At 44.8% G+C, this 127,034-nt stretch overlaps 5 protein-coding genes, 2 long non-coding RNA genes, 1 other non-coding gene and 1 pseudogene across 19 annotated transcripts; 5 read left to right on the top strand and 4 right to left on the bottom strand.

Moving 5' to 3' along the window:
- The first annotated feature begins 8,779 nt into the window (after positions 1-8,779).
- On the top strand, positions 8,780-39,651 carry TRIM26 (tripartite motif containing 26). 9 transcript variants are annotated; one of them, XM_009244972.4, is made up of 9 exons: positions 8,780-11,220; positions 23,378-23,481; positions 25,357-25,841; positions 25,982-26,077; positions 27,736-27,966; positions 34,362-34,384; positions 34,864-34,979; positions 35,198-35,230; positions 37,545-39,651. In XM_009244972.4, exons 3-9 carry the CDS (start codon positions 25,404-25,406, stop codon positions 38,225-38,227), a joined length of 1,620 nt encoding a protein of 539 aa, XP_009243247.3. In that variant the 5' UTR covers positions 8,780-11,220; positions 23,378-23,481; positions 25,357-25,403; the 3' UTR covers positions 38,228-39,651. The 9 variants fall into 9 exon arrangements, with proteins under 9 accessions (XP_009243247.3, XP_063581233.1, XP_063581232.1 ...); XM_063725160.1 differs by having other exon boundaries at positions 11,029-11,220; positions 23,393-23,481; positions 25,360-25,841; XM_063725159.1 differs by having other exon boundaries at positions 11,029-11,220; positions 25,360-25,841.
- Positions 35,237-37,533, top strand: LOC103890055 (polyadenylate-binding protein-interacting protein 1-like; annotated as a pseudogene).
- Positions 39,652-52,670: 13,019 nt separating the features above from the next.
- On the bottom strand, positions 52,671-61,839 carry TRIM15 (tripartite motif containing 15). The gene is made up of 7 exons (XM_002809094.5): positions 61,311-61,839; positions 58,116-58,211; positions 56,859-57,089; positions 56,129-56,151; positions 54,779-54,894; positions 54,386-54,418; positions 52,671-53,566 (listed from the first exon to the last, which is right to left on the bottom strand). The coding sequence occupies exons 1-7, from the start codon at positions 61,689-61,691 to the stop codon at positions 53,049-53,051; spliced, it is 1,398 nt and encodes a 465-aa protein (XP_002809140.1). The 5' UTR covers positions 61,692-61,839; the 3' UTR covers positions 52,671-53,048.
- Positions 61,840-64,368: 2,529 nt separating this feature from the next.
- On the top strand, positions 64,369-73,647 carry TRIM10 (tripartite motif containing 10). 2 transcript variants are annotated; one of them, XM_009243510.2, is made up of 8 exons: positions 64,369-65,177; positions 66,358-66,453; positions 66,975-67,205; positions 68,208-68,230; positions 68,545-68,660; positions 69,847-69,879; positions 71,102-71,277; positions 71,821-73,647. In XM_009243510.2, the coding sequence occupies exons 1-8, from the start codon at positions 64,749-64,751 to the stop codon at positions 71,902-71,904; spliced, it is 1,188 nt and encodes a 395-aa protein (XP_009241785.1). In that variant the 5' UTR covers positions 64,369-64,748; the 3' UTR covers positions 71,905-73,647. The 2 variants fall into 2 exon arrangements, with proteins under 2 accessions (XP_009241785.1, XP_002809141.2); XM_002809095.3 differs by having other exon boundaries at positions 71,102-73,647.
- Positions 73,648-73,990: 343 nt separating this feature from the next.
- Positions 73,991-88,863, bottom strand: TRIM40 (tripartite motif containing 40). Its single transcript, XM_002809105.2, has 5 exons — positions 88,199-88,863; positions 79,521-79,616; positions 78,386-78,610; positions 78,053-78,075; positions 73,991-77,870 (listed from the first exon to the last, which is right to left on the bottom strand). The coding sequence occupies exons 1-5, from the start codon at positions 88,541-88,543 to the stop codon at positions 77,615-77,617; spliced, it is 945 nt and encodes a 314-aa protein (XP_002809151.1). The 5' UTR covers positions 88,544-88,863; the 3' UTR covers positions 73,991-77,614.
- Positions 88,864-92,639: 3,776 nt separating this feature from the next.
- On the top strand, positions 92,640-92,776 carry LOC112134060 (small nucleolar RNA SNORA48). Its single transcript, XR_002915644.2, has one exon. It is a non-coding gene; the product is annotated as a small nucleolar RNA SNORA48 (small nucleolar RNA).
- A 12,132-nt stretch (positions 92,777-104,908) lies between these two features.
- Positions 104,909-114,956, bottom strand: LOC129060192 (uncharacterized). Its single transcript, XR_008526717.1, has 3 exons — positions 113,676-114,956; positions 110,587-110,737; positions 104,909-105,369 (listed from the first exon to the last, which is right to left on the bottom strand). It is a non-coding gene; the product is annotated as an uncharacterized LOC129060192 (long non-coding RNA).
- TRIM31 (tripartite motif containing 31) lies at positions 111,904-122,741 on the top strand. 3 transcript variants are annotated; one of them, XM_054558615.2, is made up of 9 exons: positions 111,904-113,126; positions 113,772-113,867; positions 114,942-115,172; positions 116,570-116,592; positions 117,435-117,550; positions 120,382-120,456; positions 121,457-121,522; positions 121,986-122,168; positions 122,393-122,741. In XM_054558615.2, the coding sequence occupies exons 1-9, from the start codon at positions 112,710-112,712 to the stop codon at positions 122,431-122,433; spliced, it is 1,248 nt and encodes a 415-aa protein (XP_054414590.1). In that variant the 5' UTR covers positions 111,904-112,709; the 3' UTR covers positions 122,434-122,741. The 3 variants fall into 3 exon arrangements, with proteins under 3 accessions (XP_054414590.1, XP_054414592.1, XP_063581496.1); XM_054558617.2 differs by having other exon boundaries at positions 121,848-122,168; XM_063725426.1 differs by lacking the exon at positions 122,393-122,741 and having other exon boundaries at positions 121,916-122,168.
- On the bottom strand, positions 117,544-123,450 carry LOC112133795 (uncharacterized). The gene is made up of 3 exons (XR_002915405.2): positions 123,213-123,450; positions 120,237-120,393; positions 117,544-117,940 (listed from the first exon to the last, which is right to left on the bottom strand). It is a non-coding gene; the product is annotated as an uncharacterized LOC112133795 (long non-coding RNA).
- Positions 123,451-127,034: the final 3,584 nt, after the last annotated feature.

The following is a 127,034-nucleotide window of genomic DNA, read 5'->3' as shown; positions in this document are numbered from 1 at the left end:
TTGCCTAGTTTATTTCAGTGGCCTTCTGACAGGTGTTGCTACCTCCATTCTTGTTTCCTTGGTTCCATTTTCAACAGAGGAGCCAGAGAAATTAAAACATGAGTTAAAGCCTATAGTCAGAGCCTATCAGTCCTTTGTCCTTTTAGTGCCATCCATCTCACTCAAAGTAGAATCAAAGTCCTTAGAATGGTCCATACGGTCCTACCCAGCCTGGACCCACTCACTTCTATTGAGCTAATGTCCTGCACTTCACCTGATGACCTCATGTCCTGCACTTCACCCCTCCTTCACTCTGGTCCAGACACACTGGCATCCCTACTGCTCCTTATACTTGCTAGGCATGCTTCTGCCTCAAGGCCTTTGTGCAGACTCTTCCCATTGCCTAGAACACATTTCTCTCAGATATTCTCAAAGCTGGCTCTCTAACCTCTTTCAGGCATTTGCTGAAATATCACTTTCTCTGTAAGGACTTCTCTAACCTCCCTATTTACAATTGTAACATTTTCTCCCCACTCCCTATTCCCCTTCTTGGTTTGTGCTAATTCATAGTACCTATCACCATCTAATATTACAAATTTTTTTTTTTTGAGACTGAATCTTGCTCTGTCGCCCAGGCTGGAGTGCAGTGGCAGGATCTTGGCTCACTGCAACCTCTGCCTCTCAGGTTCAAGCGATTCTCCTGCCTCAGCCTCCCAAGTACCTGGGACTACAAGTGTGTGCCACCATGCCCAGCCAATTTTTTGTATTTTTAGTAGAGACAGGGTTTCACCATGTTACCCAGGATGGTCTTGATCTCCTGACCTCGTGATCCACCCGCCTCGGCCTCCCAGAGTGCTGGGATTACAGATGTGAGCCACTGCATCCAGCATATTACAAATTTTTTATTACTTTGTTTGTGGTTTGCCTTTCTCCAACAGAACACAAGCTCCACTGGGATTTTTGTCTGTTTTGTCACTGCTTTACTCCCAGCACCCAGAAGAGCACTTAGCATAAAGTAGATGCTCAATGGGTATTGGTGAAGGCATGGATGGATACATAACATACGACAGAGCTTGCAGTGTAAAACAGTGGGGAAAATTAGAGGCTGTGCATTAGATGACACTGAGATAATTAGTTAACCATATGGAAAAAAGGGGAAACAAATATATATTTTGCTCTAAACACAAAAATTAATTCCAGATCTATAAAGATTTACATATGAAAGGCAAATGTCTTAGTTGTTCAGGCCTCTATAACAAAAATACCATAGACTGGGTGGCTTAAATAACAACCACTTATTTCTCATAGTTCTAGAGGTGGGGGAAGTCTGAGCTCAGGGTGCACAGTCAGTTTCAGATGAAGGTTCTCTTCTGGGTTGCAGACTGCTGACTTCTCATTGTGTCTTCACATGGTGGAAGAGACAAGGGAGCTCTTTGGGATCTCTTTCATAAGGGCACAAATCCCATTCAGTAGTGCTCTGATCTCATGACCTAATCACCTCCCAAAGGCCCCACCTCCAAATACCATCACACTGAGGATTAGGTTTTAACATATGAATTTTGGGAGGGACACAAGCATTCAGTCTATAGCAGCTAAACTGAAAAATATTTAGTCAACAATATAGATTATCTTTGTAATCTCAAGACAAGGTAGGACTTATTAAACTAGACCAAGAGTCCAAAACATAAAGATTGATATGTTTAGCTACTTTAGAATGAAAAAACAAATGCTTCTGTCTTCTCAAAAGATGACATAAAGAGAGAGAAACGACAAGCCAGAAACTCCAAGAAGATGTTTGTAACACATATAACCAACAAGGAATTAGTGTCCAGAATATACAAAAAAACAAATATTTCCCATAAATCTGAAACCAACCCATTTGTCCCGTAGGACTGATTATGTTTTTTTTTTTTTTTTTTTTTTTTTAATAAACATAGAAATTTACCCTACAAGTCTTAAAACTTGAGAAACTTACATTTGTCTTAACTGAGTTCCTTTCTCAGGAAATTGACCATCAGGGCTCCCTGGTAGTATCAGGAAACTGAAACTTACCTTTCACGGCATCTGGTAAGACACCAGATCCCTCACCCTTCATGACTGCCTAACTGACCCCAGGCTTCCTGTTGACCAACTCCTCTTCCTTACCCCTCCCTAATTCCTGTTTTCCCATATGTAGTTACATTTCTTCCCTGCTCTATAAACCCTTAATTTTAATTAGTTGAGAAGAGGAGACAGAGTTAAGACTGATCTCCAATCTCCTCGGTTGCAACACCTGAATAAAGCCTTCTTCTCTCGCAATACTTGTTGTCTCAGTGATTGGCTTACTGTGCAGTGAGCAACCTAGACCAAATCCTTGGCATTTTGGTAAGAAATCCAAAAGAAAACTAAAAATAGCCAATGGAAGAAAGTATAAAAAACATAAAAGATAATATACAGAAAGAGAAATACAACTGGCCAAAAAAAAAAAAAAAAAGGAAAAAGAAAGAAAAGAAAAATGCTCAGTTTCATTAATAATTAGGAAAATGCACATTAAAACCAAATGTGATAACATTTCACACACATCAAAATGGCAAAAAGTCAAAAGTCTGACAATTCCAAGTGAAGTTTCAGATGTGGTTTAATGGGAATTTCATCTGCCACTAAAGGGAATGTAGATTATACAACCCCTGGGAAATAGTCTCCCCTCACAAAGTAACACTATATATACTGCAACCACATTCTAAGACTCAGAAATTTCATTACTAGTTACATATTCTAAAAAGTCTTGCAGGTATGTGCCAGGGTACATGTATGAGAATGTTCATAGCATCATTGATTGTAACAGCAAAACTATGAAGACAAACCAAGTTCTAAGAATAGTAAAATGGAGAAGAAAAAAACATGGGACTTTCAAATTTGGAATACCACACAGCAGTGAAAATGAACAAGCCAAAGCTATATGCATCAAGATGGTGAATCTCAAAAATAAAGACAAGTCACAGAAGAACACATACATTACAATTCCACGTATACAAAGTTTAAAAATAGGCACAACTAGACAATATCCTGTTTAGGGATACATACATGTATCAAGGAAGTATAAAGAAAAGCTAGGATGACCGGTATGGTGGTTTGTCTTTAATCCTAGCACTATGGGAGGTTGAGGCAGTAGGATTGCTTGAGGCCAGGAGTTTGAGACAAGCCTGGGCGACATAGCTAGACACCATCTCTACAAAAATAATAATAATAAGAAAAGCTCACTGGGACCGGGCATGGTGGCTCACGCCTGTAATCCCAGCACTTTGGGAGGCTGAGGCAGGTGGATCACCTGAGGTCAGGAGTTCAAGACTAGCCTGGCCAACATGGTGAAACCCCGTCTCAACTAAAAATACAAAAAAATTAGCTGGGCGTGGTGGCGGGCACCTGTAATCCCAGCTACCTTGGGAGGCTGAGGCAGGACAATTGCTTGAATCCGGGAGACGGAGGTTACAGTGAGCAGAGATCACGCCATTGCACTCCAGCCTGGGTGACAAGAGTGAAATTCTGTCTCAAAAAAAAAAAAAAAAAAGAAAGGAAAGAAAAAGAAATGAAACCAAATGAAAAGAAAAGCTCACTAGGCGTGGTGGTATGAGCCTGTAGGCTGAGGTGGGAAGATCCCTTGGGCTTGGGAGTTCACATGCTACAGTGAGCTATAATTGTGCCACTGCACTCCAGCCTGGATGACTGAGTGAGACCTAATCTCTTAAAAATAAAAATAAAAGCTGGGCGCGGTGGCTTACGCCTGTAATCCCAGCACTTTGGGAGGCTGATGGGGCGGATCACGAAGTCAGGAGATTGAGACCATCCTGGCTAACACGGTGAAACCCCGTCTCTACTAAAAATACAAAAAAATTTGCTTGGCGTGGTGGCACGTGCCTGCAGTCCCAGCTACTCAGGAGGCTGAGGCAGGAGAATCGCTTGAACCCAGGAGGCGGAGGTTGCAGTGAGCCGAGATTGCACCACTGCACTCCAGCCTGGGTGACAAAGCAAGATTCTGTCTCAAAAAATAAAAATAAAAATAAAAATAAAAGCTAGGGAATGATTATCACAAAAAAATGCAGCTCTAGCAAAGAGAGAGGGAGAGTGATCTATTGGTTAGGAGCACCTAATAAAAGATATTGGAAGTATTTGATTGCTTAGAGTGACAGATGATTACATAACATCCTTTATTATCTCATCAATATTTTAAAATGTGTATATGGATTATATGTACACTTTTGAACATATATTTCACAGTTTTTGAGTAAAGAAGGAGAGAAAAGGAAACAGAGAGCAGGTACAGACAATATTTTCTAATTTTGCTGTAAATGTGGAGCAGGAAAATAGGAGAGTACCTGAAGCAAAAACCTTTTAAAAACTTATGTTACCGGCCAGGCGCAGTGGCTCACACCTGTAATCCCAGCACTTTGGGAGGCCGGGGTGGGGCGGGGGTCGGTGAGGGGGTGGATCACCTGAGGTCAGGAGTTCAAGACCAGCCTGGCCAATATGGTGAAACCCCGTCTCTACTAAAAATACAAAATTAGCCGGGAGTGGTAGGGGGGCGCCTGCAATCCCAGCTACTGGGGAGGCTGAGGCAAGAGAATCGCTTGAAACCCAGAGGCGGAGGTTGCAGTGAGCTGAGATCATGCCATTGCTTTCCAGCCTGGGTAACAAGAGCAAAACTCCATAAAACAAAAACAAAAACAAAAAAACTTACGGTATCAAGGAGTTTGTTTTGTTTTGGTTTTTAAAGCGATATATTATAACATGTTTGTATGCTCATGAGAATAATTCAGTGAAACGGTAAAAAAAAAATTGCTGAAGCAGGAGAGTAGATATTTATAGATGGTTAGTCCATTTTTGAGAAAACAAGAGAGGATGGGATCTAGCCTTGTCAGAGAGAGTAGAGACATCAAGGTGGTTCTGCTATGGCAGAACTTGCTGGAAACCCACTCTCTAGGGTGCAGGCAAAAGCTATTCATACTAGAGACACTCCAGTATAAAACGCCTTCAGGAGGGGTGCCTAAGGAAGCTGCTCGCTGCTGGGTGTTGCTGACTGTGACTGCAGTAACTGGACACTAGGTAAGTTTTGGGTGCTGCAGGAGCAGGTGCTGGTAAACCATGCACTCACTGCAGGAACCTGGCAAACAGCACGCCAGAACCGGGAAGCAAAATCGTTTTTCGCTGCAATGACTCTCCAGTGCCCTCTACTGACAAAGCTTCAGGGCCAGCTGGCAGAGAAAACATAATTAAAAGATTCAGGATCATTTTTGGAGCTGAGAGGCAGTAAATCCACAACTCACAAACTGGGGAATGGAGGGATCAGGCTGACAATACCTGAATCTTCCATCAACTCTACCATCACTAATAGTGGGATGAGATCATATACCTCTAAATATGATACCATATGTACACAGCACTGCTTTTGAATTATTCTTAAAAAATTGAACCCAGCTGGGAGCGGTGGCTTACGCCTGTAATCCCAGCACTTTGGGAGGCCGAAACGGGTGAGTCACCTGAGGTCAGGAGTTTGAGACCAGCCTGGTCCAACATTGTGAAACCCCGTTTCTATGAAAAATACAAAAATTAGCCTGGCGTAGCGGCGGGCGCCTGTAATCTTAGCTACTCAGGGGACTGAGGCAGAAGAATCACTTAAACCCAGGAGGTGGAGGTTGCAGTGACCCGAGATCGCGCCACTGCACTCCAGCCTGGATGACAGAGAGAATCCATCTCAAAAACAAACAAACAAACAACCCCAAATCTGATAAAGCCTTTTAAGTAAATAAAAATAAAAGCTAAGGAATGATTATCACAAAAATGCAGATTGACACTTACCTCTACAGCAGAGAGAGACGGACTAGTAGTATCTGGGTTAGGGACATACGGTGAAAGATACTGAAAATGTTTGATTGCTTAGAATGAGAGATGACTACATAGCACCCTTTATTATCTTATGAATCTTATCTAAGACACACAGGAAATAGAGGAACAAGTTAATTGATACCATGAGGAAGCAATCAACCAAATCCAGTACGGGGACCATTCTACGGGATAAATGAACTGGCTTCTCCAGCAAATTAATGGAATGAAAATAAGGGAAGGGTAGATTGTTATAATAAGATTAAGAGACATAATAATAAAATGCAATGTATTGCCAAAGTATAATTTTTAAGAGTCAATGACAGTAACCTATACAAAGAAAAAGTGAGCATGTATCAAAGATGTACTAACAAGAGAGTAGTAAAAAAGAACTAGTTCAAAGAGAATTTGGAAGATTGAATGTACATACACTGGACATACATCTTCTATACCTCCACTGAACAAAATTCATTGACATTGCTATTTACCAAGAATCATTTCCATTGATATTACTTTTCTACAAGTTAATGTCTACCCCTAAGGAGTACTCTAAATACCCTAAAATACTAAATCAAAGTTAAACTACCCTAGAGAATTAGATAATTTTTACATAGGCCTATTAGAAAATGCTACAGTGTCGGCTGGGCGTGGTGTATCAAGCCTGTAATCCCAGCACTTTGGGAGGCCAACGCAGGAGGATTGCTTGGGTCCAGGAGTTTGAGACCAGCCTGGGCAACATGGCCAGATCTTGTCTCTACAAAAAATACAAAAATTAGCCGGGCATGGTGGCACACACCCGTCCCAGCTACTCAGAAGGCTGAGGTGGGAGAATTGCATTAGCTCAGGAGGTCGAGGCTGCAGTGAGCCATGATTGCACCACTCCACTCTAGCCTGGGTGACAGAGTGAGACCTTGTTTCAAAAAAAAAAAAAAATTTTTTTTAAGTTGAATTTGTCATTATATATTATACAATATATTTTCACTAACTTTTGAGCTAATAGACATTTAAAAGTCACCAAATTTGGAATACAAAGTATTTTAAATGACATCCCAAGTCATATAAGAGATTGGTTCAGCCTACGCTTTCTGTTCAAAACCCAGTAGTTAATGCTATTAGCATTCAAAATGCCTTTTTTTTCCTTTTAAAAAGGACAGTTAAACCTGTTATTTTTTATCCTGCAGCCAGTTCTTAGCACAAAAGCAGGCAGATTTTAGTAGCACAAAAGTTATTTATTAGCTTATGCCTCTACCAGAAAACAGAAATGTTGGCTTAAAATTGTTTCATTGATGTAACTTTTACCTTTTCCTTTGCAGATATTCATTTATTCAATCTGGCCCTAATACCAAGGTATCCTTCACACAAAAGATTCAAACAGATTCTTTGCATCTTTACCAATGGGAGTTTCATGTTTTCAAGTTTTTTGTTTGTTTGTTTGTTTGTTTTTTGTTTGGAGGCCAAACAAAGCACTCTAGTATTCTTAAAATCCTGAGATTCTGAATGCTATGTTTTAGCTCAATATGTTTATACTAAACTTAGGGGAAAAAAACTAATATATTTTCCTTACCCGTCATAAGGTTTATGGTGAGACTCCAATAACAAAAAACAGACTAACAAGAGAAAAGCACGCACATTTATTTTATCCAAGTTTTATGTGACATGGGAACTTTCAGAAACAAAAACCCAAAGAAATGGGGACATTTGTGTAGTTGTATAGACAGGCAGATGTATGATTGCATGGACAAAAGTGTATGAGCTAACGGTGATAAACTGAGAAGTTGGAAAGGCCTATCTATTCAGTTTCTTCTTGGCATACCTGTGTGGCAGTCCCTCCCTCAGGGCGTAGGAGAGGATGCCTGTTATATAAGGGCCTTCAGATGAAGGAGGGAGAAGGAGGTAGCAGGTCAGAGAGTGATCTTCCTAGATTTTGTGGCCTGCTTCAGGGAAGAAGGGGCAAGGGGAACTCTAGTTTCTATGGCTTGCTTCAGGGCAGAAAGGAGCAAGATGTCAGAGAAACCTTCCTGTTTCTGCTATTTTCTCAATTTCCAAGGTGCCATATTTTGGGTTGGCATTTCCTGTACCCTGTCATATACAAACTCATTTTTAGACAGTGGCCTTTAGTTCCTCCTTAGGTTAAACCAGAGCTGCTCAAGGAATATACCTACTAAATCTTCTTGCTCCATTTAAGATATTTATTTCAAATGCAAATAATTATACCATACCCTTTGGCCTAGTCAGCACTGATTCACTGTTTCAAAGCTTTACATTTAAGCCTCATAATAACTGTATGAAGCAGATCTAGCTACTTCCATGTTACAGAAGAAGAACCTGTGGCACATAGAGGTTGAGCAGCTGCCGCAAAGCCTCACAGAACGTGGCAGACTGGAGAATTCAACCCAGAACTCTTACCCAGCCCCATATGCTGCCCTGGCCTCAATCTGGTATGACCACAGAAATGGAGAGCTGGAGGAAGGAATTTCAACTCTGCTTCAGAAACTTAAATGAAGCAGGAAGCTGTAGAGGGGCACAAAGCTACAAAGCTGCTACAAAGCTGTCTCCTCCACCACAAAGCAGAAATTGTGTTCCCAGCGTCCATTTCTGTTACCCTTACTTGGACTTGAGAAGCTGTATCAATCAAGATGTAGTGTGGTGGGAGACGGACTCAGTGCCTGACTGATACCCAGCCAAGCAGGGCCAGGCAGCTTTAGAAATACCCACACTGGGGAATTGAACAATGAGAACACATGGACCCAGGAAGGGGAACATCACACCCCGGGGGCTGTTGTGGGGTGGGGGGAGGGGAGAGGGACAGCTTTAGGAGATATACCTAATGCTAAATGATAACAAAACTGCACGTTGTGCACATGTACCCTAAAACTTAAAGTGTAATAATAACAAAATTTAAAAGAAAAAGAAATGCCCACACTGAGCTCATTTTATTTAACACACATTTATTTACATGGAAGCCATGTGCGTGGAAGACAGGTGTTGTCTCAACTCTCTTGGGGCTTACATTGAGGGGGAGGAAGATGGAAAATAAACACATTGACAAAGAAATGAAAAAGGTGTTTTCAAATGGCAACAAATGCATGAAGAGAGGGAAACAGAATAATGCATGATGGGGAACTGGTTTCAACCGGGTAAGGGAGGAAGACCTTTCTGAGATGCCAATTAAACAGAGACATGACTGACAAGAAGCGGGCAGCCATGCAAGGGGCTGGGGCAGGAAGTTTCAAGAACAGGTGTAAGGTGAAAGCACAGGGACAGAGGGAGAAGTGTCACGAGGGAGGTCAGAGAGTTAAGCGGAGCTGTCATGTCAGGAGCCCCAGCCCCTGCAAGGGTCTTCCATGCCCCTCTAAGTGTGCTGAGAGGATAGAGAATTTTAAGTGGGGTGGTGGATTTGTGGCTGGAGTCTGCCCAGAATGGTCTGTGAATAGGCCAAAGACCTCAGGACAGGGAGAGAGCGCCTAGTGGCACAGCATTATTTTTTTTTTGCTCCGGTCCCCAGGTTGGAGTGCAGTGGGGCGATCTCGGCTCACTGCAACCTCCGCCTCCCGGGTTCAAGCGATTCTCCTGCCTCAGCCTCCTGAGTAGCTAGGACTACAAGTGAGCGCCACCACGCCCGGCTAATTTTTGTATTTTTAGTAGAGACGGGGTTTCACCATGTTGGCCAGGATGGTCTCGATCTCTTGACCTCGTGATCCGCCCACCTCGGCCTCCCAAAGTGCTCGGATTACAGGCGTGAGCCACCGCGTCCGGCGGCAGAGCATTATTTAGGGAGCATGTTAAACACACTTTCTTCCCACAACACCAACTAAAAAAGCAGGTATCAAGAGGGTCTAGGTAGGTGATGAGACCACCTCCAGAGCACAGGCCCGCCAGAGTTGTGCTCAGCAGGTGAGGTCTACACCCCTCCCAGCCCGGAGGGGCAGCGTGAGTTATACTGCTGGACAAAGGGGAAAAACACAAAATGCCGGGCTTGGGGAGAAGGGAGGGACGCGGGATGTTAAATGTGGCCGTGGTTTCTTCTGAATATCCCACCCACTCCACTACACTTTGCTTAAATGCAGTGCAAATTTCCCTACCCCCAGCGGAGGAGGGGTGAAGACTCAGCAGGTTTTAGGGTGTAGGACCCTGAGGTCCTCCATTCATGAATACCCAAACAACTGTAGCCCACCCTGTCACCACTGCCTAGGCGGGCGACCAGTGTCCCCAGCTAGATCTCCACCCTTAGGAGCAGGGCACTGGCTGACCCGGAGAACCTGCGCCGCCCCTTCCCAGCCTGCTGCCAGCCCAGTGCACGAGTTGAACGCCGCTGCCTCCTGGCTGGCCGGCAAAGACGGGGATCTTGATGCGGCGGCGCCTGGGACACGGCAACCACAGCACAGGGTATGGCCCTGCGGCTGGACTGGACGCGGCGTCTGCAGGCAGAGCAGGAAGCGAGCGCAGGCTGGGCAGCGGCGTACGCTTCTGCGGCGTCAGCTTCCGGGGCCGTGGGCGGGGGCGCGCCCGAGCCTCCTGGAAACCTCCCCACCAAGGACCTGGGGAACCCGAGTCTCGGCCCGCTTTGCAGCCTCTGGTTTCTAAATTCAGCGTCGAGGAGCGGAAACAACCCCCCTGAACTGGGCCCAGATCCTTAAGCTTCTGGAACCTCAGTTTTTCCTTCCGTCGAATGGCGACAATGGCTGTCTGGTTGAACGTTATTTTACCTAGGAAGTAATAATTTTCGTAAATAGGTCTCTGAGAGTAGTTGCTTGCTAAAATCCTGCTTTGTCCTGGAAGCAAATTTAGGCCACGTTAAGGGAAGGGACTTCTTATTTAATGTTGAGCACCTGGCGAGCGCCACCTTCGCCTCAAAGCGCCCTCGGACCCTGATCCAGCATAAGGCCAGAGTTGGGCAGTGAGGGGTCTCGAGGGGTGGAAAGGGGATTATTGCCCTCTCAAGAGTCCTACGTAGGGGCCTCCTAAGCCTTACTCCCTTAGGCGTGTAACTCCCTTAGACTGTGTAACTCCCTTAGACCGTGTAACAGGCCACCCGGATTACGCGCCAAACTCAGGCTGCGGCTTTTGGCGCAGCCTCGGTCCCGCCTGATTTCAGTTTCCATTTCGTTGCCCCTGGTGCCCCACAGCCCGCGGCTGTCTGGGGATTAGCCCGGTGATCAGTGACGTAAAAGAGACTAAGGTTCCTATTGGAAGGCGAAGTTCGGCAGGAGCCAATCCCGGGGCTGCTCCGGGAGAAATCTCGGCGAAGGGCCCCGAATAGCCGGGAGATTACGGGGCGGGGACGAGCTGTCGCGCTGGTTGCTCGTGTAGGAGCGGGACCCGGAACAGACCGCCGCGAGAGAGGAGGGGCCCCGGCCGGGATTCGCGGCCCGGAGCTCGGGACCGGTGAGTAGGGGGTGTCAGATGAGACACACAGCGAAGCAACAGTCTCGCACGCTCCCCGGGTTTGGGGCGACCCAACGCAGCCGCCGGGCCCGGGTTCAAAGCGGGGCCAGGCCCCCGGGCGGGCTCACGAGGGGGTCAAGTTCGCTGCGTCCTCCCTGGCAGCCAGATCCCTCCTGTTTGCTTGTCCTTCCATTCTCCCCCTCCTCCTGGGTCTTTCTCGCTTTCTGGTATCCTACTCAGACTCCCATCCATTCTAGTCTGCGGAACCAGAAGTAAGCGGGGCCTGGATGACCGTCCGGTTGCTTGGAGCCTGGTAGATAGGCGACTAATCCAGCTCCCTGACCAAAGTGTCATGCTTGCTTTCTCTTTTTTTTTTTTTTTTTTTGTTCGGAGTAAACCGGTTTAACCACAAATACTTGGAGCTGTGCTTTCACTCCTTCCAGCTCATTAGCATTTTTCTTACTGATTTTCTCCCTATTTGGCCTTAGAAAAAAAAGTGTAAATTTAACTCTATGGAGTAAATGGGAGGGACACACTTCCAAATCTCCAGTAGATTTCAAATTTTGACACCACGATTTGTGTGTACTTCAAAAGAGGGGAGAGTGACATTCGTTTATGCGTGCCTTAACCTCCTGTTTTTAACTGTTAGCTGAAATCGTAATCCCTAACATGTTTTTCCCCAAGTTAAAAAAAAACTTTAAAAAGATAGGCTTTTTATGTTTCAAAAATTCCAATTTATTGTTTAAGTAGACTTTATTTCTTACTACACTTTTAGATTTACAGAAAAATTGAGAAGAGAGTACAAAGTTCCCACATGCTCCAAACCGGGTCCCCTGTTATTAACATCTTACCTCAGTGTGGTACCTTTGTTGCAGTTAACCAATATCAATACATTATTATTGACCAAAGTCCATAGTGTGTTCAGATTTCCTTAGTTTTTACCTCAGTACTTTTTCTGTTTCATGATCTCATGCAGGTTACCACATTACATTTAGTTGTCATGTCTCCTTATGCTCCTCTTGGCTGTGGGAATTTCTCAGACTTGTTTTGATGACCTTGACAGTATTGAAGAATACTAGTCGTATATGTTGTAGGATGCCCCTTTATTGGAATTTGATGTTTTTCTCCTAAGACTGGGCTTATGGGTAACTGGGAGGAAGACCACAGAGGTAGATTGCCATTATCATCGCATCGTGTCAAGGGCATGTACTAACACGATTTATGACTTAATACTGTTTTGGGTGAGATAGTGTTTTTCAGGTTTCTCCACTGTACAGTTAGTCTCTTTTCCACTCTTTGCGTGTCTTGTCCTCTTTAGAAGGAAGTCACAAGTGCAGCCCATACCTAGGGAGCTGAGAGTTGTATTCCCCCTTCTTGAGGGCAAGTATCTACATATTATTATTTGCAGTTATTCTGCATGGAAGATTTATTTCTGTCTTCTCCCCCATTTATTAATTTATTCAATCATTAATTTCATTGTAGACTCAGGGACATTTATTTTATACTTTGGTTTATAATCCAATACTACTTTATTTTGTTGCTCAAATTACTGCGGCTTTTCTTTTCACATTGGCTCCTGTGCTCCTTCATAGTATTTTTATAGAGCTTTTTGCTAATGAGACACTTGTACTTACGTGACCTTGCCTCAACCTCAAATAGCCTGGTAAACTTGGCAAAATATTTTCCCCTCGTTAAGAGGTAAGGAGACTGAAGGCCCAAGGCAGTGGGTGACTTCTTAGATATCACTTCCTGCAGGGGAGTAACAGGTTGGACTCAGATTGTGTGTGACCACCACAGAAGACACTGCAAACCCCCGAAGAGAGTCCATGGTCTGAATTGAGGCTTCTTGGGATGACTTCAGACTTGGACCCCCCAGGATCAGAATAGAAAAGACACGGAGAATGGGAAGTTGGTTTCAGAAGACAAAAACATAATTTGGCTGGCATCAGGATGAATTAGATCTTGCCAGCTTGATAGAAATGGAATTTTGTTCTTCCCCCCAAAATTGTGTGTGTGTGGAGGGAGGTGAGGAGAGATCTAGGTAATGTGTGTGGCCAAGAATGTCTAATCTAAGGAGAGCCCTGGAAGCCTGCTGCTGAAGCAGAATTTTAATGTGGGAAAGGGGGGTGTGTGGTGAAAGGCGGAAGAATGGAGATGGCAGGGCTCTGGAATTAGAGGAGGTCATTCATTTCACAAACATTTGCAGACCCCCTACTTTGTGCCAGATATTGGAGATAAAAAGGTCAGTGAGGCATGACCTTTGGGTTCACATTCTGGTGGGAGAGAAGACAGATAAAAATATCAATTACAGCCACTTATCAATGGCTTAGTTTTCCGTGGTTTCCGTTACCCGTGGTCAACCTCAGCCCAAAGACAGTAAACAGAAAATTCCAGAAGTAAACAATTCATAAGTTTTAGATGTGCATTGTTCTGAGTAGCATGATGAAATCTCTTGCCTTGCCACTGTTCCTTCAGGACAAGAAGAGTGAGTACAAGACAGTTTGAGAGAGAGAGACCACATGCATATAACTTTTGTTACAGTATATTGTTGTAGTTATTCTGTTGTGTTATTATTGTTAATCTATTTCTGTGCCTACTTTATAAACTTTATTACAAGTGTGTATGTGTAGGAGAAACATAGGTTTCAGACATCCACTGGGGGTTTTGGAATGCATCTCCTGAGGATTGAGGGGACTCCCGTATGAATGTATCTTTAGTGGATGGGGGGGTGCTACTGTATGAAGCACTGTGATAGTGCTATTGTAGAAATACAGTATATGCAAAGCTGCAGGAGGAGGGATACATTCAACTCAGAGATGGGATGGGCACAGGAAACACCTCACAGATAAGGGGACAAATTGTATTCAAGCCTTCAAGGATGCGCTGGACTGGAGAGAAGAGCATGTACAAGGGAATGGGTGGAGAGTGGGGAGTGAAGAAGGGGCTGTCTTCCTGGTTCAGTGTATCTAATGGCCAGAGAATTAGGTAGGACGAGGAGGGATTTGGGGCTGGATGGGTAAGTTGGGGCTAGCCGGATGCAGAGCAGGGGAGGATGTCTGTGCAATATATATATATATTTTTTTTGAGTCGGAGTCTCGCTCTGTCACCCAGACTGGAGTGCAGTGGCGTGATCTCGGTTCACTGCAACCTCCGCCTCCCGGGTTCAAGCGATTCTCCTGCCTCAGCCTCCCAAGTACCTGAGACTACAGGCGTGTGCCACCGTGCCTGGCTAATTTTTGTATTTTTAGTAGAGGCTGGGTTTCACCATGTTGGCCAGGATGGTCTCGATCTCTCAACCTCATGACCCGCCCGCCTCGGCCTCCCAAAGTGCTGGGATTACAGGCGTGAGCCACCGCGCCCGGCCACCTGTGCAGGTTTGACCTCAGCTAGTAGGAGTTTTTTTGGTTTGTTTGTTTTTATTTTTATTTTTATTTATTTATTTTTTTTAGAGACAGAGTCTCCCTATGTTGCCCAGGCTGATCTTGAACCCCTGGATTCAAGGGATCCTCCTGCCTCAGCCTCCCAAAGTACTAGGATTATAGGCATGAGGCACCAAACCCAGCCTCAGCTAGGAGATTTGAAGCAGGAGAATAACAGGATGAGATCCTGTGTGCTAGAAGGATGATCCTGGCAGCACTTTTTAGGAAATATGCCACATCTCACCAAATCTAAGATGCTATTTGTCTTAATCCATTTTCTGTTGCTGTAACAGAATACCATAGACTGGGTAAATTGTAAACAACAGATGTTTATTCAGCTCATGGTTCTGGAGGCCAATGGACTCTAGCAAGAATGGCATTAATCCATTCATGAGAGGTCCACCCTCATGACCCAGTCACGTCTTAAAGACCCCACCTCTTAATACTGTTACATTGGCAATTACGTTTCCAACACGCGAAATTTTGGGGGACATGTTCAAACCACAGCACCACCAAATCTTCTATGTGCCCTTATTTTATGCTCCACATCAAAAAAATATTTTGCCAGTTAAATTATGACATGCGATTGATCATATTTCAGAGATGCTAAAATGTGATGTCACAGGTGTCTCAAATTTGATGAAAAGCACTAACTCCCTTGCTGATGGCTTAGATTCCTCCCTTTCCCTGGATTAATGGTTAGAATGTCTCCATCTCACTAACTCATAGACAGTAAGTTACCAAGGGAAAGAAGAACAGAAGCTGGGTGGGCCCTTCCCCTTCTCTCCCCAAAGATAAACATTTACAACATTTACTGGTTGGGTCGAGGAACACAATATCTGGTCTGCTGCTATTGGATTCCTTGGCCTGTTACTGGGCCTGTCTCATGCTGTTTCCTTTTGGGCAGTTAAATACACACACACACACACACACACACACACACACACACACACACGCATTCTATATCCCATCCTCCAGAGTGGCAAAAATTAAAGCTGATATTATCAGGTGTTGGTGAGGCTGTGGGGCAGCATGGGTGCTCGTAGCCTGCTGGGCAGACTACACAGCACTACAGTCACTTTGGAAACAGTTTGGCCTGCTTAGTCAAATTGAGGGTACATCTTGCCTGTGTGTGCTAGAACATGTATGCAGAAATATTCACTGAAGCAGTGTTTGTAATTGTCCCAAACTGGAAACAACTCATATGGCTATCAGTAGACTGCATTAAAAATTGTATAGTTACAGAGCAGCAATTAAATAAAATCAGCTCATAATTGCATGAATGAGCCTCACAAACATGATGTTGACAGCCCCCCACCCAAATACATGCAAAAAAAAATGGAAAAAAATTCCATTCATTTGAGGCTCAAAACCTGAGAAAATAAACTCTGTTGTTTATGGGGTGTATACCTAGGTCTAAAACTAAAGAAAAGGGAAGGAGTGATTCTCACTATTACAATTTACTCCACAACAACCATTTTCTCAGACACAGCTTTTTCTTCTCCTGGTTTCTGTAAGTTCCTGGAGCGAAACCTTGGATACGATGATTTGATGGTGACGTGCAGCCCACTGTTCTTGCTGCTACAGGGAATATGAGAGATTGCTTCTCTCTCTACCAATTTACTACCATCTTGCGGGAGAGAAAGGGCAGGTGGCTAAGATTGTTCACATTCCTTCAGCAGATGTGTAGGAAGCATCTTCTTTGTGTCAGATACCCTGTGCTTGTGTTTTGTTTTCTCAGGCAGTTTTTATTGTCTACTCTGTGCCAAGTACTATGTAGATTCTGGGGATAAGACAGACACAATCTCTCTCCTTGTTTCATGGAAAAAGCTGGTGTTAAGCGAGTAATTACACTAGTAAGTCAGGACTTAAAATTGCAGAGAAGTACAGGGTGCAGCATGGGGTGTTTTGGGGCTGTATAACTAGACTACATGTGGACCCAATCTGACAGGTCAGGAAAGAATTGCCAGAGGAGGTGGCTTTCAGCTGAGACTTCAAGCTAGAAAAGGCATTTGCTAAGTGGGAAAGGGATGGTGTTCTAGGCAGAAGGAATTACATTGTCAAAGGGCTTCGCCAGGAAAGAGCATAGCACTTTGAGGCATGGAGAGCGGTTTGGTTTGGCTGTGAGTTTGAGGTGGGGAGTGGCAGGAAATGAGCCTGGAGACACAGGCTGGGCCATGATTATCTGGGAATCCAGCTAGGATCTCCTGGGACAGCCTCCTCACGGAAGAAAGGAAGGACAGGAGTTTTGACTTTATTCCTGGAGCACCAGAAAGCCATTGAGGGGTTTAACCTGGTTGGTCACCCGGGCAGATTGGCAGTTTAACACGTGACTGAGTGTGTTTGAGGCTCAAAAGGCAAGAGTGGCTGCAGCACTGGGGCAGCAAAGGGGAGAGGAGGTTTATGTAAATCAGGAAACCCTTGAGGGTTTGATAATCCCACAGTTGGATCTGATTTCAGCTTCTAAAGGATTCCTCAGGTCACTGGATATAAGTTCTGGTAGGACAGGGAGTTTGCCATTTTTGTTCTCTGCTGTAACCTCGGTGCCAGACACATAGTCGGCACCTAATAAACATCTGCTAGCTGTTGAATAACTTTTAACATCCTGCTGCTTAAACCCTCAATGGCTTCCCAGGGCTGTTAGGATAAAGTCCAAAATTCTTAACCTGGGTCACAGAGTCTTGCATAATCTGTTCCCTCCTGTTTCTCCACCCTCCCTCTGCTCGCCTCACTGCACTCCACCTGTGGCCAATTGTCAGCTCCTCAAATTCACCGCTACCCTTTCTCCGGCAGATGATATCCTCTGCCTGTGAGGCTAACCCTCCACAGCACTCCATATGGGCAGGGAAGAGTTCATTTTCCAGGCACCAAAGTGCAGTGTATGGTGGAATGGAAGGAGCCCAGAGCTGGGAGGTGCACCTCACCCCACCTCGTGCTAGTGCTGGCCTTGCTGCCAGCCAGCTCTGCTGCTGGGCAAATGAGTCCGAGGCTCTGGCACTCACTTTCCTCCTCTGTAAATAAGGGGTTCTAGTGATTCACAGTCCTGGATAGACTTCAGAATCTCCTGGGAAGTTTGTTTTTTAATACCAGAGCCTGGGCCACCTCTGGAGATTCTAATTCAGTTGGTCTGGGTATGTTTTGAAGACTCACCAGTTTGAAGACTAAAAATCTGATGTGTAGTCAAGGTTTGAACCATTCCACAAGATGATAAAGGATTCCTTCCTGTATTCGGTGCAAAGCACCAAGTGACACTTACGAATATTTTAGACAAGAGAGAGCTTGGTTCATGATTCAACATTAGACAGATATTCCCGCACAAATATGAAGAACTCCCAATTTTCCCCTGTGGGTCAGCTGCAAGACCAGGGCGCTTTAATGCCTTGTCTCATCCACCTCCCAGCTGGCTGCTACCTCCTGCCCCTCTTTGAGCCCTGTGGGGATTTCTAGCGTTCAGAGCCCTGGTGGTTTTTGTGGCCTGCACTGTGCTTCAGAGCACCACTGATGCTCAGCTCCGTGGGGAAAGTAAGCCAAGTGTGACCACAGGAACGCATCATCCACAGTCACTGGGATCTCCTGGGACAGCCTGGGATCCAGGCCTTTGGCCTGGCCAGTAGGGGTGCAGTCACTCCTCTAGTATGCACATCCAGATCACTTGCTTTTTGCCCCGAATTCTGGCCTCTCCAGGTTTGCTAGAGGTGTCTCACGGAGGTTTACCCCATGGAGAGTTTGCTTATCTCAGATTAAAATACGGGGATTAATCTGGGACCCCAGGAGCCCTTAAATGGAGTACCCACAGGGAATGGAGCTCTAGGCTAAGTGCTTTGGGATTACAGGTGTTTTGCTCTTGTTTGGAGGTCCAGACATATGCTTGAGAAGTAGCTTGGGATACTCAAGAGAGTCCTGAACTGGTACCCTGGAGGCCAGGATGAAAACCCAGGCCACTCCATTTACTTTCTTGGGTCCCAGAGTCCACATCTGGGATTCAGTGTCTACCAGGGCACCTCTCTGGGTGGCATCTAGGAGCCGGAGGCAGTCCAGAGTTTCACCCAGGCTGGAGTGCAGTGGCGCAGTCATGGCTGTCTGCAGCCTCAACTTCCCGGGCTCAGGAGATCCTCTTGCCTCAGCTTCCTAAGTAGCTGGAGCTATAGGCATGCGCCATCACGCCCAGCTAATTCAGCTAATTTCTTTTTTTAGAGACAACGTCTCACTATGTTACCCAGGCTGGTCTCAAACTCCTGGGCTCAGGCAGTCCTCCTGCCTTAGCTTCCCACAGTGCTGGAATTACAGGCACAAGCCCCCGTGCCTGGCTTTCAGCTAGTTTTTGCAGCTCATAGTGATTATTCTTGGAGCCAATAATCGTGCGTGCATCCACATCTTGAAATTATGTGGTGTCACCTTGGCCAGTCTGTTGACATATGCAGATTAGGTATTTATGAGATCCAGAGACTTATAGGGGAGGGGTGGATTTCAGGGAAAGGGGAACCTCTTAGAGAAAGGTAGGGAGTGTCTCCAGTTCTGCCTGTGAGGGGGGTACCAACACATTGCAGGGCTTGTTTGTTGCATCTTCCTGGTTCTATAGAATTGCAGCTAGCTTCTGGTTTATTTTTTTATTTTTATTTTTTGAGATGGAGTTTTCCTCTTGTTGCCCAGACTGGAGTGCAATTGGCGCGATCTCAGCTCACTGCAACCTCCGCCTCCTGGGTTCAAGCGATTCTCCTGCCTCAGCCTGCCGAGTAGCTGGGATTACAGGCATGCGCCACCACACCTGGCTAATTTTGTATTGTTAGTAGAGACGGGGTTTCTCCTTGTTGGTCAGGCTGGTCTCAAACTCCCGATCTCAGGTGATCCACCCGCCTCTGCTAGGTGAGTGCTAGGATTACAGGCAGAAGCCACTGCGCCCGGCCGCTTCTGGTTTATTGAAGAGACAGAAAAATGCCCCCTCACCCCCAGCAGGGATGTGTGACCTCTGGTGCAAGGGAGTTCATGAAGTGACTTCTTCAGGTTCAGAATTCTCATCTGAGTAAAGGGAGTGGGGGTGGAGTGGGTCATCTCCGAGGTTTTTTTTTTTTTTTTTTTTTGGCTCTAATTTTGGTTTCTGTCTGCCCAGGAGTCAGGAATGGAGAGAAGGGTAATGGTTTTACCTCTTATTGTGGAAACCTGTTGAGATAATCACAGAGAATATACTGAAGGCATAAAAGGGCAGAACCATAGCAGGGTGTGGCAAGTTGGGGAAGTTTTTGGAGAGGGTGAATTTTGTACTGGACCTGACAGAATTGTGTATGGGGAAGGGAAGTGGTTATTCTGGTCTGCTCACATCTCTCATGCTCAACCTCATTTCTCCTAATTCTGAAATCTTGAGATCCTCCATCACTAAGAAGGAAAACTACTGTCCAACAGGGACACTTTATTGCTCACCCCATATGTGAAAGTTTGTCATAGCTAAGGCTAGGGTGCTTTTGGTCGGTATCAGCAGAATATATGCCCCTTTTCTTTTGTCAGCATTACTCCGCTTACAAAGCCCTTCCATGTAGATGACCTCATCTGAGCTTCCTAACAAAGGAGCTGGTATTAGACCCCATTTTACAGTGTGCCTGGGTAGGGAAGAGAGTGTAGTGGATTGAATGGAGGCCTTGGCACCAGACACTGCTTCCTAGCCATGTGCTGTAGGGCAAGTTGCTTAACCCTGCTGAGCCTCAGTTTCCTCAGAAGGAGTCTGTATAAGCAAGGGAAGGGATTGGTCATGGAAGTGGTACTGTGTTTCGTTTATCTAGTTATGGCAGACTCTCAAAAACAAATGGTCCTATACAATTAACATTCTCTGCAGTTCCCCTGAATCCATTCACTTGTTCAGTAAATGTGTATTGAGCTTCTACAAGGTGTCAAGCACCATGATCTCTGTATCAGTGATTTAACCATTTTTGATGGTTACTACAGACCTCTTTAAGAATGTGACAGAAAACTATAGCTCCCTCCCCAGAAAACTTTTCTAGCTTTTTATTTTGATTTGCAGTGAGCCAAGATAGTTCCACTGCACTCTGGGGGACAGAGTAAGACCCTGTCTCAAAAAAAAAAAAAAAAGAAAGAAAGGAACCGTTTCAAATTAGGCGGGAGACATGGAGCTCTAAATACTACAGCATCCATTGCCTAGAAATACAGGTATTCTCAGCCGGGCGCGGTGGCTCACGCCTGTAATCCCAGCACTTTGGGTGGGCAGGTGGATCACCTGAGGTCAGGAGTTTGAGCCCAGCCTGGCCAACCTGGTGAAACCCTGTCTCTACTAAAAATACAAAAAATTAGCCGGACGTCGTGGTGGGCACCTATAATCCCAGCTACTAGGGAGGCTGAGGCAGGAGAATCGCTTGAACCTGGCAAGCGAAGGTTGTAGTGAGCCAGATTGCGCCATTGCACTCCAGCCTGGGCAACAAGAGAAAAACTCCATGTCAAAAATAAATAAATAAATATATAAATAAATAAATAAGAAGTATAGGCATTCTCATACATAACCTCAATAAATACCATTAAGAAAATAATTTTAGACATGGTGCAGTTGCTCATGCCTATAATCCCAGCACTTTGGGAGGCTGAGGTGGGAGGATGGCTTGAGCCTAGGAGTTTGAGACCAGCCTGGGCAATATAGTGGCAACTCTTCTCTACAAAAACCTTTAAAAATTAGCCAAGTGTGGTAGCATGCACCTGTTGCAGCAACTCGGGAGCCTGAGATGAGAAGATTGCTTGAGCCAGGGAGGCAGAAGTTGCAGTGAGCCAAGATAGTTCCACTGCACTCTGGGGGACAGAGTAAGACCCTGTCTCAAAAAAAAAAAAAGAAAGGAAATAATTTTTTAATATGATCCAACACGCAGTCTATTTACAAATTTCCCACAATAGTTCCAAGACTATTTTTATAACCTTTTTTTTTCTTTTTACAGGATCCAGTCAAGGTTCACGTATTGCATTTGGTTATTATTTCTCTTTAGTCTGTAAAAATCAAGAGCAGTTCTTTCGAAGGTTTTTTTAATGACATTGACTTTTTAAAAGACTAGGCCAGTTGCCATGTGCAATGTCCGGCATTCTGGATTTATCTGGTTCTTTCCTCATGGTGTGGTTTAATTCCTCCATCGGTACTTTTTCAGTTGTAACATACTTCAGAGTATTCCTTTCCTTTATATTTTTTATAAACTGGAAGTTAGATCTAAAGGCTTGACTAGATTCATTCAAGTCAAACATTTTTGGCACAAAAACTTCATAGGTAATGTTGTGTGATTCATATAGTGCCATGCCAGAAAGCACATGCCACTTTGCCCAGTCTGCTGATGACGCTGGATTTGGTCACTTAGTTAAGGTAACCACTGGATCTCTTCCTTATGAAGGTAAGTCAGGAAGTAATCCATTCGTTGGTGCTTTGGCACCATGGGTACTATCTTGTCCCCCAAAACCTTTCACCTAATAGTTTTAGCATCTATTGATGATCCTTGTGCTATTATAATGGCAGTCGCAAAATGATTTTCTAATTCTGTTATCCCTCTTCTACTTATTTGCTGATTAATCTTACAGAAGGTTATTCTTCTGTAATCCCCAGACAATTTTAGGTATCTAGTACATATGCAATAATTTTTAGACAGTTTCAGAAGATTTAGAGACCATCAAACCCCAGCATGGAGCCTGGGTGATGAGGTGTCCTATTTTGCATGGAAGAAGAGCTGTAGCTGAGCTTTTCATAGTCCTTTTATTCTTCTTATTTTGCAAGTAAATTGCAAAATAAGTTCCCAACCCAAAGATAACACAGGCTATCCTTCAACAAAAAAACCCTCAGCTTTTAAACTTCTAGGCCATTTGGCAAAGAGGCATGATAAAGGGCTTGAAAGCCCACAGACACGCCCAGTACCATTCCTTTTTCCTCTCTCCAAACACTTGCAGTATGTTACAACTGAAAAAGTGCTGACCCAGGCTTATTTCCTCAACAGTAAAGCCAAGGAGTTGGACCAGGCAATTCCTAGCATTTCTTTCTTTCTTTTTTTTTTTTTTTTTTTTTTGAGATGGAGTCTCACTCTGTCACCCAGGCTGGAGTGCAATGGCACAATCTCGGCTCACTGCAACCTCTGCCTCCCGGGTTGAGGGATTGATTCTCCTGCCTCAGCCTCCTGAGTAGCTGGGACTACAGGTGCATGCTACCACACCTGGGTAATTTTTGTATTTTTAGTAGAGATGGGGTTTCACCGTGTTAGCCAGGATGGTCTCGATCTCCTGATGTTGTGATTCACCCGCCTTGGCCTCCCAAAGTGTTGGGATTACAGGCGTGAGCCACCGCGCCTGGCCAATTCGTAGCATTTCTACCAGCATTACTAACATGTAGGAACTTGATATTACTTTAACTTGACAGTTAAATTCCTTGATTCCTTCATTTGAGCTTTGAAGGTGCTTGATTTTCCCCTCATTATGTCTCTTAAAGTCACACATACCTAGATCCATTAGTGCTTCCAGTTGGAATTTATTGTCAGCACTATAATAGTCTCTTATATTTATGTAGTCCTTTTACGTTATAAAACACTTTTTATGTATTATTGTACTAGACCCTCAATGATTGGACGTTATATCCCTGTTTTGTTTACTCTTGGGTCTTATAGACTGGGGGTTTTATTTCTGTCCCATTAATGTCACTACTGACAGAGGCCATTGAACTCTGTTGCGATGGACTTTCAGCATACATAATCATTAATAGTATTGATTTGCCTGTAATTCAGGTTGCTTCATTCCAGCCTCACAGTCACCTCTGTGCCCTGCTGGTTGTCTTCCCAGCGCTGCTGTAGTTGCCTTCCATGGATCTATAGGAGAGCAAGTCCTCCAGGTACTGCCCCGTGATGATGTTGTTGAACTCTGTAGCACATGTGTCACTGTGGCTGGTTCTGCTCACTTCCTCTTTTGCTGCCACTTTTGAATTTAACTCTTTGTTTGTGATTTGGACACTCACTGGATTTGGAAACCAGGGGTTGTGGGTTCTCTCCTAGATTTCCGTCTATATACCAGGCTTGTGCTTAGTACTTTTCCCATAATTCTTTCATATGACCTGCTTAGAAACCCTTAAAGGTAAGTATCACTCTTCCCATTTTACAGATGGATACACTGAGGCTCAGTACTTAAGTGACTTCTGTATTGTCACACAGAGTCAGGGACAGGAGGCTGCTTTTGGGTTAGATGTACTGAGGCTCATAACCTCAGCCTGGAACTGGGCCAGGACTACAAAGGTAAACAGAAGCAGAGTCCTTTCTGTGTGTCCCCGCTCCCTGTACAAGCCAAGGCCTCACAGCACATAGCAGCCACAGCCACCTGAGGATTCCTCCCAGCTAGACGAGGCAGTTACAGCCAAGAACAAGTCCATTGAGGCTAAACTGTGCTCCTCTGGAGGGCTGAGTTTAGAGTCCAGCCTTCTAGGGGAAGCAAATTAAACCCAAACTATAGAACAGCCCAGGGAAATACTCACAAAGGGAAATGCTGACAGTCAGACTCCTGAAGCTTCCTGATGCTTCTTGAGTTTTGGTAAAGAACCTCAGTGCTCTTTGTTTGTTTTTTAATGTTTTCTGGTTTTTTGTTTGTTTTGAAACGGTCTCTTATTCTGTTGCCCAGTCTGGAGTGTAGTGGTACAATCATGGCTCACTGTAGCCTCCACCTCCCAGATTCAAGTAATCCTCCTGCCACAGCCTCCTCAGTAGCTGAGACTACAGATGTACACTACAACACTGGGGTATTTTTTTAAATTTTTAAATTTTTTTAGTAGAGACAGGGTCTCACTGTGTTGCTGAGGCTGGTTTCAAACTCCTCGGTTCAAGTGATCCTCCTGCCTCAGCCACCCAAAGTGTTGGATTTACAGGGTGAGCCATGTCACATTGCCCTCTCTTAGTTCTTGAAACCTGAAACCTTGAGGTGCAAACAAAAGGGATCTCTTGGCCAGGTGCGGTGGCTCACGCCTGTAATCCCAGCACTTTGGGAGGCCGAGGCAGGCGGATCACGAGGTCAGGAGATCGAGACCATCCTGGCTAACACGGTGAAACCCCGTCTCTACTAAAAATACAAAAAATTAGTCAGGCGTGGTGGCGGGCGCCTGTAGTCCCAGCTACTCGGGAGGCTGAGGCAGGAGAATGATGTGAACCTGGGAGGCGGAGGTTGCAGTGAGCTGAGATCGTGCCACTGCACTCCAGCCTGGGCGACAGAGCAAGACTCCATCTCAAAAAAAAAAAAACAAAAAAAAAACGGGGGGTCTCTTGACTGTGTCAGGACCCCAATGACTGCTTGTGTGTCTTGTGCTTTGCATAGTTGAGTGAAGGAGCACTGTGTCCACAGTAGACATTGTAGATTTATATATGTATCATTATGAGTTTCCCAGTAGGTAGTGAGTGATTTTTCTATTACAGTTGGTGCATTACAGCGATTTTCCAACAGATAGAAGGAAAGGGTGTTGAGGCTCTCCCAACAGCAAGGTATAGGCTAGTGGCTGTCCTGCTCTTCACTCTACCAAGCTAATCTTTCTGGGTTTCCATATCCTTATCTGTACAATGAGGGAGTTGGACTAGATCTATAAGGTCCTCTTCTCTTTGACATTTTGTGAGCCTTGTAGGAGCTGGTGGTGTCTGTAGATTGATTGAGTGCTGGAGCTGGCAGCCCTGTGCAGGCTGCCACCTTTGCCCCTTTACTGTGCTTGCTCCTGACTCTATGTCGCGTCTCCAAGGAGAAGTCCTCACCAGTGAACGGAGACCTCTCTGAACTAAGGATACCATGGCCACGTCAGCCCCACTACGGAGCCTGGAAGAGGAGGTGACCTGCTCCATCTGTCTCGATTACCTGCGGGACCCTGTGACCATTGACTGTGGCCACGTCTTCTGCCGCAGCTGCACCACAGACGTCCGCCCCATCTCAGGGAGCCGCCCCGTCTGCCCACTCTGCAAGAAGCCTTTTAAGAAGGAGAACATCCGACCCGTGTGGCAACTGGCCAGCCTGGTGGAGAACATTGAGCGGCTAAAGGTGGACAAAGGCAGGCAGCCGGGAGAGGTGACCCGGGAGCAGCAGGATGCGAAGTTGTGCGAGCGACACCGAGAGAAGCTGCACTACTACTGTGAGGATGACGGGAAGCTGCTGTGCGTGATGTGCCGGGAGTCCCGGGAGCACAGGCCCCACACGGCCGTCCTCATGGAGAAGGCCGCCCAGCCCCACAGGGTAAGCCCTCTTCACCCCTGAGGGTGCCTTGCCACCTTCTCTGGACGCTCCACCTCGCAGTCCTCAGACGACTCAGCCTGAGTCTCCTTCCTGCCCCAGCCCAGAGCATCCACCTGTTCCCACTGCTTGTTTTTCCACAGGAAAAAATCCTGAACCACCTGAGTACCCTAAGGAGAGACAGAGACAAAATTCAGGGCTTCCAGGCAAAGGGAGAAGCTGATATCCTGGCCGCGCTGGTAAGTGAGGCTGTTTCAGGAAGCCCTGAGGCGGTGCGCCCATGTAGGGCAGGGTGAGCCTGGGCAAGTAGGCGGCAGCTGGGAGGTGTTTCTAGGCGCTGCTCATAGGGAGGACGGGTGTCAGCCTGGCAGTAGCAGACCTGGGTTTTAGCCCAAGTGCTGTCTTTCTGAGCTGTGTAGTCTTGGGCCTGTTTCTTGTCTGAGAGACAAATGGGCTGCCTGGATGTCAGCTAGAGTCCCTTCCATTTTCTGTGATTCTCACCTTGATGGCAGGGCCCATGTCCAGCTGCTGGTTCTCTTCTGCCAGGGGACTGAAGAAGGTGTGGCTTCATTCTTCCTTTCAGAGAGGGAGAGAGAGAGAGAGACAAGGTTGCCTGAGAGTGGAGAGGGTTTAGAAGGACAGAGCTGGCTCCAGGGTAAGAACTGAGAGGGAAGGGCTAGAGAACAGCTAAGGCAGGCCTGCCAATTCTGATGGCGCTGTATGTAGTGAGGCCCAGGCCCAGGATCATGGTTGCCAGTACAGTAGGACCTCCTCCACATCTGTGGGTTCCGTACCGGTGAATTTACCCAACCATGGATCAGAAATATTCAGAAAAAAGAAAAAGCATCTCTACTGAACATATACAGATTTTTTTTCTTGTCGTTTTTCTCTAAACAATTCAGTGTAACAGCTATTTATATAGCATTTACATTATATTAGGCATTATAAGTAATCTAGAGATAATTTAAAGTATATAGTAGATTTTATGTAACTATTATTCCATTTTACATAAGAACTTGAGCATCCTTGGATTTTGGTATCCTTGGGGAGGGAGATCCTGGAACCCATCACCCACTGATACCAAGGGACAACTGTAGTTAGAAAACAGGCAGCACATTATGTACTTGATTAGAGATGGGGTTGGGGGGAACTAATCAAATGGTTCTGATTTTCTGGGGAACTGTGTATGTTGAGGAAGTGGGCAGTGGAGGAGTAGTGGGGTCAGGGCCAGTGGTGAGTCATTAGGCCTAGGGAGAGAGAGAGAGTAAGCTAGAGACAGCTAAGTCCAAGGACCCCTCTAGGCCCTCAGTGTGCATGGCTGCCCCCAGCCCCGCACCAGTCAGCAGGGCCACTGAGGACTCCCCCAACCCCAGCTGGGGAGGAGATTTGGAGGCAGGAAAGGACATGGTCCCTAAGCACAGAGGTCACACAATTTTGCTGAGGAAGGGGTGGGGTACATATAGATATTTTAGACTGAACAGTGGGGTGCTGAAGAGAGGGCTGGTTAGGCTTAGATGACATTAATCAAGCAAAACTTCCTGGAAGAGGTGACAGATTTTGTCCAGGAGGGAAAAGTGCGTCGGCTTATGAGTGAGACCCACAGTTTCTCTAGGGGCCCCAGAGCGTACTGGTTTAGCTAGAACAGATTGTGGCTGACCAGTCAGGTGGAGACAGGGTTTTGATCATATAGTAGTGGGGTGAACTGAACTAATTCATTACTGGAGTCTTCTTTGAGGAGTGTGGACCAGGAACCCTCTATAGCTCCTCCCACTCCAGATCCTGTAGAATTCCTGAACGGAGGTAGCGAGGTGAACGAGCCAGCCTTGCACACCTCCAGCACTGGGCCCTCCACCCTGAGCAGAGGTGTCAGCCCTTCTCCCCTTCCCGCCCCCTGCAGAAGAAGCTACAGGACCAGAGGCAGTACATTGTGGCTGAGTTTGAGCAGGGTCATCAGTTCCTGAGGGAGCGGGAGGAACACCTGCTGGAACAGCTGGCGAAGCTGGAGCAGGAGCTCACGGAGGGCAGGGAGAAGTTCAAGAGCCGGGGCGTCGGGGAGCTCGCCCGGCTGGCCCTGGTCATCTCCGAACTGGAGGGCAAGGCGCAGCAGCCAGCTGCAGAGCTCATGCAGGTGAGAGGCCGTCCCTGGGCAGGGCACCAGGGACCGGGACGGTGGGTCCCAGCCCTGCCATTCACTTGCAGGAGCTTAGAAGACTTGGGGGCTCAGTTTTGTCATCTGAAACATGGAGATGATAATCCTTACCCCTGCCAATTAATCTGTAGATTGCATGAGCATAAAATGAAATAACTGGCATGCTGTCACTTCAAAAAATAAACTTTCTACACAAAACTGTCCAAAAAACTAAATGATATAGTAGAAAATGGAAGGGAAGATTATTAATATCATTTACCATCCTCCATCCTCATCACTGCCATCACAAGCCCTCTTCACAAGTCATTGGCAGACACTTAGCAGCTGGTGGAAGCTTTTTATGGTTTTGTGGTTGGGGGTGGCTGAGGGAGGGCTGACCAGCAGCTCCTCTCAAAGACCCAGAGGATCCGGAAGAGATAGGGTAACTGGGGAAGGTAGACAGAGATGGCCAGGTTTTCTCTGGGCCCGTGGGATTACCACACAGAGAACAAGATGGAAAGCAGACAAGGGGGCCTCAGGGCGCCTCCTAGAGGAGGGGGCTTTGATAGTGAGAAAGGGAGGCTTTGGGGCTGAAGAACTGGCTGTGAAGCTGAAATGGCACCACATCTTCTCCCCTAGGAGCCTCTGGGGATCACACTACCCTGAAGAGGGCCCAGCAGCCTTTGGAGGGGTAGAGGGCTCCACCTTCCTGCTCTCATAGGCTGGGACGAGAGGAGCTCTCTGATGGTATTCCCCCACTTGCACTGTTTAGGGTGGCTGGGTCTGTCTGTCAGCAGCAGAGCCACCCAGGATCTCTAGGAAGGTGGAGTCCCAGGCCAATGGCAGGACAAACCAATAGCCAGGAGGGAGAGATAGCAAGGCAGGCTCTGCAGTATGTGCACCAGGACAGACTGCAGAAGGAGGCGGCCACCTGCTCCTCATTGTTGTGAATTCAGATGTACAGAATGAGGACTGGCAGGGATTTTAGACCTTCCAGTCCAGCCCCTACTGATGAAGTCACTGAGGTCCAGAGAGTGGAAGGAGTTTGTCCCAGGCCATGGGGCAGGTGTCAGGTCACAGCTTGAGCCCAGATGTCCTGACTCCTGGGCTCTGAGCTCTTGTTCTTATTTTGTCCAGAATGGCTCTCTGGCCCCCTCTTTTCCTCCAGATGTCATTCTGTTCCCTCAGATTTCTCTCATCATACTCTTTGACTGGGTCATTTTCTGCATCTCCTTTTGCCCCTGTTTCTCTTCTCCTTCCTCTTCCCACGCCCCTGCCATGTGTGAATGCCTACTGTGTGTGGAACAGAGGCACACAGCTGAGGATGTGGTGGGGCTGAAATCCATTGTGTTTGCCCAGAGGGGTGCCTTTTCCTAATGCACCCAGAGAAGTGGCCCTCAGAGCAGAGGCCTGGCCCTCAATGAGTCAGAGCACTCAGATTACAGCTCTCCCTGGGATGGGGTAAGGTCAAGGGAAGGGAGAGAAAATGGTGTCTGCTTGAAACTAGTATAGGAAATGTTATTGGTACTGGTAGGTTTCTTTTTTTGTTTTGTGTTTTCTCTTTTAATTTTAGTGCTATGTAATGTATATATTTATGGGATATAGAGGTTTTTGTTTGTTTGTTTTTGAGACAGAGTCTCGCTTTGTCTCCCAGGCTGGAGTGCAGTGGCGTGATCTCAGCTCACTGTAACCTCCGCCTCCTGGGTTGAAGCAATTCTCATGCCTCTGCAACCTCTGTCACCTGGGTTCAAGCGATTCTCCTGCCTCAGCCTCCCAAGTAGATGGGATTACAGGCGCACATCACCACACCTGGCTATTTTCTGTATTTTTGGTAGAGTCAGGGTTTCACCATGTTGGCCAGGCTGGTCTTGAACTCCTGACCTCAGGTGATCGCCTGCCTCAGCCTCCCAAAGTGCTGGGATTACAGGCGTGAGCCACTGTGCCTGGCCTAGAGTGATACTTTGATACATGTATATAATATATAATAATCAACTCAGAGTAATTAGTATATCTATCACCTCAAACACATCATTTCTTTGTGTTAGAACATTCAAAATCCTCTCTTCTAGCTTTTTGAAAATGTATAGTAAATTATAGTTAATTATATTCTGCCTACAATGCTGCACATTGTAGGCAGAATTTATTCTTCCCATGTAGCTATAACTTTGTATCTGTTAACCAACTTCTCCCCACCCTCCTCTCCCCAGCCCCCTTCCCAGCCTCTAGTCCTTACTATTCTACTGTCTTACTTCTATGAACTCAAATTTATTATGGATGAATAGTACTCCATTGTGTATATATGCTACATTGTCTTTATCTATCTGTTGATGGATGCTTAGATTGAGTCCATATCTCAACTATTGTGAATAGTGCCACAATAAACATGAGTGTGCAGGTATCCCTTTGATATACTGATTTTCTTTTCTTTGGACAAATACCTAGTAATGAGATTGCTGGATCATATGGTAGTTCTATTTTTAGTTTTTTGAGAAACTCTCATACTGTTTTCTGTAACGGCTATACTTATATGTAGAAAAACCTAAAGGCCCTACCAAAAAACTCTTAGAACTAATAAACAAATTCAGTAAAGTTGCAGGATACAAAATCAACATAAAAAGTCTACTGCATTTTTAATACACCAATAACAAACTAGCTAAAAAAGACATCAAGAAAGCAACCCCATTTACAATAGCTACAAAAGTGAAATAAAATACCTGGGAATGAAGTTAACCAAGGAGGTGAAAGACCTCTATAATGAAAACTACAAAACACAGATGAAAGAAATTGAAGAGGACACAAACAAATGGATTAGAATTAATATTGTTAAAATGACTATCCTACCCAAAGCAGTCTACAGATTTAATATAATCCTGGTTATCAAAATACCAATGACATTCTTCAGAAAAATAGAAAAAAAACTAAAATTCTTATGGAGTCACAAAAAACCCCAAATGGCCAAAGGAATCCTAAGCAAAAAGAACAAAACTGGAGGCCTCACACTATCTTACTTCAAAATATACTACATCCAGGTGTGGTGGCTCACACCTGTAATCCCAGCACTTTGTGAGGCCGAGGTGGGCGGATCACGAGGTCAGGAGTTTGAGACCAACCTGGTGGTCTCAACCTGGTTGAGCCTGACCAACATGGTGAAACCCCATCTCTATTAAAAATACAAAAATTAGCCGGGCGTGATGGTACACAGCTGTAATCCCAGCTACTTGGGATGCAGGAGAATCACTTGAATCCAGGAGGCAGAGGTTGCAGTGAGCTGAGATCGTGCCACTGCACTCCAGCCTGGGCAATAGAGTGAGACTCCATTAAAAAAAAAAAAAAAAAAAAAATATATATATATATATATATATATATATATATATACTACAAAGCTGTAGTAACCAAAACAGCATGTATTGATATAAAAGCAGACACATAGACCAATGGAACAGAATAGAGAACTCAGAAATAAATTCACATATTTACAGCCAACTGATTTTCAACAAAGGCGCCAAGAACATACAGTGGGGAAGGGACAATCTAATAAATGGTGCTGGGAAAACTGGGTAACCAACCATACGCAGAAGAATGGTATTGGTAGATTTTTTCTGTGTGCATATTTGAGTTTGATTGTACCGTGTGGGAACTGGACAGCTAACTCCCTAATTAGCATTAATATTTTCCCAGAGATTATTTGGCTGTCAAGGTATAGTAGGAAAAAGACCTAAAATAGGGTCCAGAAGTCTGATAGAGAAATACAGGTGAGGCTGGTGTGGTGGCTCACACCTATAATTCCAGCACTTTGGGAGGCTGAGGCAGACAGATTGCTTGAACCCGGGAGTTTGAGACCAGCCTGGGCAACACAGATCCTGTCTCAAAAAAATTAAAATAAAATAAAATAGAAATACAGGTGAGAGGGAGAAGCAGCAGGACAAAATGTGTAAAATAGAAGAGACCTTTTGATAGAGGTGATAGGAAAGGAAAGACAAACCTATGGGCTAGGAGCATCAAGAAGACATTAAAGGGATTGGGGTGACAGGAGAGGCCCAGAGAGACACTGCATCCTGCCCTGGTTAACCCGGGCGGGCCCTGCAGGATCAGGTGGCATGCTTGCACCCTGCTTCTGCTGCTGTACACCCCCATGAAGAACTTTCTTGATGCTCTCTGTTAGTAACTGGGCACATCCCCTCCGGGAGCTTGCCATGACTCATTGCCGCAGCCCCACTGCTCGGCTCTGCCTGTTTCATGACAGCTTCAGATGTCTTGGGTGAGAAGAGTCCTCCAGGAGACTTGGACAGATCACTTCCCTCCAGAGGCCCCGTATGTGGCTGTGGATGGGGGCTCCTCAGTCTTTCAGCTTCTTCTCCGCAGGGCCAGCCCTGCCCTGGCTCTCAGGACCCCACCCTCTCTGGGCTGCTCACAACCTTTAACCTTTAGAGGACTCTTCTTTCTCCTGTATGATTCTCTCCCTTTCTACTGTTCTAGGGACTTCCATGTCAGGAAATATGCCCAACTGGGCCTCTGGCCCACACTCCAGCTACTGCTCCATTCATTTGCTCTTTTATACCACCTTTGTCAGCAGAGCTGTCAGGACATGCTGTCTGTTTTGTTGCCTGTCCTCTGAAGCTGCCTTGGCTTACATGTTTTGAGGGGCATGTTAGAGGACTTGGCCAGAAATGTGCTACCAGTCTCTGGGCATTTGCTTCATAGCGGGGGGTTGGGATGTGCCTCTGACTTCTTGTCTTATTCCTCTGGAGTAAAGCTCACAACTCTTCCCAAATTTTTGGAAGCAGTCATCAGCAGCCACAATTTGTTAATTCCATTTGTTTCCCAAATCTCACCCTCTCCAGGAAGCCAGCCTGCACCCCACCGGCCCCTGCTCCCATCCCCCTTCACTCTGCTCTCTTTTCCCGTGGTGCGTATCACTCACGTAGTATGATGTATTTGCTACATTGATTATTGTCTGCTTCCCCCTGCTAGAATGTCAGCTCTACAGAAGTAGGGATTTGTCTCTCTCTCTCTTTTTTTTTTTTTTTTAACTGTTCTGAGGCTTCTAGATGAGTGCCTGGTACCTAGGAAGCACTTAATAAATATTTGTGGAATGAGTGAAAGGAAGGCAAAAATCAATTAATACAGAGTATTAAGGAGGCTTTTGACTCACAAAAGGGAATCTGAGCATCTCAGAATAGCCCTCTTCCCACTCACCCTGCCCTACCACCTGTCTATCACAGAGATAGCACCACCATTCTCCCTCCTGTACAAACCATGCTCTGTTCTTGTTTATCCTTGACCAGTATGTCCAGTTGAATCTGTCTCTAAAATACCTGGAATGTATTGCTTCTTTTTTTTTCTCCCTACTGCCACCACCTTAGTTCAGGCCATCTTTAGCTCTCCCTGGTCCACAGCAAAAGCCTCCGGACCAACCTCCCCAAGTTCCTGTTGCCTCCTTAGTCCCTTCTCTGTGGGGCAGCCAAGTGAATGGTCACTTAGGGTTTGGGCTCGCTGCTGTACAGTGACGCAAACAGAATAGAAGTTTATTTCTGCCTCAGTTAACAGTTCAGAGGTGCAGGGTCTAGAGCTATCACAGTAGCTGTATATAAGCTTATCCAAGGGACTGGGTTACTTCCATGTGGTTCTTCTACCAGCTTCTAGATGTTGTCCTCTGCTGTGTGGTCAAAGTTGGGCTCACCACCACCATGTCCAAAATTCAGTTGGGGTAAAAAGGAAGTAGAAAGCAATTTTCTTTTTTTAAAGGACAATGCCCAGAATTATGGTCATTGCTTTCTATCACATTCCATTGGCTGGAACTTAGTCTCATGACCAGACCTTGTCGTAGGGGATCTGGAAAATGTAATCTTCCCAGGTGGCCATCTGACCAGCAATAACTCCAGGGGTTCTATTATTAAAAGGAGGAAGGGAAGAGTGGACTCTGGAGGTTACACAGCAGTCTCAGCCACATGTAGAGCAGATCACACATATCATGCCCCTACTTGAAACCCTTGGTGGGTTTCCACTATACGTGGAGCAAAAGTCAAACTCCTTACCATGCATATTCAGCCCTGTGCAATCTGGCCTCTGCCACTTTCACCAAGCCCTTTCCTGTTTTACCTTACCTCTCTTCATCTGGCCAGTACTTCTCATCCCTCAATTCTCTGCACAGGTATCTCCCAGAGAGGTTGCCCCTGTCATCCCCCAGCCATGGTGGCTTCTGTCATTGTGCTGATTTTGTTTGTTTTCTTGTTGGTTTATCCAGTGACCCCCGTGGAATGTCAGCTGCATAAAAAAGGGACCACATTTGTTTTGTTCACTGATATGTCCCACCTCTGCTACAGTGTTGGGTGCAGATGCATTGAAGTCTTATTTGATTCATATTGATACTTGTGCTTTTTTTTTCCCCCTTCTAGGACACGAGAGACTTCCTAAACAGGTAAGAGTCTCCTCTCCATGGTGTACCTCATCCCCCTTGTTTATGTTTCCTCCCCTTCTGACCAGGTGCATTTGAATTCATGGGGAGTGGTATGGTGCCAGAGGTACTCACATCCCATGGTTCATCCTGATGCCCTTCTGAGGAGCAGGACATATCCTTGAGAACTGGAGACTTGCTCTCCTCCTTATGAGTTCTCTGTGTAGCCCCAGCGACTTGGCCCACTGGCCTTATTTGAGGTGGGACAGAGCAGAGAGGTTAGAAACATGGCTTAGTAGACAGAGCACCCTGGATGTGGAGTCTACTGATGGTCTGAAGCCCTGGCTCAGCTGGTGTCTTTGGGCCACTGTTTTTCTGTCACTTGTTTGGGGATAATCGTACCTTTCCTGTCCCCTTCATAATTGCCATGAGGATTGAGAAATAAGTATGAAGGAAAGTAAGAAGAGCTGAGTAACAGGTTGTTACGTCTGTCATCTTCTCAGGTATCCACGGAAGAAGTTCTGGGTTGGGAAACCCATCGCTCGAGTGGTTAAAAAAAAGACCGGAGAATTCTCAGATAAACTCCTCTCTCTGCAGCGAGGCCTGAGGGAATTCCAGGGTAAGGGTTGGGGAGCGCACAAAGGGTGGGAGTCAGAGCAGGGCTACCTCGTAGAAAGAGCGCACCCGCTCCTTTCCATCACCTTGTCGAGCCTCACTCTTCTGAGGGCCTCCTGTCTTAGACATGGATCCCTATCAGGAAATTGATACCGCTCGAGCAAGAAATGGGCTCATAAATTTGCGAGACTTGAGTCATTGCTGTCCTTTTTTTCTCCCCAGGGAAGCTGCTGAGAGACTTGGAATATAAGACAGGTGAGTGTCTAGAGGGTGGTTCCCAGATGTACATCAAATATAGAAAACTCCGCCTGCAGAGATTCTGACTGCCCAGTTTTCCCCCAGGTAGCCTCTTTTGCAACAGGAAGAATTTCCCAGCTGCACAGTAGAAGCCCCCCTCCCTCTTTGCACTTTGTAATCAGCCTACTCTTTAGTCTGCAGTAGAGACCTCTGCTTGCTAGTCTGATCCTTCTCTGCCCTGTGCTTGCTTTTCTTTTTCCTATCCTCACAGGTCCTGCCACCAGTCCTTTTCCTGTGGCCGAGCTTTCTCTCATCTTCCTGGCTGCATGGCTCCTATATTCAGAGCAAACAGCAGGGGCAACCTAAGGCCAGAGGCCATATCCACCACAGGCCCCACTACTGTGCTCCCTCTCAGCCCTGCAGTTAGGTTGTACACTGCATACCAACCACCAAGGAGCGCCATCCACATAGACCGAGCTGTGAATGGTGCCCCTTGGATTGTGAAGACTGGTGGTCTCCTCCTGGCCCACTTTCACACTTGCTTTCGTGAGAACCATTGAGGAGATCGGCCTGTCTGGGAGCAAACGAGGCCCTGAGAGCTCCTTCTAGTTCACAGGCTAAAATCCCACAGCAGAACTGAGTTAGCAGTGGTTAAACCTTAGGTGGTTGTAGCTTCTTTATTAATGTCTGAGCTGTCTATGAATACCATTGAATTTTACCCCTCAGGTTATTCTAATTATAGAGAATCCTATGAGGATGATGGTGAGGATTATCCCACTCTGTCAGTACATGTTCAGGGTTTCTTGAACCATCTTACAGAGCAGCCTGGTAGTTTTGAAACTGAAATTGAACAGTTTACAGAGACCCTGAATGCTTGTGTTACAACAGATGATGCTTTGCAAGAACTTGTGGAACTCAGAGGCCACATCTGATCCAAATTTCTTTCTTTCTTTTTTTTTTTTTTTTTTGAGATGGAGTCTTGCTCTGTCTTCCAGGCTGGAGTGTAGTGGTGTGATCTCAGCTCACTGCGAGCCCCGCCTCCCAGGTTCACGCCATTCTCCTGCCTCAGCCTCCTAAGTAGCTGGGACTACAGGCGCCCACCACCACACCCGGCTAATTTTTGTATTTTTAGTAGAGATGGGGTTTCACTGTGTTAGCCAGGATGGTCTCGATCTCCTGACCTTGTGATCCACCCGCCTCGGCCTTCCAAAGTGCTGGGATTACAGGCGTGAGCCACCGTGCCCAGCCCCAAATTTCTCTTATATGGGAGCTTACCTGTGTAATTACCTGGCCCATCATGTGACAGTTAGCACAGAGAGTAGCACCTTCCGCCAATTTCTACTTCAAAGATGTCGGACTGAATATGACATTAAATATCAAGCTGCAAAAGGGGATGAAGTTACTCCAAAACAATTTCGTGTGTTTGTACCCTTTCTGGGAGAACTTTATCATAACCTGGAGATCAGAGGAACAAATGGACAGGTTACAAGGGCAGATATTCTTCAGGTTGGTCTTCGGGAGTTGCCTAATGCCCGAATGCCCTCTTTTCTAATCCCATGGATGACAGCTTAATTTGTACAATAAAATTGCTGAAGTTGACAGGGTCAGTTTTGGAAGATGCTTTGAAGGAAAAAGGAAGGACTGATATGGAAGAAATTATTCAGGAAATTGAAAATGTTGTTATAGATGCAAACTGTGGCAGAGACATGAAACAGATGCTCTTGAAGCTTGTAGAACTCCAGTGCAGTAATTGGGGTAGAGTCCATGCAACTTCATCATACAGAAATGCAACACCCAAAAAAGATCCCAATTACTGTGTGAATGAACCAACATTTTATAGTGTTCATTCACACAGTAATTGTGTTTCATAGTGTTCCTTTCACTGCAGCTGGATCCGGATTACCAAGAGGCGTATCAAGAGTTACTTGAAAAAGAGGACTTTTTTTCTGGATTATGAAGAAAATGGAACAGATTTATCAGGGGCTGGTGATCCACACTTGGATGGTATTAATGATGAGTTGGACCCAGAGATCCAGAGATAGAGGAAGCTTATGAAAAGCTTTGTTTGGAATCAGAGCGTAAGCAAAAACAGTAAAGTTAAATTTCAGTATATCATGTTTATAAAGCAGTTTAGTTATGGTGATTTAGCAGAATACAAAGCCAGAAAATGTGTCACACTTATACCAAATTAAGGATGTTGAGTTATATTACTAATATATGCAACTTTAATTTTGTTTAACACTGTCTGCCAAAATAAATTTTATTCCCTCTGACTTAAAAAACAAAACAAAACAGTGATGCTGTTTTTTTTTTTTTCCCCTTGTCCCCACAGTGAGTGTCACCCTGGACCCACAGTCGGCCAGTGGGTACCTGCAGCTGTCAGAGGACTGGAAGTGCGTGACCTACACCAGCCTGTACAAGAGTGCCTACCTGCACCCCCAGCAGTTTGACTGTGAGCCTGGGGTGCTGGGCAGCAAGGGCTTCACCTGGGGCAAGGTCTACTGGGAAGTGGAAGTGGAGAGGGAGGGCTGGTCTGAGGATGAAGAAGAGGGGGATGAGGAGGAAGAGGGAGAAGAGGAGGAGGAGGAAGAGGAGGCCGGCTATGGGGATGGATACGACGACTGGGAAACGGATGAAGATGAGGAATCGTTGGGCGATGAAGAGGAAGAAGAGGAGGAGGAAGAGGAGGAAGTTCTGGAAAGTTGCATGGTGGGGGTGGCTAGAGACTCTGTGAAGAGGAAGGGAGACCTCTCCCTGCGGCCAGAGGATGGCGTTTGGGCGCTGCGCCTCTCCTCCTCCGGCATCTGGGCGAACACCAGCCCCGAGGCCGAGCTTTTCCCAGCACTGCGGCCCCGGAGAGTGGGCATCGCCCTGGATTATGAAGGGGGCACCGTGACTTTCACCAACGCAGAGTCACAGGAACTCATCTACACCTTCACTGCCACCTTTACCCGGCGCCTGGTCCCCTTCCTGTGGCTCAAGTGGCCAGGAACGCGCCTCCTGCTGAGACCCTGAGCCCTGACATCTGCCCCCGGCCCCACACCCTCAGATGCTTCACTTGTTTGGAATTCCAGGACTCTCAATGGGGGAAGGGATGCCTGGCCTAAGTACCTGGAGCAGGGGACCCCATATCCACTGGCAGCCACCTCCCCATCACTGTGGCCCCCTGAAATCTCACTCAGTGCTATTGCTCCATCTACTGCCCTAATGGGGCTCTTCTCCCACCTCCTGCTGGTTTCCTGAGGGAACTTCTGACCCTGGAGTCCATGAGGGCTCCTTTCCTTTTTGACCACGACCTTGGCCCCAGCTCTGCACTCTCTGTGGAGTAAGGGCCTGACGCAGCATTTTCTTGCCCAGTGTGGCAAGACCTCGGAAAAACCAGTCGATTACGCCTAAGATCATTTTGCTGTCCTTAAACCCCCCAGGTTCCTTCTTGCACAAATCCACTCTGCTGCCCACCTTCCCTGGCATTTTAAACAGATCTACCCCACCCCAACTCAGAGTTAAGCATATACACGGCAATACTGAAAATAAACAATGAAAATCCACTGAGGCTTCCCAGGCCATTTAAGGCCTGGAGTACCAGCGCATATCATCTCATGGGGTCCAGAGTGGAGTCCAGGCTTCTCTGAAACCAGGGCTGAGCATATTTCCATAGCCAAGGAGGTGGGACTCCCTGGAGCTATCTGTGGTCTTAGGGAAGGATCCAGACATACACGGCTTTGGGATACAAGCTGTGATCACTGATCAATAAATTATCTCTGGATTGGTCCTTGTGAGGGGAGTTTTAAGAATCCAGAACATCTTGCTCTTGATCAGCACATCCAAAAACACCAAGACAAATATCCAGTGGAGCAGAACCTCTCCTGCCTCGGGAGTTCTGACCAGGTTCCCCGGCAGGGTGTTAAGCCTCTGTCTCTGGCCCTACCAGCATCCAGGTTCCACTTTCCTAGGAGAGAGTGGAGATGGGAAGACAGGGAAAGGAAGGCAGCAGGAGGCCACAAGCCCACCAGGTCTTCATGTCAAGAGAGGGAGTAACATGTCTCCTCACTGCCCACAGACCCAACCTCTGTCCAGGCGCCCCTTATGGTTACAGTTTAACACAAGCTCTCCTGCTCCAGCCAAATTGATCTGCCAGTCTTGTCCTTACCCATTCCAAGTGCTCTGCCAGCCCCTGTTCATCCAAGTTTTAAGTCCTCCACCCTGTTCTAAGAGACTGTTCCAATGGCTCTGGGCCTCAGTGGTCTCTTGACCACCATTGTCTCAGAGCTGCCCACTTTGTGTGTGTCACATGCTGCCTGAGTCACATGTACATCTTATTTCTGCCTCTAGTTTTGTAAGCTCCTGGAGGGCGGATAACATACTACTCTTGTATTCTCATGGCACCTAGTGCAGTGCTGGGCACAGAGTAGGTGCTCAATAAAGACTTGTTGAATGAACAGCCTGGAGATCTATATCTGTAGGTCTATATATTATATCTCAAATGCCACCAGACCTCAGTCTGGCTACAGAGAAATTCCACTGATAGCAGTAGCCGAAGATTTTCCTTCTGTGCCTTCTGTAACAGTGTAACTTTGCTTTCTGTTCTCTGCATACATGCTGTCATTTCTGGAAGTCCCTCAAAAAGAGCCTACTGCGGAACACAGACCAGTTGTCGCATGGCTCCACCTTGTTATTCCTCCTGCACTGGTGCCCTTGAGCTGAGGTCAAGCGTTTTGGAGCAAGTGATGACTCTCCCTGAGAAGGGAGACATCCAGTATAGCACACCCAGAAATTCTTTCTTGGAAAATAAGCACTGCCTCAGAGGAAATAGAATGTGCAGAGATTCAGCCTTGCATCCTAACACGGTCAACTGTTTTTCTTGTCCTTTCTGATTTTTTTTTTTTTTTTTTTTTTTGAGTTGGAGTCTCACTCTGTCTCCCAGGCTGGAGTGCAGTGGCGCCATCTTGGCTCACTGCAAACTCTGCCTTCCAGGTTCACGCCATTCTCCTGCCTCAGCCTCCCGAGTAGCTGGAACTACAGGTGCCCGCCATCACACCCAGCTAATTTTTTTGTATTTTTAATAGAGACGGGGTTTCACCGTGTTAGCCAGGTTGGTCTCGATCTCCTGACCTCGTGATCCACCCACTTTGGCCTCCCAAAGTGCTGGGATTACAGGCGTGAGCCATCGCACCCGGCAGTCCTGATTTTTTAAATTGCCATCTTAAAGGTGGAAAAGGGAGGATTATACGAAACTACCTGTAAAATTACACTAGTGGCAAAGAGCATATTTCCTCTCTGTTCTCTAATTTGTGGGCTCATGTAAGTTTTCCCTTTTTATTTTTTATATTCATAGTTTTTAGTTTTGTATAACTATACTTGCACATATGGTAAACTTTCTACAGTGCTTCTTACAAATAGGAACATTTCCCTGCCCCATTCCTCCCACCAAAGACTCAGTTCATACCTTTTAGCAAACTATTTTGTGTTTGCCTTGATTTTTTCTAAATAACTCGTGTTTGGGGCCTTATCCTCACATTTCCCACTGTGGAGCAGGAAGATGTAGCCCTCTACTCTATCCTTTATCACACACACAGACATTCTCTTCCATCCATCACCATCCCTTCAGTGTGGTACTAACTGGTTAAACAAGTATTCAGTGTGCTTGTTATTACATCTGTGTAAAAGCTATTCACACCTGAGCTGTGCATGTGGCCACGATCATTTTTCCTTCTTGCAGAACCTTTTGTCTTCCTGGAGTTCCTTTTCCCTTTTTGCATCATTTCCTATGTCTTTATTACTTATTGGACTCCAAATTCCTTCACTGGTTGTCAAAATCTCCAGGTCCTCATTCACCAGGTGCTCTTACCAGTTTTGTCTTGATGCATCTCTGAAGCCTCCTGGCCTTGAATCTGGAATAGCTGCTTCCCCACCTGTACGTGGCTTCCTGGATATTCCTTCACCATCATACTGGGGGTCCTGGATTGCTTCTATTTCTTTATCCTATGTTTTCTCTCTTAATTTACTTCATTTTGGTGGAACATTTTCTAGGAGCTTTCTGAGAAATGGTGCATGGAAGTTGAATTTTTTAAATCTCGAATATCTGGAAATATCTTTATCCCACTTTTATACTTAATTAGGTTCCTTAAGTTTAGGATTCGTGGTTGGAAATAATTTTCCTTCAGAATTTCAAAAACATTGCTCCACTGCCCTCTGGCATCCTTTGTTGTTGAGAATTCTTGTGACACCCTGATTTCTGATCCTTTGTATATAGCCTGTTTTTTGTTTTTGTTTTTTACCAGAAGTTTTGGGTCTTATCTATGTTCTTACTCTTAAAGGTTTCTTCTCCTCCTCCTCCCTTTCCTCCTTTCTCCTCCCGTGGTCCCCCTCCTTTCTTCTTTTAGAGACAGGGTTTCACTCTGTCATCCAGGCTTGAGGGCAGTGGTGCGTCATAGCTCACTGTGGCCTCAAAGCTCCTGGGCTCCAGTATTCCTCCCACCTGAACTTCCCGAGTAGCTAGGACTACAGGAGCATGCCACCACACCTGGCTAATTTGTTTATTTTTTGTAGAGACGGGGTCTTCCTATATTGCCCAGGCTGGTCTCAAGTGATGCTCAGCCTCCCAATGCATTGGGATTAGAGGCATGAGACTCCATGCCCTTACTGTTAGATTTCTTGATGTGACTTTGTATGAGCTTTTCCCTCCATTGTGCTAGTTAAATCAGTGGGCTCTTGCATTCTAGAAACTTATAGCTTTCCAGTTCTGGGAAATTGTATTGAATTATATTATTATTTTTAGAGATGGAGTCTTGCTCTTTTGTCCAGGCTGGAGTGCAGTGGTGGGGTCATAGCTCACTGCCACCTTGGAACTCCTGGGCTCAAGTGATCCTCCTGCCTCAGCCTCCTGACTAGCTGGGATTACAGGTGTGAGCCACCACAACTGGCTGAATTTTTATTATTTTAGAGACATGGTCTTACTCTGTCACCTAGGCTCTAGTGATGGTGCATTCGTAGCTTACTGTGGCCTTGAACTCCGGGGCTCAAGTGGTCCTCCCACCTCAGCCTCCCAAAGTGCTGGGATTACAGGCGTGAGCCACTGTGCCCTGCCTGAATTATTTCTTGTTGACTTTTCCTCCTATTTTCTGTATTCTCTCAAATCTGTTATCTCCAGGCTTCATATGTCTCCTGAATTCATTTATTAAGTACCCGTGATGTGCCAGGATGTTTCTAGGTTACAACAGTGATAAGGTTAACAAAGTTCTGCACTCTTGGAGGTTATATTCCAGCAAATGGTGACAGGAAATATGTTAAAATTGAAAAAAAAAAATAGTAATTGGCACTATGCAAGGAAGTGAAATAAGTCTGTGGTAGATAGTGACCTAGTATCTATTTTATAATGTGTGATCAGAAAGGAGTTCCCTGAGAAGATGGCATGAGAGCTGAAATCTGAATGGTGAGAGGGAAGGTCTAAGATCACATCAGCTAGAGAGAACAGCAAAGTCCTAAAGCAGGGACAAACTGGGTACAGAAAGAGTGCATTTAGAGTATGGTTATGGGAGAACAGAAAGAGCCATAGATTTTCTTTTTTTTTTTAATAGAGACGGAGTCTCGCTCTGTTGCCCAGGCTGGAGTGCAGTGGCGTGATCTCGGCTTACTGGCAACCTCCACTGCCTGGGTTCAAGCGATTCTCTTGCCTCAGCCTCCCAAGTACCTGGGACTACAGGCTCACGCCACCATGTCTGGCTAATTTTTTGTGTGTTTTTAGAAGAGACAGGGTTTTGCCATGTTGACCAGGCTGTTCATGAACTCCTGACCTCAGGTGATCCACCTGTCTTGGCCTCCCAAAGTGCTGGGATTACAGGCATGAGCTTTAAAAAGGAACTTTTTAAAAACTGATGCATCCCAAGTACCCAGAACAATGCCTAGCACATAAGTCTTGACCTGAGGCCAGACTGATGTGGCGCTGCTGTTGCTGCTGCTACTGCTGCCACCAGGCAAGAAAGAGAGGGGAGATTGAGCACTCCCATGCACCCCCCTGGACAAATCCCATCGCCACTGCTACAGGCTGCTGTGAGACCAAGGCATGAGAAGACTGCACTCCCTGTGGCTACTTGTCCTTGCTGTCCCACCTGAGAGGGGTTCTGCCCTCCCGGTGGCAAACCCGTAGTCATTATTCTGAGAGCTCAAACACCTGGGTCTGCATTCTGCCCTTGGGCCTGGCTGGGGCTGCTGCCGCCAAGCCAAGGCTAAGTTGAGGAGGGAGAGTAGAGATGGGGCACTTCTGCACATTCCTAGGACAAATCCCACTACTGCTGCTATGGGCTGCTGTGGACAAAGGTGTGAGCAGACGACACTCCCCACAGCTACTTGCTCATGATGCTCCAGCTGAGAGTGGCCCTGCCTTCCCTGGTGGCAGGACTACAGTGCAGCCACCACAGCCAGCCCACACCTGAGCATTCTGCCAGTGGTCTGGGAACCTCCCCATCTCTGTCTATTACAGCTAGCACCTGAATGCATTGCGGGGGGACCTGAGGACAGGTCTGCTGGCCTGATCCCATCCCCCCAGTACACAAGCACATCATCCAGGGGCCCGGAAATTGCCCAGCCCAATCTACCACCACTGGCATCTGAATCATTCCTGTCAAGATCTGAGGTCAGTCCAACTCAACCTACCAATACCGCCACAGCTGACACCCATCCACACATGCTACCAGTGGGTCAGGGTACTAGCCTGCTCAACTTGTCACAGCCACCACCAACACCAGCACAGACTGCTTGGGTCCTAGCAGGTTGTTCCACCACCGCTACTGCCATTACCCATTTCACACCAGCTTCCCAGGAGCCTGAGAAGTAGCCCACATGCCTGGCCCACTGCTGCCACTGCTAGCATCTGAGCAAAGCACCTGAAGGCCCAAGAATTGGCCCTCCAAGACCCACTAACACTGTTGTCAGTTTAAGCCACTCTGTGGGCCCAAGTGCAGGCTCATTCAACCCACTGCTGCCATCACTAGGGCCTGAAGACTGGCCTACCTAGCATCTTAGTTCCCAGCCAAACTTCACCACAGCCTTCACTAATAAGTGCACCTTAAGTCAATGAGGAAGTCACAGATACCACTGATGTTGTATACTGCCAAATAAATCATATAGAGATCACACTACTATAGGCACTCAAAATCAAAGCCAAAGCACCCTACTCAACAAACAACATGTAAAATCTTCAGAAAAAAAATCCTCCCCTATGAAAGCAATTTCAAAAATGGAAGAAGTGACTGGCGCACTAAATGTGCACATATCAATGTAAGGACACAGGAAACAAAAGAACAAAGAAATATGACACCAACAAAGGAACACAATACCTCTCCAGCTACAGTTATCAATCAGAAAGAAATTCATGAAATTCTAGATAAAGAATTCAAAGTACTGATTTTAAAGAAACTCAGTAGGCTGGGCGTGGTGGCTCATGCCTGTAATTCCAGCACTTTGGGAGGCTGAGGTGGATGGATCACGAAGTCAGGAGATCGAGACCATCCTGGCTAACATGGTGAAACCCCGTCTCTACTAAAAATACGAAAAATTAGCCAGGCGTGGTGGTGGGTGCCTGTAGTCCCAGCTACTCAGGAGGCTGAGGCAGGATAATGGCGTGAACCTGGGAGGCGGAGCTTGCAGTGAGCTGAGATCGTGCCACTGCACTCCAGCCTGGGTGACAGAATGAGACTCCATCTCAAAAAAAAAAAAAAAAAAAAAAAAAACACTGATATATAAGAGAATTCTGAAAAACAATAGAAAGAAACAAAAAAGATAATAATGTAGGATATTAATGAGGAATTTACTAAAGCAATAGATTGTTTTTTAAAAGAATCAAATAGAAAATCTGGATATGAAGAATTTATTAAAGGAAATACAAAATACATTTGAAATCTTCAATAATAGAACTAGATTGGGGAGAAGAAAGAGTCTCAGAGCTTGAAGGCAGCTCTTTTGAAATAACCTAGTCAGACAAAAATAAAGAAAAAATAATTTTAAAAAATTCAATTTACTTTGCCTAGATAAAAAAAATTAGCAAAGCCTTCATGATATTTGGGACAACATAAAGCAACTGAATATATGAATTGTTAGTATCCCCAAGGATGATGAAGAAATGAAAGGATTAGAAAATCTATTTAATGAAATAATAGATGAAAACTTTCCAAGCCTAGCAAGGGATTTGGACATGCAGGTATAGGAGGCTCAATGTTTCCCAGGCAGATGCAATGCAAAAGGTCTTCTCCATAGCACATTATAATTAGACTGTCTAAAGTCAAAATAAAGAGCAAATTCTAAAAACAGCAACAGAATAGTGCCTAGTCACCTAAAGGGAAAACTCATCAGACTAACAGTGGATTTCTCTGCAGAAACCCTACAGGCCAAAAGATAATGGGATGGTATATTCAAAATGATGAAAGAAAATAACTGCCAGCCAAGAATATTAGATCCAGCCAAATTAAATTATAAAGGAAAGAGAAATAAAGTATTTCCCAGACAGGCAAATACTGAGGGAATTTGTTACCACTAGATCAGTCCTACAAGAAATGCTCAAGGGAGTCCTAAACCTGGAAGTGATAGGATGACATTTACCATCATAAAAACACACAAAAGTATAAAACTTGCTAGTAAAGCAATCACACAAAGGAAGAAGGGAAAGGACTCAAATGGTGCCTCTACAGAAATCCACCAAACCACAATGACAAGAAGAAAGGAACAAAGAATATATAAAACAATCAGAAAATAACAATATGACAGGAACAAAGTCTCATATATCAATAATACTCTTGAATGTAAATGGAATAAATTCTTTACTTGAAAGATGTAGAATGGCTGGATTTATTTAAAAAGATAATCTACCTGTAAGCTGCTTCAAGAAACTCAGTAAAGTTTCTTACCAGTAAAGACAAATGTAGACAAAGTAAAGGGATGGAAAAAGATATTCCATACAAATGGAGACAAAAAGTGAGGAGTAGCTATACTTATATCAGATACAACAGACTTTATGTCAAGAATTGTGAAAAAAAAAAAAGCCAAAAATGTCATTATATAATGATAAAGTGATCAATCCAGCAAGGAGATTCAACAGTTCTAAATATATATACACTAAACACCAGAGCACCTATATTCATAAAGCAAATATTACTAGCTCTAAAGAGAGAGACAGATTGGAATACAATAATAGTGGGGGACTTTAGCACCTCATGCTCAGCATTAGACAGATTATCTAGACAGAAAATCAACAGAGGAACATTGGATTTAAACTGGACTGTAGACCAAATGAACCTAACATTTACGGAACATTCTATTCAACAACTGCAGAATATATATTCTTTTCATCAGAACATGGAATCTTCTCCAACATAGACCATATATTAGGCAACAAAACAAGTCTCAATAAATTTTTTAAAATTAAAATCATATCAAGTATTTTCTCAGACCACAATAGAATAAAATGAGAAATCAATACCAAGAGGAACTTTGGAAACTATACAAATACATGGACATTAAACCACATGGTCCTGAATGACCATTGGGTCAATGAACAAATTAGGATAGAAGGCCAGGCATGGTGGCTCACACCTGTCATCCTAGCACTTTGGGTGGCTGAGGCGGGTGGATCACCTGATGTCAGAAGTTCGAGACCAGCCTGGCCAGCATGGTGAAACCCTGTCTCTGTGAATAATACAAAAAAATTAGCTGGGCGTGGTGGCGGGCACCTGTAATCCCAGCTACTTGGGAGGCTGAGGCAGGAGAACCGCTTGAACCTGGGAGGTGGAGGTTACAGTTAGCCGAGTTTACACCATTGAACTTCAGCCTGGGAGACAAGAGCAAAACTCCATCTCAAAAAAAAAAAAAAAAAAAAAAAAAAAAGAAAAAGAAAAGAAATTAAGATGGAAATTTAAAAAATTCTAAAAACAAATGAAAATGGAAACACAAACAAAACCTGTGGGATTCAGCAAAGGCAGTGCTAAGAGGAAAGTTTACAGCAATAAATGCTTACATTAAAAAAGTAGAAAGATTACAAATTAACAATCCAACAATGGACCTGAAGGAGCTAGAAAAGCAACAACAAACCAAACCCCAAATTAGCAGAAGAAAAGAAATAATAAAGATCAGAGCAGAAAGTAGAGACTTAAAGAAATACAAAGGATCAATGAGATGAAAAATTGGTTCTTTGAAAAGATATACAGAATTGATAAGCTACTAGCTAGACTAACCAAGAAGACAGAAGACCCATATGAACAAAATCAGAATTGAAAAAGGAGACATTACAACTGACATCACAGAAATATTAAAGATCTTCAGAGACTGTTATAAACAACTAGATAAAATTGGAAAATCTAGAGGAAGTGGATAAATTCCTGGAAACATACAACCTACCAAGACTGAATCAGAAAAAAATAGAAAACCTGAGCAGACCAATAATTAATAGCAAGATTGAATCAGCAATTAAAAGTCTCTCAAAGAAGAAAAGCCCAGGACTGGAGGGTTTAACAGCTGAATTCTACTAAACATACAAAGAAGAACTAATACCGATCCTCCTGAAACTGTTCAAACAAGTCAAAGAGGAAGGAATTTTCCCTAATTATATGAGGTCAGCATTACCCTAATACCAAAACCAGACAGATACACCACAACACCAACACAAAGAAAATTATAGGTCAATATCCCTAATGAACATAGATACAAAATCATAGATAGATACAAAAACCCTCAACAAAATACTAGCAAACCAAATCCAACAGCACATCGAAAAATACTACATCAAAATCAAGTGGGATTTATAGTAGAGATGCAAAGATGTTTCAATACAAATAAATAAGCATGATGATACATATTATCAATATAATGTAGAACAAAAACCATATGATCATCTTAATAGATGCAGAAAAAGCGTTTGATAAAATTTAACATTCTTTTAAGATAAAAACATACAACACACTAGGCATAGACGGAACATACCTCGAATTCAAATGAGCCATATGTGACAAACCCATAGCTAACATGCTGAATGAGGAAAAGTGGAAAGCACAAGGTGTGATTTCACCAAAGAACTCTTAGATTTGATAAACGAATTCAGTACAGTTTCAGGCTACAAAATTAATATGCAAAAATCAGTAGCATTTCTTTACATCAATAATGATCTAGCCAACAAAGAAATCAAGAAGGCAATCTCATTTAGAAATTTTTGCTACCAAAAAGAATTTAGGATTGAATTTAACCAAGGAGGCGAAAGATCTTTACAAGGAAAACTACAAAATACTGTTGAGAGAAATTCAAAACAACTCAAATGGAAAAACACCCTATGCTCATGGATTGGAAGGAATATCAACATCATTAAAATGACCATATTGTTCAAAGTAATCTGCAGATTAAATGCAATCCCTAACAAAATATCAACATCATTCTTCACAGAATTTGAAAAAAAAATCCTAAAATTCATATGGACCAACCCCCCCTCCCAAAAAAAGCCCAAATAGCCAAAGAAATCCTGAGCACAAAGAACAAATACTCTTGGATTAAAGAGACTTTAGTAATTAATAGATTAGTAATACTTGCTACTAGAGATGTTTTTGTCAGGTTTGTCAAATATCAGATGGTTATAGGTGAAAATCAAATCAAAACCACAATGAGATACTATCTCGCACCAGTCAAAATGGCTATTATTAAAAAGTCAAAAAGCAACAGATGCTGGCAAGGTTGCGAAGAAAAAGGAATGCTTTTAACACTGTTGGTGTGAGTGTAAATTAGTTCAACCATTGTGGAAGACTGTGTGGCAATTCCTCAAAAACCTAGAGGCAGAAATACCATTCAACCCAGCAATCTCATTACTGGGTATATACCCAAAGGAATAGAAATCGTTCTCTATAAAGACACATGCATGTGTATGTTCATTGCAGTAGTATTCACAATAGCAAAGATATGAAATCAAACTAAATGCCCATCAATGATAGACTGGATAAAGAAAATGTGGTACACATATACCATGGAATATTTTACAGCCATAAAAAGGAATGAGATCATGTCCTTTGCAGGGACATGAATGGAACTGGAGGTTGTTATCCTTAGCAAACTAAAGTAGGAACAGAAAACCAAATACAGCATGTTTTCACTTATAAGTAGGATCTAAATAATGAGAACATATAGACACATGGCAGGAGGCGGGGGGAATAACACACACTGGGCCCTGTTGGAGGGCGGGGGTGGGAGGAGGGAGAGGATCAGGAAGAATAGCTAATGGGTGCTGGGCTTAATTCCTGGGTGATAGGATGATCTGTGTAGCTGACTACGATGGCACACATTTACCTGTGTAACAAACCTGCACATCTTGCACATGTACCCCTGAACTTAAAAGTTGAAAAAGTTTTAAAAAAAGAAAAACATTAGGGAGTAGCTGCCTATGGGAGTGAGGAGAATGGGAATAAAAATTGGGGAAAGAGGAGAAAATACAAATAAAACCAGAAGACCTTGCATGGACTGATGATGATAGTGTTCCAAGAACCGAGAGGTATGACTGAGTCAACGCTGTACACTGGAAGTCTGAAAGAAGGAAAGAACTGAAAATGAAAGAGAAAATAAAGGCCATGAGTAGAGCTAGGAAGCTTCGTTATAGACAGGAGAATGGGCCCCACATCCAGAGCAAAGTAAGCCGACCAGAGAGACAATGCGTCTGCCTAGGCTCTAGTTCCCATTACAACCAGCTCACTGTCATCACGGTTCCTGGGCTCCAGAGAGATTCCATTATAGGTCCCACCTTGGTCCTTACAATAACCCCTCTGGTTCTCTGAGGCACCTCAGTGTGACTGCTCCTCACATAGTCCAGCAGCCTAGCAGTTCTCTTTGCCTCCTGCCCAGTAGTGGACAGAACTCAGCACTTGGAACTCAGGAACACTTACAAAAAGCATTAGGGGCAAGATAGGTTGTGTGGAGGATCCTGTAGGGGAGATAGAGGACAGTTTTACATCACAAACACAGGAATACAGCCATCCTGCGGCTCCAGCTGGACCACCAAATGAATCATTTCCTCTGCTTTTCCTTCAGGCAGCTCTCACTCCTCACCCTGAGGTCTTAGCCACTCCCAAATTTCTTTTGGCTTCTAAATTTCTCTTTCCTTTCTTATGCAGAACAATTTATTAATATAAGCACACAGCCTCCAAATGTGCATATACACACTTTAAAATTATCTGGACCACTCTAAAATTAGAAGTACCAGAGACTTGGAAATACAGTGTGCTTATGGTTCATCGGTTCTTTTTTTTTCTTTTTTTTCTGTTTAATACGGAACCAAAAATGCCCTGTCTGTCTAAAACATGAATTCAATGGGTAGCAAATGAAACAAAGCCCCATTGGGATGTGTCTGTTTTAGAAGTCTGAGTGTGGTGGAAATGTGACTGCACTGAGCTCCAGGACAGGTGGATTCTACTTCAGCAGGTCACAAAGATCAGCTGTGAAAATTGTTAGACAAGTTCATTTAACTGTGTGCCAGTTTTCTCAACCACCAAATGAGAAAAACAAAATAGGTCTTATGTATTTCACAGGGTTGTTGTAAGGTTCAAATGAAGATATAATTAAAACAAACGTTTTTAACTTTATAGCCTTGTGTAATGTTTGACCAGTGTTATAATTAGCATGTGTTGCACATGGTTTTTCTTTTGGAGGGGTTGCAAAGAATATTTATGGCATAATCTAATTTATGTAAAAAAAAAGAGAAAGCAATATATATGTATTCAAAACTTGCAGGATATACAAAAAATTGATATCAATGATTAACTATGGGAAGTGGCAAGGGGAAGTGTTGAGTGGGTGGGGAAAGAGGTTTTTATCTATACACTTTGAAAATGTTCGAATTTTCTTAACCATGAGCATATACAACTTTTATAATAAGCACTGGGCAATACTGCTACCACTACCACTACTACTACTGCTGGGTTGGACTACCAAGCCACTTGGGTCAGACAAGGATGGCTCTGCTCACCACACTGGGGGGCAGAAGAAACCCCACATTGTCTGGTTTCTTTTATACCAAGAACCTCTATTTGCCCAACAGTCAAGTTAGGGTTAATTATTCACATCACAATGACTCATGTTACAATTTTTAAATAAAATTCACATATGGGCCAAACTCTTTGAATGCCTTTAAAACATCTGAGCCATGCTTTAGGAGCAGGGCTTATGCAATAATGAAGATGTTCTTTGTTTTGTTTGTTTGTTTATTTCTTGGAGATGGAGTCTCACTCTGTCACCCAGGCTGGAGTGCAGTGGCGCAATCTCAGCTCACTACAACCTCTGCCTCCCGGGTTCAAGTGATTCCCCTGCCTCAGCCTCCCAAGTAGCTGGTCTGCCACCAAACCCAGCTAATTTTTGTATATTTAGTAGAGATGGAGTTTCACCATGTTGGCCAGGCTGGTCTCAAACACCTGACCTCAGGTGACCCACCTGCCTCGGCCTACTGGCGTGAGCCACTGCACTGAGCCTGTTTTTTGTTTTTTGTTTTTTTTTTTTGAGATGGAGTCTCACTCTGTCACTCGGGCTAGAATGCAGTGGCTTGATCTTAGCTCACTGCAACCTCCGCCTCCCTGGTTTAAGTGATTCTCCTGCCTCAGCCTCCTGAGCAGCTGGGATTACAGGCGCCCGCCATCTCGCCCAGCTAACTTTTATATTTTTAATAGAGACAGAGTTTCACCATGCTGTCCAGGCTGGTCTTAAACTCCTGACCTTAAGTGATCCACCTGCCTCAGCCTCCCAAAGTGTTGGGATTACTGGCGCAAGCCACCGTGCCGACCCTAAAGTGTTCTTGTACACAGGGAACCTGGATTGGAGTTGAAGGCAGATTTTTTTCAGAGGTTGGGGTGAAAGGGTGAGAATGTGAGTGTTCAACTTGACAGGAGAAAGGGTAGGGGTGGGAGGAACCATCACTTGCATAGGGATTCATACTTCGCTTTTTAAAGTTATTTTAACCTCTGGTCTGTTTCTGTGTCCAAATAATAACTGCAATAATAACAAATATTTGAGAGGTTAGTTAGACCTGAGCAAAAGCCTCATTTTATTAAACAGTGGGGCCTGGTGATTGTCCCACTGTCTGTCATCAGGGGTGTCCTGACTAAAAGAAGGGACAGGATTGTGTCTTGGTCACAGAGGGATCAGCACCCTTCCTCTCTGCATCTACTCCCTCGAGCCATCTCGGCCCTAAATTGCCAGCACAGGCAGATTCCACTAGATTTAAGCCTTTCTCCAGTCCCATCAGCGCTAATTGGACACATGGAATCCAGAGGTCTGTGAGTCACACTTTCTTAGGACATTCTCTACAAGTCCAGAGAAATGGCCAGAAGGGAAGGGAAAGGAAGGGGCCTTGGGGTCCACCCAGGGCTGATGAAAAGGCCGTAAGCCCTACAAAGGTGGAGGCATCTTCAGGTGTGTGTCAAAGTACGAAGTTAACTGTATAAATTAGTGCAAGTCCAGCAAAACCCTGGTTTTTCCCACGATGATTATTTTGAAACAGTTTAAACATTTTATTTTAGATGTCTTTTTCTTTTTTTTCTCCGAAAGCCCGCTGACTCCTAGGTTGGCTGTTGCCCTAGGCACAGCCAAAGCCCCCTGTGGTTCTGCACTCAGAGGTGCAGAGAAGGCCGGAATGTCACAGGGAGGCTCAGGACGTCAGGGAGCTGAGGGCCTAAGATAAATAAAGTAAAAACAACTGCTGTTCGAGACTCAAGTCCCCTGTCCTCTCGCCTTACGCGGGCACAGGGAGCTCCCGGGCCGCACGCTGGCCAGGGGCGGAGCTGGATCCCGGAGAGCCGCCGTCTCTGCTTCGCCGCCCTTCGCGCGCCACGCTTCAGCCTTTCAGCGTAAGGCAGGAACCTTTTTTCCAGACGGCAAAGAAAGGGAAGACTTTGCCGGAGAAAGAGGCAGTAAAGGTGAAGATGGGCTCCTGGGTCTGGGCGTTGTGGAGGGTCACCCGCCCCGCCTCGTAGTCCAGGGTGATGCCCACGCCGCGCGGGATCTCGCTCAGCGGCAGGTCGGTGCCCGGAGAGGTGCTGGCCCAGCACTGCTGGTGCGAGATGATCACGGCCCAGACGCCGTCCTTGGCGCTGAGGCCCATCTCCCCCTTCCTCCTCACCCCCTCCCCGGCCACCCCCACCGTGCAGCCGCCGCCGTCGCCCAGCTGCAGGTCAACCTGCCAGTGGTGGCGCCCGGAGGAGAAGCCCGGGAAGCCCAGAACCGCCGGGAGGCCGTCGAAGCGCAGAGGGCTGTCTGGCAGGTTCTTCTTCTGCCGGGTGTACCTCACTGACTTCCTGTCTTCCGAGAGAACTAGGCTCCGGCTGGCGGTCTGAGGGTCCAGAGTGATGACCCCTAGAGGGAGGAGAGCGCAGACATCAACAAAAGGCGGCAACCACAGATGTTCCTAGAGCAGGCAATGCGCGTGGGAGGCAGAAGGAGTACTGGACTTGGGCAGCCTGCCATTGGGCCACTTCTCTGAACCGCCCTTCTACCTAATCAGCAAGTGGTGCTGTAAGGATTTGCTTCTCATAGTGCAGCGGGAGGGACCAGCAGCATCCCCATCGCCTGGGAGTCTGTTAGAAATGCAGAATATTGGGCCCCATCCCACCCTACTAAATCAGAATCTGCATTTTAACAGGATGCCTAGGAGACCTTTCTGTGTATTAATTTTGAAAAGCACTTATCTATACCAGAGTGAGGTGATGCTTATGGAAACAACTTCTAAATTAAGCACCAATTTAAAAATAAATGTGATTTTTTAAAAATTGCACATTATTTGTTCAAATCAATAAAGAGTCCAGCACAATGCTGCTCAAAAAACTAGGGCTTGATAAGCATTTTTCAACGAGTAATATCTATACAAGTAGATGACATTAACTGAGCACTTACTATGAGTCAGGTAATATACTAAGCTCTTTGCATGTATTAATTTATTTTGTCCTCGCAGCTACTTATGGGACAGGTACAGTACTTTTATTTTCATTTTACTGATGAAGAAAATATTGTGGGACAGAGGCTTAATAACTTGCCCAGTGTCTCAGAGCTAGCAAGAACTGGAATCGAGAACTCAAGCAATCAAGCTCCAGAATTCATGCATTTTATTGCTCTGTTTGCGGCCATGGATTGAATGGGTGAATGGAAGAATGGTTCCCCAAATCCCAAGCTGTTTACCTGAATCTATTTCCAGATGATGCGCCAAGTTTTCTGAGGGAAGCAGAAATAGAAAGAGAGATCTGTGACTTATTACTTCTTATAGGCACCCCCAGGGTCAAGGTGTCTTGAGTACAATGTGAAGATGAGGACAGAAGCCTCGGCTTCTGCTGTGGTGTAGTGGAGGAGAAGTGGTCCTCACCCTCCTGGAGTCTCAGTCCCGCACCTGTCCTTAGGGAGTGGAGGAGATGCTCTGGGAATGGTGCCCCTGAATAAATTGAGATCACTAAGGGAAGGCTCTGGGGAAGGAAGATGTCTTGAGCCAGGTTTGGAGGGCAGAGAAGGATGGAGATGGGTGGAAGGCAGGAGGGCAGCTAACGGGACTGGGGAAAACTGCGGCCCCTTCCCCTTTACCTGAGAACACCCTCATCATCTCTGGGAGGGTGAGTATTTTCCTGTGGAAATCACGGATCTTCTTGACAAGGTCAGGAGAAATGGCCTCAGGACTCACAAAAGTCTTCATCTCACACCTACAGACAGGTTTGGTAACCAGTTAGGTCCAAATTCCAAAAACAAATGTTCGGGTGAGACCAAGTGAGGCTAAAATCAGACTAAAGAATGATCTTGGCATCTGTGGTGAATAATCAGATTGAGTATCATTTCTTTACTTTTGCTGGAAATATGTAGTTACTAAAGTAGTAGGCATTTCAGTTAAACCTAAGAGGAACAAACGATAATTACTTCTCAAGAATTGGAGGTAAGCCCCTTTAGGAGAATGTTTGGTTCTGCAAGGGCTGAGGGACAGAGATCATTACCCCTTTTGGCCTCTAGAGGGCAACAGGGTACCATTTGAAAACAGCCTTAAACTACCCTTGTGTGTGCCGCTATTTGTAAAGGAAAAGAGGCTAGAAGGGAAGAAAAAAAAAGGATAAACGAAAATACATATTGCAATGAAAAAAAACTGATTCTGGTCCCAGCTCAGTCCTCATTAGACACTTGCTGCATTACCTTGAAGACTCTTCACCCCCCGGGTCTCAGTTTCTTCATCAGACTGGAAGACCTCCAAGCCCTTCTAGATCTAAACCTCTAATGCTCTTTGAAAAGCATGTTTGGAGACACTTCCTGATTCCTAGACCCTGGGTTTATCCTCCCTGCACGTGAATAGGCACAAAGCACGTGACAAGTGCTCCCTAGTCACTACACCCCTCCTCATCTCAGTGCAGACTGCTAATGCTTATAGCAGACAGGGAAGGAAAGGGCCATGCATTTACAATGCCTCTGGCTCCTGGTGGCTGTTCTTTTACAGTAGCATTAGAAAATTCTGAAGGAAACCAGAGATGTGTGTAAAAACTGAATGAATGAAAGAACAGGCTGGTGTTCCCAGTTTCCATGCTTATCATAGTCTACAGAAAGTATTCCCCTTTTAAATTACATTTTAAGTGGTGTTAGATACTGACTCAAGTACTAATAATTTCATAGATTAAATAAATGTCCCCGGATCAACCTAAAAACATGATTATTATTTATAGCTTTACTTCTAGAGGAAAAAAATGTGTCCCCAATACCAACCAATCAATTTAAAAATGAACCTTCAGAACGCAAATCTTTAGTGAGTTTGGACTGTTTGTGCACGGTTGAATGAGACTGTGTCTGCCAGAGTGCCTTTGCTTTCCTGGCAAAATGGGTGGCAGTAAGTGCCCCTGCCCCTTCCCCTTCAGTCTTGATGTTGAGTAAAATGAGGCAGGACTGGGGAGTGGGCCCTACCTGCTCTGGTTGACTCTGACGTCCTACAAAAGAAAGACAAGAACATACATTTAGGTTCCATAAGTCCTTCCTGTCAAGGATTCTGTACATCCCTTTTCCCTTAATATATGAGCTCAAAACTCTCTTGCAGAGAATTGTCCTGTTTAATTACCTACTCATTAGATTGTTCTTTCCCATCATGTTTTCTTACTAATTTGGGTTTCTGTAGTCAGTTCATTTGTGCTGGTTTCCCTGTTTCAGCCTTACTGTGGGGGTGGGTTGTGTCTGCAATGATTAGGAAGTGGTAGAGAGCAGGGGCCTGCCTTCAGTTATCAGCTGGACCTGATGTAAGCCAGGATCACATATTCATAACCACAGCAGACACTAGTTATTGAGTTCTTTCTGTGTACCAGGAGCCATGCCAAGCATTTTATATGGATTGTTTCTTATAATTCTGCAACAACTTTATGAGGGAGGTGCTATTGTTGTTCCCATGTTTAGAGAGGTTAAGAGACTCACTCAAGTCACACAATTGGAAGAGCCAACATTCAAATCCAAGACTGTCTGACCCTAAAGCCCTTAACATGACCACAGTGTATGACTTGGGCAAGTCTCCAGCCCCTCTGGGTCTGCACCCCCTTAACCTCTCTCCACTTCCCTTTCCTGCCTCTCTCCAGCCCACAGCATGGTGCCCACCCCCTTCCCCGTGGAGTCCCTCTCCTATCCCACAAAGTGGTGAGGTGTCTCTCACTTGTAGAAGCTCACTTGCTGGCTGCTGACATTTCTCCTCCAGCTCCTTGACCTGGGCTCCAAGCCGGGTGACTTCCTCAGAGACCTTTGTGATATATTCATCCCTCTCCTTCCAAATCTGCTGCTCCAGCTCCCTCAGCCTGGCCAGCAGGAGACACCGCTGTTGCTCCAGCTCCTGCTGCAGCCTCTCAAAAGCTGTTTCCACCTGATGCTTCTTGCTTTCAATCTGAGTCTGCAAGGGATAAAAGGCAGACATGGTTAGGAAGGGGCTCAGAGATAGCTTCCAGGATGATCATCTATATACTTATTATTGATTAACAAGGATAGGGAGTAACTGGTTCCAAGACTCATTCCATTTACTAATATGCCTAGAAGTAGATAGGTCTCAGGATGAACTTACCAATGATGAGGGCTATGTTACTGTCTTAGCTAGAGATTCTAATAATGCTACATTATGCTCTCAGAATGATGTTGAACTTTTCAAAAATATTTCCACAACTACAATACCATTGTAACCCTACTATCCTTCTTAGAGTTAGGTTGGGAAGACTGTAGTCATTTCTTAGAGACAAAAGGAAGTTGTGATTGGAGTCAACACAACTTAGTGAGAGAGTGTGTAATTTTGGTTTTAGCCATGGAAATCACCAACTACAGGGCATACTTTGATGAGAGCTGAGGGGTGGTGGAGAGGTTGTTTTGTCCCCACACTGTCTCCTTGGTCAAGGTACCAGAAATCCCCACACTGCGATTCCTCCATAACTTTATAGCATGAAAAAAGAGGCAGTAGGGAGCCAGATGTAGCCACACCGTTAGCCTACTGTCCTCAAGGTCAGCCTGTGGTCCGGACTAGAATCCCAACACTAATATATACTTTCTGACCCCAAGCTTCCCATCTGAAGGTGGTGTGTTCAGGCAGACAGACTAGGATGGAAAGAACAATGAATTAAGGGTCAAGAGATCCAGGTTCATCATGAACTTGGGCTTTGCTATGTGGCCTTGGGAGCATTGCTTTTCTGGACCTAAGTTTTCTGCTCTGTAAAATGTGATATACAAGATGGATCTTGGATTGCAAGACATCAGAACCACTTCTAGTGCTCATGGTCTGAGACCCTAAATGGCTTTGTGCTGCCACAGGAAGGTGAATGAGAACAGTTTGTCAGTTCTTTTCAGCCAGAAAACAGATACCAGCCAACAGGTTTCCCCAGAGTCTCTTAAGAAAACCTTCAAAGGAAAAGGTAGCCAGTGACGTGGCCTGTACCAGCAGCACTTGAAGCTTCTGGTCTTCTCGACACTTTACGTCCTCAATCTCATCTCTCTCCATGCTCAGAGCTTCCAATCGACTCCTGAGACGATCCTGTGGGGAGAAGAATGGGTGGATAGAGGTGACTGAATTAATAATTCAACTCACAATTATTAACTATCACATCCTGGGCACACTGTTGAGTGCTGAAGGATTCAAAGGTGGAAAAGGCCCAGTACTTGTCCCTAAAGAGATCACTATCTCAGGGAGAAGTCAATGTCAAATGATTAAAATACAGATGGATAAATGCAATAGTCCAGGGGTATACAAAGTGAGATGGGAACACAGACGTCAGCTCTGCCTGTAGGCCTAAGGGAAGGTTTGGAAAGCAGAAAACATTTACAGTATGCCTTGAAAGGTAAATTTCCAGTTGAATAGAGAGGGAGAGAAAAGGACTTAGTGCCCACAGATGTGAAGGACTTCTTCAAGGAGAACTACAAACCACTGCTCAAGGAAATCAGAGAGGACACAAACAAATGGAAAAACATTCCATGCTCATGGATAGGAAGAATCAAATATTGTGAAAATGGCCATAGTGCCCAAAGTAATTTATAGATTCAATGTTATCCCCATCAAGCTACCATTGACTTTCTTCACAGAATTAGAAAAAACTACTTTATATTTCATATGGAACCAAAAAAGAGCCCACATAGCTGAGACAATCTTAAGCAAAAAGAACAAAGCCGGAGGCATCATGCTACCTGACTTCAAACTATATTACAAGGCTACAGTAACCAAAACAGCATGGTACTGGTATCAAAACAGATATATAGAACAGAACAAGGGCCTCAGAAATAACACCACACATCTACAACCATCTGATCTTTGATAAACCTGACAGAAACAAGAAATGGGGAAAAGATTCCCTATTTAATAAATGGTGCTGGGAAAACTGGCTAGCCATATGCAGAAAACCGAAACTGGTCCCCTTCCTTACACCTGATATAAAAATTAACTCAAGATGGATTAAAGACTTAAATGTAAGACCTAAAACCATAAAAACCCTAGAAGAAAATCTAGGCAATACCATTCAGGACATAGGCATGGGCAAAGACTTCATGACTAAAACACCAAAAGCAATGGCAACAAAAGCCACAATTGACAAATGGGATCTAATTAAATGAAAGAGCTTCTGCACAGCAAAAGAAACTATCATCAGAGTGAACAGGCAACCTACAGAATGAGAGAAAAATTTTGCAATCTATCCATCTGACAAATGGCTAATATCCAAAATCTACAAAGAACTTAAACAAATTGACAAGAAAAAAACAAACAACCCCATCAAAAAGTAGGTGAAGGATATTAACAGACACTTCTCAAAAGAAGACATTTATGCAGCCAACAAACATATGAAAAGAAGCTTATCATCACTGGTCATTAGAGAAATGCAAATCAAAACCACAATGAGATACCATCTCACGCCAGTTAGAATGGTGATCATTAAAAAGTCAGGAAATAACAGATGCTGGAGATGATGTGGAGAAATAGGAATGTTTTTACACTGTTGGTGGGAGTGTAAATTAGTTCAACCATTCTGGAAGACAGTGTGGTGATTCCTCAAGAATCTAGAACCAGAAATACCATTTGATCTGGCAAACCCATTACTGGGTATATACCCAAAGGATTATAAATTATTCTGCTATAAAGACACATGCACACATATGTTTATTGCAGCACTGTTCACAATAGCAAAGACTTGGAACCAACCCAAATGCCCATCAATGATAGACTGGATAAAGAAAATATGGCACATATACACCATGGAATACTATGCAGGCATACAAGAGGATGAGTTCATGTCCTTTGCAGGGATATGGATGAAGCTGGAAACCATCATTCTCAGCAAACTAACACAAGAACAGAAAACCAAACACTGCATGTTCTTACTCATAAGTGGGAGTTGAACAATGAGAACACATGGACACAGGGAGGGGAACATCACACACCGGGGCCTGTGAGGGGATGGGGGGGTTAGAGGAGGGATAGCATTTGGAGAAATACCTAATATAGATGACGGGTTGATGGGTGCAGCAAACCACCATGTCATGTGTATACCTATGTAACAAACCTGCACGTTCTGCACACGTATCCCAGAACTTAAAGTATAATTAAAAAAAAAGAAAAGGACTTAATGCCCCTGAATTGTATACTTAAAAAGAGAGAGAGGTGGGAGGAGGGGAGAAGAGTATTCTAGGAGGAAGAGACTATGTGCAAAAAGTATTGGAAGCAGGAATGAATAAGACAACTCAGGAAAAAACAGCAAGCGCAGCTCAGTCTGGCCAGACACATGGTGCCTTGAGGAGGCTGGCTGAGCAATGAGGCCGGACAGGGAGGAAGGATCCCGACTGCAAAGGGCCTTGAATGTCTTGCTAAAGACGTTGGACTTTCTTTGGGCACTAAGAATACATGGGAGGATTTTGCGCAGATGAGTGACTTTGTGTTTTAGGAGGATCTGTCTCCCAGCAGATTGGAAGGTGACTGGAAAGGGTGAGAATGGAGACAGGGAATGCCATGGAGACTGCAAAGTCTGGACAAGAGATAGGGAGAACCTGGCTGTGAGGATAAGGCAGAATTAAAGATTTGGGAGATGTTTCTAAGGAAACAACTTCCAGACCTGGTGACTGGATGACAAGAGAGAGATCTGAGGGCTGACAGGAAAGTGCCCCAAGGCCAGATGGGGAATTCTCACAATTCTGGACTACTGCAACCCTCCCTTTCTCAAGAAGAGCAGTGCTAGCAGGTTCCCCTTCCCAGCTCCTCCCTCCCCTCTGCGCCCTGGCAGTCAGGGCCCTATAAATCCCATTTCCAGTCTGGATCCTGGGAGAACAAGTTTACCCTGCCCATAATCTGCAGAAGATCCCACTCTGCACTGGAGCTTTCTTTCCATAGTGAGTGAAGCCAAGGCTACAGTTCTTTGCACTCCATTTCTGTGGAGTCTGAGAGCTGGAGATGAAGTTCCCCCCAGACCAGGAACTACCATACATCCAAGTGGAGCCCTATCTGCCTTCAGTCTGGGAATGCCTCGAAAGTCCCTGTAACCTTAGGGTTCCCTGATGTGGAAGCCTTTCATCCAGATCCCCACCGGATTTCCTCCCCTCATAACAGGACATCATCCTGCCCCAAACAGGCCCTAGGTAAAGCCACACTTCTTACCCGGTAGGGCTCAATGGCCTCGTCCAGGAACCCCACGGTGTGAGCCTGGTGCGTGGGACCCTCTCTGCAGAACACACAGAGGAACTCGGCGTCGTTCTCGCAGAAGAAGTAGATCTTCTCGCCGTGCTCCTCGCAGTAAGTCTCTCCCAGCGGGCCCAGGGGCACAGGGGCCATGTGAGTCTCTGTCTGCTCCTCCTCTTGGCAGAGCGGGCAGAGCAGGATCTTGCCCGAGGACTGGGCCCCCATCTGGGAGAGCGCGGGGAGGCAGAGCCGGCAGAAGGTGTGTCCACAGGGAACGGTCACCGCATCCTCCAGCGGCCCCGCACAGAGGGTACAGGCGGGCAGCTCATGGACCACCTTCAGGGAGGGGGTTGCGGGCATCACGGTGCCTTCCCCAGCCCGTCCACTCCGGCCTCCTTCTCAGCCCACGCGAATTCCCTTTCCCTGAAATCGAGTCACACTTATATGAATCGCAGAGGGAAAGGGCTGCAAGGCTGAGAGAGAGAAAGAGACAGAGAGAGAGAGAAAGAGAGAGAGAGAGGCAGGAATGCCAGCACAGGGAAGCCACCTGGCTCCGCCTCTTGTGTTCCCTAGAACCCTGGCCACCACCTATCAGCGGAGTGGGTCCAAATTCCAGGGCGTCTCGAATTACCCAGAATTTCCCAGTGGCGGCCAAGTAAGCCAGTTCTTTACTCCTGGCTCCTTCTGGTCCCTAGGGTGGAGAACAGAGCACACCATGAGGTCACAGGGGGATGGGTTTCCTGGAATCTGTAGACCACAGTGGCTGGGGAGAACTGGGGAGCGGGCACTTCCTGTCAGATTGAGCAGGTGGGGGCCATAAACTTCTGGCTCTGAGGCGTGCCCACAGCATCAAAGTCCAGGCTGGAGTGAGAGGTGTGGACTTCGGGAGATTCTGCGGGAAGTGTGTGGGCGGGACGCTGTTTCAACACTGCAGGTAGGGTGTAAGGCTTGCTCATCGGGTCCTCTCTTCTGCTCCCCTTTCCTCCCTCACCACATCTGCCCATGGTGGCCCCTCCTACGGTCCCAAATCCCCCACCACCTGGCACAACAGTCCCCTTTGGGGTTCGGGTAACACTTGACTATTTTATTTATTTATTTATTTATTTATTTATTTATTTTTACTGTAGCGGGGAGAAGGCAAGAAACCATAATGCAAATGATTTATGTTGATACACATTAGAAAACGATTAGTCAGAAAAACAGTTTCAACCACATTTATCTAGGGTTTAGTATTTTTATATTACTACATTCAATTTTAATAACCCTCTAGGCAAACATTATTACCTTCATTTTACAGAGAAAGAAATGTAAACTGACTTTCCAAATGTAAAGCGACTTTCCAAAGGTCACAAAGGCTAGAAAGTATCATGTCAGGGACGATTCCAGTCTCCTGGCTTAAAGCCCTATGCTCCTCCCACACCTCACGCCAAGACCAAGATCAGCAGCCACGGTCCTTCACCCATGCACACATCTGTGGATAAAAGCAGGCCTTCCCCCATTCTCCCACTGGGTGATCAGCCTAGCCCCTTGTGGTTGCTCCCTTTTTACTCTAATCACTTTATTACCTCCCCTTCCCATCCAGTCTCTGCTCTTCCTGCCACGAGTGAAGTCCAGGAACTAGTTTGTCCAATACAGGAGCCACCAGCCACATGTGTCTACTGAGCACTGAAGTGTGGCTGGTCTGAATGGCGGCATGCTGTATATGTAAAATACACACCGGATTTCTTTTTTTCTTTTTCTTTTTTTTTTTTTTTTTGAGACGGAGTCTCTCTCTGTCGCCCAGGATGGAGTGCAGTAGCGCGATCTCGGCTCACTGCAAGCTCCTCCTCCCGGGTTCACACCATTCTCCTGCCTCAGCCTCCCGAGTGGCTGGGACTACAGGCTCCAGCCACCACGCCAGGCTAATTTTTTTGTATTTTTAGTAGAGATGGGATTTCACCGTGTTAACCAGGATGGTCTAGATCTCCTGACCTTGTGATCCGCCCGCCTAGGCCTCCCAAAGTGCTGGGATTACAGGCGTGAGCCATCGCGCCTGGCCAACACACCGAATTTCAAAGGCTTTTCACAAATTAAAAAATGTAAAATATCTTATTAATAACCTTTTAAATGGATCACATATTGAAATGATAATATTTTGGAAATATAGGACTAAATAAAATAACATCATTAAAATTACTTTCACCTGTTTAGACTATTTTTATATGGCCACTAGGAAATTTTAAATTGCATATGTGGCTCACATTACGTTTATGTTGAATAGCATTGCTCGGAAGACATAGATCTGACAGCAAATTATTTATGGTCACTCGCCTTCTTACTTGTGTGCCTTGGGCAAGCTGAATAACCTGGCTGGGCCTCAGCTTTCTCATTTATGAAATGGAGATCCTAATAGCACTGATGTTACAGAGCAGACACAGAAATAAGATCATACTTTTTAAAAATTTTTTTATTTTTATTTTTTATTTTATTATTATTACACTTTAAGTTTTAGGGTACATGTGCACAATGTGCAGGTTAGTTACGTATGTATACATGTGCCATGCTGGTGTGCTGCACCCATTAACTCATCATTTAGCATTAGGTATAACTCCTAAAGCTATCCCTCCCCCCTCCCCCCACCCCACAACAGTCCCCAGAGTGTGATGTTCCCCTTCCTGTGTCCATGTGTTCTCATTGTTCAATTCCCACCTATGAGTGAGAATATGTGGTGTTTGGTTTTAAGATCATACTTTTAAGTTGCTTATATCAATGTAAGTTGTACCGTCATTGTAAATAAATTCTGGCCATTACTAGTTTTCTTTCTCCTCCCCATCATAGGGAATATTCCAGCCTCTTTTGAGGCCTGCAGCAGGCCAGTTGAGGCATCACCATTGAAGTTGCTGGTGCAGTGTACACCCTGGCACAAGGACCTTATCTGAGTCCCCACACTCTCCTGCTTGCTGATGGGCAAGCCCTGGGCTGGCTGATACCTCCAATCTCTTTGGAGACAGTTGGCCATATGGCAGAAAGGCTGGAGTGGCATCTCCACTCTCTGACCCAGTCTCCCACCTGCCCCCAAAAGAATATTTCTTTTGACAGTGGACAGCTGACATATCACCACTTTCCTTCTACTGTGTCTCTGGATGGGCAGAAAGGAATGGCCACCCTCTGGTTATGGTCATCTAAGGTCACCTCTGAAATGCTGTGAGTTCCTCTTCCTTCCTCTCCTCTGCTATTTCCCATCTCTGCCGTTGGCAGGAGAATAGAACTCTGGCTGCCAGAGATGCAAGTGTGTGACGTTATGGGTGCTGGTGCATATTTAGTATGTGCCTGTGTACAGCCATGTGCACATGTGGGTGTGTGAGTTTGTGGCCCAGCCCCTCCCCTGTGGCCAAGCAGAGACAGTGGCCTTGAGGAAGCCATAGCAGCAGTACCAGCATGGCCTCTGCCGCCTCTGTGACCAGCCTGGCAGATGAAGTCAACTGCCCCATCTGCCAGGGTACCCTCAGGGAGCCGGTCACTATCGACTGCGGCCACAACTTCTGCCGGGGCTGCCTTACCCGCTACTGTGAGATCCCAGGCCCAGACCTGGAGGAGTCCCCTACTTGCCCACTCTGCAAAGAACCCTTCCGACCTGGGAACTTCCGGCCCAACTGGCAGCTGGCTAACGTGGTGGAGAACATCGAGCGCCTCCAGCTGGTGTCCACTCTGGGTTTGGGAGAGGAGGATGTCTGCCAAGAGCACGGAGAGAAGATCTACTTCTTCTGTGAGGATGATGAGATGCAGTTGTGCGTGGTGTGCCGGGAGGCTGGGGAGCACGCCGCCCACACCATGCGCTTCCTGGAGGACGCCGCGGCTCCCTATAGGGTAGGAAAGGGGAACTGGGGGATCCCAGGGTGGACTGGACTGGACTAACAGAAACAGCAGAATTGTGGATTATTTAGGCCACCCTGAGGCCAAATTCTTTCTCCTTACTTACATGATCACCCAGGCAATAGACCCAGCATGGAAAATTGTGTTTATGTTTCATGTTTTTTTGAGTGTGTTCTGTGTTCACTTGTGGCCAACAGATAATGGGAGTTCAACAAATACTTGTTGAATGAATGAGTGACCAAAACATGAGTGTGTGTGTCTGTGCCATGGATCAGGTGTGTCTGAAGTTTGCATTTGAGGGAATGATTGTACAGTGTGTATATGTGTTAATGTTTGCATGTTTAGAAGTGTGTCTGGTGTGTTTGGGTGGGAGTCTGAGTATGTATGTATTTGAGTGTGTAAGTGTAACTGAGAGCCTGTTTGTGAATAAATTCGTGTTTACGTATATTCAGGCTGAGTAAATACATGTGGCATGCCATTTTATCTGTCATTAAATGAGTGTGTGCTGGTTTTAGTTGTTTATGCATTGTGTTTATGAATTGTGTTTTAGTACAAGTCTGTGTGTGGATGTCTTAATTAGTTAATTAGCAATTGATAGTGAGAATTCTAATATATCTTTGAATGCACATACTTATCATGTGTGTGTACCTGTTCCTAACTCTATTCTGGAGCAAATAATTTTGAAAACAATTTATCAATTACTTTTACATTACCCAAGTTTCTTCTCCCCTCTGGAGTCATACACAGATAATTGATTTCAGTAACAAGGGAGGGTTGTTATTTACACATGTTCCTTTGGGATGTGTCGGAAAATCAGAATGATTTCAGTGCAGGGCATATCAAACTCAGGACAGACCCCAGATACCACTTACCCAAAGCAAAACACAATAGAATGTTTAACCTGAAGAAATACTCAAGTGGGAAAACCAAGTCACAGCCTCTAATGGCACAGGATAAAGGGGGAAAGTCCTGACCCAAAGTCTTGGAAACAAATCAAGAGGAACAAGACCCAAAGGGAGTAAGCTGTCAGGGCGGTGAAGGGTCGGGGATTGTCAGCTAAGGAAGAGACTCCTCTCCTGGGGCCATTTCATTCCTAGAGGCAGAGGGTCAGATGACAAGACAACCCTGAACAAATCATTTTCCATCTTGAGTATTTTATGTTACTTCTCCCCAGGAACAAATACATAAGTGTCTTAAATGTCTAAGGAAAGAGAGAGAGGAGATTCAAGAAATCCAGTCAAGAGAAAATAAAAGGATGCAAGTCCTCCTGGTAAGTCATAACCGTTTCCCCAGGTTCCTCCCCTTCCTCAGGGTCCAGTGTCTTCCTGAAACTGAGGCAACATAGATTATAGGGCTTTGAAGTTATTATGAGTTTAAACCCTGACTCTGACACTAACTCTATGACCTCAAGCAACTCCAGCTTCAGTTTACTTATCTGTAAAATGGAGAGTAAAAATCATCATGACCTCATTGAATTACTGTAAGCATTAAATGAGATTGGGACTGTAAAGTAGCTCAGGGCTGTGCACATAATGTGCTTTTCATACAAGACAAGAGGTAGGGTGTCCTCACCGTCTCCTCCTACACCTCGTCTAAGCCCTACCCCTTTTAGAAGCTGCAGCAGATGGTGCTGAGACAGCACTGTGAGTCTTGCTCCCCGAAATGGGATGACAAGTGAAAAGGAAACCATGACACAGTTCCAGATCTACCTGGGGATAAGGGAGGAGGAAGAGGAGCAGAGGGAGAAGGAGGAAGCAAACTTTCTCTTGGGCTCTCCTCCTGCCCCCTCAGACTCAGGTGTCCACCAAGAGACAACAGGTGATTTCTGAGTTTGCACACCTGAGGAAGTTTCTAGAGGAACAGCAGAGCATCCTCTTAGCACAATTGGAGAGCCTAGATGGGGACATCTTGAAGCAACGGGATGAATTTGATTTGCTGGTTGCTGGAGAGATCTGCCGGTTTAGTGCTCTTATTGAAGAACTGGAGGAGAAGAATGAGAGGCCAGCAAGGGAGCTCCTGACGGTGAGGCCTGAACCTGAACACTGCCCCACCTGTGCTGTCCTGTGACTCTTACATCTTTTTCTTGCCTAAGCCATGTCTCCCTGACTCACACATCTCTGTATCCCAGATGGAAGGTGGGTCAGAGGACCAGAAGATCTCAATTCTAGTTCATGCTTTTCCAAGAGTTCCCTGATCACTTTTTGCTCTCTGGTCTCCACCTCTCAGTCCCACCATCTGCCAAATAGGGAGGATACTTTCCTTAAATATTTCACAGGGCTTTTGTGAGGATCCAACAGGAAGATGGAAGTGAAAGTAGCACTTTGAAAAGTATTAAGTACGTTGCAAACCATTCTCTATAACCTAAATGTCACCAACCACCAGTCAGGAAGTTTGTCCTGGTCTGTTTCACTTCCTCACACTGGAGGAGAGATATTGGGGTCCCCACAAGGAATTGGAAAGGCAGCATGACTTAGAATGATGCTCTTAGGACTGAGAAACAGGAGACCTTGGTATGAGACTTACTTTGCCTCTAATGAGCAGGGGAAGATCACTTCACCATCTTTATCTAAAAAATAAAGGCTTTGAGCTCTGATCCACAGAGGTGGGTGAGTCCTAATGCTCTGTGACTCTACGTATCTGGTATCCTTTTCCTGTCCAGGGCTAGAAATATATTTTGTCTTTTCCAGTCATAAGAAAAGTGGGAAGAACCTGGGCAACATAACAAAACCCCATCTCTACAAAACAAAAAAAAAAAAAAAAAAGAAAATTAGCCAGGCGTGGTGACAAACACCTGTAGTCCCAGCTACTCAGGATGCTGAGGTGGGAGGATCCCTTGAGCCCAGGAGGTTGAGGTTGCAGTGAGCTGTGATCACGCCACTGTATTCCAGCCTGGGCACCAGAGTGAGACCCTTTCTCAAACAAACAAACAAACAAAAAATAAATAAAATAAAAGTAAAAAAAGAAAGGAAAGAAAAATGGAAAGGAGAAGCTGGAAACTGAATCCCTGGTATCTCTTTCTCCTAGGACATCAGAAGCACTCTAATAAGGTAAGCAATATAGTTTCTCTCTTTTCTTTTTCCATATAAATATACATACATATACCGCATGCCTAGTTATTGCCACACAAGTATATAACATTCTCACTTAAGGATACAAATTCACATATAAACCTCTATATACCCAAATGCCTTCTCAGGTATATCCATAGATGCCCAAAAATGGGCAGTGGGATTCATCCTAGAGGAAGTACGTCTGCCTGCAGGAACTAGCACCTTCATGCCCTATTAGAAGATGACCGGCTGAGTCTGGAGACATTATTAAGGATGATAATTCCCAGACCCAGCCATTTCTGTGCCCCTAGATGTGAAACCAGAAAGTGCCGGAAACCAGTGGCTGTGTCCCCAGAGCTGGGCCAGAGGATTCGGGACTTTCCCCAGCAGGCCCTCCCGCTGCAGAGGGAGATGAAGATGTTTCTGGGTAAGAGAACCCCAGGCCTCCACAGAGCACAGGTGGCCATGAAGCCCGGGTTTAGGAGTGGCCTCCACGCTCCACTGCTGAAAGGTGTGACTTTGGCAAGCCTTATTCCTTCCTGTGCCTTGATTTCCTTATTTGCAGATTTTTAAAAAATCTGCCTATTAGGATATTGTGACAATGAAGAAACAGAATAAAGGTGAATATTTCTGGTAAAAAAGCTAAACTGATTTTAAAATAATTCAACAAATCTGATCAGTGGTCATTAAGCAATATGAAAGATAATGATTAACAATATATCATTCTTAATAAGTTAAAAAATCCCACAGCAACATTTGTAATATGTGATAAGTTTTTGATGATGAACATTGTTAATTAATAGCCAACAACAGTATTTATCTTGACCCTGTGGTATCTGGCTCGTCCCTCCTTCCTTCTCACTTTCTTTCTGTTAGTCTGGCTCAGAGTTAGACGGTCCTGCGGGGACTATGCTCCACTTCCTTTTCCGGAACAGGGAGTGGTGGTAGGGGGTGGGGGAGGGTTTGGAATGAGAGTCAGGAATGGGATATGGCTCTCTGCCAACCACCTCCTCACTAACCATGACAGAATGAATGATGACACCAATTTTTAAATGACCCACCCACAGTGATGTCACCCTAGAAGGACTTTTCCCATAATTCCATTTCCTGCAAATACTTCCAGCGGCCTGGCAGTGAAGGAATTTTCACTCTAATCAAAGGCTGACCTTTGACTCTCCCCAAAATTATTTCCAAGTGGAATAATAAATAAATGAACCCATTTCTGTATTCATTAAGCAGATATTTCTTGAGCATTTACTATGTCCTGGGCTCTGCGGGTACAGAGGTGAGCAAGGCAGACATGGTCCCTGTTTGCTCAGGGCTATGGCAGTGGGGCTCCCAGCAGCAGCAGCAGCAGCAGCTGCATTGCCCAGGAACTTGTTAGAAATACAGATGTTCAGCTCCACCCCAGAGCACCTGAATCTGAAACAGATGTGTTTTAGCAAGAGCTCCAGGTGATTCTAATGCAAGCTTGGAACCACTGGTCTAGAAGATTCCAACTTCCATTCTACTTCTTGTCCCTTCCCTCTTCTTGGCCTCAGTTTTCTCATCATTAAGTGTCTGATGGTTTTGTAAGACTAATAAAATCTCATCCTGGTTTATTTTCTTTACAGAAAAACTATGCTTTGAGTTGGACTATGAGCCAGGTAAGCAGCCTATGTCAGGATGGGAGAGAATGAGAAGTCCTCGGAAAGGAGAGACAATTTTACAGGATTCTATACTGGGCACTACAATAGTCATAACAAACACCCATGCATACATATACACATCATATATGTTATATATACACATATGTGTGTGTACATAATACATGTGTGTATATATACGTGTGTGTGTGTCACATTCTTTGTAAGGCTCTCAGGAGAAGCATGAAGAAAGGACAAGCACATACACATACTACATTCGTGGTATGAAGCTCACATCCTGATCTGCACATGCTGGGTAGATAGAAAGATTAACGCAGAATGGGATAAGGTCCATCTGGGAATGCTTTCTGGATAAAGGGGACTTTGATCTGGGTTTATAATCACCTCTTTAGAACTGTGAGGAACCCCTGCTTCCTCTCAGATATCATTTCACAGATGACAGAAGGAGGGCGGCCTGTGTGTGGGAAAGAAATGAACAGAATGGACTCCTTCAAGGCTGTCGTTTCTCAATCAACCAGCCCAAGACCCTGGGAGTCATGGAGTTGTTGGAGGGGGTTCTCTAACCCATGGATGGACCTAAATTTATGGAAGCTTCTCAATTTATGAATACTAAAAGTAACAAAATGCAAGGCTCTGCAGTAGTTTTTGGTGTTAAAAAGTGGTCCTCAGAATTCTGACAGTTTCAGAATTACTGAGGCAGAGTGAATAACCCAGAGGTGAGCCAGAGAACCTGCCAGGAGGGAAGACTGTAAATGAGTCACCAGTGCTCTGGGAGGAAAGCAGGGAGGAATCATGAAGTTTGGGCTACGGGGAGAAATGTCTCTGCACTCAGGGATAGAGATGGGAGGAGGGGAGAATGTGGTGTATCAGCCCCAGGAGATCGAAGCTGGCACACACAGCTTTGGAAGCCAACCAATTTGCGGTGAGCAGAAGAGCTTTCCCGAGGACCACATTGAACTAAATGAGAGCTTTCGCATCCTTCGAGGCAGGGTTTTCAGGCTTTACCTATGCGCGAATCACCTGGGCATCTTGTTAGGATGCAGATTCTGAGAGTGTATGTCGAACAAGTTCCCAGGTGATGCCACACTGTTGGTCCACGTAGGCACTATACATGTTTTTGGTAATAATAACACTAACAGGAGGGGCCCAGGGAAGTTTCTATGCCTTCCTTGGAGGTAATAGCATGTCTGCTGACATCTGCCCCTTTTGGTTATCCCCACAGTTCACATTTCTCTAGACCCTCAGACTTCCCATCCCAAGCTCCTCTTGTCCGAGGACCGCCAGCGGGCTCAGTTCTCCTACAAATGGCAGAACTCACCAGACAACCCCCAGCGTTTTGACCGGGCCACCTGTGTTCTGGCCCACACTGGCATCACAGCGGGGAGACACACGTGGGTGGTGAGTATAGACCTGGCCCATGGGGGCAGCTGCACTGTGGGCGTGGTGAGCGAGGATGTGCAGCGGAAGGGGGAGCTTCGGCTGCGGCCAGAGGAGGGGGTGTGGGCTGTGAGGCTGGCCTGGGGCTTTGTCTCGGCTCTGGGCTCCTTCCCCACACGGCTGACCCTGAAGGAGCAGCCCTGGCAGGTGCGGGTGTCTCTTGACTATGAGGTGGGCTGGGTGACCTTCACCAACGCTGTCACTCGAGAGCCCATCTACACCTTCACTGCCTCCTTCACTAGGAAGGTCATTCCCTTCTTTGGGCTCTGGGGCCGAGGGTCCAGTTTCTCCCTGAGCTCCTGAGAAGGAGCAGTTACCTACTCTCCTCTAAGTACAGGACTCAAATCAACCCATGTACAACATGGACTTGATCCCTGGCTGAATCACCTGGACGACTTGGAATAGAAATGACTGACTGCTTTAGAAGATGGGATGGGGCCGGGTGGTAAGGGATAGAGGAGAGGACACTCAATCTACTGATCAAGCCCTTTCCCCAATGCCCAGTGGATGGCCAGGGTACCTGGGGACTCAGGCTGCTGCCAGCTCTGCTCACCACCATCCTTGCTTGGCACAGAAGTAGCTGCATAGAAAGAGCACTGGATTTGAAGGCAGAAGACCTGGGTTCTTGAACCAGCCTTGCAACTAGTTGTATGACTTTAAACAAGACATGTCACCTCTTTTCATCTTGTTTTCTTCCAATAATGTTAGAGTTCATGTAATCACATTCTCTAGAACCATTTATTTTGTGTTAACTATGAACCAAGCAGTGTGGTGGCCACTGGTGATTTGAAAATATAGAGAAAAAAACCCTATTCTATATCTGAAAGAGCTCTTGGGAAGACAGAGAAACATAAAGAGGAAATTACAGCACAGTGTGGTGGGTGCTATGGGAGGTCCAACCCCAGCATTATGGGAGTTCAGGGGAAGGTGCATAGCCCAGCCTGGAAGGAGAGGGTGAGTAGGGGATGGTTTTCTGAAAAGGGTGGTCTAAAGGATGCCTATGGTCATAAGGAAAAGAGGGGAAGAAGCATCTTAAGAAGAGGAAACAGCAGAGAACTGGCTGGATGACCTGTGACCCATGGAGCACTCGGTTGTCTCCATTGTCCATGGATGTGTGCCATCCCCAGCCGACATCACTCACTGCCTCCTTCCTCCTGGTGGTGCCACTTCTGGCTGAGATGAAGGTGCAGGGCCTGGGGGCAGGAGGACATAAGGTATAGCCATAAATCATAACCCAGGGACCACACTCAACCCTGGGGAAATTGTCTTCCTGATCAGTTGATTACCCTCTGAGGTCAAGAAATGAGATAGTGGAAGCAAATGAGTCACAAATAGCTCAGCTGTGGGCTCAGAAACAGCTAGGTAAAAGAATTCCAGAAGGAGGCCAGGGCATAAGTTGGATGACCTATGACCTTTAGCCTAAAGAATTGAGACTATCATAGTTGAGATACTGTAGTGACATCTGAGAAATGGGATGGAAGAGTGACCATGTTTTATTTTCTAGTTCTTGTCAATATTGTATTTTATTTTGCATAATCATGCCCTTCACTGACAGTCTCCTTAACATCATCTCTGTTTACTCTGCTCAGATGTAAACTACAATGGTCTGTCATCTCCCTACTGGGTCTCCTGGGAGGAGGGGAGCCATCCAGGGTGCAAACTCAAAGGCAGAGGGCACAGCGTGCTTAGGCCCAAGTTTAGAATTCAGTTGAGAAGTTCTGTTGTTCATCCTTAGCTCAGCAGGTAGAAAAGAGGTGGAGATCAGAAACCAGGGATTAGAGATTGAATTGCTTTCCCTGGGAGTGTGCAGTATCTCATTAAAATGTTGTATATTCAAAAAAATACAGACACACACAAGTGCCTATATAATGATAAAACATATCCAAAGCACCCAAACCTGTGATTCCACTAAAAAGTAGATCCTATTTTTCTGTTTATTTTTATTGGCTTTAGCTGTGTCTTTTGAAAGGACTATTATCCTCTAAAATGTATGTGTATGAAGATCCTGGCTTGCTGCTCAGGAGCTTTACACACCTTGTGTCACTTTATCTTGGTAACTAGCCAAGATCATGCAACCAGTTCATCCGTGTCTGACCCAAGAGTTCTTAACTGCTGTGCTGCACTGCCTCATTCAGAGATAGATGCCTGCATGGGTCCTGGCGATTATTTTAATGCTGGCTACACCCCCACAGGTGACTTGGATTCAGAAATACAATTTATATTTCTTCTTTTAAAATTATTTTATTTTATTTTTCTTTTAATAGTTATATGTCAGTGAAAACAATTTATATGTCTTACACTGAGAAATAAAACTGCTCATAAGTGAAAACACTCATGTTGGTCTGTCATTACCTGCTTCTCCCCTAGGGTAATTTTACTTGAAGTTTACTTGCTTTCGGAGTATGGAGTCAGCACAGGGGAAGTGGATAGATCCTAAAACCTGGTAACTTCAAGATAAGGCAGCTTAATGAACCTCCTTGCTCTGCTGGCCAGAAGTGGGACTCTGGGTTCCCTCCCCAGGAAGTGCTCAAGTCTAGAGGCCCCAGAGTCCCAGCTACCCTTTCCGACTCTGAAGGACTGTTGCACATTTGTAACATCCACAGTTTACACCTCATTTTTCACAGCTTACATGGTAGCAACCCTTTCTATTGCAAAGAAGTAAGACCCACTCAAGTTAGTTCAAATGATAGGTAAGTTTATTATAAAAGCAGAAATAAGGAAAATGGGATTTTCCACCATGAGCCAGGCCCCGTGAGAAGCTATGTCAGGGGTGAGTGAGTTGGTGGGGTCACCACTCGTTCGTGTAGGAAGAACTAGAGATTCCAAAAATGTTGATAACAATCACACACATAGAACTTATTTTGGCCAAACACCATAATAAATATTTGTATGTATTAACTCATTTAATCCTCACAACAACCTCAGGAGGTAGGTGCTGTTATTAATATGCCCATCTTGTACATAAGAGAACTGAGACATGTGGAGGCCGAGCAGCCAGTCTCAAATCAGCTGATAGTAAGTAGCAGAGCCAGCATTTGAAGTCTTGTGGTTTGGCTCCCGAGTCTGTGCTCATGACCATTATGCAGTGGTATGTTGTATGCCCAGGACCTACCGGTAAGAAGTGGGCTCAAAGTCCAAAGAAGCGTGAAGACTGGATCTTCCTACGGCCTCTCAGCAGCATGGGTTGTGGACACCTGTTCCAATATATCGTGGCTGCACATGCATCTCTGATTCTCTCTGTGTCTGCTCTTCTTGCCAACTAATGACACATTCATCATGGATCCCTTCTGAATCTCCGAGAGGACCTGATGGTTTCAGTTAATTACTATTGTCCCTCTTTGATAAGGTCTTCCTTGACAGGTGACCTCATAGACTTGTTTGGCCAATTATCTGCTGTTCAGACTCCCACCCCTGGCCCGATTATCTGCGGTCACATCAGAAGGGACCAAGGGGGGGCCTGGAAGGCATCTTCAGTATAACTGAATTCTCTCCTGAGGAGAGACCCTGGGGGCTGTCAGTCTCCTCCCACTCCTGGTACAAGTTCTCTTGGTGACATTAACTCCATCTGGGATGCAGGAATTGCTAGCTGTCACCTTCAGGGGTGTTCTTTCCTTGGCTAATGTCTTGCTCTTAGATTTGGGATCTTATGTTTCTCTGAGATCTGCAGCTTCTTGCCAAATAACTATACCTTTTTTCTGAACATCTACACTAGGCTCTTTCTCCTCCCCTCTCCTTCCAACCCTCAACTCTCTGCCCCAGTCCTTCTTGTGCAAATGATCCAGACTGGCTTTCATTAAACATCACTTCTCCCTTCATTCCTGACTCAGAAACCTCACTATGTCTTGGTGTCATCCATTTAGCCTGTTGACTTCTGGTCTTCCCCATTCCTGAACATTCCAGCCTAACCAGGTCAGTTTCCTCACACTCCTACAAAGGTGCTGTGGCTTTTTCCTACCTCTATGCTTTCATTCATGTGGTTATCGTGACCTAGAATGTTCTCACCTTCCTCTCCCAGTTGTCCAATCCCCACCTCCCCCACAAAACCTACCAACTTTCCCAGGCTCGCTGTGTCTTTCCTCTGAATTCCCAGAGCACTTAGCCCCTGTGATACATAATTCAGTGCAGTTACACACACTCTTCTTATTCTGTATCTGTTTAGTCATAGTTCCACAGCTAAATTATAAACTTCTGGATGGTGAAGTGGAATTCATTTAAATTTTTTTATCATTCCATATTTCATTTCAAAAGGGGAAGTGGTTTTTTTAAAAAAAGATTAAATGAAAAAGGATGAGTTCATGTCCTTTGTAGGGGACATGGATGAAGCTGGAAACCATAATTCTCAGCAAACTATCGCAAGGACAGAACACCAAACACCGCATGTTCTCACTCATTGGTGGGAATTGATCAGTGAGAACACTTGGACACAGGGTGGGGAACATCACACACCAGAGCCTGTTGTGGGGTCGGGGGAGGGGGGAGGGATAGCATTAGGAGAAATACCTAATGTAAATGACGAGTTAATGGGTGCAGCACACCAACATGGCTCATGTATACATATGTAACAAACCTGCACATTGTGCACATGTACCCTAGAATTTAAAGTATAATTAAAAAAAAAAACAATAAAGCCAGAATACACCAAAAATAAAAAGATAAAATGAACATATCTGAATGTTTACGTTTTAGACACTTTAGTAGATACTCAGCATGTATTTAATTCTGATAACAATCCCAGGCCACAGGTACCATAACCCTTATTTTAGAGGGGGGAGTACAGAGGTTCAGAGAGGCTAAGTAATTTGCCCAAGGTTACAGAGGCATTAGGTGTCAGGACTGAGACCTAAACTCAAGTCTGACCCTGTAGTTTTCACTCTTTGCACCACCACATGGCTTGTTTTATTCTTGTGGCCATGTTTTATTCCTTATATCTCTCAGTATGGTGTTGACTACTTTGGCAAGGGCTCAATAAATACTGTTTATAAGGTAACTGGTGGCTCCTTTTAATCAGAGGATTGAGAAGAGCCCTTATGCTTTCTTATTAATTCATTTATACATGCATTTAAAATTTTATTGGACACCAGCTATGAGCCAGACACTGTTCTAGATATGAGGACACAGACAGAGTATGATCCCTGCTCACCCAAAGAAGTGAGGCTTATACAAAAATGACTAATATACAATTGTATTCATAATCCATTACACCATAAAAATTACCACAAATTTACTGCCTTAAAACAACACACGGCCAGGCGCGGTGGCTCACACCTGTAATCCCAGCATTTTGGGAGGCCAAGGTGGGCGGATCACCTGAGGTCAGAAGTTCAAGGCCAGCCTGGCCAACATGGTGAAACCCTGTCTCTACTAAAAACACAAAAAATTAGCCAGGTGTGGTGGCAGGTGCCTATAATCCCAGCTACTAGGGAGGCTGAGGCAGGAGAATTGCTTGAACCTAGAAGACCGAGGTTGCAGTGAGCCGACATTGCACCACCGCACTTCAGCCTGGGCGACAGAGTGAGACTCCATCTCAAAAACGAAAACAAAAAACAAAAACACACACACACATTTATTGTTGCACCGTTTCTGTGGATGAGAAGTTTTGGCACAGCTTCACTGGGTCCTCAGCTTAGGTACTCAAAAGACTATAATCAAGGTGTTGGCTGTACTAGGTTCTCATCCAGCTCAGCTGGGGAAGAATCTGCTTCCAAGCTCACTCAGGTTGTTGGCAGAATTCAGGTTCTTGCAGCCACAAGACTGAAGGCCTCTGCTTGTTGTTGGCTGGAGGCTGCTCTTGGCTCCTAGGAGGGGCTCTAAATTGGTCGGCCAGCAAGGAGGAATTCTATACAACGCAACACAGTTGCCAGAGTGACACCCTATCACCTTTGCCTTATTCCATTGATTAGAAGCAAGTCACGGATCCCACTTACATTCAAGGGGAGGGGACCAAACAAGGGCATGAATTCCAAGAGGTGAGGATCACGAAGGGAGGCTGTCTTTGAGTCTGTCTTCCACAACAATAATAAATAAGTGCCAGGTGAGTGGTACAGACAACAAGTACTGCAGGAGCTCAGCTGGGCTCCACATGTGAGGTGGCATCACTGCTGATGAGCTCAGGCCATTCAGAGGCCTGGAGGATCCTATTTTAATGAGATTGTGAGAGATGGGCACTATCATCAGTTCACAGGCAAAATGGAGATTTCACAAATGCTCCTGGAGACCATGGGCGCCGACCTCCACAGTGGCAGCCTCAAGCATGAGCCTGTCCTGGAAGGAGGCTGGCTATCGTCCAAGAGTCAGAGGGTCAGGCATCAGGTGATGACCATGGACATGAAGAAATGGTGACATGTTCAGGAGCTGGAAGGCCCAAAGATGCACTGGGTAGACCTAATGGGGGCCTGGACAGGTTGGAGCAAGGAGAGAGAGGAGGCTGAGGTGAGCCTGAAGTGAGGTGTCCCAGGGATGAACAGGTCAGAGCTTCTGAGGGTGGCTGAAGAAGGAATTCACTGACTCCTTTCTCCAACTGGGGATAAATAACCTCTAATTTCTGTGGAGCACTCCTGGAAACAAAGAAATCCTTCATAGATTAATATGTACTCACATATTCCATTGGCTCTTCCATTGGCCATGTAGCATGAAGATACAAAAGCTAATGGAGCAGTGAGTCTCCTTGACCTCTGTGCATGTCTGTGTTGTGTGGGTTTATATGCGCATGTGGGAAAGAAGAAGGGACAGCTCCTACCTGTTCAGTAAGTCACCAGCATTCTAGGAGAGAGAAAAAGTGAGAATCATAATTGGTTCTCATGTTCCTATCACCTCCAAATTCCTTTCCCAATTCACTTTTGGAGGCCACTCTGGGGTGCCACCTTGAGAACTGGGGGAACATAGCAACACCCCTCTTCTGTGCCCGTTCTGCTGCAGCAGCACTCTGTAGCCTAGAACAAGCCACATCTACCACAAGTCACCACATATCACACGGGCCCCTCCCTCTTACACCTCCCAGAAGGGTGATGCAGATGGGCTGCCTACTATCGGGGAGAATCCCAGCCCTTGGGGGAGGCCTCAGGGTATGCACCTTCAGTGTGTTGGTGTCTAATTCCTTGGCCGTCTTCTCCAGATCAATGACCAAGCTGCTGAGCTGTGTTACTGCCCTGGAGATGTCAAGGATTCTGGCCACTTCTGCTGGCATGTGCTCCAGCTGGCCCAGCCACTGCTGAGGGAGGGCATCCAGCTGTTCCCTGGTTTGGTGCTGGCTCTCCAGCCCAGCCTCCAGCCTGTGGTTCCCATGGTCGACCTGAAACTACAGGAAAGGGGCTCCCTAAGACTTAGTGTCAGGTGGCTCCCTCCTGGCCCTTCACAGTCTCTGAATGTCTGAGCAGGAATGCTGATTCCTCAATCCTCTTGCCTCATGGTGTTGCCTCTGTGTGTCACAGGTATTGCAGAAGCAGCTGTGATTCTCATAAAGGCAGGGACACCTCACCTTTCCACTTCACTCTCTGAATATCTACAGGTGCCATGTGACCAAGAGGAATAGAAAGGTAGACTGTCAGAGACAGAAACGGAGGCCTATGGCGGCCGGGCACGGTGGCTTACACCTGTAATCCCAGCACTTTGGGAGGCCAAGGCGGGCAGATCACGAGATCACGAGGTCAGGAGATCGAGACCTTCCTGGCTAACATGGTGAAACCCTGTCTCTACTAAAAAATAGAAAAAATTAGCCAGTCATGGTGGCGGGCGCCTGTAGTCCCAGCTACTCGAGAGGCTGAGGCAGGAGAATGGCGTGAACCCGGGAGGCGGAGCTTGCAGTGAGCCGAGATCGCGCCACTGCACTCCAGCCTGGGCGATAGAGCGAGACTCCGTCTCAAAAAAAAAAAAAAAAGAAAAAAAGAAAAAAAAGAAACAGAGGCCTATGGCTTGTGTAGTAATTTTCAATTGACGAGACACTGGTTTCCTTTGATCCTTACTGTGATCCAGGTAGAGCAGGACTGGTTCTCATTTAACATGTAAGTCACATAAAGATCAGAGGGCTTAACTTGCGTAGGTCACTCAGCCAGCAAACTTTGACGCCAAGGCCAACACCCAGGTTTTCAGCCTCCACGACCATCTGCCCACATCAGGCTGCTCCAGGGACAGACAGATGTCCAGAACAGTTAAGTAAGGGCCCCTGAAAACACTCCAGGGAGTCCTTCCCAGGAACCTGAAAAACCCACCTGCAGAGCCTGCAGTTTCTTCTCCTGCTGAGCTTTGAGCCGCTGAAGTTCTGCAATGTCCTTTCTGAGCTTCCTGCTCCGGCGATTGAGTCGTTCCTAAAGAGACAGACACACCTGCTTGTCAGACTGGGAGTGAGGGGGGCAACCACTGGGAGGAGTCAATGGAACACGGTAGGGGGCCTGATCCCAGGATGCAACTAATGTAAAATTCTGCCTACAAAGAAATGCTTTTAAAGCATCATGGTTGGAGTAAGGGACTTGAGAGTTTATTTATTGGATAATGATGGGGGGAAATGGTAATGGGAAATTTTTTTACAGTCTTAGAAGTACAGAAAAAATAATAGATAGCAACAGAACCATTTCTACTTGAATTCAGGGTGCTTTCTCTCAACATATAAAAGTTATATGACAGTCTTCTAGCACTTCTTACTATTTTACATTAACACGTGAAGCCAGTCTGGAGGGAATTGCCTTAAAGAGGAGATGGCAACCCTCTGCTACCACTGCTCCCTGGTCCTCACTAAGATGAGTGACAAGATAGGTGCAAACTCATAGCCCAGGTAGGCAGTGCCTTCTTTCTCAATCTTAAATCAGTATCTGGGTGTGTCACTGTGTCCTTGAAGCTATGGAGATAATGAATGAGTTTCTAAAAAAATTTTGCTTTCAGGTTTTTGATGACCTATAAGAGAAGCAAAAATAACAACAAATGGTTTAAATGGCTGCCCATGGTTCAGGGGGGCAGTTGGAGGGTGAATGATAAAATGGAAAACAAAACGAGAAGAGATTTTTGAACTAAAGATCAGGATGCGCTATTAGCTGAAAAGTGTGTGTTTCACTAAATCTTTCCCACTTCAGATTTTTTAAAAAAAATCTTTTTTGAGGAGATTTTGGAGATATACAGGTAGAAGTCAGGGGATGGTGAAGACAACTGAAAGTTCTTTCCGGCCTGAGACTTTGCTGGTGAAATCAAGGTCAAAGGACTGTGTGTGTGAGGGTCACCAAGGGCATTTGGCAAACAGAAAGCTGCAGTAAGCAGAGAAGACAGTGATGTCACCATGAAGTTACTAAAAATGTGTCACGTCACTGGGTGTTTCCTGCAGCCATTTCCCTAGCAGAGAGGAAATAAAAAAGTCGTAGGAGTGGGAGGTAATAAATGGGCACCATGGATGTTGCTCATGAGTCTTGCTGAAGAAGGTGGCAGGCTGGGTTGGTGTGGAATTGTTTGTGTGAGCACAAGAGTTCAGGTCCTGAAAAGCACAAACAGCCTTCGCCCCTTGCATCTACTCACTTGCTGCCCTCACAGTCAAGTTGTTTGGTGTGGCTATCTTCACCTCCTCACTGCCGTCATTCCTCAGCCAGCTGCCTTATTTCTCATTACTCCTTTAAGCCTCTCTCTCCAAGGCCACCTGGGATCTCCAGCCATGAAATCCACAGGTGCCTTTCTGCACCTCCTCTCCACTCCATCCTTCCTAGACCTGTGCCTTCTGCCACTGCTTCTTTGCCTCTTCATTTTTCCTGTAAAAAGGAGCCTTGAAGTTGGCCCCTCAACCCTTTTCTATCTCAAACTATGTCCTTAGCTTTCCTTTCTGGAGGCTTCAGATCTTGGAATTCCAAAACCAAATCTTTTTTCCTAGCAATCCATCTCATGCTTCCAAGTGAGAGCTAAGTACTGCCTACTGCCCTGTTGGCAGCTCAAAATCAATATGGTAGAATCAAACATGCTGCCCAGTTCCCCACCCTCTTCTGCAGCCCACTCCTTTTGACCTTAATATTTCTGACATTGGGACTGCCATTCTGCCTGCCATTCAGCTTGAAATCTGTCATATTTCACCTTTTTTGATGTTACTCCTCTCTTCAAAATGGCTTCTCAGCAACAAAGATAAGCCCAAACTCCTTCACCCAGCATCCAAGGTGCCCCAGGACCCAGCCCCAATTGACGTTGTCCGGGATTCTCTCTGTGCTCCCTCTGAACTCTCTTCACCAGCACACAACATTGCTCTCTGCTTCCTGAACACACCCATGCAGCCACACCTCCTCATGGCCTATTTTTTACTTCTCTCTGTCAGGAATGCTTTATTTTTCTGCCTGTCAAAGTCAGGCCTATTAAGGTCCAGTTCAAAAAGCCACAGTCCTATCATCTGGCAGTTTAAAATTTAATAAAGCCAACTACAGACAATGTGTAAATGAAAAAAAGAAGGCAAAGATAACAGCAATAAAAAGGCAAAGAACAACTGAAGATAATACAGGCGTATTGTTTACAATATTCAAAACAAGTAAGGTAAAGTTCTCTGTTTCTAAAAAATACTTTTTCACCAATTTTTGCATTAAAATATTTAATGGGTGCATATCATATAAATAAGACATGACACTCATTAGAATTGAAAAGCCAAATTCTATACACTTTCACCTACCAAAATATTCCTTAGAGAAAAAAAGACAAGTTGAAATCTAGAAAATAGTTGAAGACCTGTCTTGTCTAAATGAGTATTTTAAATTCTGTCAGACATTCAGATTAAATCATATTAAATTTTTAAAATCTGACAAAAAAAGGGCATTAAATTTGTTCTCAAACAAATTGGTAACACAATGTACAAAAGAAAAGTGGTTAATAGACAAAAAGTACCTATTCCTGACACTGAAAAAAAAAAGAAAGAAAAATTAACAGCTTTCAAAACGCATGCTCCTTACAGAACTGTGTCCAAAAATATGGATTAAAAACAACGTCACTCACACGATTATGATCTAGAAAATGTCAGAAAATTTTAAAAAATATATGAATAAATACATGAGCTCAGCAAAGAACCTCATTTGAATCTACAAGTAAAAATTGTCAAAAAAAATTATAAAATACATAGTACCCTCAATAGAGTCAGGGCACATGAGGTTTAAGTAAAGACAATTTAATATCTGATTCAGATACATACTGGAAAGCCGTTAGTGATATATCTTGGTACTGGTTGAGAAGACTAACTAAACCCCCAAAAGTCATGATTCTTAATCAACAAATTTAATGCAATAACCATTAAAATCTTATGGAATGCTCTATAAAATTTAGAAACTTTGTAAAAAAGCACTCATCTTAAATGACAGTTAACAAAAATATCAGGTAATAAAAATTATTAAATGGCAAAAATGCTGCTAGATTTAAAAATAAACCATAAAGAAATACGTATCAAAACTATATAACAGTAGCAGAAAGAATAATCAATGGACTAGAGTAAAAAAAAAAAGCCCTTCATAAGAACTTAATTAATGTCAAGCGAGAAACAACACATAAATGTGGAAATGACTCACTATCATATAAATGTTTTGGGAATAACTGGATACCAGAATAAAGAAAAATTAACATGGAGTCATCCTTCACACAACATACTATATGAAATTCCAAGTAAGCCAGGAATTAATAAACCTTTAAAAATAAAACAGAGCAGCACACTCATATTAAACAAATTTCTGTGGATTTAAGACATGGAGATTATATTATGAAAAAGAATAGAGCCAATTTAAATACAAATTTCTAAAATTTTGCCCAAAAATATAATTAAGAGGAAATAACAGAATAAAAAAATGTAGGTTAAACACAACTAATGGAGCTCATTATCCAAAAGATAAACTACTTTGATGCAATCATGTAGAATTTACACCCTGATTCTAGGGGAAAATGCAGACAGCAAGTCTTCATGGATAAAAGCCTCACCACTGCTAGCATTCATAATCAAGCAACGTAAAACAACAAACATCACTGTCATACACTTGCTAGACTAGCAAAATACATTAAAGTGATTGACACTGGCATTGCTTGGTCAGTGAGGAAACAGGTATACAAATAAGAATTTGTAGATTTTATAAATTTTTTGGTCTTTTTAGAGCACAATCAGGGATTATATGATTCTTTTAAAAGAACATAATTTACAATACTTAATCTATAAAGTTTAATTCAAATAAATAGAGATATGGTGAAAAAATCAGTTAAAAAACCCTCCTTAGTTTCAAAAATATGCTCTCAATATCCATGAGTACACATAGGGTCCACCATTATAATCACTTCTTCAGAAATACACTCAACTCCCTTACCCTCCCTCTCTGTTGTAAGGACAACTCCGTATCCATGGTAAAATGTACCATCACCTTCCTGTTTGCTGTCTGTCCTCAAGCAGCCTCCTGAAACATGTTAAACATTTCAGACCTCAAATTGGTGCTACATACTGTCTGCCAACCCTACACAGTTTCTCTGGTGAGCGCTCTCCCACACTGCATCACACCATCTTCTTTCTTTTCGAACCTTTCACATCCATCCTGATCCCACCCATACTGCTGACGTTCCTTCCTCACATATTATGAGAAAATAAAAACCAGAACAAAACCTGGATTTCCAAAACTGCAAAACTACGTAGGCTTGCAGACACCTTCTCTTGTTCCCTGTTATTACTACGGAAGAAGTGTGCCTCCTCCCAACCCAGCTCTCCTGCCTCTCCCACCATCTTACTGAAGTGTCAGCATCGTTCAATGCAATCTATTATAATCTCTTAAAATACCCTTCTCTCTTAGCAACTGGGACACCATTCCCCTTGTTTTTCTCCTGCTTTTCTAGCAACTCATCCTGTCTCCTTTGCTGGGTCCTCCTCTGCCTACATCTAAATGACGGCCTTTCCCAGAACCTTACCCCAAAACTTCTTTTCTGTCTAGCCTCTTTTGAGGCAATTACATCAGTTTCCTTGGTTTCTTGGTTGTTTGTTTCTTTGTTTGAGATGGGGTCTTGCTCTGTCTTCCTGGCTGCAGTGCAGTGGTACAATCACCGCTCACTCCAGCCTCACTCTCTTGGGCTCAAGCAATCCTCCCACCTCAACCTTCCAAGTAGCTGGGACTACAGGCATGAGCCACTGCACCCAGCCCCAAATTGTCACGTCCTGTTTTTTAAATCCTGTTAATTTCACTTTGTTGTTGTTGTTGTTGTTCTAGAGATAGTATCTCACTGTGTTGCCTAAGCTGGTCTTGAATTCCTGGGCTTAAGCGATCCTCCCACTTTGACCTCCCAAAGTGCTGGGACTACAGGTGTGAGCCACCGTGCCCATTTTTCTTGGATTTAAATATTGTCTTTGTCCTGATGGATCTTTCTTCTAGGTTCTAGGAATATGACTCTGGAGATCTAAATTTGTGATCCAGCTGCATATGTAAGATCCTATTTTGATGTGTCTCAACTTGGACTCAACTCGTTTTAAATGAAATTCTTGGTGTTGCGTTCAAACCTGTTCTACCAAGTTCTTATCTTTCACAACATCCATTCAGTTTCTCAAACCAGAAACTCATGAAGTCATCTTTGACCTTCCTCCTTCCTTCAACCCACTTTTAGTATATATACTTTAAGTTCTGGGGCACATGTGCAGAACGTGCAGGTTTGTTACATAGGTATACACGTGCCATGGTGGTTTGCTGCACTTATCAACCCATCATCTACATTAGGCATTTCTCCTAAAGCTATCCCTCCCCTACCCCCCATCCCCTCACAGGCCCTGGTGTGTGATGTTCCCCTCCCTGTGTCCATGTGTTCTCATTGTTCAACTCCCACTTACGAGTGAGAACATGTGGTGTTTGGTTTTCTGTTCTTGTGTTAGTTTGCTGAGAATGATGGTTTCCAGCTTCATCCATGTCCCTGCAAAGGACATGAACTCATCCATTTTTATGGCTGCATAGTATTCCATGGTGTATATGTGCCATATTTTCTTTATCCAATCTATCATTGATGGGCATTTGGGTTGGTTCCAAGTCTTTGCTATTGTGAACCATGCTGCAATAAACATATGTGTGCATGTGTCTTTATAGTAGAATGATTTATAATCCTTTGGGTATATATCCAGTAATGGGATTGCTGGGTCAAATGGTATTTCTGGTTCTAGATCCTTGAGGAATCGCCGCACTGTCTTCCACAATGGCTGAACTAATTTACACTCCCACCAACAGTGTAAAAGCATTCCTATTTCTCCACTTCGTCTCCAGAATCTGTTGTCTACTGACTTTTTAATCATTCCCATTCTAACTGGCATGAGATGGTATCTCGTTGTGGTTTTGATTTGCATTTCTCTAATGACCAGTGATGATGAGCATTTTTTCATATGTCTGTTGGTTGCATAAATGTTTTCTTTTGAGAAGTATCTGTTCGTATACTTTGCCCACTTTTCGATGGGGTTTTTTCTTACAAAGAACCCACTTCTATTCTACCAGGAAGTCCTGTCGATTCAAACTCTAATGATAAATTCTTCAAATATAACAAAACTTCTCAGGTGTGGGCATCTGCATGCACTCCTTACCCCCTGTCTTTGCACTGGTCGATTTCTCTTCTGCCAGCCCTCAGCTTCAAGGTCACTTCCTCTATGAGGCCCTCACTGACCAAATGGACATGGGCCACCCATTACTGTTCATCCCAGATCTTTGTTTATTTTCTTCCTAACTAATAAAAAGTTACAGTTCTTTTGGGAGGCCAAGACAGATGGATCACGAGGTCAGGAGTTCAAGACCAGCCTGGCCAAGATGGTGATAGCCCGTTTCTACTAAAAATACAAAAATTAGCTGGGCCTCGTGGCGGGTGCCTGTAATCCCAGCTACTTGGGAGGCTGAGGCAGAGAATTGCTTGAACCCGGGAGGCGGAGGTTGCAGTGAGCCGAGATCATGCCACTGCACTCCAGCCTGGGTGACAGAGTGAGACTCCGTCTCAAAAAATAAATAAATAAATAAATAAAAAGTTACAGTTCTTTGATTACTTATTTGTGTCTCTCTTACTAAACTGCAAACTCCTGGCAGAAGGAATGGCATCTGTCTTCATTGATTCCTAGCATATACTGCAGTTTCTCACACACAGCAGGAACTTATTAAGTTTTTACTTAATGAACAAGTGTCATCGTTATTTATTTGTTTTAGCTTTCTTGTCATTATTTAAAGACAAATTTGAAACAAGAATTATGAATCATCTTTGTACTTTCTACAATGCCTACTAACACAAAGTACAGATCTGAAAAAATCATTTAGTGAGGAAATAAATTTCTCCATCTTATGCTATTTCATCGGTAGGTGAGGAATCCCTCCCCACTCTGCTGTGGACACTGCACCTAGAGGGAATGATGTTAGAACCAAATAGAACTTTGCCCCTGGCTTTTTCAATTATTTCTCTACCTTTCTGTAGTCACTTTTAATCTGGACTCCCCACTTTCTCATTCTGTATCATAACATGTTCTCCAAAAGTCGAGTATCTCAAAGCTACCTCAGCTTTGGAAATTCAGCCTTCACTGTTGGATAGAAGGATGCCATGTGAAAATATTGTCAATTGTCCAGTCATATACTAACTGGATTGGGGTCACGGGAAAGGTTGATAAAAATAATTCTAAAGCTAATTGGCAAAACAAAGATACACAAATATCTGCACAAATTCTGAAAAATAAGAGTATTGTGAAGATTCTATCAAAATACCTGACATTAAAATATATGGTAAAGATAAAATCTCTTAAGTACCTTGGTTTATAGGCAAGCATAGACAGAACAGAACAGAGAATCAAGGAAATATGCAAGAAAATATGCATATATGGTATATTATGACATTGGCATTCAAATCAATGGGGAAACTATATGAATCATTCAATAAATGGTGATAGGACAAATTGATTATAACTTGGAAAAACTAAAGTTAGATTTCTACCTTATGCTATCACCAAAATATATCTTGGATATTCTAGGCCCTCCAATATATATGTTGAAGGATCTTCATTAGTACATTCTGTGTAATCTTAAAACAAAACAATAGCTTGAAAATAACCCAATGTCTGCCAATTTATGGTACATTGATAGAATTCAATACCACACAGTTGTTGAAAATAATTCAGAAGATCTATACATGCTGATGAGAAAATATCCAAGCCATACTTTTAGATAACAAAAATGAGTTACAGAAAAAAATAGAGAGAATCCTTTGAAAGAGAGAGAGAGAGAGAGTGTGTGTGTGTGTGTAAGAGTGCATTCATAAACACACACATTTTTTGGAAGGGTGTACAAAAATCGAACAATAGTTACCTCTGAGGACTATGAATGGAGGGAGAAAGGAAGACAAGTTTTTAGTCTTGAGTTTATACCTTTCAGTGCTTTTTAAATTTATTACCTACAGCATGTAACTTTTATGATAGAAAATTTAACAGAATAAGATAAAATAATTGCCATAGCAAAGAAAGGAAAAGGAAAGAAAAGAAAAGACAAATGCAGAAGGAAGAGAAAGAGAAAAAATTATGTACTAAGTTTCAGGTTTTAATATATTTGCATGATAATTACTGGTATATATAAAACCTGATTACATTTCTAGCTGTTTCTAGTACTATCAACCAGGAATTCACACAGTCTTAGTCCTGAAAGGGTATGCATTAGTTAGTCCAATTACTCCATTCTACAGATGAGCAGACTGGGACTCTGACATCACAGTGACAATATCCTCTTTTAGACAGACTCACATTAATGCATTGAAACATCAGCCTCAAAATATACACAGAAAAGCAAAGACAAGGGTCCAAAACAGGATGAAGCAGAAGAAACAAAGAGAGGTGTCCACAGTTGAGCTACTCTGAGGTGCCAGGCATGATGAACATGTAGGATGCAGCACCTCAAGGAGGTGGGGGCAGGGCCTGGCTGCGGTGACCCAGGCTTACCTTGTAGTGGCTGAGGGCATTTTCAATGGTCAGTTCATGATGAGACATGTGTTCAGGGGACACCAGGCATTCCACACATAGAAGAAGTCTGCTCTCCTCACAGAACCTGCACACCCTCTTCTGGTGGTTGGGGCAGATATAGCCTGTCCCTAGCACCTCCTCAGAACAGGGCTTCCGGCAGAGGGGGCAGCAGAAGATCCCGGAGGCTGAGGCCTTCTCCACGTGCTGTGTCAGGCACACTCGACAGAAGAGATGTCCGCAGTTGGTGCTCACGGCCTCCTTCAGGCTCTCCTGGCAGATGGGGCAGACACCCTCCTCCTGGTTGTCCTTCTGCAAAGGGATCATGGCCTCGTTCCTACCTTGTCAGCCTCCTGTCTGCAGGGCCTCCTTCTTCACTGATCTTCGGAAGGCCTGTCGCCCGCAACAGTCCCAGATAAGAAGGCCCAGCCGGAAGGGGGCAGCCCTGGAGCAGCCTGGAGGACAGGACACAGCCTCCAAGTTCAGGCAATTGCCCGCTCTCCATCAAGGGTGCCATGACACAGACCACACAAACCACAACTCTGCACAAGTTTCAGAAATAGCTCATCAGCTTTGACATGGACCCTGCGGTTTCCTTGTATTTGTTAAACTTGAAATTATTTTTCATACACCTAGAGGAAGCAAGTGATTCAATAACCAATTCTGTTTTCCTCTTGACAGCTTTCAGTGAATATTTGTACAGGCCCCAAATTAAAAGGGCAAGGTGTCATTGTCATGGCCAAAAGCCAGACCACTATAAACTTAACAATTTGAGTCTCCGCTGATTTGCCATCAGTAGAGAGAGTTTGGCAGGAGTTTGGACTGTTTTCTCCTACACTGTCACACCAGGTGGCTCACTGCTGCCCATTATTACCACCAATCATTACAGCAGCATCTCCATCAGCTGGTCATTCTCCCAACTAACATCCCTCCCAGGGTCATATAGATTTCACACTGAAAGAATGAGACAGAAAACAGGACACAGAACAGACCAGAGACTTGTATAATGTTTGAAGCCACTTTGTTCCTTCCTGTGAAATCACCACCAAAGATGACCCAAAGAAGGAAGTCCCCCGCCACCTGCCACTTCCCTTAGATACTGAGGATTCACTCTTATTCTCTCATGCTGCACCTCTTGCCTAACCCCACTCCTGAAAAACTTTCTTAGTATCTTACCTCAATTTCTCCTGCTACAATTTCAGATCATTTTCTCCGGCTCCAGACCTGGAGAGATGGTCAGCAGGTGAGTGGTTCTTAAATCATGCCAATCATATGTGTTCATATGTCAGTAAATCTCAGGGTGGGGGGTGGAAAGACTCACGCTTTCCTAGAAACACTGAATTACCAGGAAAATTACCTAGGGTAGCTGGAAGGTGAGATGGACTTTGACTGGTGCAGGGCGTGGCTTGTTTGCTCATGGGGAGGAGGAAGGTCTTGGGCCTTTGATGTCGATATGACAGGAAATGAGACTCAACTAAGAATGGACATCCTAGAACCCCAGCTTATGGAATCCCAAGATCCAGGTGTCACAGAACAATGGCACCCACTCAAGATGCTGGAACATCAACTGCCCACCCCATTTTCTAAGTTCCCTCCAGTCAGGCTAGTCTTGGCATTGAGGGAGCCCCCAAGGGGTGCCACTAATAAGGGCTGTCACTTGAAACTTTTAAGGGTCCAAGATGCTTGTTGAAAACCTCATTTCAGAGCCTCCTCCCTCAATCCCACTTTGCCACTGTTTGCTGTGGGTTGTGTGATATTGTGAGATATATAAATATATATATATAAAATTAGTCTTGGCACAGAGCTCCTAAAACCCTTGAACAAATGATCCTTAACTTATGATGGGGTTACGTCCCAGTGAATTCACTGAAGTCAGAAATATTGTAAGGTGAAAGTGTACTCAATACTCCAGTAAACCCATCTTAAAGTAAAAAATTTTAAGTTGAATCATCTTAATTCCAGATGCACCTCAACTACCACATGGTTATGTTCTGATTAATGTATCTTTTATTATTTATAATAAGCCCTTTTCAACCATACCAGGGTTTATGCTAATGAGGTGACTCTTGGAGGAAGAATGGGGGCTGGTTGGCAGAAGAACCACGTGATTAGAGCGTGGGAACTTTCTTTCTTTTCTTTTTTTTTTGAGACAGAGTTTCACTCTTTTTGCCCAAGCTGGAGTGTAATGGCACTATCTCAGCTCACTGCAACCTCTGCCTCCCAAGTTCAAGCGATTTTCCTGCCTCATCCTCCCGAGTAGCTGGGATTACAGGTGCACACCACCATGCCCAGCTAATATTTTGTATTTTTAATAGAGACGGGGTTTTACCATGTTGGCCAGGCTGGTCTCGAACTCCTGACCTCAGGTTATCTGCCTGCCTTGGCCTCCTAAAATGCTGGGATTTCAGGTGTGAGCCACCACGCCCGGCCAGTTGGAACTTTCAGTCTCACCTCTGACCTCTGGGGAGGGGAGAGGAGCCCAGGGACTGAGTTAATCACCAACAGCCAGTGATTTGATCAATCATACCTACGTAATGGAACCTCTGTAAGATCCTGAACAAGGAGGTTTGGAGAGATTCCAGGTTGGTGAGTGCATCCACACGCTGGGAGGGTGGCATATCCCACACTCCACTGGGGACAGAAGCTCCTGTGCTCAGGATCCTCCCAGAACTTGCCCTTCATCTGGCTGTGAAATCACCATGATCCTGGTGATTTCAAAGACTATGTACATGATCATTTAACACCAAGGTCTTTCAGTTCCTTGTCCTACTCACATCCAGTGACCTTTGCTTTTGCCACCCACCCTAGTGGCCACTCTCTTGACCTTGTCAGGATTCAGATTTCACCACCTGAAATTACAAATCTAGGCATTGTACTCACTTATAGTTATCTTCCTAAGCCATTTCTGACAATGTCTGTTTTTTAACCTTCAATCCTTGACCCCTCCACAATCTACGTTCCTGTCATATCTCATGAAATTATATAAGAAACAAAAATGTGGACAGATTAAGTAACCTGCCCAAGGCCACAGTGGTGTAAACATAGAGCTGGAATTCAGATCTGGATGTCTGTCATCCCAGCCCACAGGCTTCATTACCATAAAATGTCATCTCTCTCTATATATACCTTTTCTTTCTCTTAGAAAGAATTCAGTAAAAGCTTGATAAATGGATGGGTTAATGGACAGATGGACAGATAGATTGATAATTAGATGTATGGATAGACAGATAAAGAAACAGCACTCTGTACCAACTTATAGTATTGATTATATAGTTACTTCTACTAGTTACTTAGGTACTTTTCTTGATTTTCCTACTGGCTTATTGAGCAACTTGAAGGCAGAAATCCACTGTATTTAACTAGCAGTAGCTTGAGAATGTTTCAAATGTAGAAACCATAAAAGGAAAGAAAGATAAATTCAGCCACATTAAAAAAGACCTGCATGGGGGAAAAAACCATAAGTACAATGTCAAGAGACAAATGACGAAATACCAATGGAAGAAGAAAAATATTTACAACTGCCATCAAAATCAAAGGGCTAATTACCCTTTATATACAGCTCTTACAAATAAGAATTTATCAATTACCAAGAAGAAAATTGGGCAGAGGTATCTCAGCAGACATTTCATAGAAAAAGTAATACCAAATGTCTCTAAAGCATATTAAAAGATAATCTCAATCTCATGGAGAAAATACAAATTAAAATAACACTGACATACTATTTTTCCTATCAGATTGACAGATATCCAAACATTTGGTAACACAGTGTTGGTAAGTGTGTGAGGAAATAGGCACTCCCATACACTGCTGATGGGAATGCCAATTAGTACTCCTCCTTTAGAGGAGTAGGAATTTGAGAATTTCCTCCAAGATTACAAATGTACATTCTCTTTGAGCCAGCAATTCTGATGTTAGAAATTTTACATATATACTCATGCATATGTGAAATAATATATGCATATACGTATTGCATCAATGTTTTAGAAACATTTGCTTCAAATTTTAGAAAAAAACCAAATGTTCATCAATGGAAGTTAAGCTAAATAAACTAGCTACATTCATACAATAGAACACTGTGCAGCCATTAGCAGGGGGTGGGGTGTGGAAGGGAACGTTTGCTATTGGAATAATCTCCAACATAAATTGATACATTAAAAAAAAAGCTTGGCCAGGCATGGTGGCTCACGCCTGTAATCCCAACACTTTGGGAGGCCGAGACAGGTGGATCACGAGGTCAGGAGATTGAGACCATCCTGGCTAACATGGTGAAACCCCGTCTTATTAGCCGGGTGTGGTGGCGGGTGCCTGTAGTCCCAGCTACAGTCTCCCATTCGGGAGGCTGACGTAGGAGAATGGACTCGGGAGGTGGAGCTTGCAGTGAGCCGAGATCGCGCCACTGTACTCCAGCCTGGATGACAGAGCCAGACTCTGTCTCGAAAAAAAAAAAAATAAAGCTTGATGGTGCCCATCTCATATCAGCCAGGAACAAAGCAACCCCCTGTTTATCCCAGCTTGGCTTCTGGTCTGTGCCCATGCCTGGTTTATGCTTTGGACACATAGATTACTGATGTTAAAAAATAAAAATAAATTAAATTTAAAAGCAAGGTACAGAACACTGTGTATAATATGCTATTATTTGCACAAATTGGGGAAGAATAAATACATTCTTACTTGCTTTTTATGCAAAGAACATCTCTGGAAGAATACATCAATGAACTAGTAAATGTTGCTTCTGGAGAGAGAAACTAGACGTGTGGAAACCAGGGGCAAGAAGGAGAATTTTCCCTGTGTTTTTAAAATTTTGAGCCAGTAAATATGCCATCTATCTCAACAATTACCTAAATTTTAAAATGTTTAAGAAGAGGATGGTCAGAATGAAAGGAATTCTGGACTAGTCAAAGAGTCTGGATTATGGTCCTAATTGTGGAGATTTGTAGCTTCATGTTCAGGGGCAGCCACAAATTCAGCCTCCTTTACAGGAAAATGGAAGAAATGTCAAAGCTGGAAATGGATGTGCTTCATAAACTACAAACTACTGCCAATTGTCAGGGTCCTTATTTCCCTGAGTCAGCCTATTCAGCATAGCTCCTTGAATATATTAGGTGCTCAGTAACTGTTTTAAAGGAGTGATCTTATCTAATTTCTCCTGCTCTAAAAATACTGGAGCCAAGAGTCAGGTGATTTTTGTCTTCTCCCTCTCCTTTATGACTCTTAATTGCCTCTGTTTTAACATTTCCCAGCAGAAAAGACCTACCGCCTACCTCTTTCACACAGCTGCTCCAAACCCTTCACATCAGTGGAAGCCCAGCTCAAGTCCCAGTTTCCTGAATGAAAGTTTCCTAACAAGTCAGTCTTCATTCTGATGAATGGGGGCTGAGACCTAGCCCACAGGTTGCTTGCCAAGCTGTGGGCTCTGGCTCAGGGCAGCAATGGCCCCAAGAAAGTGAACTGATCCATCCTAATTTGCACAAAGGTGTCAGAGGGGCCTGCAGGTTCTACATGGATCTCTGTTTCCTAAATCACTGTCTCATTTATTACCATTTGATTTTTGCCAACTTCCCTGGCTTTGTTGGCTCATATTTAGCTTCATGAGGGATAGGACTATGTCTTTCTGTCTTTCCATACTCTCCTATGCCTAGCCCACGGCTGGGCACCTTAAACCACTCTCTAAGGGTCTCCAACTAAGTCCTAAACTCAAATCTCAGAGATATTTTCTCAGTTCATATCCAAACTGATGACTCAAACCTTAGATCATCAGCAGTCCCCTCCTTAAAATTCTCCTCTCCACTGGCTCCTGGGTTCCCTCTCACTTATTTGATCATCCATAAAAGGAGATCTACTCTATTTTAGTGCAGCGAGGTGGAGCTACGTGGACTTCACAGGCGGAGTGGCCGGATTCAGATTCCCATTCTTCCGATGCACGGTTGTTAGCACTATGCAGATCCTGTAACCTCCCTGAGACCCGATGCCAGCTTGGTATTGATATCCCTATTGAGTTTAAACTTCTGTGCATTCTTAAATGTTCCATCACCACCTCAAGTTCAATGTACCTTCTAATTATTCTTGCCTGGATTATCTGCCACCCTCCCCAGAACAGGCAATGAACAGGGTCATTCAGCTGTTTTCGGCAGCTGTCACTTGGTGGGCAGTAGGTGGCGCTGTCTTTCAAGACAGGACACCGCCTCTCTTCACCGCCGGCAGGTGGAGCATTGTTGCCAAGACTCTAGGGCACTGGGATATTTCGTTTTTTAAATGGTGGCTTAAAAACTGGTAGCATAATTCCTCAGGGCAAGAAACATCTGGCTGTGGAAAGCTAGCCGTGAAATATGTAGATTGGAGATGGAAGGAGAGAGAAGGGAAGGGGAGCATAAAACTCTAAGAGGAAGAGGTGTGGCCCAAGAGAGATAGAGCCTGCAGGGCTGCAGAAGGCAGGCGACCAAGGAGGAAAGTTTACCAGTGAGAAATGTCTTGGGCAGAAATAGTGAAGGAATGTTTAAGAACAGAAATGCCTAATATTGAACCTTAAGTTGTCTGCTCTAAGATTGTGTCCTCTGATGAAACCTGTCCTCTAGCTTAGCACTCAATACTTTTTATCCCTAGACTTCCAGGAATCAAGCAGTCAATCTATCGTGCACAGTGACTTGAGTAAGAGGAAATTTAGAGAAATCGCAGGAAAGGTGCTATGCTCTATGTTTGATGATGCAATTCTCAGAAAAACAGGGTTGGGGAGGAGCAGGGCTTCAAGATCTGAGATTCAGAAGGCATGGGGGACTCAACAGAGCCCCTGGGAGCTGCTGGTGAAAGCAACAAGTTATTGGTAGAAACCTCTGAATTCCACCCAATGGCGTGGAGGAAACAACCTCCAATACAGCATGACCTCACTTATACTCGGAGTGTAAAAAAGTTAACTCGTAGAAGCAGACAGTATTAATACAATGGTGGTTACCAAAGTCTGGGCGTTGGGGGCACGGGGACGGGTTGGTCAAAGGTTACAAAGTTTCAGTTACTTCAAGGAGGAATACTTCAAGAGATCTATTGTACCTTCTGGTGATTTGTTAGTAATGATACACTGTGTTCTTGAAAATTGCTAAGAGAGTAGATTTTAAGTGTTCTCACCACAAAACAAGAAAACCAAATAAACAAAACTAAAACAGCCTGAAATGTATTGAGGCTATTAGGCATTCACCTGGTTGTTACGGAATCCTTATTTCAAGTCCTACAAAACAGCTGCTTCTTTGAATCACAGCCAGATGGACCAGTGTGAACATTACAGATGGCGAGGTTGTAGAAAGCAATGAATCCACCCCGAGTGGAATGCGTATGAGGGGCTGGCTTACAGTAAATACTTAACTGGACACACCTATTTCAACAAAAGGATAGGGTTACACAATCAGCCACTTCCCTATAATAGGGGAATTTATGAGCTTCCAACTCCAAACTGAGGCACAGGGAAGAATCAAAAAGGGTAAGCAAATGCAGAGAGTGATGTTCAGTGAGACAGACAGTACAAGTCAGCCTGAAGTGGGACCCCAGTGGAGAGACTTCAGGGACAATCCTGTTGCAGTCGTGAAGTGTGCAGAGGAAGCTCTGCCATTAAGTTCATCCTTTGCACTGGTCCTTTCCAAGACCCTGGAATTCCAAGCAATGTGTTCAGTATGGTCATGCTAAGCGTTTTGTAAAATTTGCGAAAGTAACATATTTTAACCACAGTTAGGATTACTGTCTCCTTCCACGTCAACTTCCCTCTGTCACAGTTTCTCTTGTATCAGGTAGCATTTGGGGGATCTAGCTAAGGGGAAATTAAGTTGGGATTACATTGTTTGAGCTTACTAGGACATGTGGTTCATAAACACTTTCATGTATAGTCAAGTTATTGCTACCCATCTCAGTGTAGAAGTGGCTTACAGGAACCACCACCCACTGAGAGAACTCACCTGACATCAGAGACTAAAGTGAAAGGTCAGAGATCTATCACAATAAGAATGTGTGCTGTGACATGAGGCACCAGAAGTCTGTGGACAGTGAAGCCAATAAACCCTTTTAACCTCTAGATGTAGAAAATTATAAGCGTAGTACTCAGTCTCATCAAAGTCTAGTCAAAATGGAAGTTCTTTTCTTTAGGAATATACTTATTAATTATACATATACAATTATACATACATCATGAAATAAAATGATCTCTTACATATTTGCACATGAAATTAATAGAAGTTATTCTGACATCAAAAAGGGAATTGGAAGAAGAAAAAAAAAATTGGTTCCAGCCAAAACCAGCAATTTATTGAAGGGAAGGGATACATTTTAGATAGAACAGATGCCTAGATTATTTGACAATCACTTGATGAAGAATGAACCGCATAAACACATTAAAACTTTAAAAAATTGTTGTTTTGGCATAAAATATTGACATCTACAAACAATTTCATACTACACATTTACAACAAGGACTTAACAAAAAACAGGCCAGTGACTTTTAGCAACTTAAAAAAGTATTTAAGATTAGTCACAGCCCAGGAAAACTTGAAATGCCCTGAAATCTCAGGCTTACATAGGAAACTCTTCACAGAGGCTTCTCCAAAATCAATAGCACTAAAAATTTGCATAATATTACCGATAATGATTGTGAAACGGATATTAACGTTTCTAAACTTTCAATAAAAACTTTTTTTGCTTAACTATGCTAGACGAAATACCAAATTATTCATTCTCACCCAGGAAAATACATTACAAAAGTGTTGTGAAATGAAGAGGGAATCAAAAAATATGAAGGGGAAAATATAAGGGTGGTTCAAGCAGTTATTAGAACTTTTTTTGGATTTTTTTATGTTTGTGATATGTCAATTTTTAAACATTTGTCATTTGCTGTCACTGCTTTTCCTCATTCTAAGTCATATTTGCTTTTATTCTTAATTTTGTCAAATTTTGTATCCTTTTTCTTTTCTTTCTTTTTTTTTTGAGACGGAGTCTTGCTCTGTCGCCAGGCCTGAGTGCAGTGGCACGATCTTGGTTCACTGCCTCACTGCAGCCTCCGCCTCCCTGGTTCAAGGGATTCTCCCGGCTCAGCCGCCCGAGTAGCTGGGATTACAGGCACACGCCACTACGCCCAGCTAATTTTTTGTATTTTTAGTAGAGACGGGGTTTCACCATGTTGGCCAGAATGGTCTCGATCTCCTGACCTCGTGATCCACCCACCTCGGCCACCCACAGTACTGGGATTGCAGGCGTGAGCCACCGCACCCAGCTGTATCCTTTTTCTTGAAAAGGTCCAACACTGTGTAAGCTTTCAAGCCCCACAAACCTGGGCCATCTCCCTGCCCCAGGAGAGTTCTCCGGCAGTGGGAGTGGTCCAGACAGGCTCCCCAGATAGGGCCGGTTTCCAACAGGAGCCCTAAGGGGAGCTGAACCGGAAAACAAGTCTCTTAGTAGCGCTGGTCCTAAGTGTCAGGGCTCAGTGGATAGAGGAGGAACAGGTGAGAAGCAGAGCCCCCGCCCAGTCCCCAGGGGTCCCCTTGGAAGCTCTGCTGAAGGTTCGTAACCATCCTGAGGGGCTGCGGCTCCGGGGCTCAGGCCGTTTTGAGTTCCTATCTTTGAGGCGGCTCCAGAATTCCAGGGGCAAGGCTTGCGCTCTGTCGTTTGCAGAAGACCGTTGCCAACTGACATCTGGGCCCTTGGGTGTTTCCAGCCCCACCTCCTCTCAGCCTTTCTTGTAACTAACCTGATCGAATGTGTGAGTTGGGATTTCTTTTAAAAGCCCACCTCAACTGAAATGGGGACAGTATAATCAGGGTTCCCGCTCCCCCCACCTTCACCTCAATCGGTTGCTTTTCAAATACAGTTTTTCTAAAACGCCGCCAGTCACCCGGGCGTGAGGGCGCGCGTCCGGCGTTCCTGGGCGCTCACCCCGTGGTCCGCGCCCTAACCTCCCTAACGTTCCCCGACGGCCGTCCGAGCAGCCCCACTCTTCGCCCGGTCACTGATGCAGAGGCTGTCAGGCCTCTCTGAGTACGAAGCCCATCACAGCACCTGGGCCCGCAGCCAGCGCCGGGCTGTCCGCTTCCCACCCCAAGGCGGTCCTCTCGAGTCCCCACACCACCTCCTTCGGATCCCTCCTCAGCCTGCGGACTTCGGGTCGCTGGCTCCTCACTTGGGTCCTGTGCACCTCGGGCTTCTCACAGAGTAGCCGTCTCCATTCTACGGATAGGGAAACAGAGGCCCAGAGCCCCGAAAGTCGTACGCCCAAAGGCCCCTGAGAGTGGTCTCCAAATGCTAGTACTGTGGCTCTGGAAAGATTTACATTTTATTTCCTGCAACAAAGGCAGCCTCTGAGAACTGGCCTCCAAGCCTTTTCCGTGCAGACCCCCAATCCTTCAAGTCACCACAGACCAATTAGGTTGACAAAAGCTCTAAGAACAGTACACTCCAAACCAATGGAATAAAAAAATTTCGTTTAGTTGAGCCTGCAGAACTCTTAGCTGGCTTACAGATTTCTAAGGCAGCATTTGGCACCTCTGTTTTCTGTTTGGCTTCTCTTTCGGCCTCTAGAGCTGACTGCAGCTCCAATCTCCTTGTCACATCCTGGTCTGCAAACTGAGACCTCACAGGGGCCTTTACGCCATAGGGCAACTCCTTATGCCATTGTCACACTGAAGCTAGAATTCTCAAACCTGGAGCACTTAGGTGTCTGCATTTTAGAGGTCCCAGCCTGAATATATGCACAAGCACGCTTTTTGTTTCTGAGCCCAGTGAAGAGGACTGCTCTGACTCCAGCTCTTCTGAAATATTAGATGTGTAAAATGCAAGGTTCTCTTCCAGCCCTGACTGGAGGTGATGCAGCGATGTGTGTATGCAAGAAAAGTCCGTGCAGACTTCATACAGACTTTACTACTATAGAAAAGAGAATCTTTCTGAAAGCTAAGGCCCCAGAGAAGAGCAAACTACTGAAAAACTAAGGCCTGCATCAGAAGGGCTTCTGCTTACATTAATGGACTAAGTAATTCAGACCAAGCCTCCATTTGAAGACAACTAAAAATGCTGGGTAAAATATGTTTAAGTATCTTACTTAAATATTCAAAGGTTAGTGAGGAATTGCTGGGCCAAAATTTGGGAAAGGAAAGGAACATGGAGGTGAGCCTGCAACTGGGGTTGCTTCTGTCCGGGAGCATTTGCTGAAGAGAGTTTAAGAATCCAAGCTGCATTTTTGGTAGCCTTTAAAGGCTTAAAGGGAATAGAAATGGTGTCCCAAGCCCAGATAATCTCAAGTAACCACTGAACTTGTTTAAAGTGACTCTAAACTGCTAGTGTCAAAAGCAATCATTGTGGGAAGAAGGTAACAGCATCCTAGGCCTCAAATGCATCTAGCAAACAAGCAAAAATAATCAAGTCCCAGAGAGGCGAGATTGCAGAAATAGGCCAGGTGCAGTGGCTCATGCCTGTCATCCCAGCACTTTGGGAGGCTGAGGCTGGGGGATTACTTGAGCTCATGAGTTCGAGACCAGCCTGCACAACATGGTGAAACTCTGTCTCTACAAAAAATGCAAAAGTTAGCCGGACGTGGTGGTGCACACCTGTAGTCCCAGCTACTAGGTTGGCTGAAGTGGATGGATGGCTTGCGCCTGGGAAGCAGAGGTTGCAATGAGCTGAGATCACACCACTGTACTCCAGCCTGGGCTGTAGAGCCAGACCTTGTCTCAAAAAGAAAAGAAAAGAAAAAAAAAAAAAAACAGACAACAGAATCAGGGCTTCCAGACTCTGGGGTTATTGGGCATAGACTGTATAACAATGTATATGCTATCTTCAAAAGGATAAAAGCCATGCATGAAACATTTGGCAGAGAGCTAGAAATTATAGCAAGTGACATAGCAGATTTTTTTGGGGAAAAGGAAATCTAGATTGAGACAGTGAAGGGCACTAGAGTTATGAAGTCATGGAAACTCAAGTATGGTGGCTGTGTTGGTCAATCTGTGAGCTTAGAAAGAATTAAACATGAGAGGCTATGTGACCACAGAGAGAAACGGAAAGAATAGCTTCCTATTTTTCAGTTGAGTTTTTTGCTACTACAGAATTACATAACCAAAAATAGATGATTTTAACTATGTAACTTAAAGGGTTATACATTCACTTGGCTCAAAAAATAATATATTAAAATGTATAGATTAAGTAGGACTGTGACCACCTTGCCCTTCTTCGTTCATTCCATCTGCCACTACCCCCATCCCTGGCCCACTGGTACACACTTTTCTTAGTTTTCTGTGTATCCTTTCAATGTTTCTTTATGTAAGTAGAAGTTAAATACAACTATATATAGGTATTTTTCCCTTTTATTAAGCAAAGTTTTGCATACTAAACACTGTTCTGTCACTTTTAACAATGTTGCCTAAAGATTGTCGTCATTGGAATATAGAGAGCACGTATAAAATGGCTGTTTAATATGGCAACTGAAAAATTAGCTGTTTTGTGCCAGGTACCATGGTAAGTGCTGAGGATGTAAAGATGAGAAACCATGGTCATGGGTAAGAGCTTTTATTTTCACAATCTTAAGTGGAAAATTTTTCTAGAGTTTGGCTTTGGGAGGAATTAGACTGCTACCCCTGGGTACTGAATCCCACTGCTTCCCATCCATCTGTAATGTGGACTCACTGGCATGGTTGGCCCGTGTTAGCTGGCTTTGTGCATTGGAGCAGCTGGATGCCAGCCCAGAAGTTTCTGGCAGCCTGGGCCCAGCAGTTCTGTGCCCACTCTGGGCCAGAGCACACTGCTGTCTTGCAGGAGAGAAGGGAGTATCAGCCTTCTACTTCACAGACTCAGCAGAGGCTTGATTTCAGATGTGAGCTGACCTTGAGACAGGACCAGTCTGACTCAGGAATCAACTTTAAGGTTCTGTCAGGTCTCTGTGGAGCTAATAAATGGAGTAGGGGACCATAGGGGCAAAAGGTAGGTCAGACAAGTGGAAGGAGAGGCATCCTCATTTGGAACAAAAGCTGTCTGTTTTTAAAGCCCCCGTAAATGGTTCAATATTTGAAAAGTTTTTTATTTTTTAAAAAGCAATTTTTAAAAACACTCGGGTTAAAAACATTGACTAGGATATTTTACATAAATTAAATAGTGGAAGATTTGAATAAATGTTCTGTATAACTAAAATAGATTTCTTTTCTGAAGAGAACTTCGGACTTTCACCTATACCTGACATTTGGGCCATTGTTCTCCGATTAAAGGTGCAATTTTTATCTATAGAAAAGTCATAATTCAAGATAAAAAAAGGAGCCCTTTTACGATGTTTTTACAATGCCCCACCCTTGTTCCCCCACCCTCCACCACCCAACTACTCCCCAGGAATATCTTTTTTTTTTTTTTTTTTTTTTTCTGGTGAGGAGTCTCACTGTGTCACCAGGCTGGAGTGCAGTGGCGCGATCTCGGCTCACTGCAACCTCTGCCTCCTGGGTTCAAGTGATTCTCCTGCCTCAGCTCCTCGAGTAACTGGGACTACAGGCATGCGCCACTACATCCAGCTAATTTTTGTATTTTAGTAGAGACAAGGTTTCACCATGTTGGCCAAGCTGGTCTTGAACCCCTGACTGCAGGTGATCCTCCCACCTCGGCCTCCCAAAGTGCTGGGATTACAGGCGTAAGCCACCACACCTGGCCCCCAGGAATATCTTATATTAAATACAGGAGTTGATAGGCAGGCTTATCTCTCATTCCCACCCACATCCATCCCTCCTCCCCACCCTCTGATCAGCTGGAAAAATTTGGAAAGATGGAAAAGAGATTAGTCCAGCACAGGGAAAGGGAGGTCAATTGTCACATTGTCAGGAAAAACATACGATGCTCAGTTAAACTTGAATTTCAAGTGTACAACAAGTAATTTTTTAGTCTGTCTCAAATATTGCATTATTCATTGTTTATCTGAAGTTCATATTTAACTGAGTGTCCTGTACTTTTATTTGCTAAATCTGACAACCCTATTTGGCAAATCTGGGTCACAGGGTATCAGGCCGTCTGGAAAAGACAGTCAAGGAATGAAAGATAAGTTTAGATGAAAGGGAAGAGGCCCATGGAGTAGGAGTTGGACTTTATTCTGTAGAAAATGGGGACCAATTGAAGGTGTCAGGTTTTTTTTTAAGTAATATTTATTGTGGGATTTTTTTAAATTGTAAAAGCAAGTATGTTAATTGTACTATATTTGGAAAGTACAGAAAAGTATAAAAGAATATAATTACCCATAATTTCACCAACCAGCAATAACAAGTGTTGGCAACTTGCTGTTAACTGCCTGCAAGTTGATGCTAGCTTTCACCTTCTCAGGCCCATTTTGACAGCTCTATTGAAAACTGGAACCATATCGCCTGCTCTTCATACCCTCTTTCTGCTTTATTTTTTCCTCCATAATACTTATTTCCTCCTTAGAACCTTAATGTGAAAAAAAAATATTTCCTCCTAATGTATGATTCATTTGGTTAACTGATTTACTGCCTGGCTCTCAGTGGGTGGGGCTTCTGTCTACTTTATTCACTGTAATACAAGTGCCTAGAATTATGCCTGACACATAGTAGTAAGTATCCATTGTAATGAACAAATAAGTTATCCTTCTGGTTTCTTTTCTCTGACTATATATGTTTTTGATTACTTCCTTATGTAACCATAATAGATTTGTTGCCCAACAGGCACAGAAAGTCAGTAAGCTGAAACCTGGTTGCAGCAGAGAAAGAGGTTTAATCCTAGGGCCGCCAAATGAGGACATGGAAGGGAACTTCAAATCCATCTCCCCAAATAATTTGGAGCTAGAGATTTTAAAGATTTTGGAGTGGACCAAAGTGATTGGCTGAAGAGTGCAGGGTGAAGTCATGGGACAAGGAGATGAAGAAGCTGTATTATCATGCTGAGAAAACAGTTCCTTTGTGGAGGTCTTAAACTAGCTGTCATCAGCTGTTCTGCTGAAATTCAGGATCTGCTTAAGCAATTCTTTTGAAAAATTTTTTTTAAAAATTAATAATTTTTTTGTAGAGATGGGATCTTGCTTTGTTGCCCAGGCTGGTCTTGAACTCCAGGCTTCAAGCAATCCTCCTGCCTTGGCTGATTCTTATGTCAGAAATCCTATCTATAGCAACAGTGGGGATATGACTGGTCAGTATCTAGTGTTGCGTGACTTTTGGTTTCAAGGAAGTGAGTCAAAGTGCAGCCTGATTAAGGCTTAATTATAACTATATTTCTGTCCAGAATTATTGCTAACCCTGTGAAGATGACTTCACTTAGGGAAAATTTTTAGGCATGAAATTGCTGGGCCAAAAGGTTTTGGGTTCATTTTAAAATAATTTTGGTATATATTGCCCACATACAGTCCAGAGGGGCTAAACTGGCTCACATTGCAGCTGCAGGATTGTGGAGTGCCTGCACTGAAGTTTGCAACACAGGGAAGAGGAGATGAGCACTGCTCCATCCACTAGGAGGTATAAGGGTCAGGACACCCTTTGTGAAGAGCTGGAAACCCAGATCTGGGGTTGTGGGGATGGAAGGTGGGCTCTGCAGTGATATGGGAGTTCATCTGTGTATTCTTTTGCCAGGACCTCCATAACAAAGTACCACAGGCTGGGTGGCTCTAGCAACAGCAATTTATTTTCTCAAAGTTCTGGAGGCTGAAAGTCCAAGATCAAGGTTGTTGCTTGTGAGGCCTCTCTCCTTGGCTTACAGATGGCCGTCTACTCACTGAGTCCTCACCAGGTCTTTCCTCACGTGGAGCATCCCTGGTGCGCCTCTGTGTGTCCAAATCTCCTCTTCTTATGAAGACGCCAGTCAGATTAGATAAAGGTCCACTCTGATGGGCTTATTTTAACTCTGAGGACTAAACTCTGACCTTTTTCCTTCTCTTGCCCAAATTTCTATCTAAGGGGCCTGGGGAGTCATGTCCTACAAACCGTAAAGTCTCATCAGAGGGGTTTTATTTAACCCTATATAATGTAGCCTACTTTCCAAACTGGCTCTGGCATAACATTACGTAACAAATAAGGAAAGAAATCAAAATATTTTAACCCCGTATATATTTCCTTGCCATATCTTGAAATTGCCCTGCAAAGTCGTCTCTTGTGGGGGAAAAATCTACATTCTATAGAGAATCCCCTTTTCCCTTTTTTTCAGGTCCAGGAGATAATCAAGAGTCTGGGCACCCTTTTTGAGTCTAATAAAAAACATTTACAATCTATTCTCTCTGAAGCCTGCTACCTGAAGGCTTCCTCTGCACATTAAGAACTTTGGACTGGGTGCGGTGGCTCACGCCTGTAATCCCAGCACTTTGGGAGGCCGAGGCAGACAGATCACCTGAGGTCGGGAGTTCGAGACCAGCCTGACCAACATGGAGAATTCCCATCTCTACTAAAAATACAAAAAATTAGCCAGGCGAGGTGGTGCATGCCTGTAATGCCAGCTACTTGGGAGGCTGAGTCAGGAGAATGACTGGAACCTGGGAAGCGGAGGTTGTAGTGAGTTGAGATCATGCCATTGCACTGCAGTCTGGGTGACAGAGTGAGACCTTGTCTCGAAAAAAAAAAAAAAAAAAGAGGAACTTTTCTCTCCACAGTTCTTTATCTCAACCCAGACATTTCCTTTCCATTGATCCCAGGTCTTTAGATAAACTCAACCAACCGTCAACCAGAAAATGTTTAAATCTACCTATAACCTGGAAGCCCCCTACTATGAGTCGTCCTGCCTTTCTGAACCTAACCAATGTACATCTTAAATGTACTTGATTGAAGTCTCATGTCTCCCAAAAATGTATGTATGAAACCAGGCTGTGCCCTAACCACCTCAGGCACATGTTCTCAGGATCTCCTGGGGGCTGTGTCATGGGCCATGGTCACCCATATTTGGCTCAAAATACATCTCTTTAAATATTTTATAGAGTTTGACTCTTTGTCAACAATTTAATCAACTTTCAAAGGCCCTATTTCCAAATATAGTCACATTTTGAGGTTCTTGGAGTTAGGGCTTCATCATACAAGTTTGGAGCCGTGGGTGAGAGGGACACAATTCAGCCCGTGGAAATCTGCACAGAAGTGTTGAGACCATGGCAGGGACAGACATCCACCACAAACCTCGCCGCATCTGGAAGGCAGCACTCTGTACTCCTGGGTCTCTCAGGGCCAACCAGATCCTCCTCATGCCTCCTGAAATGAGATTTCAAAACTGCTTGCCATCCAAGTGCCCTCCTCTCAAGGCAGTCCAGTTTGCGGGTACCTTTATTAAAATGTGGTTCCCAGAGTGAGTTACCAAGAGCTCTGTGTTAGGCTCTGGACATGGTACTTCTGTGGGACAAGAATATTACATAGTCTGATGTGTTCTGATAGGGGCATTTAGATCCTCAAACCCAAGCATATTTTTATTTCTTCTTGCCACTTTTCTCTCAACCGCTTTTCTCTGATGTCATTTATTGTAGAAGCAGCATAACCACAGCAAATAACTGGGTAGCGCGGCCTAGCCAAGTTGACATATAAAATTAACCATTCCACAGGCCAATCCAATAAGTTAAATAATCTAGATAACCGAGTCAAGCGAAGGCCAGGCCTTTTCAGCTTCTTCCCCGTGCCCTTGCTCCTAAGTTGGAGTCGCGGTGTTAGGAGGACTGCAGTTTCTCCTGGCAGAGGGAGAGGAGTAAGACCACCCTGAGGTTCTTCCATTTGCACTGGCACAGCAGCCCTTAAACTATCTCCTGATTTATGCTTCTATGTTTTAATGGGTTTCTCTAAGGAAGAAAGGGAGCTTTACATTTTGTTGGGGTTTTTAATCGCATGACTGATCCTTTGGTTGAGCAATTCAGCTCAATGTTATATTGACTGTTATATAAACTGACCTTTGTTGCTCCATTTATTTTGATGGCCCTCCTATTTTTTTTTCTTTCTGTTTGCATGTATATAATCTCTATAGAAAACTTTAAACTTATTTTTAATGGGATGATATACATGCAAACAGAAAGCAAACATTTTAATCATTCTGGTATTTTAAACAGAACTGTTTTTACGGCTAAGTGCCGTGACTCATGCCTGTAATCCCAGCACTTTGGGAGGCCGAGGCAGGCTGATCACTGGAGGTCAGGAGTTCAACACCAGCCTGATCAACATGGTGAAACCCTGTCTCTACTAAAAATACAAAAATTAGCCGGGTATGATGGCACAGCCCTGTAATCCCAGCTACTTGGGAGGCTGAGGCAGGAGAATCACTTGAACCTGGGAGGTGGAGGTTGCAGTGAGCCGAGATCGCACCATTGCACTCCAGCCTGGGCAACCAAAGCAAAACTCTGTCTTGAAAAAGAAAGAAAGAAAGAAAGAAAGAAAGAAAGAAAGAAAGAAAGAAAGAAAGAAAGAAGGAAGGAAGGAAGGAAGGAAGGAAGGAAGGAAGGAAGGAAGGAAGGAAGGAAGGAAGGAAGGAAGGAAGGAAGGAAGGAAGGAAAGAAAGAAAGAAAGAAAGAAAGAAAGAAAGAAAGAAAGAAAGAACCCTGGTTTTACTACCTCCTGTTTCTAATTTCTAACTAAATAAAATCTAGCTCTCTTGTTGGGAGACTGGTTATAGGGTATCTCTGTGTAAGCTGTCCCTTGATTTCATTTTGACCCCACCGTCCCTGACTTATCTTGAAGCCTAAAAACCCTTTTGAAATCCTGTGTGCATTTTATTTTTCTTATAATATTCTTTCTAGTCACCCTTCAAATGCATTTTAAGTCATTTGCCTTGAGGCTTTCGAAAAAGATAGTGCCCATTCACACTCCAACCAGCCACATATGAAGAGTTCCATCTTTCCACATCCTCATCAACTCTGGATATTTTTGAAAAATTTTGCCAATCTGATGAGTACAAAGTTTATCTCATTTTTGTATTTGTATCACATTATTTGTATTTTCCTGAGTAGTAGGGAGGGAGTTGAACTTTTTCTTAATTTTAGAATTCCTTTGAATTTCTATTTCTATTTCTATCCATTGTTCATTTTCTACAGTTTTCCTATTTTAACTAAAATATTTTATTTTGGAAAAACTTAATATAGAAAATAATAGAAAATCATATAACAAGCACCTTATAACCACAACCTAGAATTAACAAATACAAACATTTTGCTATGTTTGCCTCAGATTTTTAAAAATTAAATATTACAGATAAATTTGAGGTTCCCTCTGTCCATTTACTTCTCTTCTTAGTTCCATTCCTCTCTCTCTCTTTCTCTCTCTCCTCCCGGAAGCAAACACTGACATAAATTTAGTATGTATCCTTTCAGGCCTTGTGTTTAAACTTCTACCACATATATGGAAACTGCAAACTATATGAAGTGTTGTGTGTTTCTAAGTGTATGTAAATCACCGCATACTCATTACTGTTTTGAGACCTAGCCATATGACTACATACAGATCACTGGTTTTCCACCAGAGGTTTTGTCCCCCAGGGACATTCGGTCATGCTTGGAGACATATCCCCCAGTTGTCACAACTAGGGGATAGGAGTGCTACTGGAATCTAGTGGTAGAGGCCAGGGATGCTGGTAAACATCCTACAGTGCACAGGACCACCCCACACCAAAGAATTATCCAGCCTAAAATGTCAACAGTGCTGTCATTGAAAAACCCTGATATAGGATTTATTTATTTATTTATTTATTTATTTATTTATTTATTTATTTTGAGACGGAGTCTCGCCCGGTCGCCCAGGCTGGAGGGCAGTGGCGCAATCTCGGCTCACTGCAAGCTCCGCCTCCCATATTCCCGCCGTTCTCCTGCCTCAGCCTCCTGAGTAGCTGGGACTACAGGCGCCCACCACAACGCCCAGCTAATTTTTTGTATTTTTAGTAGAGACAGGGTTTCACCGGGTTAGCCAGGATGGTCTTGATTTCCTGACCTCGTGATCCGCCCGCCTCAGCCTCCCAAAGTGCTGGGATTACAGGCATGAGCCACCGCGCCCGGCCAATATTAATACTGTTACAGGCATCTCTGAGTGCACATGTGCAAGGTTTTCTCTAGAGGGGCAGAATCATACAGGGTGTAAGAAGGCTCTAGAGGCTACCTGGGTTAAAGTCCCCATTCCACTATTTACTTACTGAATGACCTTTGGGGCAAATTACTTAATCTCTCTTGATCTCCATTGACTTGTCCTCAAAATGGGAATAATAATACTTCCCTATATAAATGAGTTAATACGCAAAATGCTTGGGACTGTGCCTGGCACATGGTAAGCATTCAAGAAATGTTAGCATTTATTTACTGGCAGTAGTATTTTCATCATCATCATTATCATTACACAACCTTGAAATGAAGGTACACCGTTTAAATTCTACTAAATATTTTTAAATTACAGTAATTTATACTCTCACCAGTAGGGTATAGGAGTACCTATTTCTCCATGTCCTTGGCTATATTTGATATTCCAGACTTAAACTTAAGATATAAAATGATATCTTCTTTTATTTTAATTGGCATTTTCTTTTTTCTTTTTCTTTCTTTCTTTCTTTTTTTTTTTTTTTTTTAGAAAAGATCTTGCTCTGTTACCCAAGCTGGAGTGCAGTGGGGGGGCTAAAGTGCAGTGGCCTGATCACGGCTCACTGCGGCCTCGATCTCCCAGGTTCATGCAATCCTCCTGCATCAGCCTTCCAAGAAGCTGGGACTATAGGTGCATGCCAACATGCCCAGCTAACTTTTGTATTTTTTGTAGACACAGGGTTTCACCATGTTGTCCAGGCTGCTCTTGAACTCCTACGCTCAAGAAATCTGCCTGCCTTGGCCTCACAAAGTGCTGGAATTACAGGCATGAGCCAATGAGTTCAGAGTGCATTTTCAAGATTACTGTTTTCAGGTATTTATTGGTTAATTGGTTTTATTGCTCTGCAAATGTCCATTTCATTCTCTGTCCATTTTTTGATTTACTATTTAATGTTGTAAAAACATAATGTAAAAAGTACTAGAAAAGAAAAAAACTTAATGTATTTATACAATTAAAAATTCAAAAAATGTAATATGTCATACAAAGAAAAGCCTCTCTTCCACCCCTGTTCCCTGGCTAGTCAGTCCCTCTCCTTAGAGACAACTGTTGTTAGTTATTAGATTCTTATCCTTCCAGAAAGAACTTATTTGGATGTTCAAGAAAATAAGTATATTTTTCTACCCAAATGGTAGCATAGTACATGCATTTTTCTGCATTATTTGTTTTTTTTTTTCTTCACATAACAATATATCTTGGCCATATTTTCCATTTGTAAATAAGGAACTCCCTGATTCTTTTTTATTTCTATTCCATCATAAAGCTGGGCTATAATTTATTTAAACATTTCCATACTGATGTACATTTAGGTTGTTTTCTAATATTTTGCTAATGCAAACATTACCACAAAGTCCAAAATAAATTTATATGTGTGAGTATATCTGTAGACTAAATTCCCAGAGGTGGAATTTCTGGGATAAAGGGAATGAGCATTTGTAGTTTTGAAACATATCACATTATTTTCCTCCATAGACACTCTACCAATTCATATTGGCCCAGAAATGTGAATCCTGAGGCAGGGGAAGCTTCTGTAGCTGGAATCCTGATGCAGGGAGGTTTATGTAACATTGTGGGGCTGTCTAGTCTGACAACTGAGCTTCTTCTAGCCTTCACTGGCCTCTGATAAGGTGTCTCATCCCATTAGTCTTGGCAGGTCCCCTCCAGATCTGTGCACCCGCTGCTGCATGGCTCTGTGTCTGCTTTCTTGTGTGTGACAGCTGTCTCATGTGCATGAGGCTCTGCATCATTTCCTGTTCTATGGCTAATTTTTATAAACTCTATGCCTCAGAATTGGCTTGGAAGTCCTTTGGAACTAACACAATACCAACTCTCTCAAGACCCTAGCCCTTGCAAACTGGAGGCATTTGGTTTCAGACTACTGAGCCTACTAAGAGTTTAAGATATCCATTCAAGGGCTGGGCACAGTGGCTCACAACTGTAATCCCAGCACTTTGGGAGGCTGAGGCAGGTGGGTCATCTGAGGTCAGGAGTTCAAGACCAGCCTGGCCAACGTGGTGAAACCCTGTCTCTATTAAAAATACAAAAAATTAGCTGGATGTGGTGGCGGGTGCCTGTAATCCCAGCTACTTGGGAGGCTGAGGCAGGAGAATCGCTTGAACCTGGGAGTCAGAGATTGTAGTGAACCGAGAACTCACCATTGCACTCCAGTCTGGGCAATAATAGTGAAACTCTGTCTCAAAAAAAAAAAAAAGGAGAAAGAAAAAAATATATGTATTATATATATATCTCCATTCAGTCCAGTGAATGGATGACCCAGGATAACAATAATAATTCTGAGAGAGTAAAGTACCTTTGAAACACTATAGATTCTCCTTTTTTATGTCTAAATTTCCTTCCTCATGAAGCCATCAGTACCTGTTTGGTGACAGTTGTTTGAAACTCTCCAGTGGTGTTCATATGAGTATTTTCATTCTCTCTGCTGGCTTGCCCAGCTTCATTGAAATACCAATGTTCTTTTAAATATTTGTTTATCATTTTTAAAGATTACTATTTGTTTTCATTAATGCTGAAACAAGAAAGAATAAAGAAGACTTAATGTGGAATAGGAAACCTGGAATTAAGTCTGAGATCTGTCATTTATTAGCTGGATGAGCTGGAACAATTAGTAGTGTCTCTAAACCAGGGGTTATCAATGTGTGAGCCTCCATCAGGAGCATCGACTTCTCCAGAGAATTTGCTTAATATGTCAATCATCAGGCTCCACCAAGGACCTGTTGAAACAGAAAGTCTCTACTGGAGTTCAGCAAATCTGAATTTTAACAAGTTTTCCAAGTGATTCTGAAGAATACTGAGTTCCTTTTTTGAGAAAGGATAAAGATGATTTCTTACAGGTGAGACTTAAACGAGGTAATATAAGCAAAATAAATCTATAAATCAGGGTCATAATGTCAAATGCCTTCAAGGGCCGAGGAGATGTGAGGTAGCAGAGTGGTGGGGAACATAGCCACCCTCTCTAAAGGCATCTACGTTATCATTATTTTCTAAATCATCATGCCGGTCAAACAAAACCTGTCAAAAGTTAAATTCTGCTTCTAGGGGACAGCAGTTTAGAAGTATGAGTAAAACAATTTACAGATGTTAGACTGTTTTAATTTAACCCTAAAACAAACAAACAGAAAGGTCTGGAGGTATAACATTTCTGAAAGTCTTTGGTTTACAGCAGTTGCTATAAGGGGAGCCACATAATTTATAGTCCAAACTGGACATTTCTGAAAGTGAAAGGAGGTGCTATTAATAATTACACCAGGACAAAGTGAAACCCAGGATGGTTCCAGGCAAAGCAGAGTGTATGATCACTCTGGCTATTATTATAAAATCATGCACAAGCCCTGTTTGACCTAAGATTAAGATCAGATAAAAATTAATGGTGTACTTCTTGCTGGGGACAGACGGCTGATAATGGAGAGTGGGGAGGTGAGGGTGGAAGCTATACCAAGGGAAGGGGTAGGGAGGAAGCACCCTTTTCCTTAAGACAAGAGGCAAGGAGGGAAGGTTAGGACATGACTGTACAGAAGGGAATGTATGTGACACTGGTTGATATATTCCTAGTCATAACAAAAGCCATAGGAGAAGGCAAGTCAGGGATCAGAGAAGTGCCAAGAAGGAAGAAGAAGCACATATAGACAGAATTGGCAAAGCAAAGAATGGGCACGGAGACACCAGCGTACTGGAGACATACAGAGAAAAAATCAACAGAGGACAGACTGCTACAGGTGCTGTGGGAAGGCGGAAGATCCCCAGGGGCAAGAGCAAAGTGCAAAAACAAAGAACAACTTTTCAGAAAGGAAGTTCCTTGCCTATCCTACTGAACTAGGGAGGGGTTGGTTGACCCTGTGACTGGAAATTCCCCAAGGTAGGTGATGATAACCTCCACATTTTCACAAAATTCTGTGAGGAGCCAAAGCACCTGAGGTAGAGAATTGCCCTTCCCTTACTTTCCAGATGCTCTACCAAGGCTTGAACTTTGCATACAAGATGCCCAAAGCATTGCAGTGAACTGGCTGTGACCTTTCAGTAGGCATCACCACCCACCCCTCCACTCCCTACTCAGAGTTGACTGGGAAATCCCCCATAAGTGGTGTTTGGTGCCCCGGTCATTCTGATCTTAGTCAACCACCATACATACATACCTTTAGTCCAAAGTTCAGGGCAACTTATTTCACTTTATAAGCAGCCTATTACACATTCAAAGTATCCATTTGTTTTCAAGAGGTAGCAAGGTAGGACTGCCCATCTGTTTTCCTCTCTTTATAATATTTTCTAGATCCTAAATTTTGTGCTTTTCTATCATTTCTTTATTTTTTTCTCCGTCTTCTTTTCCTCTCTCTCTGCTCTTCTAACTAATTGGCAGAATCTCTGACCTCCACTTTCTCTGACTCCCTCCTCCCTTCCTAGAAACAGTATCCACAGTGGACTCCGGGGCTCCTACACAATTGGCACAGCTTCCTACAGTCTTGAAACAGCCCTGTTGTTCTGTCATGGCCAGTGGGCAGTTTGTGAACAAACTGCAAGAGGAAGTGATCTGCCCCATCTGCCTGGACATTCTGCAGAAACCTGTCACCATTGACTGTGGGCACAATTTCTGCCTCAAATGCATCACTCAGATTGGGGAAACATCATGTGGATTTTTCAAATGTCCCCTCTGCAAAACTTCCGTAAGGAAGAATGCAATCAGGTTCAACTCGCTGTTGCGGAATCTGGTGGAGAACATCCAAGCTCTACAAGCTTCTGAGGTGCAGTCCAAAAGGAAAGCGCCTACATGCCCGAGGCACCAGGAGATGTTCCATTATTTCTGCGAGGATGATGGGAAGTTCCTCTGTTTTGTGTGTCGTGAATCCAAGGACCACAAATCCCATAATGTCAGCTTGATCGAAGAAGCTGCCCAGAATTATCAGGTAGGCATTTGAGGTTTCTTCCCTGTTCCCCCATCAGCCCAGGAGTTCAGTGAGGCCCTGGAAACTGCTACCTTCCCACTGAGGGTTTGTACTCCATTGTCCCCACCCCTTGGGCTTGAGTGGGCAGCTCGCAGTCAGGCACAGTGGGTTCAAAGAGCTGAGTCTGGGGAACTGCTGACTCTCTAAATCAAGGTGCAATGGAGAATGGAAAGGATGTGAAAATTTGACTCAGAAGGTTTGGGCTCAAGCCCAGTCTTGTGAGTTTACTCTACAACCTGCAAGGAATCACTTTACCTCTCTGAGCCTCAGGTACCTCACCTTTCAAATGGCAAAAACAAAACATCTCTCTTAAAGTTGTTGGTAGGACAGATGAAGGGAAGTTTGTAGTTCTTTGATAATTCCAAAGCACCATCCATAGTCCTAGTTAGTCATAAATAACTATGTTCTGGTCATTTAGGTCACTTAGGCTCCAGATTTCTCCCTTCCCAGCAACCCCTTTCCCCGCCAGCTTGAGAAAGGCGAGTCCTTAATAATTACACAAGGACTCACCTGGAGAGTGTCACCAGCTCTTCTAAGAGACCAGGAGGATTTTATGAGGCCAGAAATCTCCAGGCACAGCCTGTCCAAACGGCCCTCTTTCCGCAGGGGCAGATTGAAGAGCAGATCCAAGTCTTGCAGCAAAAGGAGAAGGAGACAGTACAAGCGAAGGCACAAGGTGTACACAGGGTCGATGTCTTCACGGTAAGAAAAACTCCATCCCACGATCTCTGGAAGCAGAAACATCTCTGCCAAAGCTCCTGGAATCCCCTATTACACTGACCCCTCAGAAAAAGATCCAGTGATAAAGAAAGGGTGGCGCAGATCGGAACAGAGAGCCAGAGGAACAGACTGGGACAGAGGGCTTGGCATGGCGGGTTGGGCCGTGTCCTCTCCTCTGCGCCTCAGCACCTGACCCGCCAGGCGGCATCATCTCCCGCGTCGGCCTCGCTATTACAGCGGGCTGACTGCTCAGTCTCCACCTGCAGACAAGGTGGGGCACGGAAAACCCGCGCTGGTCTTAGAATCGCAAGTACAGTTTTTTAAGGCCCAGCTGCGCCCTCAACGGATTCTCCAATTAGAAAATGAAGACATTGGCCGGGCGCGGTGGCTCACGCCAGTAATCACAGCACTCTGGGAGGCTGAGGATCGCTTGAGCCCAGGAGTTTGAGACCAGCCTGGGCAACATAGCGAGACTCTCCTCTTAATTAAAAAAAAAAAAAAAAAAAGAAAGAAAGAAAACTAACCGCGCCTGGGACACGCCTGTAGTCCCAGCTACTAGAGAGGCTGGGAGGTGAAAGTATTGTTTGAGCCTGGGAGGACGAGGCTGCAGTGAGCCATGATCGTGCACTGCACTCCAGCCTGAGTGACAGAGTGAGAGCCTGTCTCAAAAAAAAAAAAAAAAAAAAAAAAAAGAGAGAGAGAGAAAGAGAAGGAAAATGAAGACATTGTGACCCCACTTACCTATTTTCCTGTGTGTGTGAAAGGAATAAAATCTATATGAAAGATTATAAACTGAAAAACCTTCTGGAAATGTATTAGACAGTTCCTTGAAGGCAAATGGTAAACCGTAAATTAATAATTTCGCTTAAAGCTGAGCACGTAGTAGGTGCTTTTAAAAGTTTGTTCTCCTCTCCTTTCCCTTCTTCCAAGTCTGCCCTGGCACATTGCTCTGGTTGGGAATTCCATATAAACTTAATAAAATTAATGGTTGAATAAAGTGGGCTAGAAGGACCTTCGAGGCCATCCTCTCATCCTCTGCCCGTCCCTGTTTCTTAGGACCAGGTAGAACATGAGAAGCAAAGGATCCTCACAGAATTTGAACTCCTGCATCAAGTCCTAGAGGAGGAGAAGAATTTCCTGCTGTCACGGATTAACTGGCTGGGTCATCATGGAACGGAAGCAGGGAAACACTATGTTTCCTCCACTGAGCCACAGTTGAACTGTCTCAAGGAGCTCATTGATTCCCTGAAGACCAAGCAGAACATGCCACCCAGGCAGCTGCTGGAGGTGAGTCCTTTGGGGGCAGAATTGCAGAGCGGTAGCAGCCCATCCCTAGTCTCAGGTCAGAGCATGGACCACTGGCAGAATACCTGAGATAGTCCCAACCACCCTACCTCTAGCCCATTGCTGTCCGATAGCAATATGTGAGCTGCATGTATTAGAATGAAAATGTGAGCCACATATGTAATTCATAAATATAATTCTGGCCACATGTGTGATTTAGAAATGTAATTTCAGCCACATATGGAATTACAAATTTTTCTAGTCACATTAAAATGATAAAAGTGAAATTAATTTTAATAAAATATTTTAACTCAATATATCTGAAATATTATCCTTTCAGCCTGTAATGAATATTTTAAAAGTATTAATGAGATATTTCACATTCTGGGTTTTTGGTGGTGGTTTTTTTTTTTTTACACTGAGTCTTTGAAATTGTGTGTATATTTTTCACTTTGGCACATCTCAATTTGGATGCTAAATTGTCGATTGCTAAAGTAAAATATAGTCCTACCAAATCAATAAAGTTGTGTTTAATGGAAAAAGTACTTTACCCTTCTTCTATTTATTTTATTTTATTTTATTTTTTGAGATGGAATCTTGCTCTGTTGCCCAGGCTGGGGTACAGTGGCGCGATTTTAGCTCACTGCAACTTCTGCCTCCTAGGCTCAAGTCCCAAGTAGTTGGGATTACAGGTCCCCACCACCACGCCCTGCTAATTTTTGTATTCTTAGCAGACACGGGGTTTTACCATGTTGACCAGGCTGGTCTCAAACTCCTGACCTCAGGTGATCTGCTCACCTCAGCCTCCCAAAGTGCTGGGATTACAGGCCTGAACCACTGTGCCCAGCCTCTATTTTTAATTTAAATTTGAATTAGTAAAAATCAAATTAAAAACTCAGTTCTTTGTCACACTAGCCACAATTTCCAATGTTCAGTAGCCACATGTGGTTGGTGGCTACCATATTGAACACTGCAGGTCTAGCTTGTGCTTAAAATAAGCTGAGATGATCCCTTCTCAAGTCATCTATTCTCCCACAGGTTCAAAAACCTATTTATTTATTTTAAGAAAGATCATGCAAAGCCATTCTAGCCTTTCTCCTGTCCTGGCTAGCAGGGCTCCCCTGTTCAGTCTCAGAGCCAAATTCATCTTCTAAATCTCACTCTTCTCTTCTTCACTCAGTTCTTCTTGAGGTCAAAACACTTTTCTGCTTACTGGCAGAGCAGTGCTTCTTGGAGAAGCCCTCCGTGGTGGGGAGAGGGGAGGAGGATGGGGTAAGAGAGACTTGGAGGGGTTCTTACTCCTCCTGCTCTGCCCCACACCCAGCAGGCTCTGCACCTCCTCCTTGGCTCCTGGGAATTAGCCAAGTGCTGAGGCTGTGCTGTTTCTCTTTCTCTTCTAGGATATCAAAGTCATCTTGTGCAAGTATGATGGGCCACCCCAAATGTATTTTGCCTACTGATTCATCCACATACAATTCTCAACATATATCCAAATGCAGTCAACATTCCTCTCTCAGAAATACCCACCCACCTCTAACTTTGCATTCACACATTTAGGCTGCAGCCGGGGAAGGCCTATGCCAACCATATTAGCACGTGGTTGGTTGTTAAAGAAACCAACTGCTTTCTCAGGCTTCCTCCTTCTTCAGCACAGATTCTACTATTTCCTGAATGCCCCCTTGCTCAACTGAATAGCTCCTGGGTCCCTACTCTGTCTCCCTGAACCTGTTTTTTCTCTCCTCTCTGTCTCCATCTCCCATCTTCATTTCCATATGTCCCTATGCCCTACCTCACTCCTGCCCCATATCCCTAGCCCTGGCTTTCTGACTCCCAGCTCACTATCCCTTAACCCCCAGGTCTTTTTTTTTTTTTTTGAGATGGAGCTGTGCTCTTGTTGCTCAGGCTGGAGTGCAGTGGCGCAATCTCAGCTCACTGCAACCTTTGTCTCCCAGGTTCAAGTGATTCTCCTGCCTCAGCCTCCCAAGTAGCTGAGACTACAGGTGCTTGCCACCAAGCCTGGCTAATTTTCGTATTTTTAGTAGAGACCGGGTTTTACCATGTTGGCCAGGCTAGTCTCGAACTCCTGACCTCAGGTGATCCACCTGCCTCAGCCTCCCAAAGTGCTGGGATTACAGGCGTGAGCCACCGCTCTCAGTTGTACCCCCAAGTCTTCATCCCCTCATTTCTCAACCCCATGTCTCAGATCCTCCTTCTCCCACACCTCATCCCCTGATCTCACCAACCAGCTCAACCACATCTTCCTAGGAGTGAAGAGTTTCAGTTTCTCAACCCAACCCCTGTTCCTCTGGAACTGGAGAAAAAACTCAGTGAAGCAAAATCAAGACATGACTCCATCACAGGGAGCCTGAAAAAATTCAAAGGTAAGGAAGAGGCTGTATTTTCTCTATTCACCTACTTCTAGGAGATTCTCTTCCTGCTCACTCCACTGAAATGGAACTGTGACTCATACATGCCAACAATCCCTGGGCCCTTCTAATGCCAGGCTCCTGGCTGAGTACTTTCCATGCATCCGTATGCCTCCTCCCAGGCATTTCTTACATTCTGTCTTCGTGATATGTTATTTATCTGCCTCCCTGACTCCTGCAAGAGCCATAGAGGGCCTGGACCTATTCCCCACGTGGACACCTGGCCTAGAGCAGTGGCTGTTGGGAAGTTGGTGCTGAGTTGTCTGGTGGACCAGAGATGGCCTCTGGCAGGGACTGTCATCTCTGGCTTCTCCTTCTTTGGGGCACACTGGTGTCTCCTGCTGCCTATAGAAGAAGAGAAAATAAATTCAAAATCAGTGACATTCTGGGGAGAAACATCTTCCAGCCTTACAGGGAAACAGAAATCAGCAGAACAGTAGTGGATAACTTGGGTTTTAGATGTTCGTCCAGATATTTTTCATAAACCTGTCTGTGTTTGCAACTAGGAAGAACGGTTGGTATTTGTAAGGACTCCCCTTACTGTGAAGACTGTGTTGGTCTAAGGTGGGCATAAAGACAGCTAGATGGAATCTTCTGAAATTATCATCTGGAGTTCCACACCCACCTCCCCCACCCCTACTCCCAGCCCCTCATACACAAACACTTCCCCTTGGGACTACGGAAAAGGAGGACCAGGGCAATGCCCCAAGATCTCCACCCATTCAGCCAGGAATCTCCACTCGGCAGACATAAACAGGAAAGCATGTTTTGGTTTGTTCTTAATTTTGTTGTTTGAGCTTTTCTTTTGTCCAGTAATTGCTTTGCTTTGTCCAGCTCGTCCCATCCCACTGGGCATGATCTCAGCCGATCCAGCAACTTTATTTATTTATTTGTTTATTTATTTATTTATTTTTGATGGAGTTTTGCTCTTATTGCCCAGGATAGAGTGCAGTGACGCAATCTCGGCTCACTGCAACCTCCGCCTTCTGGTTTCAAGCGATTCTCCTGCCTCAGCTTCCCAAGTCACTGGGGTTACAGGCGCACACCACCATGCCCAGCTAGTTTTTTTGTATTTTTAGTAGAGACGGGGTTTCACCATGTTGGTCAGGCTGGTCTCAAACTGCTGACCTTGTGAGCCACCTGCCTCATGCTCCCAAAGTGCTGGGATTACAGGCGTGAGCCACCATGCCTGGCCCTATCCAGCACCTTTATAGGCTCTTCAGGTCAGGAATAGTTTGGTTCTAGTTTGGAATTTCAATAAAGGAGCCCAGCCCTTTCCACTTCATCAGGTTTGGAGTGAGGAAGACCAGTGTGGTCTGCTCTGTATCCCCCTATTCTCTCCCTCTTTCACATACACAAACACACACACACAGTCCCCCAACTCCCATTTGGCCTTATTTCCTTCTTCTTTTTCTCTGTTTTATTTTTATTTTATTTTTACCCCAAAGAAGAAGGCACAATGGCCACCTGGCCCTATTAAAGCCCAGGAAATACAGGAGGTGGTAGGGAGTCTACTTATACCACAGGTCCAATCTCCACAATTCTTATTATGAGGGTTGGTTCTCCCTGCTCGGGGTGACTGGATCTGGAACCCGTACATGGAGAAGGGTGTGGCTGGGCCCTGAAGTGGCTAAAGGCCCTTGTAGGTGAAGTGCTCCCAGGCAGTGTTTCCTATGCTACAGGTTTGCAGACCCCTCCTAAGAGGGCCCCCGAGTCTCTCCTGAGCAGTCCCCATGACTGGGCTGGTGGCTCTCAGGGAAGCTGCCCACGCTTGTCCCACTACCTAGCCCCAGGCTGTCTTGTGCTATCTTGGGGCTGCAGGACACTGGGGGAAGGGTGCTGGGGCCAGAAGTAGCTCCCTATCTAGGGGCTCCACTCTACAGCTCTTCACTCAGTCCAGCACCCCTACAGGAAATCTAGGCCAGGAATGGGCCATTGTCCCCAACTTCTGGGCTCATCCTCTACCTGCAAAAGGAGTCTCTTATGCCCTGCCCCTATTTCCAGCAGGGGTGAACTGGGAGATGAAGGCACTCAGCCTCCCCTTGCAGGAGCTCTGTCTTCATTCTCCCTCTCAAGCCCTCTTTCATGTGGAAGAGGGCAGGACTGCCATCCAGGCTTTAGGAGAGTGGGGCCCCCCTCTTACCCCACCTGGCTCCTGGGTGGCTAGACCCACAGTAGGCCTTCTGAAGCTAAAGGGTGAAGCCTCAAGGCACTCTTTGTCCTGAGCACCTACCTTTGTCAGGTAGTGAGAAAGGGACTAGCTCTGCACTGTCCAATTTAGTAGCTGCTAGCCACATGTGCCGACAGGCACTTGAAATGTAGCTAGTCCAAATTCAAACATGCTATATGTGAAGAATCATTAATTTCACAAGATTAAGTGTAAAAAGAGACTGTAAAAGATAGCAATAATTTTTATAATACATGTTGAAATAACATTATTTTGAGAATATTGAGTTAAATAAAATATATAATTAAAGTTAATTTTACTAGTTTCTTTCTACTTTTTAAATGTGACTACTAGAAAATTTAAAAATCTATAAGTGGTTCACATTTGTGACTCAGATTCCATTCATACTGGACAGTGCTGGGCTAGGCAGCCACCACAGGAAAGCAGAAAGGGCATCTCTCAAGGGTTTCATACCTTCCTGGTCCAATAAGATTATGAGAGACAAATGCAGCTTCTACTTCTCCCAGGCATTTCAAATTAGTGCCTTGCTGTGTGATACTGAGTTCTTTGCTCAACCCCTCTGGACTCTCACCATTTCATCTCATTCTTTATTCCCCAGACCACCTCCAGGCTGATAGGAAAAAAGATGAAAACAGATTCTTCAAAAGCATGAATAAAAATGACATGAAGAGCTGTAAGTGAGAAATGATGGTTGGTTGCTCCTGCCATTTGGGGAAAGTGAGACAAGGGGGAGAATTGTGTCTCTATGATTAGATGAAGGCCAGATATAAGTGAATGCCCATTCCTCAGCCAATTGAGAGAACATGCATATGGTTGTTTTATTATTTTAAACCTAGGTAACTCACAAAACAGTCACTAATCCCAAACTTTGAAGTATTCAGAAGTAATAGAAAATTACAAATGTATTTCTTCACTCCTAGAGACAGGGAGGAAAAAGTGGGACAAGAAGGAGGCAGCTCCACCTCTGTGGTATTTGCTGCCCCTACAGGGCACCAGGTTTTGGGGCAAACTCCTCTGGGTGTGAGGTCAGGACAGCTCAAGGGATGGAGACCCACTGTAATAACAGCCTGTGCTAAAGTCATTAGATATGGTTCTGCCACCTAAGATAATAACAGTAGAAGTATCGTTTCTTAAAGGACCACTATGTGCACATCTCATATTTCAAAACCCCACAACTATCCTCCAAGATAGGTGTTATTATCTGCAACTTACAGTGAGGTCCATGTAGCTTCCGGGAGGGGAGGTAAGTTACCCAGGTCATATGATTATTAAGTGAAAGAGAGATAATTAGAACTCCTTTCTCCAAAGCCAGAAACTACAGAATGCATTCCAAAGCCAGAGAGCAGGATTTAGGGATCCTATTCCACCAGCATTTCTCCACAAAAGGAGCTACCGGTGTTTAAAAAGGCTGTCTTTGTTATGCTCCATGACTTTTGCCCTGTTAAATGCTTAGTATCCCAGGCCCCAGAAAGCCCTACAAGCCAGTAGAGAACCACACTCTTGTTGTCACTGAGACAACCTGAAAAGTTTCCACACTTCCCCCTGGGTGGGGAATGGGCCCCACTGAGAACCATTGACTGTTCTGATTGATGATGGCAGGGTGCTTGTTTTTGTTTTTAATTTGCAGCTTCTGGTTATCAAGACCTAATTGGTTTTCTCTCCCCAATTTTTAGGGGACTTGTTGCAGAAAAATAATCATAAAATGAACAAAACCTCAGAGCCCAGGTCATCTTCTCCAGGTAAGAGTCCTGTCTCTGAATACTAAGGGACCTCTAAGTCTACAGGTGGTCAAAATGCTGTATCCACCCAATTCCACCAAATGGAATAAATGAATGAATTCATTTATTCCATTTCCTCAGTTCCTCCCCAAATTACACCTCTGCCAGGAAACAGTGGGCGCTCCAACTTGTTCAGGTGTACTTTCTTGAGTTTCATCCCTCCTGCTGTATGTAGAGCTCATACAGCTCCTGCTGTATGTAGAGCTCAGCTGTGCTGTCTGGCAACGGAGAACTGCTGCTGAGGTGCTCCCACTGACCTCTTTTCTCCTTTCCTTCTACCGCAAAGGCGGCAGAACAACTACATCGGGGCGACCAAATCACCACTCCTCAGCCCCATCCCACTCCCTGTTTCAGGCCTCCTCTGCTGGGAAAGTCACTTTTCCAGTATGTCTCCTGGCCTCTTATGCTGAGATTTCTGGTCAAGGAGCTAGCTCTCAGGACACGAAGACATTTGGCGCTGCGCTGTCCAAGGAGCTCCATGCGGCACCGAGTGAGTGGCTGACAGCGATCCGGGCTTGGTTTTATGAGGTTCCTTCAAGCCAAGCCAGCTCAGAGAACACGGGGAGCGGTGGTGCTACACGGACTTCGGAGCATAGAGTGGCGCTGAGTGAGTGGCTGAGAGCGATCACGGTTCTTGACTTAGTGGAATTGGGTCAAAGGAGTGGAGAATGGGAGGGCTCGGGCTACTGAGAGTGGAGATGGGGGCGGGGGTGGTGGTGAAGAGGGTTGGAGAAGGAATGGACGAGTTCTTGAGCAAAAGGAGGGGAAAAGACAATCTCGTCATCCGCTCCACGCTTGACTTCTTATCACTTTGGCTGTGGTGCCGCCTAGTGGAAAAAGGAAGTCCCTGCAGCAGTCCCCGCACTCTTTAAGCAGCTGTTTACCGTGGGCACCCGTTCAGCCAGGAGTGAAGTACAGAGATGAGCAACGCCAGCCTGGGTCACAGTCCGTCAAACCCCATGAGCCCGACCACTGTCGCTCTTCCTTACATTCCCACGTCCCCCTTCTCTCCCAGCCCCTCATATCAGCAAGGGAAATTAATTAATGAGATTTGATAAATCAGTAGATAGAATGAGGTCCCCATTCTGAAATATTTAGCAGACTGGAACCACCACGCAAGCCTCTGCAGGGGGTGGATGGAGACACTTCTAACTTTAATAAACTGTGACTGAACGTGGAATCCTAGTAAAAGTGTGTGTATGTGGCGGGGGATGAATATTCCTCCTTTTGTATTCCAACGCTTCACTCATCCCTGTGTTTGAGGAACTCCACTTTAGAAAATTACTGGCCCTCAGAAAGTCTGAGCCTCGACACCTCTTATACTAGACTCAATTCTTGTCTTAGACATGGGAATTAGGGGCCGCGGGAAATGGACAAGGAAGAGATGGTCTCATCTTCGGGTGTTGAAATGATCTCACCACCACCACCAATGAGGAACTTCTCTCTGCGCCCACAGAACAACACATTGTGAAACTTAGGGATTAACTTTGAGGAGGAGGAGGCGGGGCCGGGCCTAAGACTTCTCTGGGGACCTCAAAGGCTGTGACTGGGAAGAGAAAGCCTCTCTGGCTACATCGAGCGGGGCGGGGGGTGAGACGGGGGTATCAGAGGAAGGTAGGGGGTTTGGACAACTTGACCCGGGGTTGGCCACCTCTTTCTCCTCATCTTCACACAGCCCCTGTGACACTGGACGCAGCCTCGGCCCACCCGGATCTCATCCTTTCCCAGGATGAGATAGTGATGCCGGACCTCGCATCCCAGGGCGGTTCGCAGAAGCCGGGCGACCTCCGACGCTTCTACCGGTTCCGCTGAGTGCTGGGTTCGCTGGGCCTTTGTTCTGGCCGCGGCGCCTGGGAGGCGGAGCTCCAAGGGCCCGGGGGCGGGGCCTGCGTGCTGGGCGTGGCCTTGGAGCTGGTTCCTAGGCGGGGCTTCCTGGAGGTGGAGCCCTTGACCGGCTTCGGGGAGCTGCACAGCACCGGCTCCCAGTGCCAGGCGCTCACCGAGAGCGGTTTCCGGGAGGATCTCCCGGTCTGTCCGAACAAAGTGGGCGTCCGCGTAGATTACTAGGGCGGAGAGGTAGTCTTCTACGACGCCACCTCGAGCACCCACATCTACACTTTCCATGCCTCCTTTCTGGGGCAGATCTCCTTTTTCCAGCATCTGTTTTCCGGCACCCGGATCACCTTGGGTCGCTAGAGTTGTTCTTTGCCTTCCTCTGCATCTCCTCCTCACTCGCTTCTCGCCCCTACAACCCCACTTTGGGATGTGCTGCAGCTGGAAGGGTTGAAGCTAGGCTTCCAGCAGCCCTATGGGAAGGTTACACCCTTCGGGCTTCCTCCTGATCCAGTCCTGATTTCTCTGACCCTGCTTTAAATATTCCTTCTATCTCTCAGTTCCTCTCTCCTTACAATATGCCTGGGTCGAAAAGAAAGGCTCAAATACACTAAAAGGCTATACACAAGGCTGTTCATTGCAGCACAGTTGGAAACAGGATAAGACTGGAAACAAACGTCTATCAACAGGTGGTTGAAAAAGCTGCCACGTGCAAGCATCCAGCTGCATCCTGGTTAAGACTGACGCAGGGGACTGGACCACTGACCCCGGCTTGTCTCCCTGTCTCCTCCTCCATCTTACCTCCTGCAGCCCCAGTGGCCCTGCACAGGGCTTTGACCCATCTGAACCCCATCCTGAAAACCGACATACGCAAAACTTTTCTAGTTCTTCATAATACTCAGAAACCAAAATTAATCCCACGACCAGATGCATCCTCCTCTCAAAACCACATCACTACTACCCGCAACAAAAGTCTTGATCATTCCTAGTGTTGCCATGTGAGGGACTGAAGTTAAACCCAGAGAAGGACTGCTCCAGTTTCCTGAGTGAGCCCAAAAAAGTAAAAGGGCGAGGAGGTTGGAAACGCAGAGACGAAATGACCTCTGGACAGTAAAACCCACGATTTGTGCCAGTTTGGGATGATTATGGGTTCCTTCCTCTTCCTCCCTTCAGCCCAGCTGGGGACTGGGTAGGCGGATGGGACCAGGCGTCTCTGGGCTTTTCCTGCCGCCTCGCTCCGGTAGGGAGAGGGCGGTGTTGCAGGAGGCGTGGGGAGTCGCCCGCCAGACCACGCTGCTGCCGGCGCGTGGCTGCGCAGCGGGAGGGCGGGCCCAGGTGTCGGGGCGGGAGTGAGCCAACGCCCGGAGCGCGGATTCCAGGGGCGCTCAGTCAGCCCTGGCCAGGCTCCCCCATCCGGTTCCCCTAGTCGCCCACAAGGCGCCGCCGATTACATAAACAGCCTTCACCTCCCTGCGGAGGGGACAACCAAGGGCTGGGGACACACAGGCCGAGACCCGAAAGTAACGCCCCTCCGGACTTTTATTCAGAATCAGCCGGGACTGCCCAAATTCCCTATTTACAGTTCTCACAGCCCTCGTCATGGTCATGGACTTCGCGCCTTTTACCTTGTTTCCTTTCATTGTGTACAGATTCAACTTCCTTACTACAAAGGGAGATCTTTCCCAACTGTCTTAAGTTGATTTTATACTTCCTGACTCTACCAACCCCTGACACTTAGCACGGACCCTGGAATGGGATACTTGATTAATAAATATTTACTAAATTAAAACCATGCCCTAATTTCTCTTTTCCCGCGAAAGACTGATGTCTTGGAAATCCCACTCAATTTTCGTGGACCAGCTCCACCTCACCTCCTCCAGGAAGCTTTCCCCAGGCAGGGTTCCTGGTTCTTTCTTTTGGAAAAGTGTGCACACTCCCAAAGCCACTACAGCCATCTCCCTGCAGCACTTATGGCAAGTTGACTGTGAAGTCCTCGAGAACAGAAGCAGCGTCTCACTCCTTTTCGTTTCACTCTCCCACGCTCCTTGAGCACTACAGGGCCTGGTTCCTAAAGGGATGTAAATGAAGGAAGGGTTCAAAGTAAATGAAAGAATACTTTGTAGCAAGGTTTAAATTTGGGGAGGTCTTCCAACCTGGACCTTAACCTTGAACTATGACCACACTCTTCTCAGCCGTGAGGGATAGGGGTCCCCTCTTTAGGAGCCTCTCAGAAGCTCATTTACTCATAGAGAGTCCTGGTCATTTATTCGATGTTATGGCTGGGAAGTCAAGTGAATGCTGAACCCTGGCCAAGATTTCCGTTCCCCAGTCCAAAGTGTTTTCTGCCTCTTCACACAGTTATGATACTACTAACAGCATGTTTACAACGTTGAACAGTTTACTAAATGGATTCAGATACATTATTCCATTTGCTTCTCACAACTGCTTAAATTAGGTATCGTTACATTCCCATATTCCAAATATGGTATGAATGTTCAAACTCAGGTCTTTCAACCCAAAGCACATGCAAAGTTGTCTTGAAAAGATAAAATCTCATAAAATATATGATAAAATGGCTATAACAAATAATAACTTTCCATGGTATTTCCCTACACAGACAGACAGACACACACACACACGTATACATGCACACACACACACTTATCTGCTATATTAGTTTCCTAGGGCTTCCATAACACATCACCATAGACTGCGTGGCTTGAAACAATGACACATTCTCTTACAGTTCTGGAAGCAAGAAGTCTGAAATCAAGGTGTCAGCAGAGCCATGCTCTCTCCAAAGGCTCTAGGAAAGAATGCTTCATTGCCTCTTCTAGCTCCTGGTGTTTGCTGGCAATCCGCGGCATTCTTTGGCTTATAGATGCCTCACTCCAATCTCTGACAGCATTTTCACATGGCCGTCTCCCATGTGTCTGTGTCAAAATTTCCCTCCTCTTATAATGGCCCACCCTGATCCAATATGATCTCATTTGAACTTGATGAAAAGACCCTATTTTCTTTTTCTCTTTCTCTCTTTCTTTCCTTCCTTCCTTCTTTTCTTTCCTTCCTTCCTTCCTTCCTTCCTTCCTTCCTTCCTTCCTTCCTTCCTTTCCTTCCTTCCTTCCTTCCTTCCTTCCTTCCTTCCTTCCTTTCCTTCCTTCCTTCCTTCCTTCCTTCCTTCCTTCCTTCCTTCCTTCCTTCCTTTCTTCCTTCCTTTCTTTCTTTCTTCCTTTCTTTCTTTCTTTCTTTCTTTTTCTTTCTTCTTTCTTTCTTTCTTTCCTTCCTTCCTTCTTTCTTTCTTTCAACAAGGTCTGGCTCTATCACCCAGGCTTCAGTGCAGTGGCATGATCTCGGCTTACTGAAACCTCCGCCTCACTGGCTCAAGTGATCTTCCCACATCAGCCACCCGAGTAGGTGGGACTACAGGCACACAGCACCATGCCTGGCTACTTTTCATATTTTTTGTAGAGACAGGGTTTTGCCATGTTGGTCAGGCTGGTCTCCAACTCTTGAGCTCAAGCGATCTGCTCACCTTCGTCTCCCAAAGTGCTGGGATTACAGGGGTGAGCCACCTCATCTGGCCAAGACCCTATTTTTGAATAAAGCCACATACATAGGTACCTGGGGTTAGGACTTCAAT

Source organism: Pongo abelii, chromosome 5, assembly GCF_028885655.2.
Source record: "Pongo abelii isolate AG06213 chromosome 5, NHGRI_mPonAbe1-v2.0_pri, whole genome shotgun sequence".
Lineage (NCBI taxonomy): Eukaryota > Metazoa > Chordata > Mammalia > Primates > Hominidae > Pongo > Pongo abelii.
The sequence above is the reverse complement of the archived record's forward strand: the minus strand, read 5'-3'. Positions and strand labels throughout refer to the sequence as shown.

Excerpts from the sequence above, each read along its gene's own strand:
- TRIM26 (XM_009244972.4), top strand. The coding sequence starts at position 25,404 with ATGGCCACGTCAGCCCCACTACGGAGCCTGGAAGAGGAGGTGACCTGC. Across the intron at positions 25,842-25,981 it reads AGGCCGCCCAGCCCCACAGG|GAAAAAATCCTGAACCACCT; the intron begins GTAAGCCCTCTT and ends GTTTTTCCACAG. Across the intron at positions 27,967-34,361 it reads CAGCTGCAGAGCTCATGCAG|GACACGAGAGACTTCCTAAA; the intron begins GTGAGAGGCCGT and ends TCCCCCTTCTAG.
- TRIM15 (XM_002809094.5), bottom strand. The coding sequence starts at position 61,691 with ATGCCCGCAACCCCCTCCCTGAAGGTGGTCCATGAGCTGCCCGCCTGT. Across the intron at positions 57,090-58,115 it reads AGAAGCTTCAAGTGCTGCTG|ACTCAGATTGAAAGCAAGAA; the intron begins GTACAGGCCACG and ends TATCCCTTGCAG. Across the intron at positions 53,567-54,385 it reads TCATCTGGAAATAGATTCAG|GGGTCATCACTCTGGACCCT; the intron begins GTAAACAGCTTG and ends TCCTCCCTCTAG.
- TRIM10 (XM_002809095.3), top strand. The coding sequence starts at position 64,749 with ATGGCCTCTGCCGCCTCTGTGACCAGCCTGGCAGATGAAGTCAACTGC. Across the intron at positions 65,178-66,357 it reads ACGCCGCGGCTCCCTATAGG|GAACAAATACATAAGTGTCT; the intron begins GTAGGAAAGGGG and ends ACTTCTCCCCAG. Across the intron at positions 67,206-68,207 it reads CAGCAAGGGAGCTCCTGACG|GACATCAGAAGCACTCTAAT; the intron begins GTGAGGCCTGAA and ends TCTTTCTCCTAG.
- TRIM40 (XM_002809105.2), bottom strand. The coding sequence starts at position 88,543 with ATGATCCCTTTGCAGAAGGACAACCAGGAGGAGGGTGTCTGCCCCATC. Across the intron at positions 79,617-88,198 it reads ATGCCCTCAGCCACTACAAG|GAACGACTCAATCGCCGGAG; the intron begins GTAAGCCTGGGT and ends CTGTCTCTTTAG. Across the intron at positions 78,076-78,385 it reads TAGACACCAACACACTGAAG|AATGCTGGTGACTTACTGAA; the intron begins GTGCATACCCTG and ends TCTCTCTCCTAG.
- TRIM31 (XM_054558617.2), top strand. The coding sequence starts at position 112,710 with ATGGCCAGTGGGCAGTTTGTGAACAAACTGCAAGAGGAAGTGATCTGC. Across the intron at positions 116,593-117,434 it reads ATCAAAGTCATCTTGTGCAA|GAGTGAAGAGTTTCAGTTTC; the intron begins GTATGATGGGCC and ends ACATCTTCCTAG. Across the intron at positions 117,551-120,381 it reads GAGCCTGAAAAAATTCAAAG|ACCACCTCCAGGCTGATAGG; the intron begins GTAAGGAAGAGG and ends TTTATTCCCCAG.